Source organism: Xiphophorus couchianus, chromosome 22 (genome assembly GCF_001444195.1).
Source record: "Xiphophorus couchianus chromosome 22, X_couchianus-1.0, whole genome shotgun sequence".
Taxonomy (NCBI): Eukaryota; Metazoa; Chordata; class Actinopteri; order Cyprinodontiformes; family Poeciliidae; genus Xiphophorus; species Xiphophorus couchianus.
In genome coordinates, this window is record NC_040249.1 from 20,339,045 (window position 1) to 20,474,453 (window position 135,409).

Here is a 135,409-nt window from a genome sequence, read left to right on the forward strand (position 1 = left end):
TTGAATGGTTAGGATAGATTTATGGAATATACAAAACATATTAATACATTTTTTTTCACAAAATCATTGTTAGATCTGGTTAGTTCTGTTTACTTTAGCTCCTCTCAGAATGAGAAGTTTAGGGCTCTGTCACTTTAAATCCAAATAAGCTGCTGCTGGTCTCGCTCCCAACTCAACGTTTACAATCACAAGTGAAAATGGCTTCAAAAAGATGCGCAATTTTACAACCATACATCTTTGAAAAGCAGAAGAAAAGTCTTAACAATTTTAAAAAGAATGTAGCAAGTGGTTTCCAGCTGAATAAATGCACTGGCGTTCTTGGGTTGCTAGGTAACGGGGCTGGGCTCAGCTAGGGTTGCTAGGTAACGGCACAGTAGTGGCCAGGTTTTTGAAAAAGAAAAAGTTCCACTGGCAGATTATACTACTTCCAACATAGGAAAATGTCTTTTTATAATAATCTGCCAATGGAACTAGTACTTTTTAATCAATATTATGGAATTATTTACTTAAAACAAGCTCATATCTTGGTGAAAAGTTACTTGTGAGTTAGTTTTGTCTCATTTCGAGTATACTAAGATATTTGCACGAGAAACTAGACCAAAAATACTTTCATGTTTTTGCAGTGTGTATGCTTTGCTTCCTCATTACTTCACTTCCACACCTAGAAAGGCGAGCACAGTGCATGAACAGTGTTGTGTAGAAGTAGTAGTTGTCATAGTAGTACTAGTTGACATCACCTTTGATGTTTACAATTACCGACCTTAGAAGAAAAAGTCTTTTAAAGAGATAAAAACAAAAGCAATCCCAAATTTTTCCATCCAGTCCGTTTCTCCAGGTTAATAAAATGTTTCGCAGGTGGAGGTGAGGGTGTCGCTGAATCACGACCCCACCAGCACCTCCATGATGTGGTCCAATTCTGTCAAATCAATTTTAAAAGGCTGATTGGCTGAAACCTGGGGGGCGGAGCCGCTGTACGGTGACACCAGAGTTTTGAGGAGGTCATCGGCGTTCACCACTGGCGAAAGCTTGGCGAGACCGCCGCCGCCAGCTGTGGCACCTACGGCCCCCGCTGTGGTGCAAGGGTCAAAGTCGTACATGGACGTGTCAATATCGGCGAACAGGACGTCGTCCAGCGCCAAGTCTGAGAGGAAACCCGAAGAAGAAGGGGACGAAGGCGAGGGGGAAATGTCTTCCAGGCTAGCAGGGGAATGTGCGGGCAGGAAAACAGCAGCTGCCTCTGGCTTAGCACCCACTGTCCTGCAGTCTCTGGTGGAGCCTGTGGGTGATGAGAAAGGGGATGGAGTGGGAGAGGTAGTTATGGTCATAGTATTAACGGCTGCTGTCCGTGTAATGGCGATGGGAGGAGCCAACTCCATGTCACTCGGAGAGGATGAGAAACTGTCGTTTGATAGGACAGTCACACTAGAGGACAATTTGCTCATTAGCGCTGACGATGGAGCTAATGGGGGCGGAGACAGAGGAGGAGTGGGTGGAGACGGCGCGCAGAATGCCGAATCCCCACCATCCTCTTCTAGTAGCGAGGCCGGAGTGAGGCAGGCGTCCAGGGGCGCGGCGCAGCCTTCCAAGCGCTGGGGCGCCGGGCAGCTGGGAGGCACCATCGGGTGGGGCGAAGGTGGCGGAGGAATCACCGGCATCAACAGCGCGGATGGTTGGGACAGGATGCCGAAAGATGGTGGCGCCTCGCGGAACCCCTCGTCCATGGGGTCATCAGGCGGCGGCGAGGGCGGCAGGAACAGCGGCCGCAGAGAGCCCTCCTGCTTGAGCTCATCCTGTATGCGGCGGAGCATGTTGTTGATGAGGACACGGCGCTCCAGGCTGGGCTCGCCAAGCGGCCGCTGGCTGTAGAGCTTCATCAGGGAGATGTTGAAGATGGTCTGTCTCTGAAGGGTGTAGGACACCTTGGAAAGACCCTCCGAGGCAATGCCTACCCCCGCTCCCGCCACCGACGCCTCCAGCGTTTTGCCTTCCAGGCCCTCTTCATCCTCTTCCAACTTCCGCTTTGCACCTTTACAGAACATATATCTAGACAACACAAAACAAAAGGAGAGTAAACAAGTTAATCAAGTGCTCAGATAAGAAATCATTAAGACACGAATCAGGTCTAAAGTCTAGTGTTGCTCCTTCGCATTCAGTGACTTAAAGCTCAGAACCTAAATAAAGTCACTCCAGACTTCATGGAAATCTGTTAAACCTAAAGGTCCTTCCTTGAACAGGGTAGGATAAGTCCACATTGTGTCTATTACTCTTTTTGGACAAAATCATTCTTAGACAATAAGACTTTAGTCTCGTCAGTTCTACCTACGAGCTGTTTTAGGACCACTTATCACTTTAAATCCAAATAAGCTGCTGCTGGCCACGCCTCCAACTCAACAAAGCATTTGCAAAATTGTTTTTTTTTAAATTAGCAGAACATCTACAAAGTTTTGCACAATTGGTTCCACAATTACTTGATCAGTACATTTGAATGATGCTATTGTATCCCCTCCTTTAGTGCCGCCCTGGGCAACTGCCCATATCAAAAAAACGCCTCTTTTGGGGCTTGTCGTTAAATCGCATCCCAAATCCAAAATCACTTCTTTCATACAGGAACCAAAGTTTTCTTTGGGAAAGTAAGAAGCTGCAAACAGAAAATGAGCATATTGGATTTGGAAATAAAAAAAAAAATAAAAATACAGACAAAGTGAGCAGCTGGAGAGGAAACCTTCTCACACCAAGTTATGTAATAGCAGTGCTCCCTGCTCAGCACAAGATCATAGGCCAGATTTAAAACCCAACCTTTGGCCACTCCTCTTTTTATGATATTAGAGGAAGAACTTGCTGGTTGTGGCGGTGAGAAGGGTACAAGGGGAGCAATAATTTGGGTGATTTTATAAAACTATTGAGAAAACAAAGAAGAAGAAAATGGAAAAGAAAGAAAGGAGCTGCTGCAGTGTGTTTGATTTTAATCCAGGCTGACAGGCAGCCAGCCGCCGCCTGAATCACGGCGCATGCGTCTTCTCTCAAACATACACACACACACACACACACACACACAGGAAGTGTAAGCTGCAGGCCCAGTCACCACGACCGGTTGGTTGCCATGGCAAACCGAGTCAGCTGGGAATTCACCCAAAGAAACGACAGTGAATGGGACGCGGTGGAGGGAGGAAGAAGAGTATAGGAGGAGGATGAGGAAGACAAGCGAGAAGCGGAAGCAGAGGAATAGGTAAAGTAATGAGGACTCCATCCAGAGATGCAGATAAACCCACAATCGCATCTACCACTAGGCCAAGGGTGTTCAAAGTGAGGTCCAGAGGCCATTTGCAGAACCTGTCCTGATTTCTTGCGGACCCCAACCACAATTCAAGAATAAATTACTACAAAACTACGACTATTGAATCAAAATCTACTTACAAAAATGTTAGATGCAGTAAAAAGTGATAATCTTTTCTGAGCTTTCTAGTTTCGTTCCAAATTGAAACACATCTACTGACAACTTGTACTCTAAAATGCACCTTTGTGCACCCAAATGTGCTTTTAATTGCTGTATTAAAATTTGGCTAAATACACTGACCTAAATCCTATTTTTATTGCCAAGACTAGACAAAATATTTTTTCAGATTTCTCATGTTATTGCCTAAAATGCAGTACCATAGAATTCCTTTGGTCTACGCTTGATTATTTGTAGCAAAGGATGCATCTGTAGGTAAATAAGTACTACTAAAAACATGTGGAAAGTTCAGTCCTTCCTGTTTGACTCAACATTAATACAGTATAGTGCTGATCTGATTAGTTTTTTTGGTTAACCAATTAATAATTGGATAAAAAAGGTGTTTGTTTTACAAAATGTGAACCAGGTGAATTCAAACAATGACAATTGAGGAGTTCTAGGTAGAACATATCTACAGACAAAAAGTGTTTTGTGTTTTAACAATGCAAAATGTTGACATTTTTGTACAGATTTGACTTAATTAGTGCTCCGAGGGCGGTGTTCTTTCAGCAAATGGCCTTTTGAAGAGTGTGTATATAGCTTACTATTAATTGTTTATTATATTAGTTGACTATTATTTCAGTTATCGATTAATGTATAATATAACTGAAAATGACGGGTTCCAACCGGTTTGCTGTTGAAAACTGTAGCGGAACAGATTGGAATCACCATAGTAGGGGTGTAGCGATACAATAATCTCACGATACGATATTCTAATCACAATACGATATGTATCAAAAATATTTGGCAAACGATACAATTTGATGCACTTTTAGGACAGAGTGATTTTAGTGACATTTTGTGTTCCATATACTTGGATTTAATTAACTGAAAACTGATTAAAAGCACCAACTACACAATACCTGACTCTGATTGGACAGAGTCTAACAGACTACAGTTGGACAAAATGATTCAAAGATGCAGTGAGAAAATTCTTTTCTGTCATTTAATTCATGTGGATTTGACATAAAACTCAAAGTTTCAACAGTGATCCAGAAACTGAGTGGGGAGATCATCAGCCTCTGTAGACTCTCAATATGCAAATTACTGCACTTCTGTTTTTCTTTTGGACATAATGTGGCTGCATTTTGGAGTAAAAAAAGTCTTTTAGACTCTAGGAAAAAGGCTTTTCTACCTTGGCTCCCGGAATTAGCCGTGGCTGTAAGCTGTTTACTACTAGCTGCTGGGGGAGTGGCTCTGCCTCACCCCGTAGTGATCGACTCCTTGCAGCTGCGCAGCGCCGCCATTCCCCTGCTTGGATCTCTGAGTAGCTGCCTCTCAAACTGCCAGGATCTCATTGTACTCTCAGTCTCTGATACTCTTTGTCAGTTGCTAATAAGAATGATCGAGCCGCCATCGTCATTATGGAAATCCTCACTGCACCCAGAATGCGGCTGCGGGTTTCCCCTCTTCGTTTCCCAGCTCAAAACAGAGCGCCACTGCATGCTGCCTGTTCATTCTTCAGGTAATCTTTTATATAAAGAACAGAAACCACTATGCTAAAAGCAAATAAAGTGGATGCCACTAGTCGCTCTGATATCCAAACTTTGCATTAATTTCGCGATCTCACTGCTTTTGCTGCTGCTCCGTTTGCGCCGCTACTCCGATCCGCTTCTCTTTCACGGTTACATACACAACTTTACTTCGTTTTTTTAGCAACAAAATACAGCCCCTAGTTATTTATTGAAGATTTGATTTCCAAAAACAAAGGAATCTAATGTTGCGTTTCGTTTTTTTACGTTTGGAAGCTCATTCCCTTTCACATAACCGGAAAAGACGGTTTTTGACATTTCTCTGACATTTGGAAAAATATGGTTTACTTATTTTAGCATAACTCTGGTTTTACTTGGTCTATTAATAGAATTTTAAAACTGGTATGTAGTTTATAATGTGCACTTTAAGCACACGTTGAAAGTGACACTGGGGGAGGCGGAGTCTTGCTGCTACGCCGTCACAAACCAGACACGTTAAAAAGACGGTATAAGCCTATGGACCCCTACGGTTTAATGTATCGATACTCGCGGATGAAAAATCGATACCTTCCGAAGGGGCAGGGGGGGAAATCGATAAATATCATAAAATCAATATAATTATACAGCCCTACACCATAGCAACCGGTGACTCAGTAATATTTCAGTCTCTGCTTCTTACATTACTCAGCAGATTTTTATTTTGTAAATAAATAATCCAGTATCTAATAAGTTGGGAATTATTCACAGACTTGAACAAAGTATTCACACTTGCATCACACCAAGCGGCATCAGGTTAATACGGTTACCAGGACCAAGACCTCTGTAACCGTAACGTCTTCTTGGGAAGATGTGAACTTCTCCATATCTTCCCAATAATTTACATCGTGAATATAGATGCATTAGAAGAAATGAAAAGAGTTTCTGCCAGCTGGATAACATCTGGCATTAATGCGTTCTCACGTCGGCACTCCTTCATTGCAGCACACTGACTGCTGCTGCTGCTGCTTCAGGAAAATGGAGATTCAGAGGCGCGAGGAATCAAAAAACGGCATTTCAAAGCAGAATGCTGCTGCTGTGTGACTGAGAGGCAAAGCAGCTGCACATGTGTGACTCACAGAGCCGCGGCAGGCTGGTTGGGCTCTCTCACACACAAGACGCACACAGCGCAGGGCTGACATACCAGAGGTGCCCCACCCGTCACATTCCTCTTCATTATCCTCCTCTCGCCTCCGACTATCCGCTCCTTCCACACTATTTCACCCGTCTTTAACATCCTGCAGCTTTAATTCCTCCAATTTCTCTACAGTAACTCCGTTAAAAAAAAGAAAAATGCATCGTAAAAGAGTCAAAGTGATAAAGCACAGCAGCAGAGCGGGGTCACGCTGACTGAAAATCCTACCGAGTCCAAGTTAAACTATGGAGCCAAAACGTTCTGAAAGTGTTTCCTTTAGAGAAATGCAGTGAAATACAAAAGTCCTGACGCTACGCTTGTTTTCACATTTGTTGGCAGAAACTTATATTACAACTAGAGACGCACCGATCTGGCTTTAACCGGCTCATACAGATTTCTGGCATGATTAAGAACAAACTGCTTGAAAGCTACAAAATGCAGATAAAAAAAATTATTTCCCAGTTTTTTTTTTGTTTTCCAACAGATGTTTAGTTAAAAAATGCTAATTATAGAAAATATATATTAAAATGCCATTTTGAGTATTTGTTTTACATTTATTAACTATGATTAGGCCTGTAGCAAAAAGCAATTATGCAGTTAATCACAACATCAATTAAAATGAGCTTAATTTCCATTTGGATGATTGATGATTGATCAATCAATGATTGATTGAGATCAATTTTGTTTGTAGAAATATAGTCCATTTTATGTATTGTTTTGGTTGTAAGTGGGGCTCCTTCTCCTTGTTGTTTTATTGTAGATATTTAAAATGTCTTCCATTGATCTTTAAGAGCACAAACTTGCATTATTTTATCAATATCAATATATTATTTGAAAAAAGTCTAAAAACCACAACATTGTCCTTTATCACAATATTATTTACCATCCAGCAAAATTTGTTATGACAGGGCTAACTATGCTAATTTTTTTTATTACCTTTGTAAACCCATTTAAAAACAATTAATCTAAATGAGTAAATATCTTTTGAAATATCTGCAATATTGTGTTTCAAATTTATTTTGTTCTGTATGGTTTAATGTTATGTAATGCATTAAGTGAATGAGAACTGTTACAATAGATACACAATATCAGAAGCTGTTTCCTCACTGCTACGTAAACGTTAGCTTATAAAACAAGAGGAAACTGATGGGTCTACGTACATAAATAATCCTTTAATCTGTTTTTCTTTTAATCAGATAACCTTTATCGAACCAAAATTACCTTCTTCTAGGAGATATGGTTTATCGGAGTCAGACAATCACATTTCCTTAGAGTGGACCATCACAGAAAATGACTTTACATGAGCACAATATGAAAAAGTCCAAAATAGTTTGAGAAAACCAAATTATTAAAAGGTACAAAATGACTAAATTAACTGAAATTAAATAAAACATCTCTTTTAAAGTAATGTCTAATATTATTTTAGCAGCTATAATAATAATTGTTGCATTTGTATTTATACAACATGCAACATTTTCAAGGTAAATTTTTTAACTTTTCCAGCACGGCTTGGGAGAAAAAAAAATTCAAATGAACTAAAAAAAAGACAGTTTCAAGTCACTATTGTATGATTAAAATATTAGAACTAAAATATAACAAAATGTTTAGAAAATAATTTCATACACCTTGCACACATCACTGATTTGAGAAAAAACACAACTTTAACTTTAAAAAATCCACTATTTTCAATAACTTTGTTATTGATAAGTCATTGAGCCATTAGGAATAATCAATATTCACTACATTGAAACAATCCTAACAAATTGTACTAAGGTAAATAACTTTCATGGTCAAATTATATACTAAGAAAGTTACAAAAAATATATTCAAATATATTTTTTATATGCTTTTTGGCATTTACAAATACAAATAATTTTGTTAATTTTAGCTGACCTAAAACTTTAAAAGTTTAGCTACATTTAACTTCAGACAGCAAGGGGGAAAAAAGTGTGTTTTTATTACAAAATATCTGGATTCAACCGTAAATATCATTTTCCAAATTTAAGATTTTAATCAAACGTTATGTTGCATTTTATCACAAAACTGTGAAGCACTTGGAAAGAATGAAGCACTTTCCAAATAAGTCAAGGATTTCAATGGAACCCTGATGTAAATAAAAGCAGATGTTTGGCTTTAAATGCGAGTTTTGTTTTACCTAAAAGGTTGCGATGACGTCAAAATCCCAACCCGTATCCGAAAAAAAAAATAATAAATTAACGTCTTGGTTTTCTCTTCCTTTAGCTGAACAAGGGTTAACTCCAGTTAACAACAAATCCATGTAACTATCCAAGGATCGCTACAGACGAGGAGGTAAAGTCAGGTGTGTGCATGAATGGTGGGTGCTGGATGCCAAACATTAAACATGCGGTCTGATGATATTATTCCTGGAGCCGGCTGCGTGTGCGTAGTGCAGTAGTGGAACGGTAGTGGACGGCCTCTGCAGTGATATTATGATCCTGTAACCGGATATGCTGGTTTCCATGCCTGAGCTGCACTTCCACCCCTCCCCCTCACCTCCCTCCACGTTGGGCTATTTCAGGTTCTGTGGATGCACAAAGTACTAACACACACACACACACAGTGCTGCAGGTAGATGAAAGTGGCTTTCTCCTGAGTGCATCCATCTCTGCATTTGCACATGCATTCCAGACGAACGGCTGCAGTCATGACTGCATTTTTCGCTGCGATGCGCCCGACTCTGCCTGAGGACGAAACTCTCCAGCTCACCTCTGTGAGAATTCACCTACTGCCAAGGTTATTACAGCTAACTAAAGCTAACGAAATAACAAAAACTGAAACAGAGAAAACATTTTTGTCAACTGAAGTACATAAAGAAAACTCATTATAGCATGTGTTTATAAAACTAATTGAAACATTGAAATTATAGACAGTTTCCTTTGATTTCATGTTTATGAATCTATTTATTAGCCTTTCAAACTGATGTGAAATTTATTTCTTTTTGATCCCACACACAAGCAGTTTACGTCACTCCCAGTGCTGGACAATAAATCCATAACAATATATACTGCGATAAACCTATCAACAGAATATTCAATATTCAATATATAGAATATTCAATAAACTTCAATCCTGGGAGATGTAGTGAATTCAGCCTCTAACAGCTAGCTAAGCTAGGTTGGTGGAATCTACTATCTCACTCACTCTTTGGTTACCTAGCAACTCACTCACTCACTCTTTGGTTACCTAGCAACTCACTCAATCAATCTTTGGTTACCTAGCAACAGCCTGCTGAGTAACTTGCACAGAAGCAGTTGTAATGTTTTTCCACTTTGCCTCAAAACTGCTTTAAAATAAACAAAAATGTGGAGAGAAAACTGTGGATAAAAAAAGGAAAGGTAACACCACCAGGTAGGCAGCATTTCAAATATTTAAAGTGGAAAATGTTTTGATTAGCACAAAATGTTCATGTTGTTTTGTGAGTATAACCAAATTTATTTGTTAAAACTACAAAACAGTGGTAAAAACAGAAAAATATTCTAATAGTCATAAAACAATTCTGTTCATATGATATTAAAATACTGGAAAAAATTAAGTTGTTCTCAGTTGTGTTTTGAAAATACAAAACTTACAAGTCACTTTACGACTTTATGCAAAATTAACATTTCGTTTTTGTAGTTAACTCATTATTAATATAATTCAGCTGTGATTCCAATCACTTTAAATTTATTTACATATATTTTTAGTCAATTCTGTCATTTTTGCAGGAAAACTATGGTAGACACAGCTACCAAAGTTTCTTTTAAAAACAACACTTTCTCTTGAAAGTGTATTAAGAACTAGCAAACAAACTGAATTAGACAAAAAAAATAAAAAATAAAACTAAACCATAAAGAAAAATGCAAAACTATTATAACCCTGTGTGTTTTACTCTCTCTCATGCACACACACAAAAACACACACACACACACACAATGTCGTCCTAGTAAACACATTCCAGATCAAACCCAGAGGAAAAGATAGCACATTGTGACCAGACCCCACTATGCTCACTTACACAAATTAAGATACCATTACCCCAAGATGACAGCCGAATCATTAAAACTGGTTGTGTGACATTCCTAAAATCCACATTCAAGATTTATTCATCCTGATATCAGATCTGATTATCGACTTCTTGTTGGTAACCAGGAAAACACACAATGAGAGTCACTTCCTAGCAGCTGCATAATCAGAAACCGCAGACATGAAAATGACACCGTGACACAGTTCAACACGCACCACTCAGCAAATCAAGGTTCTGATACTTCTGATTAAAGAAAAGCGGAGGAGATAGACGATTACGCACTGAAAAATGTTTTGTCTTTTTGATTTGAAGAGTCTCAAGGGCAAAGGAGAATCCAGAGTTTGATATAATACCAAGGAAGACAGCAATGCCAATGGCAAACTTTATATTTACAACCAATAAGCCTGTCATAATAGCACATTTTCTGGATGATAAATTGTCTCAGAAGTTATTGCGATAAACGATAATATTGTTGTTTTAAGACCAATATCAAGTAATATAACGGTAATGGCATAATAATGCAAGAACACATTCTCAAAGACCAATAAACTGAACATTTAACACTGAAATATTTTAAATATCCACAATAAACTGAGACAACAAATAAAAATAATTGTGAAGTCTCTATAAACAAAATTGTTCTTCAAATCAAGAGCTAGTAGAGACCAAAAAAACCAGACTGAAAACTTTTTACCACCCAGTTTTTGGTAGAAAGAGAGAAAAACAATAAGTCATCCAAATGGTAATTAACAAGCTTGCTTTAATTTATCCTGCGATTAACTGATTTATTGCGACAGGCCTATACACCGATGTCAAAATTTGAGCCAACTGTGAATGAGACTTGAAACAAATAAACTGATTAATCGATTATTCAAATAATCACCGACTAATTTTAATCGATTAGTCATTAACTGGAGTATACAGACTCAAAACAAGGCAATTTTCTGAAAAAGCAATACACTCAAAGCAGTGATTTAGGCAAAACTGCGCAAAGAAATATACATTTTCCATTTAAGAAAATGATGTAGAAAAGATGTAAAAAAAAAACAAACTCTTCCAGCAAAATCGTTTTAGCTTCATCCAGTTCAAATTATGTCACAAAAATCTCTTATTAAACATCTTAATTGATTTGTTAATTGAGAAAATAATCAAAACAATTTTCCCTAAACTGTATTGATATTAAGTCAAGCAGAAAGAACTGAGCTCCTCACATGTCATACACTAAATAATGCTTTCTTATTGCACTTTAGTCAATAAAATGTGCATTATTATATCAAAAAGGGAGTTAAATTGCTTATTTGCATCTTTTATCGTTTAAAAAATTCTAAAATTCTGCAGAAAGTACCAAGTTTTTAAAAAAAAATCCGATTAAATGTCAGAGATAATTCATAACTAAAATCAAAGTTATTAAAAAACACTTGAATAACTTCTGTTTTAGCTTATTTTATTTTAGGGCTGCACTCTTTAGGATCTCAGGTATTTTAAAATGACCAGCTGGTGTTTATAAAACCTCTTTGAAATGTTTTTCCAACTCCTGTTTATAGTTCTACTGGCAAATTATTTCACTTATAAAACATTTTTCACAAATGGGATAATCAACTACATTTTCATCAATATTAAGGAATTATTGCCTTTACACAAGCTCCTATATTTTTCAGAAAAGTTACTTCTAAGTTTTGTCTTATTTCAAATATGTTGAGATATTTGAAATAGACCAGAAATACTTGGTAAGATTTTGTGTTATTGTAGTGTGAAGGAGCAAAAAAGTGCAAACGTGAAAAGAGAAAGTGATTTCATGATAAGCAAACAAACAAAAAACAGGAACAAATTATTTTTAAAATTTAAATCAGATAATTTCTGTGAAAACACAAAGATCTGTGGGGCTCCTTAACGTTTATAGTTGTTGATAAGAAAATGTATCTCTACCCTCAAAAGGAGTAACAAAAGTAAATGAGGTAAAGGTGTTTCTTTTTCCAGCATTACAACAAGTCCAAATCAACAAATTGCTCCAAAAGAAGAAACTTAAAGTTCTGGAAAAGCCCAGTGAGATTCCAGAACCAAACTAGTCGGATATTTGGAGAATGACTGCAAGGCGGAGGAGATCAATGGCGGGATATTTCTTCTAATATAATTGCAAACCAATAGCACATTTCAAAAAATTTTTGTTGAAAAACAAAAAAAGCATCTCAAAATGAAACTTTGAGAATTTTTTCCCAATACAAAATATATTGAGAGTAATTTACAATGTGTAGTCCATAGTTGAATGTACATTTTGATACTTTTTCAAGTTATTTTCTCAGATTTAATTTTTTTTTCGGGGCGTGCTGTGGTGGCACAGGGGGTTAGCACGCCCCACGTTTGGAGGCCTTAGTCCTCGACGCGGACGTCGCGGGTCCGACTCCCGGTCCCGACGACCTTTGCCGCATGTCTTCCCCCCTCTCCTCACCCTCCTTCCTGTCTGCCTACTGTAGAAAAAATACGCGCCACTAGCGCCGCAAAAACTCTTCGGAGAAAGAAAATAAAATAAAAAAGATTTAATTTTTTCAGTAATTTTCTCAGATTCTTCTTTTATTTTTTCCAAAATCAAATCAGACATTTTTTCTAATTATTTTTAGATTTATTTTATTTTATTTCAATTTTTCAACTCATTTTTTCAAATAAATTTTTGTATCAGATTTTATTTTTTTTTATCATTTTAATTTTTTTATTATTTTTCTCAGATTTCATTTTTAACAAAATCTGTTTTTATTTTTCCAATTTTTATTTGAGACCAAGTTTTATGAATTGCATTCTTTTCAAATCACATTTCACAGATTCTGTTTCACATTTCTTGGGGCGAGACTTCCTTTGGAAAATGGCAGAAAGACGCATTTCTATTCGTCTCAGTGGATGTTAGCAACAACGTTTCTATTGGTCGACTTGGACACAAAGCTTCAAGAAAGTATTAGTATATGGGGCTGCACACATATACGTTATAAGTTATTTTACATTTATATGCAACATCAGTGTGCCTGAAATAAAGTCTGCAATCACTTTAAATAGTGGATAAAACCGCTAATATTACGTCTGCCTCACATGAAAATGATTCCAGTTTCTGCGAAACCGAAGAAAGACGGGAAAATATGGTAAAGATGAGCCACAACCAAAATAAGCATGCAAGCAGTGTGTGTGCGTGTGTGTAGGAGTGTGTGTGTGTGTGTGTGCGCATGTTCCCCGAGTCAAAGTGATCACAAATGCTCACATGACAGAGGTCAGCTGGCTATCAGAGAATTCACCACAGGCTCTTACGTAATGACAGACCTGGTTGCAAAACACTACAGTGGCACGGCGCAATAATGCAGAATCTACCTAAAAAAACAGAACTGCAATGACAGACAAGTCAGCAAACATCTCAACACCTGAAAGATTTAACTTTCCTGACTTTAAATGCATTAAAGTCCAAGCGTGGGCCAAAGTCATCAAGTCAAAATGCCATTTTTAAGAGCTGAAGTCACCAAAATGATGTCATTTTTTAATCTATTCATTAACAAACTAATTAAACTATCTTAATTTATCAGGGAATCATACTTTTTTAGTAGAAACCAATACTTCAAATGAATTTTGCTTGTTATATGAAAGGCATCAAATTTGTTTATTATTTTGTGTTTGAATGAAGAAAACTAAGAAAGAATATTTCATCTACAATCAGAATTAAAAACAGGATCTAGGTCAGTTTTCATTTGAAAACACTTGCTGTATTTACCCAAGTTTTAATACAGGAATTAAAAGCACGAAGGGAAGCACAAAGTTTAGAAAAGATGATCACTTTGTGTGGCATTTAACATTTTTGTGAGTAGATTTTAATTTAAAAGCGTGTCCTAATTTATTCTTTACGATGTTGTTATGGCTGTTGAGAGAGAAAATAAATAAATAAATTAAAAAAGAGGAGTAAATGTCCACCAAAAACTGAACTTTTAAAGAAAAAACGTGAAACTTTCTGAGTTTGAAAAGCACAAAAAAAATGCCAGAACAAAATTTAGAAAATTTTAGATTGATCTCAGAAATTTTGCAGAAAAGAAAACAGAAATTTCTGTTTCAAAAGTCAAATTTACGAGTGTTTTTTTTTGTTTTTTAGACAAAATTCTGATTTTTTTCAGGCAATTTTAAAGTTTTTTCAAGAAAATTTCTGAGATTAATATAAAAATTTTTTAGTTTTTTTTTTTTACAAGCAAATTTTCAACTTTACAAACTCAGAAATTTGCTTGTTTTTTTCTAGTAAATTCCCATTTTTTCTATTGAATATTTACTTTTTTCCCCCTCCATCAACAATTTGCAATCATGATGTCTTAATTATGACTGGGGGGCCTCAAACAATCAATCCAGGTGCCACAAATGGCCTCTGAACCCTACATTGAACACCCTTGGTTCAAAGTGAAAGACCAGCCTTCGGTAGCTGATTAAAGTCCATATCAGCGACACTGACAAACGGGTGCAAAGGTCAGGGACAAGGCTGAAATAAAACGTCTCTCTTTCTGTTTGCAGTCAGACTCTGCACTAAGTCATTAGATAAACAGATCCTAAAAGTGAATGTTTGGGAAAACACACACATCCACAAAGACCAAACTCCTTCAAAACAGACACAATCTAGTGTTCTGGTGACGACAAGGATTACTTTTACGTAACCGTGCCGTCGCTCCAAAGGTCAAACCTACATGTGCAATCAAAGCAAACTCGTGCACATCCCAAATTTTCCGGTCCGGGAGAGCGTCTCTGATCACACACTCCTTCCCCGTACGCACTCACTCTTAAGTCTATAAATAAAAGGCAGAAGAAGAGAGCAGATTTAGGTCAGCAGACATGCTGCTGCTGATGAGCGGGTTCTTCTCTGACGGAGAAAGCAGGCGCAGGATTCTGGTGCCGAGCATCGACACGAAGCCAGCGCCCGTCTTATTACCGCACCTTATGCCTTGATTTTAATCCTAAATTTACTCATCTCAGCCACACTGCCTGCTGTTGTGGTGGAGCGTCGCGGAAACTGGCTCTGCAGCATTTATGCACCGAGTTTGAGCTCTCTTCCAAGCCCGCCAAGCACCAGATGTTCAGATCCAGCTGAAGGCAAGTGGCTGTTCTGAACACAACGCGACAACGTCCTAAATTAACTGATAAAGTCACAAAATCTGATAAATTAAAAATAAAAAAAACAGACATAAATGTCACACTTTGTTTTTCTATGCTTAATAACTATGTATGCACAGATTCACTTTTTTCACGTCCAGACACGATACAGATATCCGAGGTTTAGTATCAACCGATATTAACCCGACACAGAAAAACATTTCTTTTTTAAAAACACAGAAAATGTAAAAAATATTTAAACCTGAAATATTAAACTTTTCTGGTTGTAAATGCATCAATGTTCAAACTTTTGTGACAAAATCATCAGCTCAAAACTGCTAAGTTTTTTTTTTTACCTTTACAGAAAAAAAATCTATTTTTATAAACACAGAAAAAGGAAAGAAAAGTTAGCAAACATCAACACCAGAATCATGTATTTTTCTAGCTTTAATTTTCTAGCTTCAAAGTCCAAACTTTTGGGCTAAAATCAGGTCAAAAATACTAACGGGCCAAAAAATATAATTTTTTACAAACCACAACAACTACATGATAGACAACAAATAAGCTAACGTTCAAAAAACTTCTGGATGATCTTCAATAGCTAACAGCTAAATGTGACACATTTATGTTTTCTATGTTTAGTGACTACGGATGCACCGAACTACTTTTTCCACTTCCGAAACCGATACCAATATCTGAGGTTTAGTATTAGTCGACATCGATCTGATATATATAAACAATGCTGAATTGACTTACGACATTTCTTTGTTTTTAAAACACATATACGTTACTGAATTACAAATTTATTTGATAACTCTGCACCAGTAGAACACATTTAAACACACCAACAAACTTGGTCAAACATTTAAAAACTAAGCAACTTTACTTAGTTCTGTCAGTTCAGTTAGGAATATAACAGCCAATGTGAAAAAAAATAAAGAAACTGACAAAAAATAAGTTGTAACAAACTTTCTTTTAAATGGTTCAAAAGGTGCAATAAGGAATTCTAAATATAATGTAAAAAACAAAAAAGCATGACGTCACTCAGAGCAAAGCATATTTCTTCAATATCAGGACTGATACAGATATTAATATTTGTGCATCACTATTTGATTTGATAAGCTGTGCACGATTTTAAAAAATTTGAACGGATGTGAATCTGTTTAGACGCACTCTTTCCTTTTTATTTACAGACCTTTATTGCAAACAATAAATGTCCGCTATTACGCTTTGTGTAATAAATCTATATATTTAAAACTTGACCTGGATATGTCTGTGTGTGGCGGCTCTCGAATCTCTGACTCCAACAAAGAGCTGAACAATGTGGCTGAAAAACTTATCACGATATAAAAGTTTCATATCAGTCGATATTGATCATTATTGATTAGTTTTTGTTTTAAATATCTGAAATACTGCAAAACTAGCGGCTTGTTTTATCCACACTTGTCACTCCATGAAGTTGTTGTTTATTTTTAAGAAGTTATGAGGCACAGTGAAGAAACTTTAAACTGCTGCTGCGCAGTTATCCGACAGGTTGTTGCTAGGTAACCAAAGAATGAGTGAGTTAGTTGATGCCACTAACCTAGCTTAGTTCACAGTGAGAGGTTGAGCGGCTAAAGTCTTTCCTCTGACTTCGTCTCCCAGAATGCTGTGCGTTTCTGGATCAAAGTTTACTGAATATTGCACACGATGTATTATCTATTGATATTGGTATCAATAAATATCGCAATATATATTGTTGTTGACTTATTGTCCACCTCTACTTCAATCTTGATTAGTGCGACTCTCCCCAAACTCTTTAATGGATTTCCCTTCATCTTCCACTAACAACTGCCTGTGGATCTTCTATCAAACCCACTTTTTTTCTTTCCATTCAACTTCCCATTAATATCAAAAATAGCATTCTTGTGAACTACAAAGTTTTTTGTGGACGTTCTCAATATTTTTTTTATTGTTTCTACATGATATTCTGATTTTTCTATGAAGTTTTAGCTGCAAATTAGCGAAAATAAACGCTACACAAGTTTAACATTTCAAACTATCTTTTCAATTATATTCTAATTGACTGAGATGCACCTGTATTGCCACTCCTGACATGTTTATTCACCTCAGCTCCCATCAAAACAGTGTGTGTGTCCCGTGGGTCCCTGTCTGGACAACGTAAGCAGTAGTAGAAGACCTCTTGCGTGACCTACATGCTGCTTGTGGGTAAAAACCAAAGGAACAAGGAGTGAAGAAGAGGTGCTGTCACCAGAAGGTGGCTGCTGTGTTGTGGTGCAGATTACAAAACAGAGGCCCCTCCACTAATACAGCTCCTGGTTCTGGTATTTAGCAACAAAATCCCTCAGAAAACACACATTTATGACACTAAAACTGTTATATAAACTGAATTAAATGTTAATTCAATCATGTTTTTGTATACATTTGTCATTAAACTGACTTAACGGGGTCATTTTATGACGTTTTTACAGTATTGTACACATAATAAGCCATAAAAAAGTGAGGTCCAGTCACTGAGAGTATTTTGGGACAGCCCAACTGTCTTTTTTTACGGTCTGTGGAAAGTTTATCAGACGCTTTTTCTCCGCAGTCCTAAACTAAGAAGCAGAAGGACCGCCCTGTGTCAGTAACTGGAATCCACAGCGGATACACACACAGTAGCAAAACTTCTCCACCACCTTACTGTACTGATACCGAAACACCAGCAGCCGCCGTCTCTATTATTCATTACAAATAGGTTAACGCTCTCATGCCGGTGTGTTTCCCCCTCTCAGCGTTGTTTAACTTAGCTCCTTTTTTTAAAAAAAAAACAAACAAGGGGGTCAAACATCGAAACGGAGGCTTACCAGATCCAGATCCGCCGGGGGTCCACAGAAAAACATGAGGGGGTATTTAAACAGTCCAGTCGGCAACAGAAAAACAATCGGTCCTCACTCCCGGAGACTCCGCCACACAATGGCGCTGATAGGAGGAGAAAACAGCCTCCGCTCGTTGGAACGCTGATGCTTTCACGGCCTGTCGGATTCACCTACAACGAGACCGCTTTTTAAAGCTTCCGCGTTCACAATTTATAAGTGAAGCCAATATTATTAATAAAACGCCATGTACGTCACTGTTTTCCACCTTAAATCAAACGTAAAAAACGAAGAACAATCTGTTTAGAGGTTTCATTAAACGTTTATCTCGCGAAAACGGAGAAAGAAAAGGAACAGGCAGCAATTATTAACTAATTCGTTTAACTATATACTAAACACCTCAACTCAAACAACAGCGTGAATATTTTAATCTACTTTAATTTGTTTCTGGCCTGTCATGATCTAATTAGGCAAGTAAGAGAAATGTACGAGGATTGCGTGAAAGCAGCAGGAGAAGCTGAAACCGAGCAGCTGCCCCGAGAGCGGAGTTTAGCCCCGCCCACCTCCAATACAGTGTACGCGGGCACGCACACTCACATTAACAAACTCCGAGCTGAGAGCTGAGTGAAGCAGCGTAACTTCACTCAGTCAGTGCAGATTGACTGGCAAAGTTTGATCAAAGTATCAAATTACTAAATTAATGAAATACCAAAAAAAATTAAAAATATATATATATTAACATTTAATGTAGTTATAAATTGCATAATTCAGATTTTAATTAATAAGTCCAAATATTTATGAATTTATTAGATTTGTTTATGGTCTCTCGGGGCCAACAGTTCCACAATTATATATTTTTCTTATTAGTATTAGTAATGATTAAATAAAGTTGCAAATGCAAACAATAAGCTAGCATAACTAATGAATGCATGTATCCATAAATATCTGCATGCTTAAAATATTTTTAAATACACAATAAAGCAGATAAACAAATGCAAATATTCATTATATGATACAAGCATATAGAATAATTTCAGGATTGATTTATTTACTGTACAATCCTGTGTTGTAATGAAGACTCTATATAGAATTTACTACATAAATAAATCCTTGAAAAGTTATATATGTAATAAATTAAATTCCAAACAGATAGAGTAGCATATAAATAAAATTATTAGAAGGTTTCAAATTAATAATATATATTAAATGTGAAAATAATCCAATGCAATTTGGTGTTCAGGATTATAAAATAACCAAATAAATTCTGAAATAATTCTAAGCTTCTAAAATAAAATAGATACATCTAGATAAATTTATTTTTTATCTTTGTTTATTATAGGATATATGGAAATTGTGGACATTTGACAACACTATAAAAAGTAAAATAAATATAGAAAAAAAATCTAGATTTCAAACAGATGGGGAATACACATTTTAAATCTAAAAATATATATATATTTTTTTTATTTAAAAATTGCCACAATTAAATGAAGACCACTCCAAAAACAGAAAGTGGACTATAGCGCAGGGCATTCTGGGTAAATGGTTCACTTTTTTTTTTCTGATGCCGCTCCATTTTTGTTTACATTTCGTGAAGAAGAAAGTTGCGTTCAGTGTCTTCTTCAGAGGTTTCTGTATTGTTCCCTCGCCTGTGGGGGTGCAGCGCCCCCCACAGGCGAGGAGGGGAACATGTTTTCTAATTGTGTGGTTCATTTAACCCAATGCAGTGTGAAAGAAAACCGCAGCAGCTGAAAATGTAACAAATGTTGCAACTTTTGGTCCCCAATCAAACCGAATCTACTGACTGTTAGGTCGTGTTTTACAAGCAACCGGTCTTCTGACTGGACCGGGTCGTAGTAGAAGTCTTCTTACTGGAATGATTAAAGAACTTCAGCTGGACGCTCTTTTTACAGTTACACCTGTGCTAATGAAATGATGGCCCTGGAATGGAACAATTTCAGCGCTTTCAGCTGAAAAACGCGCTTTCTGCAACATATTTATACGCAAAATATTATGAGTTTTGAGCAGGTACAGAGTCTGCAAATCACATTACAAGTAGGCTTGTTGCAATAAGTGATAAATCAATTAACCGCAAGATGAATTAAAATGAGCTCAATCATTTCTGTTTGCATAATTTATATCCTCTTTTTCTTCTGCTGAGCAGCGAGAAGGGATGGCTCTAAATAAAGATTTCAGGTCAAAAACAGGAAATGGCTCAGTGAGCAGGGAGGGCAGGGCCATAGCAACACCAACTGGAGAGCAGTGCCGACAGATTCCCTCTCTCCCCCCCTCTATCTATCTTTATTTATTCTTTGCTCTTCTTTTACTTCCTGCTCTGAGCAGCAGCCACATTTTACCACACCGGGTACTCACGTTTCAGATGCATTCATCCAAAGACGTAGCAAGCGTATACGGCCGTTTTGGTCCGTCTTTATTTCCCTTTTCATGAGGCTGAGAGTGCGAACCTGACTCACAGTGACTCTGGTCTCGCTCGCCGTTCAGAGCATGAAGCTACCCGCCGCTTCCATCCATCACCGTGTTGCACCTCCGGGTGGTAATGTGATGGACTGGAGTAGATGACGGTCATCTGGATTAGACCATCAACCATTTTGGGTCCATTTATACCGGAAACAAGCTGAGCTCTTTTTCAAAACATAATAAGGATATATTAATGCAACAGATGAAATGATTAATCAGATTAATCATGATGAATTGATTATTGAAATAGTCATCAAATTATTTAGTAACCAGTTAATCGCTAACTGGAACATACAAACTCAAAAAATGGCTGTTTGCTGAAAGAACAACACACTCAGGGCAATAATTAACCCAAAACTGTATAAAAAATATATATTTTTTTGTATTTAAAGGAACAGTATTATGTATTTTACAAGCACAATAAACTAACTATGTTAGCTTCAGTTGTTATAAAGATGTTATCCATATCAAATATGACATAAAAGAAAATTTACTTTGTAATTTAACGCCTTCAAATAGGGCCTTTGTCTCTTTAAAATTTCCTTTTCTTTCTAAAACTCCACCTTCAGAAAGTCATCGCAACATGGCTCCTCTATTAACCCTTTAGTTGCTCGTATAATGAGATGTGCAGTTCCACCAGGTGTTTGCTAATTGCTGCTGGCTAGTCTGAAGGAGCTGAGTGAAGGAGTCATGGGGGAGAGCTGCTAGGTGAGGCGGAAGCTTGTTAGCTTAGAAACTGCAGCTCTGAAGCGGAGCTGCGCCTCGAAGGCGGAGCTACTTCCACCCAGGTGTTTTGCACGGCTCAGTGGTTGCCATGGAGATTAAACGATTTCTCAAACATGCTTGAAAGAACCACATCAACACTCCAGGTATGTTTTTGATAATGGAATAACTTTATAGCATGAGGTAAAGCTCAAAAAAGCCAATTTAACCTAATCTAACATCGTCAGAATAATAAAACGCTCAGGTAATCATTAGCTGCACCTGTGACTGGGCGATAAATCAATTTGATCAATTAATGGATTGTTTTGGTTTTGGAAGACTACGTTTTTGGAAAACTTGGGATTTTGTTTCTCCACCAATGCGCTCTGTCGGCTTACACAGTTCAGAATGATGTCAGGCCCCAAGGCAGCCATCTTGTTTTACAGTTTTAAATTCAGATCACGTCTACAAATAAACTATTTATTTGCATCTTTTAATGCCTTCTAATCACGTATAAAAAAAGCTTTAGTTGTTTAGTGAGAAATCTGCAGAAACTGCCGTTTTATTACCCAATTAGTCTTACAAAAATGTCTGGAGCAGATCCTGGATAGACAGAAGCAGGAATCATTATTAATAATCTGTTTGAGTCAAATTATTTCCCCTAAAATCCAAATCGAATCATGAGATACTAAAATATTCCTGAAGGTAACAACATTTTTGTGTCTTCTGCGCAGTGAAATACTTTAAAATTTTGGCTGTAAAACATAAAAGTTCAAGCAAACAGATCATTTTCAAGACACTAAAAACACTTTTGTGTTGAGTTTTTTATGCTTGGGTTGTTTTTAGAAGAAGTAGAAACCTCGATGGAAGCACAAAAACATGAAAAATGTGAATTTTATATTACAAGTCCTCTTTAATTTTTGGTAAAAATCATTGAACGTATAAATGCGTCGCAAGACCAACCTTGACATGAACTTCACCGTATGGAAAGTTTGCAAAACAAAAACTGAGCACTTCGGGAACTTGATATTTAACTTCAACTTATCCACTCCCATTATCTTGTTTTTCACATCAATACTTTTAAAGAGCATTTATCAGAAGCATTTATCTGATGTGGTGAGCAATTTCGTCATACATTTGTACAATTCTTCACTAAATAACCAAAAGCAAAGCAAAACGGAGGATGCAGGGAGTAATTCCATCTAATAATAGATTGTTAACATAATAAATGTGAAAAAGACAATTTCTCAATCTGTTAAAAAATGCCTGGAGTACATTATGAGCCGACAGATTGAATAATCGTTTTGAATCGAACTGTTGCCCCAAAAAATCAGAACCGAATCGTTAGTAGAAGATTCCTAAACATCTTTGAGTTTTCTGCACAGTGAAACCCTTTAAAATCTCAGCTGTAAAGTAGAAAAGTTAAAGCAGAAAGAGGCATCCACATGCGCTGGGAGACTTGAGGGTGTGTGGCGAGAATATTAACACCGTCGGACTTGGGCGTGGTGCAGAGGGCCAACATGGAGAGGAAGACGGGTGGGAGGGAGCAGGGAGGGAAGCCAAAAAACACCCAGCTGCTTTCTTTCCCATTCTCTCTCCCTCTCCCTTTGTCTCCACCTCCTCCTATTCTCTCCTTTTGTCTCTTTACCAGTCTGTTTATTGGTGTCCATCTTTTCCCCGTCTGCCCCATGCGCAGCTGTTGCCTCAGTCACAACCCCCCCCCCCACTGGAAGGTTTATTAATTATATGAAATATCCACGAATCATTCTTCATTTACGCCAAATATTTCTGATTTGAATGTGGAAAAAAGGTAAAAACAAAGCTAACAAAAGCCTGTTTGTGTTCCATACACAAGTACAAAATGCACCATAGTTCATTCTCCCCATTAAAGTTAAACTTTTAAAAATCACTGTAGAATATATGTGAAAAAGTAAATTATAGCTAATTAAATCAATTAATTGCAATTTGTTAAAGAAATGTTCCACTTTAAAGAGACTGAACAGCCAGAATTTTGAAAAGTGCTGCAAACATTTATGACGTAGTTGCAACTTTTGCCTGTTTTCCCTGACTTATCTGAATGATTTATGTTTGGAAAGATAATTTTGGTTACAAAAACTTCATAATCCATTTTAATAATTGTTGTGTTGTTTAATTATTTTGAATATTTAAAATGTTTTCCAGTTCCAGTGTTAAATGTTCTTCAGAAATTAAAGTTTTTTGAATTTTGAGGGGGGGAACTTGCTATTATTATTATAATTATTTTATCAGTTCAAAATGGTCTTAAAATGACAACATTATCATTTATAGCAATAATGTCTGGAAATATTTATCGTCCAGCCAATTCTTTTATTGTGACAGCATTGCTAAAGAATGTGGCATCAGAAAGTTGTCTTTAATTATCCTGATATAGATCATTACTTCATCAATAAACTAGATATTTGTGTTTAATAGTGGAGGAGAGGTTCATACGACAATATGGTTGAAAACCATATCCCGACAGAGGCATTTCGTATCAGTCTATATTGATAATTATTTATGTTTTTTGTTTGTTTTAATTATCTGAAATGCTACCAAACTGTTAGCATGACGTTTCCTGTTTTATGCACAGTTTTCTCTTCACACGGCTGTTTATTGTTAAGCAGTTATGAGGCACGGTGACAAAACCTTACGCATATTTGACTTCTTTCCTTTGAATTTGTGTACACAACATCTGTACATTTAAGGACATAAGAATCCCTAAACATAAATGACTAAAGCTTCTCAGTGCAAAACATTTTTAACTTTTAAGATTGGGAGTTGAGCCTAAGAAAATGAGAGCAAAAGCTAAACAGAGAGACACAGAAACAGAAAATAAAAAAGGGAGGGAGATGTGTTTATTCATGACGGGTTGGACGCCTACAGTGTCAGGTGACTTACAGGAAAGAAGTTGTTTTCTTTCTCAGTCTGTCCTTTTCACCCTCATTGTTTTTCCATAAACCTCCCAGATGAATTGTTGTTTTCTCATCAGATTAATTAATCAGAGTGCAAATGTCAAACTGAGCCACAACTAATGCATCAAAAATGTTTTAAGATTATGAATTATTTAGCTGGAGATACATGTTTTCTTGACTTTCAGCGCAGACACATTAGGAACAAGAGTGAAGTGTTTTTGTTTTACTTGATTTAGGGTTGACTTGTGTGAAAAAGGTTAACTGGTTGGTTGAAAACTGGTTGGTGAGACACATTCCAGTCCAACAAGTCACCATTAGCTTTGCAATAAATAGAAAATAGATCCCTCTGTCTACGTACTGTGCCAATAACTCAACATAAACTTTTAGTTCTGTGCTGAATATTTGCGGTACGGTTGTAAGAAAATACTAGTGATGCAAGTAATACTGGAAGTGAGGATAAACAGCAGTAGTAATAGTAAATATATTCAGTTACTGCCTATTTCAGACTTGTTTTAGTGTAATTTCATGCATGCATTCCTCACCCACACACATCTTTGATGCCTTCAGCAATAAATCCTGCAGTTTTTGGGGGATTTGTTTTTAAAAGCACAAGTCAACCCGAAGTGCAGTGAAAACTGTGTGCAGGGAGACACTGTAGGCCAAAACAGGAAGGTCATTAATCATCGACGGAAAGCGAGCCGACTCAGAAGTCATGGAGCACAAGGAAGCAGCGGCAGCGATTCAACTTTAGAGATTAACCGGTTGTTCGCCCTCTTCTTTTTTTTTTCTAAAGTTTTTCCACACTAGAAAACTCTTTTCAAGATTTATGTATGCGAGTCACAAAAGAGCCATTTGGTACTTTTTTTGCATTAAAAATGCCAAACAAAAACAGAACAGAAAAGAAAAAATATCATGTAAAATAATCTAAACCAATCCACAACCATCTTAAAACAACAAATCTCCTTTCCATCTTTACTTTAAGTAGATTTTTTTCATATTTACAATTTAGTAATATACTGTATTCATGTTTCTGCATTTAAATTGTCACTGCAGCAGAAAGTGCTGCATCATACTAATATTTCCTGTGCTATAAGTAACTCCTGAAATCACTATTTTCTTCTAGAAGTGATGTGGACACCTGCACTATGAACAGTCAAACTGAAACAGAGACAAAGATGCCAAAATTTCAGAAGAAGCCGCTAACTTCCTTCAGTTAGATCTAATAAATAGTTGGAGCTCACTTTAATAAAGAAAAACCTTCTCAGAAAACTGGTTGCCATGGCAATTCCCTCCACTTCTGTGGAGCAGAGGGGCGGAGTCATAAAAGAGGCAAGAAAAATGTCTCAAACAAACAGTCACTATGTAAAAATTAAACATTAAATCAAAATATTTCTTATTCTGCTAAAGGCAGAACTTTTTGTTGTTCACACATGCTAACTTTTACGCTTCTACAGTGTTTTATATTGGAGATATTTAAGATTAGAGACCCTGATACCATAAATTGTAAGAAAAACTCAAATCTGCAAGATAATAAGAGTCAGTCAGAGTTTGAGTGTGTCCACCCAGTCGTCAAGTGTGAATTAACAGAAAAATATAAATCATACAGCAATGAGAAACTCACTGTTAAAATAGACAAAATATATATGTATAATTTGTACATGTGCAGAAGAAACCATGGGTATGAAAGTAGTTTCGATGAAAAGGTTTCACAGCCACAAAGTCACGTCCTAAGATCAACATTTTGTAGTAAAAACTGAAATAAAATCAAAGATGAAAACTCTGATTGAATAAAGCCTGTGAACACAGTCAGAACTGATGACTTGGATATGTAAACAACTTAAATACAAAAGTTTATTATTCAGTCACAATTTGAACAGGAGGGTAGATTCACACCAGTCGTTTTTAGTCCACTTTAATCAAACTCTAGTTTGTTTGTCTAGAAAGTCTGGTTTTTTTGGGTATGTGTGAATGCGTAATCAAACTATGATGCGTACCGGTTTGAATGCATATGTGAACACCAAGAAAATGTTCCAAAAGGAAGTGGACTACAGCGCAGGGCATTATGGGTAAAAACAACCAAAACAAACATGAGAGTCTCACGTTGCTTTCACAACAAACACGTTACGCATGTCAAAAACCCGCCTGGCGCGTCAAGTTGGACGCATGTGCACTTTGAATGCAGACGTGTTATAGTGCGTTCATACCAAACGCGTTTTGAGCATCAGGCGTGTCTGGTTTACGTTCAATGTCTATGAGGAAGAGCGTCAAGGGCGCGTCAAAATCGCTCTAGCTGTTGTTTTCTGTTGCCGGTCTATTTGTCGGATGCGCTTGATGCGTTAAATACTCCAAACGGTTCAAATCGCGACGTGCTAGACACTCGAAATGCACCGGGCGCTCAACGCGCCACCTCTCAGACTTTGAATGTAAACCAGACGCGCCTGACGCTCAAAACATGTTTGGTGTGAACACATCGTAACGACAGCAGCAGAACGCGCACATTTTAAAAAGTAAAATAAAATCAAAAACAAGGGAAATCATACAACGATTAAAATCTGATTCTACTCCACTTTATTTGCATTTTGTGAAAAAGGAAGTTGTGCTCAGTGTCTTCTTCAGAGATTTTTATGTCGTTTCCTTCTGTAGTTCTTGTCGCAGCGCCACCACAGGCGAAGAGGGGAACAGGTTTTTCAAATGGTTTGGCTCATTTGAAACAATGCAGTGAGAAAACGAACTGCAGCAGCTCAAGATGCAACAAATGTTGCAATTTTTGTCCCCAATCCAACCGAATCTACAAGATTATCTCGGCAAAGGAACTACACTTCAGTTAAAGCGGACTAAGTAGTGCTGGTGTGAATGCATTTTTACACATTTGTTGAAATATTTCAGCATCAATCTAGTATTTTTTTTTTTTACTTTGGGTAAGCGCAGAGTCAGATTCTCCTATCCTTGCTAACAGACAGCGTTGCTACTTCCTCTGTTGCTGCTGCCCTCCTACACCAGGCCAGACTGGCTGAGTCAGCTCTGCTGCTCTATCACGATTCAGTCTGACACACTTTCCCTCCCCCTGCCTTCCCTCATGAATCTCTTCATTCACTCCGAGCCGCGATCAAAACTCCTCTTTCTGTTTTCTCCGACTACGCTCGCCGCTTTTATATCTCTCCCTGATGATGCATAAACATCCCCCAACATCAGATACTCCCCGTCTTTCTCCTCTGTCCTGCTCCCTCTCTCTCTCTCTCTCTCTCTCTCTCTCTCTCCCCCTCCATGCTGGCTGTCTTCAGGGCAGCAGGAGGGAAGTGAATGGCTTCAGCCCTCCCAGCTGGTCCCATCACCCAGCAACTCACAGCAAAACAAAAGAGCGCACACACAAGCCTACAAACAGCCAAGCAACACACACACACACACAGGTTCACAAGCAGATGAGTTTCTGCATGCTCTCAGTCATTTGCAGATAGATATGCAGATGTACACACATACTCCTGCCCCACCACCCCACCTTTGCCCTTCCAAATTTACATCAGTCCCCCCAGTCTTCATCCGCCTCCCAGCACCCGTTTCCAGACGCCCGGCCCTTTGTACGCACTTCTCTCTGCGCGTACAATAAAGACGTATGAACATGTGTTGGTCTGCAGAAAGATAAAAAAAAGGCTTGAAGCACAAAGTGTGCAGTAAATGCATAGTTTGCGTTAGTGGTGCATGCATGTTTTTACGTGCAGCCATGCAGCTTTCTTTAACTCTGTAAAGATGCATGTAGGAAATCAAGTTGCAGAAAGCAGAATGGAAGCATCTTCTGTCATTTTCAGGTGTTTGAAATGCGATGTTTGCTAAAGTATCCTCAATTTTCCATCTTACAACTAAACTTTAACATAATTTACTGCAGTTTGGGGCTGCAACTAATAATAGATTTTTTTTTGTTAATCTGCATTCTGCAGATTTTTCACTAAAACTCTTAAACGTTTTCTATACAGTATTGGTAACATTTAAAAATACAAATAAACAAATAAGAAACTAACATTTTATTGCTTAAAATGTAATAGAACAGTATTCTTTTAGTGTACAGTTGATAATTTGTAGCGAAAAATGCTACAAATGAGGCTAAAAAAAAACTTCTAACATCAACATGTGAAAAGTTTGGTCATTTCTGCTCGACTTAATCTGATCTGCTGATTATTTTTGGTATTAACCGATTGATAATTGAATAGCAATAGGTGCTAATTAGGAGATTCTTTTACAAAATTTGAATCAGATGAAGCTGAAAATGCGACTTGTTTAGTTTTGAGTAGAACAAAGGATTTTTTGCAAAATGCTAAAGTTTTTCTTATAGTTTAGGCTTTTAAGCTGCTCAGATTAATTGCATTTCAAAGTTTTCCTTTGGATGATTTGGAAATTGTTTTATAATCTAATTGACTTGAACTTTCTAAGTGACCTTCCTTGGTATTCTTGAAGTTGTTTGTTCCCAAACAAAAGTCTGCAGCTTTCGCGGAAAAGCTGCATTTATACTGAAGTTAATTGTACTTTTTTATTGATAAATATCATAGTGAAGGGATTTGAACGCAAAAACACAACGCACTTTTCAGATTTTATCATTGTTTTTCAAAAAGAACGATAATATATGAACTTTGTGTTGGTCTACCAACTAACCGTCTATGTTTACAGCCTTCAGGGTTCATTGCTTTTTGTTTTAACTAGAACCAGGCTCAATTACGGCGCTGCGCACGTCATCATCCAGCCGGAGACCCAAACAATAATCTCACCAAATGCTGCTGACACGGATATCAGCGTGTTAAATGGCTGCCAAACCGTCACAGCAGCGTGGAACAAAGTATATAATCATCAGGTCATAATCATGCAGCCGCTGGAAGCCAAATATCCCCAAATCAGTGCCAGCCCGTTGGTTGTCTCTCACTCATTTAACAGTTATCCTCAGCTGACTTTATTTTTAATGTGAGAAACCTGAAGCTGCCAAAGCAACACTTACAGCTGATGAAAGAGAGCGCGCTCTGCAAAGAACTGAGACGCTGAACAAACTTATGAGGGCAAAGTTGGAGCTGTTTGAGTCAAGACGGGTGTTTAAAACCTAAAACATGGTGGTGGCAGCATCAGGGTGTGGGGATGTTTCGCTTCCAGCAGTGCTGATGCAGTTGAAGCTAGACTGGCTTAGGTTATCCTCATCTACCGCTGCAGTTATGCTGCTAGTGAAAGGACAAACTGACTGTTAAATCTTTACTTTCATAAACATGGGAAGTTTTCCTACATCAGTTCATCTGTGTCTTTTTGTGTCTCTGCTCTGTGATCAATTGGAATGATTTGTTTTTGTAAACTGCCTTGATCCATCTACATAAATAAACTGAACTGAATTTAAAGTAACGGGATTAAAAAAAAAACTACCTTCAGCTTCTTATCACATTTAATATGTTTGAAATTTGGACGTAGCTGAGAATTTCAAACGCAGTAAAGACTAAAAACTGGGCGTGCACCAAGAAATTGGCCCCTAATTCCACGTTGCTCGGCTGACACTTTCATGAGAAACCGACCTTATCTACCTCCTTAATTAACAATAGTCACCAACTTAGCAACTTATTTGTTATATTTAGCATATTTTCAGACAAAATTGACAGGTCAGGTTATTAAAGGTGACCTTCCTCGAACAGGAAGTCTATGGTCTACTCAGACATGTACAAAGTTTTACATAAGGAGATTTTAGTCTGGTCAGTTCTGCCTATGAGCTGCTTTAGGACGTCTTGACACTTTTAGTCCAAAATAATCTGCTGATGGTCACGACCCCCAACTCAACGTTTACATTCGCACCTGAAAATGGCTTCGAACAGATGCGCAATTATACAACCGTACATCTTTGAAAAGTAGAAGTGGAGCCCCCTGCACAACCACCAGTAATTCAGCAAGTGGTCTCCAGCTGACTAAATGTGCTGGAACTCCGCTTGAGTTGCTAGGTAACAGAGCATTGTCCAGGTTTTCGCCACGGCTCATTTTCCAGTCACCAAAGCACATTACCTTATTGCCTACGACCCATATCTCAATGTTTACACTCACACCTGAAAATCTCTCCAAACAGATGTGAAATTATACATCCATACATCTTTGAAAAGCAGAAGTGGAGCAACCTGCACAACCAACAAGAATGCAGCGAGTGGTTTCCAACTCACCAAATGTGCTGGAGTTCTGCTTGGGTTGCTGGATAACGGCACAGTGCCCAGGTTTTTGAAACAACTCATTTTCCAGACACCAAAAAACATCAACTTATTGGCAAGCTAATGTTTTAAGCACTTTTTTTAGAAGTAGAAGAGACACAAATGGAAGAACAAAACCTGAAAGATGTGAAGTTTGCATAATAGCTCCCCTTTAAATTTCACCAACTTTGCCAAAAAAAGACTCAACCATCAACCATCCAACTACAGCTACGCTAAGAATAGAAACTTGCTAAGCCTGTTTAGCCAAACAATAGTGGTGGTGTATGTATATATTTGAATTGTATGTACAGTTTAGGGACAAACTTATTTAACTATTTCATATATTCCCTTCTCTTCACGCAGCATTTTAGGTGTTTACTACACTTCTCAGTTCCTCATCGCTAGAAACTGACAGTGGTACCAATGTGAGTGAAGCTAGGCGCTGAGCGCACATGTTCAACTAGGAGACGTGTGGGAGGGGGTATTCCAGCAGAGTACATGATGTAACAGACTACTACACAGGTAGTGCAGCACTGAGTCACTGTGCAGAGGGAGGAAACATGATATCCACCCAAAGATTCGCCCTGCGTATGAATGACTTTATGTACATCCATCCATCTTCGCTTCATCCATTATTAATGTTTCAGGTTTTCCTTTGGCTTCTTTCTACTAACGCTGCTCTAACCGACATTCAATCCCACTTCTCCATGTGCTTTTCTGCACACCAGCATGTTTGTACACTAAGTTAATGGGCCTCAGACCTGAACTTGTTTTGTCTTGTCTAGCCTGGATCTCTGATTGCAGCACAAAACGTCCTCAACGCTGGACAGTTAGCGTACTGTAACCACATCTGTACAACATGCTGCAGGGTACAAAGAGTGACGGATCTTTATGTTTCCATTGTTTGTTTTAAAAAATCAATTTTGACAGTTTTTAAGTTAAATTTTAGGTTTGGTATATCCAGAGTTCGGTGTTTCCGTTAAAGAAATGACAGATGAACAATCTAACTGACATAATTTGTGCAAAAATCATGTCTCAGAGCCTGAGAGATGCGTCACATTTCTGCTGATTATTTCCACTGCAGACCAAACATTTCACTAACAGCTTGTTGCTAAGTCATTGTCATATGCCTCAAACTACCTTAGCTATTGCATGTTTTGAGCAATTATGCAAATTGGAACCAGTTATGTTTCTTGTGTTTTTTTAAACAGACAATGTGTAGCGATTATCAGTGGTGTTCCACAAGGTTCCGTTCTAAGTCCATTTTTGTTTTCTTTTTACATTCTAACATAAGTTGGCATCATCTGTACGAAAAAGTGACGGCTCTTTGTTTCCTTTGCCTTCAGTCATAGAAGGCAAAATATCAGACCTTCTGAAGGTTAGTCAGCCATTTTGGATGTTTTCAAGTTATATTTTAGGTTTGTTATATCCACAGCTCAGTGTTTTTGTACAGATGGATGAATTAACTGGCATAAATTGTGCAAAAATCATGCAAGATGTGTCATAATTCAGCTGATTATTACCAAGTCTTTGACTAACAGCCTCATGCATAGCAACACACTGCTGCAAAATTACAGTGATTTACCTCACTGATTATTTTTTAGTCTTCTTTCCAATATTTTAGTATAATTTTTTATCATATTTGACTCATAATTAAATGCATTAGCACCTCCACCTGCTAGCAGACCAGTTAGCTTCATCCACGCTACAGTTTTAAAGCGATTACTCCAGTCTGAGACCATTCAGACCAGAAGGGTGGGGTTTCTCTGACCTGCAGGTCCATCTTAATAAGCTTACTTCAGGTTCTGCATGTTGGGAGGCTGAGCAGCAGGTCAGAAGTTCGGGTCCAGCAGATAACGCCGCATGAGTGGAGGAAACGCAGTGGAGTAACGGCGTTCTTACTGAGGGATTACTGAGTGCCGATGCTATCATCACAACCACTCTCCCAATGTCTATTTATAGTTCACACCGCTCCGTCTCCCTCTCTTTCTCCGTCTAATTCTCCACAGTGAATGCCAACTGCATTAAAAGGAGATGGTCTGTAACAGGCCGAGAGTCGGAAAGAAATATAATACATTGCCACGGCAACCAATAACAACAGCCCCGGGAGCGCAGAGCAAAGAATAGGTTTAAGTGCATCAGGAATTAACACTAAAAAAAAACCACAAAACATTTCCCACACAAAAAAGTACACAAAAACACAGAAGTGATCGTCTGAACACTCGCAGTGGTTGATTAGTTAACTTAAACACCTGCAATAATGATTATCTGTCAGAAAATGTGTGTAGTTCACCTTATTTTGTGTTATTTGAACCGAAATACTCCGAACTGCACAGCAAGGGTACATGTTGATAAAAGTTAAGCTAGCATAGCTAACCTGCTCTCCACTTTCTTATATAGGTTTTTAACTAAAGCTTTTTACTGACCTGTGAAGCGATTACCTTTGGACCTTGTTATCTTGCTGTCACAGCGTTTTCAATAAAAATTTGGCGTCCCTTTTTCAGATTCTTTGCTTGTATAATTTCCCACCACCGACATTCCTGACTCAATGCAAAGCAACAGCGCAGTGAGTCACATGACGTCCAATCCACTAGATCACTGAGTGGATTTTCCATTTATGTTTTACAAAGGAATTTTAAAAAGCATTACCTGTTATTGCTTTGAATGCAGCGTGCAGCTGCTGCCGAGTTACTGTCCGCACATGGATGCAGAAACATAAAGGAAAAAGAAAGAAGCAGGAAATGTTGGTGGGGACTGTCCCTGTCAGGCCAAAGTTGGTGGAGATATGTCCACTTCCTTCAGGAAGTTACGCCTCTGGATTTGAGACTACTTTTTGTTGGCCAAAATAAGCTTACATTTACTTTTTTTAATCTGTTTTATATTTTCTTTGACACACTAAACATAATGGGTGATTTTGTGTTTATATATAAATCTATTTTTTTATTCTGATGACGGTTTATAAATAAAAGTAGCAAAAACAGTTTTGAAGTAATTTTATTAGGCCAAATTCAATATTTACTTCTTTTTTTTTAAGCATAAAATGTGAATTATTGTATTTCAAATATATATTGTGATATTAATTTTTGACATCATTGCACTTCCCTATTTCATGTACGTTCCACCAGGCTGGTGGATGTGTTCAGGTTCTGGGTTGTTTGCGTTTAAATGCGAGGCGGATGCTGATGTCTGAGCAGGAAGCAGGGAGGACCTGCAGCACCTTAATCTGGATTAACGGCTAAATTAGAAGCAAGGTTGCTCCTGTAATCCCACTGACAGGTTCATCAGCGCGGCATCTATCTGCTGCGGCCTGGACGGGTCGCCAGGTGGTCCACACACAGAGAGACGCATGAAGATGATCAGGTTGTTGCATTTGTGTGTGTGAATGTTTAAGACTGATGGCAATCAAAGCAAACACACACACACGTGTTCAGCAGCAGCAACAAGTCTCAGTGCAGCTCCCCATCAGGAGGCAGAATGAGCTTTAGGAGAAACTCTGTTGCATAACGAAGCTGCAGCAACAGCAGTAATCCACAATGAATGAATGGATGGATGGCAGGACAGATGGATGGACGTTTGGATGGAAAGAAGGATGGAAGGATAGATAGATAGATAGATAGATAGATAGATAGATAGATAGATAGATAGATGAATGGCAGGATAGATGGATGGATGTATGGATGGATGGAAATAAGGATGGAAGGATAGAAAGAAGTATGGATGGATGGAAAGAAGGACGGATGGATGGATGGATAGAAAAAAGGATGGATGGATGGATGATAGAAAGAAGGACGGATGGATGGATATTTGGAAAGAAGGATGGATGGATAGAAAGAAGGACGGATGGATGGATGGATGGATGGATGGAAGGATAGAAAGAAGGATGGATGGATGGATGGATGGATGGATGGATGGAAGGATAGAAAGACGGATGGGCGGATGGATTTCTATAAGCATCTCTTCTTTAACAGCCACTGTAAAAAACCTCCTTGTTGAATCAACTTTATTTTAATCATTTTTTACAGCGGATCAGAGACTCAGGAACTAAAATATTCTCTACCTCTGGTTCCTGTTCCATTAAGAGTCCAAATAAATTCCAGGACTTTTTCAAACTTTTCAAGACAGATAACCCGGAACTAAAATCAGTTTTCAAACATGAGGAAAATAATCAAATCTGGTCTTTTTTTATCTATGTATTTAAAAATAATAATAATTTAGATATTTAAATCTGATCACTGTGGTGAAAGTTCTGTGAAATTCAAGATGTTTCATCATTTACCAGATTAAACCAAATTAATCCGACTGTAAAATCTCAATCAAGTCACATTCAAGCCATCAATTTACTCAACGTTTCCTGTTTCACCTCAAACCGGTGATTAAATTCCGCTTAATTCCTCATTTTTTCCGGCGCAGATTTGGCGCCACGCCGGTTTTATGACGAGTGACAACACCTCGGCGACGTAACGGGAATTTCACGCAGCGCTTTTCCACTCGGCTGACTGGAAACGTCCCAGTCAGTCAACACCAAACAAACCGAGACACTTTACAACAACAAACGTGTTTTTGACACGGAAATGTCCCGGGAGACACCGCGACTGACAAGTGAACCGCAGGAATCCCGCAGAGTTCAAGCCCGCACTTTGAGACACTCACCCTCCGTGGGAGACACGTCCAGCACGGTGACCGAACCGGAACACAGAGGTGGAGAAATAAAATGTGTTCGGGGAGGAAATCCACTCCGTCCAGCGCCGAGAGGTCTGCTGGCTGCCGCACCTGAAGACCCAAAGTCCGCTGTGGAAAGCCAGCCAAGGCGAAGTAACATCAGCCAGGCTGGTGGTGCGTTCAAGCACCGCGCAATCGAGGAGGAAATGGGAGCTCCCTGCACTGTCAGCGACTCAGAAAGCTATTTTTAGATTATTTGGCAGAGAGCCGGTCCGAAGGCTTCAGGGGGCCCAAACAGAATATTGTTTTAGATAATATCACGTAGCAAATATTTGATATTTACATTAGCAGAGTTCACTTCATAATTTATATGTTATTTATGATGGACAGAGAAGTTAAAAAAATTAAACACAAGTAAAATCGCTGAAAAAGTAGTGACTTGAATTGTGATTATAATCTAAAAATTCAGACTTTTTTCTCAGAATTCTCACTCTAATCTCAAAATTCAGACGTTCATCTGAAAATGTGGACATTCATCTCAGAATTCTGACGTTTTCTTAGAATTCTGACTTTAAAAATTTTGAATTTAATCTCACAATTATGACTTTAATCTAAAAATTGGGACTTTAATTTCAGAATTATGACTTTTTTTCTTAGAACTCCGACTTACATCAAAAAATCCTGAGTTTAATCTCAGAATTCAGACTTGCATCCATCCATCCATCCATCTTCTTCCGCTTATCCGAGGTCGGGTCGCGGGGGTAGCAACTTCAGAAGGGAGGCCCAGACTTCCCTCTCCCCAGCCACTTCTTCCAGCTCCTCCGGGGGAATCCCGAGGCGTTCCCAGGCCAGCTGAGAGACATAGTCCCTCCAGCGTGTCCTGGGTCTTCCTCGGGGCCTCCTCCCGGTGGGACGTGCCCGGAACACCTCACCAGGGAGGCGTCCAGGAGGCATCCTGACCAGATGCCCAAGCCACCTCAACTGGCTCCTCTCGATGTGAAGGAGCAGCGGCTCTACTCTGAGTCCCTCCCGGATGACTGAGCTTCTCACCCTATCTCTAAGGGAGAGCCCAGCCACCCTACGGAGAAATTCAGACTTTCATCTCAGAATTCTGATGTTTTTTTCTCATAACTCTGACTTTAATCTAAAAAATTGGTGTTTTAATCTCAGAAAACTTTCACCACAAACTTCTGACTTTAATCTGAAAATCCAGATGTTAATCTCAGAATTTTGACTTCTTTTTTTTCCAGGATTCTGAGTTTAATCAGTCACTTGATCTCAAAATTGAAAATGTGGACTTTAATTTGAGAATTCAGACTTTTTTCTCAGAATTCTGTTTTTAATCTCATCTTGTCCCTGTTGTAGAAAAGACTCCCCCACAACATGACACTGCCACCACCGTGCTTCACCATAGGAGAGTATGCAGTGCTTACTTTCCTTTTCATTTAGCATTGTCGGTCAGAAAGTCTCATTTTGGTCAAATGTGACCAAACTAACTTCCTCCAAATGTGGTCAAATTTGGTCAAATTTAATTTGTAGTAGTGTTTCCTCAGAATAATGGAAGAACTGAGAGTTAATAACGTTTCACTATTGGGGATTAAATAAAAAGAAATCTATATAACATTTTATTAGTCAATTACTTTACATTTAACAGATGCAAGAGGTAAAATGTTCATGCAAAGCTACAAAATATGCAGAAGTCAATTGGCATTTTTTTAAAAACAAAATTAAAACATGCTGCCATTTTGATAAATTAACCAAAAATATCTCATAAAGGTTTCAGACATATTAATACATAAGCTTTGCTTTGGATCTCTTTCAAGAAACCTTTGCTGTTTATATTTTAATGATAAAATCAATTTAAGCATTTAAATACCTACCTTATTCTCCCCAACAAACATGTAAACAACACTTTTGCAGAAGTTGTTGTAAATAGAGCCTATTGGGACACCGGCACCGTGCTGAGTTCAAGGTATTTATTTATTCCCACTGTCCATGAACGCATCAGCTCGTCTCAACGGTGACAGACGTGTTGTGCGGTGAGTCACAGCTGACTCAGAGTTTCGTGTCCCGCCCACACAACACGGGGCCAGCCAATAGCGGCTGCGCGGAAGCGCGCACAGTGGTGAGCAGTCACGCAGCCCACCGCACGGTTCCTCTTCCTCTGTGCGTGGTAGCGTGGGGGGCTGCGGGGGGACGCTGTCCGGAAGCCATGCCTGTAAAGAGAGAGACGTACTCTGGGAAAAATACGTAGTAAACGTGTCAGATTCATTTTAAAACGCGAGAAATGAGTAAATAAATAAGTAAATCGTTATTAATATAGATGTTATAATAAAGAAGTAGCAGCTAAATTTGTACATTTGTAAATTCAGGTAAGATGTGAAAGAAAAACAGTCATTTTGGGAAAATCCTTTATGATCAGATTAGCAAATTAAATACAGATTACAAGAAGTATGATGACCAGTTATGGGTAGTAACTAGTTACATTTACTCAATTACACTTACTAAAGGAAGTTTTCGGGGGGGGAATTAATTTTATTTGTATTTTTACTACTACCTTTTAGTTTTACTTGGGTAATTTTATTTTGAAGTGTTGCTACTCTTGTATGAGTAAAATGTCTGATGAGTAACTTCACTGAATGAAGAAAAAGCTTGATTATAGTTTTTTATTTATATTTATACTGAATTGAATTATATTTATACAATTTGAATTAATTCAATCAATTTCACCTAGATTCTGAGTCAAATATTCAAATATCATAAAGTTTTTGACAGCTGAATAAAATAAAAGATAATTTGTGTAAATTTTCAACTATCAGCTTTAAACTAATCTATATCATTTCTATAACAGATATATATATATATATATAATTATATGAATTATTTATATATATTGGAGGCTGCTGGAACGGACGTGTTCTGAATTGCTCTGCCCTCTAGTGTTGGACATGGGAACTGCAACAGAAGTACCGCCGAACAACAACTGTTTTCCGTATTCATTTATTTTTTCTTAAAGGTTTAAAAAACTCTGTGATTGAACCCATCTAAGTTTCTTTTTTATTATTCTGCGTGTATTTAACATCTAACCCAGTCTTGGCGGTTTACTTGAGGGGAATACTTTGTATTCCTTCCTCTCCGACGCTCACATTTTCACGTTTTGTCCTGCTGCGCCCTCGTGTGGTAAAGGACTGAAACTACATCTAAAACCGCAAGCAAAATATCTGATAAATTTAAAAAATGTAAAATTTAATTTGTAAGTTGTAGCCTGCTGAATCGGACCGATACTGACATGTAACAAGACGAACATCAGCCAATACAGATGCTGATGTCCATCACTTTAATAAAATCAGTTTGTGATTATAAGGAAGACATTAAATAATCAAAATATAAATTCTGCAGTATCTAACTTTTCCTAAAAAATATACATTTCTACATATATGCTGAAATTGTCACTATGTCCTAATATAAAACAGATAATCTGTGAAAATATTTAGCTCCTCTGCTTTCTCGCAGTACTAACTAGAAACAACCAATCAGTCAGGAGGCGGTATTTAGTGCTGTCAATCACCCTATGTGAGGCGCTCTCAGCAGCTAGCGTAGCATGTTCTGAATGCCTAAGCTAGTCAGTATACCCACCGATGATGGTGGATAAACGGTTTTCCTGTAATGGTAAGTTGTTTCTCCTCCATTAGCATATTTAGCAAGTACATGTGGTTGATTGAGTGCGCTAAGACCCGCCTCCTGGGTCTGATTAGTTGGTTTCAGCTGGGAGTGGTGCATTTCCTCAGGGGGCTATAGGAGCTCATAGCTCACAAATTATCTGTCTTATGTCCCATCAGAACATGTTGATGGTTTTAATACATATTCAGAGGTGGGGAGAGGACCCAAAAACTGTACTCAAATAAGAGTAGTTACACTTCAACATATTTTTACTCAAGTAAAAGTAAAAAGTAGCCACCCAAGAAATGTATCAAATTATCAATCATTTAATATTAAAAAGAAAAAATATCATCAAATTATGAAGTTAAGTGGAATTTTTGGTATTTTAAACTCCAAAAATACACAAATTTTTATATATGTAACAAAAGGTAACAAAATCAGGCAAAAAAAAGTTTCCAAATCAGTTTCTTTCAATACAAAAACGTATGAAACTTTAGCACAAACTGCAGGTGTGTGTCTGTTTATGGGGAATTTTTGGTTAAAACATGCTAAAACATTCTCAACATTCAGAGAATCCAGAAATTGTACTCAAGTAAGAGTAGAAATAATTAATCAAGTAAAAGTAAAAAGTACAAATACACCTAAAGGTAATTTAAATAAACAACTTAATAAAGTAAATGTAATTGAGTAAATGTAAAAACTTACAAATGCAAATATGTATTTTGATAAAAGTTACATATAGCACCTTTAAGGGGGAAAAAAAAGTCAAAGTGAACAGATGTCCTCCTGCATGGTTTGGGTGTAATTGGCTTGGCTCCACCCGCTGCCCTCTAAACCCATTAAAGCTCCTTAGGTCCGACATTTTTGCCTCTGAGTCAGAGCAAGATGAGCTTCGGAGACCGACACACCGTGTCGTCCTACCGCAAGATCTTCGGAGATTCTGCCCGCTTCCCGACCTCTGCCTCCCGCATGGGCAGCGCGGCTCCTCGGCCCTTCCCAGGGCCCAGAGCCACGACCGCGCCCCGCCACGGCGCATCCTCCGTGGGGATGTACAGACGCATCGGTCGGTCCTCCGCTCCGTTCTCTCTAGTTCCGACCGGTTCTTTCGATTTGAGCCAAACCTCTGTGATCAACAATGAATTCAAAGTGATCAGAACCAACGAAAAGGAGCAGCTGCAGGTATGTGAGATTAAAATGAGCAAATGTTGGAAATTAAACCTGCTGGAGTTTGGTAAATATTATGAATTTAAGGCGCATATCTTACTTATCTAATTTATAAAAAAGAAAAAACAATATTTTTCATCACTGATACTGGGAAATCTTTGTAAAATGCCATAAACTTAATTAATATGGAAGATCAAAAGTGCCAAATTACTGTTGATAAGGAAATAATTCACAAAAAATCTCTTTAAATATGGAAACAAATATATTAAATACATAATTAACACAATTTACCACAAATGATTATTTGAAATTTGTATTGTTAATGGCTATATATTTTTTTTACCAATTAATTTCTGTATTAAATTGTTTCAAGATTGGTTGTGAATATTACCACAGGACTGTGACATCACTAAATACTGAAATAACTGCTCATGTTTCCTAATTTAACTTTGAAATAAACATAGTTACTCAATCATTTAAATATCTAATTAAATGTATTTAATTAGATATTTTTGTGTGTGTTTCCACTGCAATATGCCTAACTGCAAATATTTATATATTTATGTATTATATTGAGACACTTTTGGTTTTTGATACAAACACAGGACTATGAAATAATGAAAGAAATACTGAAACAATTATATTTACTTTCAACATATACTGAATACAGTACATTTTATAAATGATTTATGTACTTATTTCCATATTTAGAAAAAAAATAATTTTGTAATTTGGTACTTTTGGTCTTCCATATAATTTGCTTTTATAGTAATAATCAATGTGGTATTGTTTTGAAGCCACAATTCCTGGATGTTTCGTCTCATTGAGTCAAACTTGAGTTCTTCTGTATATCAACAAATACTGCAGAAAATCTACAACCAAATGGCTGGAAAAGAAAACAATCAACGCTTAGCAACGGCCTAGTCAAAGGCAACACCTCAAACTGTTGGAAATGTTGTGGTCGGATTAGGGTGGAAAAAATGTAGTGGATTAATCATTATTAATCAATTACTGAAATAATTGTTAACTGGAGTATAGAGACTTTAAAAAAAAGGAAATTTGTTGAAAAAACAACACTGAGCAGAAATTTTGCAAAACTGAACACAAAATACACAAATTTTGCCTTTAAGATAATAATTATTTGTTTGTAAATATCCTCTATACAGAACTTTTCAAACAGGACTGTTTTATCTTCACCTGGCTCAAATTCTGTGAAAAGTATTATTTTATCTGCAAATGCATCCTTTTCTACAAATGACCAAGCATATCCTAACGGAATTTATGGAGCTAAATTAGTCTAAAAAATATTCACAACGCTAACAACAGAATGCATATGTTAAAAGTTGACAGATCCGTCCGCAGCTGGCTATTTGTGCACACGTTTCTCAATTTCTATACTTTATTACTACTTGTGCAGTTTGAAACGTGGAAATTTGATAGACAGTTAACACACATGTGAATGTTGAGGTACGCATTCATGCATTGTGTTGTACACATTTGTGAATTATTTTGTACACTTACACATCTTGTTGTACGCTTGTGGATCTTATCTTACAAATCTTGTATGCGCTGGGAATCTTTTTGAGACTAATGTAGCTCCATAGAATGCTATGCTATTGCATTTTAAGAAATAAAATATTAGTTTCCTGATTTATTTTTTTAACATTGTATGAAATAAGCTTAAGTACTAAAAAATCTGTACAATAAGCCAATTTTTTACGATATCTCCATTAATTATTATAATAATTGTAAAATAACAGTTTATTGAGAAATAAGTGGGACATTAAGAGTGCATTTCTCAGTTAGATGACGTACAAAACTCTCTGATAAAGTTGATAAATCATTACATTAGGAGTAAAGGAAATTGTTTCTATTCCATGACTGGCAGACAGAAAAGCTAAAACAGATTTGTACCTTTGAAACTCACGCAACATGAAACCAATCTGTCCAAAAGTTTATCTTACAGCGTCTAAGGATGTGCCCAGAGATAATACATTAGGCTCAGTAATCCCATCTTATTCTGCTTCCTGGCAAAGCGAGTTAATTGGTTCCTGTAACGTCCTTTGTCTCCCATCAGTTCCGTCTCTGCAGGCAGGGCCGACCCAAACCTTTTTTGGCCCCTGGGCAACTTCTCATTTGGGGCCCCCATACAATCAAGTCAACATTAAACGCTTCATGCTATGATTAGCATTATCTATAATTAGCTTACATTATACCAGGGTTATTATGACTACTGATTTTAACCTCACAGTAGTAGCAAATGAACAAAATATATATTTTTATTGTGAAATGCAGCATGGTGTTAAACTGTACAGTATTATATTTGAAAGTAATATCTGCTGATAAACACTGAATTTACAGTAAAGAAGTTTGATATTTTTTATTTTTGTTTTTATTATTATTGGAGCCTTGCAACAGAATTTTGCTCTCAAAGCCAAAGGCAACTCAAAGTGTTAATACATAGAATTTAAAAAACAAAATGCATTAAGAAAAAACAAATCGAACAGAATATGAACAAAATGAACAACAAAAAATGTCAGACAATAATAATTTGCCTATGTCTATTGTATATTTTCCCATTAGTGGCAGCAATTTCTTTTACGATGTAAAAGTTTTAAAAATCGCAGATATATTAATTTTTTTCTTATCATGTAACCTTGGTGCTCTTGGGGTCCCCTGGTGGAGTGGAGACCCTAAGCAGCTGCTTGTAATTAAAATCACACAAATCCAAACAGAACCACTTGTTTTGAATATTCTGTAGTTTTTCTTACATAAAGGTTAATTTGACTGTAAACAAGCCTTTGTGTCGCCGTTCAGGGTCTGAATGACCGCTTTGCCATGTTCATCGATAAAGTCCGGCATCTGGAGCAGCAGAACAAAGTCCTGGAGACGGAGCTGGTGAGCCTCCGGCAGAAACACGGCGAGCCTTCCCGCGTCGGGCTTCTCTACCAGGAGGAGATGAGAGACCTGCGCTGCCAGCTGGACGAGCTGAACCGGGACAAGAACCAAATCCTGATCGAGAGGAACAACATGGAGGACGAGCTGCAGGTGACACCAGATCAGGGGCTCTTTGGCACTTCTGCTCTAAAAAAAACAGTTTTTTTTCCTTAAACCTGGGAAATTTTATGTATTTTCTAGATTTCAAAAAAACTTGATTCATTTTTTTAGACATATATATTTTGTTGTGCCCCCTAAAATTTTTGCCGGACCGGTTTGGTCCCCACTATGGAAATTTCCTGGGAGCGCCCCTGTCTTTGGTTTATAAAGGTTGCAGACCCATACACTAGATAAAGTTAATCTTCTGGTTAATGTAAATTCAACCCAGCACTGAAATCAACCCTCGGTGTGTTTCCATTTTCAGAAGCTGAGCATAAAGTTCGATGAAGAGGCGAGGGCGCGGGAGGAAGCCGAGCAAACCCTGCGGTCCTTCAGGAAGGATGTGGACGACGCGGCGGTGGTCCGCCTGGACCTGGAGCGGCGCGTCGAGTCGCTGTCGGATGAAATCTCCTTCCTGAAGAAGGTGCATGAAGAGGAAATCGAGGAGCTGAGCAACATGATGGAGGCACAGCAGGTCTCCGTGGAGATAGAGCTCGCCAAACCGGACCTCACCTCGGCTCTGAAGGAGATCCGCAGCCAATACGAGTCCATTGCCTCCAAAAACCTGCAGTCGGCCGAGGAGTGGTACAAGAGCAAGTTCGCGAGCCTGAGCGAGCAGGCGAGCCGGAGCAACGAGGCGATGAGGGCCAGCAGGGAAGAGATCAACGAGTTCAGGAGGCAGCTGCAGTCCAAGACGGTGGAGATAGAGACCCTGAGGGGCGCCAACGAGTCTCTGGAGCGGCAGATAGGCGAGATGGAGGACACGCACAATGCCGAGGTCACAGCCATGCAGGCGAGTAGTTCAGGTTCTCACTCTACGTCAGGACAACGTTTGGGATTTAGTTTCTATAAGTTATATTTTTGTTACTCAACAGAATCCCTTCATGTTTTAAGGTGAAACTTCTAAACTTTTCAAAACTCAACTTCCCAGAATTCATGGGCCTCAACTTTACAGGTTTAAGGGCGACTGTGGCTCTATGGTAGAGTAGTCGTCTTGCGATTGGAAGGTTGTAGGTTTGATTCCAGCTTCCTCCTGCCACATGTCGATGTGCCTCTGGGCAAGGCACTTAACCCCAAATTGCCTACCGATCTGCGTATCGGTGTATAAATGTTTGTGAGTGCGACTGGGTGAATGTGACTCTAGTGTAAAGCGCTTTGAGTGTCAAAATGACTGGAAAAGCGCTATATAAGTTCAGTCCATTTACCGTTTACTATTGGTTAATGTTTAAATAACTGAAAGGAAAATCCATCCATTGGTTTGTTCCATCCATCCATCCATTCATCGGTTTGTTCCATCCATCCAAGCCACAGGCCGTTTAACCAAAAGAAAAATTAAAATAAAATTATATTTCTGTAAAATAACTGTCTGATTTTACAGAAGCAATTGAACAACCGTTCCTACTTTAATACATTTTTATTATCTTTGACTAGCAGGTAAACTTTCTCAAACAGTGATAATGCTAGAAGCACTGCTTAGTCATCTTGTGAGCTGAAAACCGATTGAAAAGTTTGAGGATAATGTTGACGAAACCGTTGTCAACATTAGCTTTGTCACAAGATTTATCATCCTGAGAAAACCCACAAAAACAATATTTATAGCAAGGGTGGCGGTTCTTAGTTTGCATAATGTTGTAAAAACCAACCTGTTCAACCAAATATGTACTTTTAAAATCAGGTTATAAACAGTCAAGTTTTCTCTTTACTGTTTCTGAAGTACAATCAGATGAGAGAACGTTCTGGCAGTAAACGTCTGGTTACAGTTCAAGGTGGGGTTAAGATTCAATCCTTGGGTTTTTCTAGGCGCGCGAGACTGAGACGACTGAAGTGACTCTTCATGTCTATTGGATTAATCTCTGACCTGCTATATCTGGAAAAGCCATCTGGCTTTTGCTGGCTTCTTACAGGGGTGAAAGGTTAAGCCTTGAAGACAAAAAGGAAATCCTCTATAAACTCTAGGAGGCTTCTTTAAAAGTATCACAAAGCTTCAACAGCGTTAGAGACTTTCAGACACTATACATTATGAACTTTGTAACTGACAGGCATCTTGGCAGGAAGTTCCTATGACAACAACAAACAAGCCACAAGATTGGACGTAGCTCTCACCTCGTTCCTATCTATACATATAAGCAATTTAAGTACATTACAACTATTACTCGATCGCAATTTGAGTACTGTACCCACCTCTGTAATACTATGGTAAATACCAGTGATATTTACTGTTGTACTTACTGCCAAACTAGCAAAGTTCGCTTAGCTAACGTAGCTTTCATCTGCTAGCTAACATGGACATGTCGTCTATGTGTATGTTACTACATGTACTCACTGTGCCAGTCACCAGAACCTTGTTATTCACACAGTTTGTACGTCCTTTACAAATCTGTTTAAACATTAATTGTGTGCTTCCATGGATTTCAGATCGTGAAGCTCCTAAATGTTGTAAACACTTCCTGTTCACTAGGAAGTTAACTATATCGTAGTATTTTTGAGGTAGCTTGTCAACATCATCTGACATAGTCAAACTTGACAGCAGCCATTTTGTTCATGCGTCTTTCTCTCAGACATTGGTTAAATGTTTCAAAGCCTTGGGTCCGCTATGCATTGCGTGTGTGTTTGAGTACTAAGATGGTGCGGATCACTTCCGGTTCAGACTTGTGGGAACTATGTATAGAATGATACAGAAATGAACTAATGTGAACAAGATTGAACTACTTTCTCCTTTGTGACAGGACACCATTAGCCACCTGGACACGGAGTTGAGGAACCTGAAGAGTGAGATGGCTCAGCACCTGAGGGAATACCAAGACCTGCTCAATGTCAAGATGGCTCTGGATATCGAGATTGCCGCTTACAGGTGCTAATCTAAAGAAAATGCTGAGGATCTCTAAAAAGTTAATTGCGCTAACACTAAGCTACTAATCATAGACATTAGTTCCGCTAAAGAACCACACCAACATGGTATTTAGCAGAAGCTAAAGCGCTAACTTCAATTCAAAGTATATTGTCTCTTCAAAGACAACAACCCTCAAGCACCAATTTAATTCTGACATTGTAATTTACATGTCCTACAAAACCACTAGATATTGTATTTATGTTTATGTCTTGTTCTCTACTGTCAGTGTTTTATTTTGAAAACGTGAGGAGAGGAAACGGAAATGCTGCGTAAACAATTTTCACTCACTTCACAATAAGAGCATGAATATAAACGACCAATAACCAAAACCTCTCTATATGTTGCAGTTTATTCAACTGAAAGTTTACAAAAACAGACAGGTGAAATCAGAGCTTTAAATTCATCTGCTAAATGTTTTCAAAGTGGAAGATTTAGCTACACTACTAGCAGATTAGCTAAATGGTAAAAATCAAGCCTGGTTAAGATGTTCTGTGACATTTCAGTGATTATTTAGATGGAAGGGAACCACATTTTTCTGATTTTTATGCTTTGAAATTATTCTGAGGTGGTAACAAGTGGAGAAGTGATAATTTGGGCATTTTCTCTAGTCACATGAGCTACAAGGAGTCAAACTAAGCAAGCCGAACCTTTGGTAATTAGTTTTACAAACTTTAATCAATGTTTTCTGCATTTGTTCTTAAGAAACTTTTAAGTTTTAATGTATGTCTCTCTCTACGTTTGTTTTTGTTTTGCTTCTGTTAGAAAACTATTGGAGGGAGAGGAGACCCACTTCAACTCTGGGATGTCGTTCGGCACGGCTAGCTACAGCTACCAAGCTCGAAGCTCGACCGAATCGTACAAAAGCAGCCAGAGGGAGAAAGGAGGAGCCATGAAGGAAAGCTTCAAGGGCATCAGCGAGGACAAAGAAGAGGCAGACATCAACTCCAACAACTAAACACAAGCAGGGGAGAAATTACACCCAATCATGAGCATCAAAGCTGTAACGTAGGGTTACAGCTTTGATGCTGCATAGTAATTGCACTATTATGCAACTTTAAAACAAGAACTGGGTGCACAAGTTTGAATTGATCTTAAGTTTAGTCTAGTCTAGACGCCATTTTTGTAGTTCTTTTTTATAGTTCTGGCTGGATAATTGACCATTCATCTTGGTATAATTAGCATTTTGGGATTAATATTAAGATATTTTCCTGTTTTAAACCCATGGATTGTACCTGAAGTGATATAATAATACCCTTTAAATAAGAATGTAACTAAGTATCTAATGTGAATGCATTAAATTGTAAAATCTATTGTAATTGGTCCAATATGCAGAGGCGCTCCAAGAGGAGAGCAGGAGGGGCCACCTCTAGGAAAAAGAAATAAAATATATATATACAGTATATAGATATATATCTATATATATATTTTCCCCTTAGGATAAAAAATACACACTCTCATAAGTATAAATATATGTACCTTTATGACACCATAAGGAATTTGTTTTCCTTTTTTGTCAATTTTAGGGGGAAAAAAAATCATGTTATATATACATTTATATTATTTTTTAGGATTGTTGACTAAAATAAAATCAATAAAATAATCCAAACTTTACCAAACCTGCAAAGCTGGGTAATTTTTTGTTTTCCCTTCTGATTCCTGCTTATTGATGGGGCATATTAAATACATCTCAATTCAAAGGTCCGCTTTGTGCAACCTGTTGCTGATTGCTTAACTAAGTTGTAAATCGTAGATTGTCCACCTTATACAGTTGTACCTGGAAACGGATCAGTCTGAATATTTTGACTCCATTTTTTTTTTCTGGCAATGTTGTTGGGCAGAATAATTTAAACAGATTTTTCAGGTGTACCTTTAAAAGTCTAGTATGTTGAGAGACTTTTCTAGAGACAAAAAAACAAACACAAAAAAAAAAACCAACAATTGACCAAAACTAAGCATTTTAAAAGTTTGCAAAAACAAAGTAATTTTGCTGCAGCTTTGAAACGTGAACTAGTGGGCAAACATAACACTGCATTTTAAAACTGAAATTTAATATGTCCTTACAAAAGAGTCGGTTTTTAATGTAGCTTCACCACTTTAGACTAATTTAAGAAACTCAGACAATAATTTAAAATCTACTTTAAAATAAAATAAATATCATCCTCTGCTATATTCATTTAATAGACAAAATGGCTGTTGTATGTAGAAAAAAGGCACAAAATTTCCCTTGAGTGTATATTTAAGTCAATAAATCTAAACCCGCATTCAATCATTTAAAAAAAAAAAAAACGTGTTTCACTTCTGAATTTATTTAAAAGATATATGGTGGGTTTATTTAAACTAATTTTAAATAAACATTGTTTCTTGTTTGAAGCAAACTGTTTTATTATCAAAGCAGTCAGTCAATAAATAAAAAGTAGATCACACAATGACCCAAAAACCACCAACACAGAGAAAATGAATAAACTAGACAGATGTTGCTTCTCTTCTAGTTTTATCAACAGCTGCAATTAAACTTGGTTGACTAAAAGCCTCCAAGAGAGAAACTGGCAACAGAAAAGTTAGTCTTGTTTCATTTACTGAGCAAATTATCTCAGTTATCAGGTGTTTTTCACATCTTTAAAGGCTTTCCTTAACATTTCAGGGTCAGACAGAAGTTTACTTCCACTCATCATCAACATAAATGCAAACATAAAAAAGGTTTTCTCTTATTCACATCAAGTCAAAATCAAACATACAGCTTCAAAAATATACAGACCCTTCTCAAATATTGATTAAATATTGGTAAAGGCACAGATGGATGCGTGCGTTCGACTTGACTGCTTTATTTGATCCAGAACCGGTTTGGAGGTCCGATCTGTTGGAACATCGTCTCCAAGATTCAACCAAAGTCCAAGAAAAAAGGAAAAATACTCAAGCTCGTCGCTGCAGGTTGTTAATCGTCCTCAGTGGATTTAGAAAAGAGGTGAATCTGAGCCGTTGACCCAGTGAAACTGTGAAGACTCGGGTCAAGTTTCCTGCTCAAGTCTGGCAGGGGAGGACCAAACCGAAGTGAAGCACCAGCAGACCGTCCTGCAAAGGAAACAACAAGTCTAAACTTAAAGCTGCAGTTTGTAACTTTTATAAAAAATAAAATCTGTCAAGATTTTTAATGAAACGGATAACCTGTGGGGAAAAATAAAATTAATCTTTTATAATTCCTCCCTGAGCTACTATTGCCGTCTGAAGAAATGCACCAAAAACAACCAATCAGAACCAGGTGGAGGGGCTTAGCGCTGTCAATCAAGCTTGTATACACGCTGATAAATGAGTTAACGGCAGAGAGACGACTTACGTTTATCTGCTGCCATCAGTGGCTATGCTAACTAGCCTTAGCAGCTTGGAATAGGAAAAGGGGATGAGCAGCGCCACACAGAGGGTTATTGACAGCACTCAGAACCTCCTCCTGGAATCTGATTGGTTGTTTCTAGTTAGCACTGGGAGCTCGAACTTTTCACAGATTATCTGTCTCATAAGATACCGTCACGACATAGTGACTGTAAAAAATATGTTTGATAAAAGTTGCATACAGCAGCATGTTCCTATGTTACTGTGTGTGTGTGTGTGTTTTTACCTGTAGTGCTTCATTACCCACAAACTTCTTAATGTCTTTCAGTGACTGGTGATGATCTAGGAGGTGATCTCCACAAACCAGATCCACCTGCAGGGGGAAACAGAAACTGTTCACACCAGAATGTCTCAATTATTCAAAAATGTTTTTAGGCTAAGCATTTCGACTTAAAAATACAACACATCTGATTTCAATGGATTTTTTTCTCACTTTCATAAAAAATAAAAAATAAAAGAAATTTTAAATGATAGGAAATGTTTTCAAAAAGTAGAGTTGTACAATGGAGTATTTGACCCAGGCTACAAAAATGTTTAATTATGAGAATATAGTCATAATATATCAGCAGAATAAAGACGCAATTTTACCAAAGAACGTTTTAAAATTACAAGAAAAAAGCTTCTAAATTTATGAGGTTATCTGATGTGAGCAGCTCAGTTTGTGTTGTTCTTTTAAAATATAGTTAAACTCCTGCTTCTGGTGATAATTGGATGGTCAAGTATTAAAAGATGAATTATTTCTTCATCTGCAAAATGGAAACCAAAGTAAAACTTCAAGAGATGCTGAACATTCCTCTTTCATGTTGGAGTTTTCATAAAATCGCTACTTTGTTCTAATATTACATCTTTTTCCTGGTAATATTAAAACTTTATTCTTGTATTATTTCCAGTTTGTTGTTGTAAGACTGCATCCTTGTAATATCATGACTTTATTCTTGTATTCATAATATACAATATATATAATATGTACAGTATGTGTATAATATATATATTTTGCTCTGTAATAATGAGTGAAATGCAGATTGTGCACCTAATTTCTGGAATAAATCCATTTTCAGGCAATATGGACTTAAAGTTTTATCAGAATATTTTGTGGTATTATTATGATAATGGTAAAAGTGACAATAAGAACCATTTATCATTTATTTTTCAAGTAAACCTATGATTCTGACTGCATGACACAGCAATCATAGTCCCACAAACACAAATAATGCTCTTGAAAAACATACCAATCTGTAATATGGTTTTCTAGGACAATAGTCACATAAAGACGTTTGATTTTTATCACCAAACTGCTTAATTCTCCCTCTGAAAATGATCTGTATTAAAACTAGCATGGGGGAAATCTAAACTGCAGGCTGACCTGACACTTGGGGCTGAGCTCCATCTTCCTCCGGATGAACAGCTCCACGTGTCGGATGGTGGCTTCGCCCGACACGCAGATGTACGGCCTTTCTAGAGGCTGAAACAACGGCAGAGAGGATCGACTTTAACTTAAAGATATACAAGATAAAGATGTCAACTTTAACAGTGAAAAGTGTATTTGAATGACTAAAATATACATTTTCTCAATTTTAAAGTAACACTTCATGTATGTGAAATGTATTTGCTAATCTTAAATGAGCCTTTTTTCCATTTGAATCAAAGGCTACTGTAATCTTCAGAAGAACCACTAGGAGGAGCCAAAGACTTGTGAGCATCAACACTTCCCCTTATTTTTACAACAAGTTTTCCATAAAAAGAAACTAAAAAAAACTAAATTAATCTCAACAAGGTGTTGATAATGTCTTCAAATAAAGGAAATCCAATTTTTTTTATAGTTTGTCAAACAGGAAATTCTCAAAAGGACAGAAAAACTTGAACAAAAATGTTTAAAAAGCTAATGAATGAGACGCAGAAGCGTTCAACATCAGAGGATACAAAAAGTTATAACGTCATATTAGGATAATTGTAGATAGAAAAAGAAAGGAAGAGTAAATTTCCACCAAAATATTTTTCTGGAGAAAAACATGGACATTTCTGAGAATGAAAAGTTGAAAATGAACAACTTTTATAACTCAGAAGCATCCATGTTTCTTCTAGAAAATGTTTTAGATTAATCTCAAAATTTCTAAGTTTCTTCTAGCAAATTTATTACTTTTTAAACCGAAATTGTCTGCGTATTTTGGTGGAAATTCTCTCCTTTTTTCCCCTCCTACGTGTAATGGAGAGTTAAGAAGCTGACGGTGAGATAAAATTAACCCTTTAGGACTTCTAGCATTACATTTACTGTTATAATGCACTAATAATATTTGTTTGTGTTATGAACATTTGCTATAAAGATCTTATACCTTTACCTTAAAGTCAGAGATCCCATTTTCAGCCCTGAAAACAAAACAGTCAAGAGAAATATGACTTTGATGCCGTCCATTAACAAGAGAACACACAAGTAACTATAACATACATTTATTCATTTATTTTTGAAACTTTACTGAATAAAAATTTGCCTTTAAATTCAGAAGCCCATCTACAAAAATTAAGGTACCCAGCTTCCTCTCACAGTCTTAAAACATTATTGTTATATTTACTGGTCTCTTTAAATTGTCTTTAGGTGTGCCAAAATACAAACAAAAACTATGCAATATGGAGAAACATTGCTCCAAAGTACCAGACTTAAAATGCTTAAATAATTTCTATGCCACATAATATGGAAATGTACCCAACAAACTCCAGGAGCAGATAAATATTCAGCTCAGGGGGGATGGTGAACACGGCTCTGTGAAAGTTATCTTTCCTTTTCTTCAGCACAATGGGACGTTGAGGTGAAACAGACACTGCAAAGATCAAACCACACGTCACATACAGTCAGCATTAAAGTGGCATACTTCATCTATGTGAAATTTGATTATAAATCCAGAGAGGCTGGATGTCGTCACCTGGTTTTGGCATGGCGAGCCCCCTCTCTTTGTAGAAATTACACATTTTTTCTCTTTCAACTGTTAAAAAAACAACATAAAATGCTCACAAAAAACTCAAAGCACCACACCAGAAGCTCAGATGAACACACATTTGGTGTTAGTGTCTTCTCAAACATTCTTACGTTCTTCCAGGAAAGGAACCATTTTATATACAATGTCCTGAAGCTGTCTGTCTGGCCTGCAAAACATAAAGTAATTAACTCCCAGTCGGCTGCATACCAAACAGAAACACAGGGAGAGTAATTAGTCAGCAGCTGCTGCTGCTGGAGGAAAAAACTCACCTGATGTTGTAAAGAGGCTGCGTCTCGTGCACAACGATGCTGCATGTTGGACATCTGTTGCTGCAGAAGAAGTGCTTCACGATGCAGCTTTTGCAAACTTGAAGAAAAAGCAGAAGAAAACTAGTTCTAAGACGTTTTCTATTTTACCGTTTGAGTGAGAGCCTTGAACTTATTCAAGATTTACCTGAACATGAGCAGATAGAGAAATGAGAGAGCCTTACATTGAATATGCAAGCAGAGATGCTTGAGGAAAAGATATTTTTATGTGGCTTTGAAGATATTGGAAGTTCATTTCCTCCAATTTTTTTGCCAACACGTCTACTTTCAAGCAGTCATCGTTTAAGTACAATATTAATGTATTATACTGCTTGTTGAGCTTAAATACAGAAAGAATTTCACTCAAAAACTGTTGCACGACTGAAAAACCATCTCAACATTTTGCAAAAATCACACAATCAATGCCCGGTGTAAAGATAATGAACAAGTTTGACCTGTTTTAAAATTTCTTCTGTATTGAGATGTGGCTAATTCATAAATATTATGGCTACAGTGCTAAAACCTGAAGCCAAAATATGCCAAAGGTGGGAATTAGTTAGATTCAAGGTTGAGATCCCTGTTTCTAAGATAAAAAAAAACTCTTAATAAATATGTAGAAGTTATAATATTTTTATAAAAGCATGAGTCAGTGCAAGAGTTATGTAGTAGCTGGTGATTGATCAAAATCACAGATAATTTGCCCACCAGGCCCCAACAATGTGAACTAGTTGTAATGTGGTTCAGTTGAAAATAAAAGCGCTCAAATCATCTTTTATTGAACTTCCACGAATCAATCTCAGTGGAGAATAATCTAGTCCAGGCTTTAAGGGTCTATGTATTGTAGTTTTTAAATTAGAGCTGATTAAACTCGGTTAAGGTAGTTAAAGATTAGGAGTAATTGTAATTTAGCCATTTTCCCGAAGCTAACTTCGGGTTTCTATTATTTCTATGCACACATTTTTGGTTTTTTTTAATAGTCTCACTCATTTTCCAATAAGCAAATTTGTATGTTGTAATTAGCTTTAATGTGAAATAATCGAGGCTGACCCTCCCTCCGTAGTTTTGTACTCACATGTGTGCAGGCACTCTGTGATCGTGGTGGCATCGATGAAGAAGCCGCAGCAAACAGTACAGCGGATGTAAGGATAAAACTGAGTGAGAGGAAGCTTGGTCTGAGGAAAACAAAAACGTGAATTTGTTTAAAATCACACAAAGCAACAGCAGAAAACTATTAAACATAAATTACATCCGATTTAAAGAAAACGTTAGTGTTTTACGCACTTCGTCGTCAGTGTCGCTGCCTGTAACGTTGGTGGTTCCTTCATGACTTCTTCGACCAACTGACATCCTCGACGGCTGTGAACCGCACTACAATACTTTTTCTAGTCTCTTTTACTTGTTAGTAAATTAATAAATAAGTTTGCCCTTTTATTCTGCTTTGTTAAAATGTGGAACCCTTCTATTCTTAAACTTTTCGTCATGTAAACAACACAGCACTAGTCGGCTAGCGTTAGCCTCCGCACCGTGAATCGCAGAACAAAACAATAACACGCGCCTAACTGTATGCTAATATTAACAATTTCTTAGCGCAGACAAAAGCGTCATTCGATTTATAATTCCACAAACTTATATTTTAACGCGCTACAAAATAAAAATGACACAATTTAAATACTTTTCTGCTACACTATCTTTCGTCCAACTGAATTTCCCTCGCGCTTAGTTTGCAGCCTGGATAACGTCACCGCTTCCGGTCTGGTTTTTTCGAAATAAAAGCGTTACTAGGAGTGACAGAGCTCTCTAATAGATCGTTATTATATAAATAGCTTCATCAGCCAAATATAAACGAACAGCCAATTTCAGTTTAATGGTTATTTGCAATAAATTGATTACTCATCTTTTATGCTCCCATTTCCTTTTGTTATTTTAGCATGTTGAAGCTCTGCTTAGATTCTATCAAACACTGAAATATGTAAAATTCTTGCTATTTTGGTTTATTTCAGTTTTATGTATGCATCTAATAAATGTCTACAGATCAGTCAGAGGCAGTGTAATGCATAACATTTTTAATTTATCACGATAAAATTATTCACAAAGAAAAATCAACACAAATTTTAAAATGACATTTAAAAGAACGATTATATTGATTGTTTTTTGTAGTTGTTTTTTCTTACAAAAGTCAGCTTTGTATTTACAGAGTACCATACAACATTGAATATACTGATAATTAGGTTTAAGGTGTGCATCCCACCAACAGGACATCAACTTAAAGAATCTGTTTACCTCTTAATGGTTGAAAACTATTTTTTAGTTCAGCAAAAGCAATTATTTTTTGTTGAGAATAAATTGGTTCTGTCCCTTTTTTTTTGAGGTATCACAAATCCAAGATTCGAGAAATACATTAAAAATGTTTATCATCACTGACACAATCCAGGTTTTATTGATAATACAAACAATTTAGTTACAACTTTAAAAAGTCACATGGGGACGAGCTTAAGCCCATCATGAACGTGATATTAATTTATTTATTTTGAGCTTCTTTTTCCCAAAGTAGCTTTCTTAACAGAGCTCATATTCTTTGTTATTTTGATATAATAGGCTGGTTAGTTTGTAATTGCCATGTTTTGTAAATTAAAAAAAAAACAGTGTGGATTTTCTTCTTATTTAAGAGAACCTGTGGAAACCTTAATTTCAGTTTTGAGAGAACATGGATCAAAACAGAGTTCTGATTCTTTCTGTGTTGGTGTATAGTGGGCTTAATCCCCCCATCCCTGCTTTTTCCCAAGTCTTCATTTGATTAAAGTCTTGTTAATAAAAAAAAGAGAAAAAAAGACACCATTTTCACAAGGTGGGGAGTCTATGGGGAGCATTTGACATGAAAACATTTCTCTGAGGCAGAACTGGAGGCAGAAATGATCAATTTCACTACAAAACATCATCTGGGAACATTCACAACTTGATAGCACAATTTCTAACTGATCCAAACCGTTTTAAAGTCAGAGGAAGTCACCTATAAGCATTGGAAGAGTGGATGCTGCTTGAAAATGGATCCTGCACCACTGTCAGTTTTTTCACTGCCATTTTGTGAGTGGCATTTTTTTAATGTATGAAAGAGGGTAGTTCTGTTCCAAAAATGTTTCCCAAACACCAGCCAATAGTGTGGCACGTAGCATTGCGTCTAGCTTTGTCAGCTTCCAAATTAATGAGTAGAGTTTACGTAAATAATTTGGAGGCAAAGTTCTTCAGAAAAATCAAACAGGGGTCCACTGTATGTCACTTTTTTTTTTTTGCTACCGCTAACCCTGAATACATAGTCTACGTCTTGGTTAGGTCACTTCACTTCTCTGCTGGCACTGAACAGGTTGGAATATAATGCTAAAACTTATTAATACATGCTTACATGACTTTAAGGCACTTAGCATTAGCATGAGCCTATGTACTGAGAATGTTAGCATTCAAGTTGAGTTCAAAGTCACAAGAACTTTCTCAGCTAGCTTACTGGAAAGTTTTAATCAATATGGCTGCCTTGTACACAAAGCAGTGTCTTTTCGTTGCACCACTGTCAGTTTTTGTTTGCACAAAATCAAGGATATTATGATGTTACCAATCAGTCTGGAAAATGAGAAAAAAAAGTATATTTCAACTCACAACCTGAAGTTGACTTTCAACCAACTTGAGCACAAGATATTCAACATTAAGCGTTCTTACTTTGATTTACAAACCCCACGTTAAGATGTTGTTACCATTACCTTGTGTCTAAGTGTCCCCTTCATACATTTTTCCAAAAATGTTCTTCTGATCACAACAATGTTTATTTTAAAATTTCTGCAAGAGTAACTCTGCCTCAAAAAAATATTTCTATTTTTAAAAAGAAAAAAAAACTAAAGAGAGTTCAGCTGAACGGAGAGTGCTCTGCATTGCTGCGTAGGGCTCCTTTATCAGACTTCCGAGAGACTCTGTGGCTGCTCAGGTGTTTGTTGGGGCTCATGCTGGATTCGACAAACTGACTTGTTACACATCGGACACACATTTCGGATTTCTAACCATTTCAGCAGACATCTAAGGTAAAAGCAGACAGACAAGAGGAAAAACATGACTCAAAAAATCATGGCTATCACAGTTTTTCCTGCAGGACACAAGTCTCAGTTAGCATAGTTGTGCTCAAGTTTAAACATGCAAAGAAAATATATGCAAGAAACTTGACGTAATTAGCAGCGGGAAATTCAGCAATAGCTACAGGACTTCTTGATGTCTGTTAAACTACTTATTGAAGTTTGAAGCATGCAAAAAACTGCATACTTAAAAACATCATATGAGTTGTACATTGTCATAAAAACATGGTAATCAACAAGTACTACTATTGAACTCACTTCTTATGAAAAGCGTGGGAACACGGACACACTCCAAGCTCATCCCTGCTGCGAAACTCTTCCAAACATACTGCACACGTTTGCTGGAAAAAGAAAATACCAGATCATGAAACCACTTCAGCAAATAAAAAAAAACGAACTTATCCTAGAAATCTTCTTGATCAGAGTACCAAGGGACTATGGCGTAACTCTGAAGCCTATTTCTCTTCTCTTTGCCACTCTTCAAAATGGGAAAGAAAAGACAACTTGTCATTGAACTAAGGTAGATGTGCGGTAGTCCTTGTAAGGCTTCAAGAAAATAATCACCAGTTTGCCCATATTTACAGCTATAGCAATAATTGAAAAGTTTAGATGTGTGCTTGATGCTACGGCAACTTCAACTGGAACCGCGGGCTTCAGTCTGATGAATGAACATATAAGAACCTGAAGTACTTTAAATGTTCAATCCCTAAATTCGTATTAGCTTACGACATGTATTCAACTTACACCAAGAAGACTCAGTTTCTTTCCCGCTCCTTTTAGAACTACCTGTTGATGACAAAGGAAATCATTTAGTTTACCTAACAGAAAAGCAAATGAAAACAGTCTTGTAGGAATGTTTCAGTAACAAGATGTTACCTCATTGTAGCCATAATTGTCTCTTGTACCTTGTCTTCTTAGTCTGTAAAGAAGCAACAAAATAAAACTCAGTATGCTGTTTTAAAGGTGGTTTGAAGAGCCAAACACAAGCCATGCTTAGGGCCACGTCTGCAAGAAAATAGTCAGTTTATTGGTCTAAAAACAAAATGGCAACATGAGACATGTTGTTGAGAATCAGCTGAAAATGTAACAAATATTGCACTTTTGTTCCCCAATCAAACCAGGTTTATGGGACTATCAGGTGTGAAAACATCCAAAGTAGAAAAGCGGTAGAGTGGTTTGCAGGCGTTTGCCTAGAAAGTCTGGTTCGTTCATGGAGGTGTGAATGCAGAATCAAACTCTGATGCTGACCAAATAAGCAAATTGTGGTCCACCTGCAAACCTTGGTCTTGTTCTGGTTGAAGTGAACTCTGGTGCAGTTTGAATGCATATGTGAATGCCAAGTGGACTGGAGACCACTTTCAAAGCAGGATGCGGACTACAGCACAGGGCATTCTGGGTAAATACAACAAAAACAAACACGCAAGTCTAGCGCTAGTGGAAGAAATGTCTTGTGGTCTTTTACCAAAGACGAAAGAGAAATCCTACAACCGCTAAAATCTGATGCCGTGCCATTTTTGTTTACATTTTGTAAAGAAAAAAGTTGTGTTTATGTCAGAGGTTTTTGTCATCTCAGGCGAGGAGGGGAACAAAACTTTTCAATTAGTTTAGTTCATTTGACACGGTTCAGTGTGAAAGCAATCTGCAACAACTGAAAATGTTGCAATTTTGGTCCCTAATCAAACCGAATCTTCTTTATTATCAGGAATGAAAACACTCAAGACAGAAAGAAGGATACAAAGAATATAAGAAGAGATTTTATGTCTTTGGCCTACTTAAATATTGGTGAATAATTATAGCTGATTGGTTCAGGATTTTATGTAACATGCCCTCTCCATGCAGCTAAAAGAAAAGTTACAAGTTTGTCACCAAAAACATCCGTACTGTGCAAATTATGTTTCCTTATCTATCTCCACTGATACAAGTCTTGTCATGCTAAATGAATCAGCTGGGGATGCTCGGCGCTTCAAGCAGTCCTGGAATTCGTACGATGTCAAATTCATGTAACAACCTGAGCAGTGAAGTCCCTCACACTGAGCAGGGCTGCACAAGAACATCAAAACTTGGACTCTTCACTGTAAATTACTTGAGCTGCATTTAGTTGTGTCTACTAGCTTTTACTTTTTAATTCAAAGAAATCTGGCAAGTTTTAGATTTTGAACGTAAGTTTGTCAAATATTAGTGAGTTGTGTTAGCTTTTGATTAATTTTGTCACATCTCCAAGAGTTGAGTGAACTAACAGTTTCAAGTGCGTTTTCATACCTGATGGTCTGGTAGACTTGGGCCGATTGGGGACCAAAATTGCAACATTTGTTACATTTTCAGTTGGTGTGGTTCGCTTTCACACTGCACTATGTAAATGAACCAAACCTCTTGAAAAACATTTTCCCCTTCTCACCTGTGGTGGCGCTGCACCAAGAACCACTGAAGGAAACCACGTGAAAACTTCTGAAGAAGACACTGAGCACAACTTCCTTCTTCACAAAATGTGAACAAAAATGGAGTGGCGTCAGACTTTACCTTTTTGTCTTTTGTCGTTAAAAGCCAGGAGACATTTCTCCCCTAGTGTTAGACTTGCACGTTTGTTTTGGTTGTATTTACCCAGAATGCCCTGCGCTATAGTTCACTTCCTGCTTTTGGAGTTGTCTGCTTGGCGTTCAGATTAGCACTCAAACCATGCCAGAGTTCACTTAAACCTATTATATTAATGCATTTGTCAGTTTGCAGTGGTTGAGGACAATGTCTGCTCAGATTCAAATTAAATGTTTCTGTGCAAAATTCAAAGTGATTTTTAATAAAAAATGCATTAATGCAAATTAAATCAAAATTTCTGGTTGACTGTACTTGCTTCATTTTCAAGTTAAACCATCCTCAGATGTTTTACAGTGTACCTGAACAAGTAGCAGCAGTAGATGAGGCTGAGCATGAGGATGAAGAGGCCGATGCCCAGGAGGATGATGTAAGTATTAAGCGGCAGGTTAAAGAGACTTTCGCTTGTCATCTTGCAGTCAGGGACGAAGTCCTGCAGTTCAAAATCACACAGACACCCTAAAAATGGGAATCATGGGTAGAGATTATTTACCTTAATAGATTAAATTATATCCCTTTTTAAAGTCCCAGCAGAATATTGAGAGAAGCTTGGTTTAGACAGAATTAGCATCATATTTTCAATGAAACAAGTGTTTTTTTAGGGACTTGGCTGGAACCAAATAGGAAATTATCTTTTATTATCCAACAAACATAAACGTTTACAGTAAAAATGTCATGAATGCAACAAATCAAAACAAAGTATTTGAGGTAGAGTTGAAAAACTACAATCCAAAGAATCTGAAACTGCATTGACCTTAACTCAATATCATCAATATTCTGGATCGATCCACCCACCTCTAGTGCAGGTATTTATTTTACAAAATCAAATCAAAGGGTCATTATTGTCATGGTTTTCTGCATCAAGTAGTTGTACAATTTTTCCTCTACTTGATAAAAATAAATTAAAAAACATATTGTGGGTTGTTTTTTTTTGGCTCCAAAGTCAGAATATTCATTAATTTTCAGTCATTATTTCAGAAAGTTTTATGTAATTTTTGTGATTTCCTTGCAAAAACACAATCTTACCAAGTATTTATGGCTGCTTTCAAACACAAATATTTTAACTTTCCAGCAAGATACAGGAACTTGTTTTAAGTCAATAATTTCTTAATATTAACAAAAACGTACTAGTTCCACTGCCAGATTATTTCACTTATAATATGGGAAAAATGTTATGTTAGAATTAAAATAATCTGCTGGAGGAACTAGTACTTTTTAAAATCAATATTAAGGAATCATTTACTTGAAATAAGCTCCACTATCTTGCTAGGAAGTTACTTGTAAGTAATTTTTATCCTATTTCAAGGATACTGAGATATTTGCACTAGAAAGTAGACCAAAAATACTTGTCTACATTTTGTGTTTTTGAAGTGTTTTATTTTTGCCTTGAGTCAGATTTCTCATACATAATCTCTTGTTTGGTGCTTTGTATAACAGTTTCTGACTTTTCTATGAGCGGAAGTCACATTTTTACAAATATTCTTCACACTGCATAGCGCCTGCATGTCACAGGAATGTGATGGACCTTCATGTTGGGTTCTCAAATATTTTAATTGAGAATAAACGTTTTTCTTAGCCTTTGGTGATTAAACGGAGCTGCTTTCCTTCCACACAAACCTCCATCAGTGTAGTGCAAGGATGCAATTAGCACATTTTTACGGTTAGACATAATAGCTTGTACTCCTGCTCAGGAGTCACGCTTTAATACACAAAGCTCACACCAGTACAGAGGGCTGGTAAGGCGAGTGTTTGGCTGGACGTTTAGGTTAAAGAGGAGGCAGCTGTAATCTTAGCACTATGTTAGTAAATCATTGATAGTGGAGGACCAAAAGGTAGGCCACTGTGCAAATGCTGCATGCATGCATGAACAGGTCTGAACTTGAACATGGTTAAGGTGAGGTAGTTGATCTGATCTAGAACCGTTCAGCTGTTTCTGTAGATTTTTCCTGCTGATGTTCATAGTTTTGTCTGCTCAAAGGAAAAAGAAAAAATGTGGTGTACATTTTTGTGTTGATTCTTGTAAAACCAACTTAAAAGGAAATGTAGAGAACGGTAGGTTATTAGGAGTTTATATAAAAATTGAGTTCCATGTCTATAGTCAAGATTTACGTGGATAGTTGATTAAAAAAGATTTTGAATTTTAAAAAAAAAGGAAAAAACAGTTAAGCATGTACCTGGCAATTGCAGAAAACCGGAATAATTAAGCGTAACACACTGAAACATTATGATGGCAGCCCCTGAAGGACATGTAGCCATGCCAGATATTTACTTCATCATAAAGGTAGAAAAGTTTAGTAAAAATTGGTATTGGCCTCAAACCAATCAAAAAAAATCTACAGATTTCTTGTGGTTACATTTTGGAGGGAAAACCACAATGCTAATGTAGCATTTAATGTAGCATAACATGCCAAACAGTCTTCTGTCATATTTTTTCATACTGAATGGCTATCAATTCCAGATTATCTAAGATTACGTCTATCATTGTGGGTGTTGGTAACTTTGAAGCTGTGAAAAATTGGGTTAGTTTTGAAAGAAAGAAAAATCAAAAGACTCCTTTCCAGTTATACCTACTTATCTGAACTCTACTTGGTTTTCCATGGGGTGTAATGGAAAATTACCTTGAATCACGTTTATCCAAACAGGTACTAATTGACTTTTTTTTTTCAAAGATTACATGTGAATCCATACGCCTGGCAAACTACTAAGTAATCCTGCAAGGCCTTGTGGGTAAAATACTTCCAAAGCAGCTGTGCTGCCAAAGAGTCACTATAGATCAATTTGGCAACATTTTAATCAAAAACAATCTGATTTTTCTCTGTTTAACTACAAATATGACATCATGCTCTACATATGAAAATACTGCATCCGAAGGTTAACTAGCTTGTTTTCAAATTGTCAGTAATTAATTATGCAAGTATGAAAATTTTCATAATTACAATTAGTATTAAAAAAATGACTGTAGCTCATTTTGGAGGGAAAACAACAATGCTAAAATGTAGCATTAACTGTAGCATACACATTTTTCCAAGCATATTTTTTATGTAATATCCCTTTTTATTATCATTTTTTACATATCCACAGCTTCAGTCTCATCTAAAAAATGCTTTGGCATTTTGAAATCTGGTTAGTTTTGAAGAAAACCACTATCAAAATGTTAGCTTAAAAACATTTAACATCTGCAGTCCCATTCAATACATCCACATTTAGATTCTGTTTAAAAAGATCTGCCTTCATGGGCTGTCATTGTTAAAGAAAGGTTAAGTAATAAACATAAAAACGAATTGTCAAGGTTTGCAGGTTCTCAGCTATAGAATATGTTGATATAACTCTTTAAACTAACTTGTTCTAAACTTGAGATTAACTAAATGGATGGGGAAAAAAATTTCATAAAGATGGATAATACCTGGAAAAAACCTGATTTGTCATAGAAAGTGTTTTTCTGTGAGACACATATTTAACATATTTTGGAGGGAAAAAACAAAGCTAATTGCAAAGCTAATTGCTAACCATGCGATCTACAATACCTGTTTTGTATGCTTTGTATGCTTTTCATGCTAACAAAATGTCTATTTAATTGTACAACTTTTAAATGTGTCTGTTAAGTAGTACTATTTATCTGTGTCTAAATAGTACAGTTATTTTTGACTAATTTTTAGTCTCTCAAAAATTTAAAACTGTTAATGTAGCATATTTTGCATTACTGTCATATTATTTCAGTTCAGTTAAACATTATTTAAGCTGGAATATCCAACACTGTTACGTAGCACCTTGACTTAGAATGAAATGGGTTGGTTTGAAAGAATAACGAATTAAAATATTTTAGATTTAAATCTTCCACTGACGTACTTCCGGTCCGGACGCGATCAGCATGGCAGCACCGAGTTATCAATTATAGAAGCTCCAGATTGAAAACATATGAATTAGTGAATAATATCTAAAATTATATAAAATTATTAAATCTAAAAATAGTGGTCAATATACATTTGGTGTCTAGTTAACGGGAACATAGACAAGGACAAGTAGCACATTTGCCAACAAGATTGCAGGTGACTCATAAACTTTAATTTGATCCTGAAAAAGTTCAAAACACTTCTTAATTTATAATAGACTGCGCCAAAAGCATAAAAGAAGCAACATCTTAGATGGGCGGAGTTTGTTTAATTTGCCTTTTGACTCCAAAATCGTTAAAGCTGCTTGTATCGGTTCTCCTTTGTCAAACTTTAATGGGTTGCAATTCAATCAGAGTCAGAGGGACCACAGTTTGTGTGGCGCAAAATATGAAGAAAGGCTGTGCAACTGGTGGATCCAAAACACTTACCGTAACACCAGTGAACCGGATGCATCCAATAACATGTGAAGGGTTGACCGGCACTCAGCCGGGAAAAGTTTTGGGTTTCTCAACAAGTTCTCTGGGTTTGGTAACTAAAAACAGGTTTACTTCGTCTAAAACACGAAGGAGACGTCCACTAAACACTCCCATCGACTGTCAGATCCGCCTTTGTATCTTCAGTGGACGACAAAGAAACCTACGTGGAGTCACGGATGCAATCCCAAGTCACTGTTATATTCTTGTGTCACTCTTTTTATCAATGGCCTCGATTTCCTGCTGTGGAGAGACAAAGGAAAACGACACGGATGGATTTCCCTGTTATCCGGGCAGGTTCTCCCGTGGAAAGTCGATGGCAGCGCCTCCATCTGCCTCCCTGCTCCATACGCAGAACCCGCGGCGCAGCGTCGGTAACACAGGAAGACAACAGCGCTAATCTTAATTCTGATCCAGGCTCCTCTCACGTTCACTCTCCTCCCTCGTCTCTCTTCTCCACTTCTCATCTGCAGCTCTCGGTTTGTAAACAGATCTCTGCTCATGTGATTCACTGCCTGCATCAGAGCTCTGCTTTCGCCGCCCCCTCTTTCCTTCCTTCCTTCCTTCCTTCCTTCCTTCATTCATTCATTCATTCATTCATTCATTCTCTTGCCCTCCTTTTACCCCTCTTGCGCCTCTTGGCTTGTCCCCTCCTTCCTTTGCAGCTGTAAGCTATTACTGAACAGCAGACAGGCAGATGTGGAGGCTGAGCAGTAATTGGCCTATCGATCAGGGTAACTCATTGTAGATGAGAAAAGATTTAATAAACATACAAGTGAGAATTAGACTTTTGTAGTCATTACTGAAAATTAGAGATATAAATGATTCAATAAGAGAGGGAATAACAAAAGAAGTATATTTCCTACAAGGATTAGTGAACTTACAATTGTCGATTAATGGTTTATTAAATTAAAATTAGTTCAAAACGATTAAAGTTGCAGAAAAAACTGTTGTTGAACTGTCATAACAGTATAGTATAAAAATTAAGCTCCTCCTGGCTTTTATTGGTTGTTTCAGAGCAAGAAGGGTTTTAGTGCTATCAATCACCCCTCAGTGTGGTGCTGCTCATCCCCTCCTCTGCTACCCTGCAGCTAGCAGAGCTTATCGTGAATGCTAGTGCTACTTAGCATTCATTCATGCTAATTAGCATGAATTAATTTGATGACGGTGGATAAACGGATTTGCTGTAACTGTAAGTTATTTCAGTTACTCATTAGCACATTTAGCAGCGTGTACATGAGAATGACTGACAGGGTTAAACCCCGCCTCCTGGCTCTGATTGGTTGTTTTTGGTCTGGAGCTGTGCATTTAGCTCCGGGAGGAAGTGAAAGAGATCCATCTGTCTCATAGCAAATTGTCACAACATAGTAATAGTGTCAAGAAATACTTTTAAAAAATATTTTTTATAAAAGTTACATACTGCACCTCAGACCTTCTTTAAATTTGTTTTGTTTGGCCGCCGTCCAGCAGAGGGCGCCACTGGTCATTTTTAAGCAGAATCATTTATACACAAACGGTCCCAAGATGTCCAAGTTATGAGGGAATTATAATTGTTAAAAATAGTTCAAATTGTATATTAAAATTATTTTAAAAATGTAATTGTTAAAATTGTTTAAAAAAAATTTAAATAATTTTTTTTAAATATAATGTTCCTTTTTAAAATTCAGCATTATGAATAATTTAGCCCTTCATGTTATTGAAAGATGGTCGACCCACTTGATGCAAGAGAAAACTCAATTTTAACCCGTTAATCGATAAGTTTCATCCCTAATGAGGAGCCTATTTTTGACTGTTATGTTTTATGTTTGCTTATATTTTATTTTTGGATCTGGAATGGACCACGTGGACCAAAACAAACAAATAAACACAATTCAGTGCTGAATTGCTGGATGCAATGACGTGGTTGTTCTCAGGGTGTGAATATATTTAAATCTCACCTCAAATGTACAAAAATAGAATACAGTGTTGTTTGTTATTTAGAAAAACCTAAAAAAAAAAATTTTTAAAAACTCAGACTAGTAGCCAGTTTAGAAGTGCTGTTTTGATTAAAATTTGATTACTTACGTAAATAAACAGAAAGCTGTAAGTTTTTATGTAGAAATTATTTGGAACATATGAACCAAGGCAACGCAAATGTGCAAACAACAGCGCCTCCCTGCGGCCAACTGTGGACCAATGAATTGTGAAATAAGTTTCCCATCAACATATTGGTGGAGCACAGCTGTTTTCTGTTAGATTAAGAATAGTTTCCAGGAACAGAAAGTTTTTGTCATTCAAAGACAATTGGACACAAACCTTTAAAAACAAATCCTGCAACAGACGTCTTTAGTAGTTTATCTTTATTTGCTCAAGGATACAGAAGCTTTTGCTCCAACAATTAATCTGTTTTCTACTTTTTGATAATTTTCTTTCCTTCTAGATTGTAAAAAAAAAAACTCCATAGAAATGGGTAAATGTATTAAAATGTGAAAGAACTTTCTGTTAAGACTTCTAACAGGTTTTTCTTTCTTGTGTTCATGTTAATGTTTGAGAAATGTAAAAATATGGAAATTTCAGTATTTAAATAGAAATGTTTCTGAATGTACCAGGAGTTAAAATACGATACAATTTCAGTTTTTCAACACGAGAAATGTTTACAATGTTTTTGAATGTACCTGGAGAAATACTGTAAAAATACTGAAAATTTCTGTTTCGTATTAATAGAAATGGAAATAAATTACCGGTAAATATGATGAACATGCTGAAATTCTGTATTAGAGTTGATAGAAATGTTCACACAATTAATACAAAATTTTCTAATTTTCTAGCAGGACATTTTCTTTTTTAATGAAAATTTTACCTACAGTGTAGTTAATCATTATGTAACATGTACAAATATTTAGATATTTTTAAAATAACACTTGATATGTTGTTTGGTGAAGTTCATAAATTGTCAGATCAACTGTGAGCTACAGTTGGATTAAAAATAAATATATTTTGGTTTGGGGAATCTGAAAGAGATGACAGTGTGAGAGATTTCTGGAAGGAGAAATTGCAAACAGAGTAGGTCACTTTATTTAGCGTCGCATTGAAACCAAATAAAATCCTCTGCTAGCATATTTTCATATTCTCTGAAGTCTTATCTGCATCTGATCATCTCATCATGACAACTTGCTTCAAACATGATATTATTTGCCTCCGGTTAATGCAGGAGAGTCCATTTTAATGTAAATTGATAATGGCTGCAAGCTTTTTATTAAACGTTCATTCTTGCTAACATAAGAAAGCAGTGAATGAGAACAGATGTGTCCCTTTTTGACAACAGTCAGCCTGCTGATTTGATTTTTTTTTATCACTCTTTAAAAAAAAAACTTTGGAAATGTTTATTGGAAATTATAAATTTTTTAGATTAATTAAAAAATTTCAGATATTTTCTTGCAATTTTTCAGCTTTTGGAGCTCAGAAAACCCTATGGTTTTTCTTGACAATTTCTGAGATTAACCCCAAAATTTCAGATTTTTTTAGGAAGTTTTTGACTTTTCAAGCTCAGAAATCCCCAAAGTTTTTCTTGAAAATTTCTGAGTTTAATCTCAAACTTTTATAGTTTTTCTTTTATAAGAAATGTTTGACTTTTCAATCTCACAAATTTCGGAGGTTTTTCTTGAAAATTTCTGAGAGTAATCTCAAATTTCCCTTTTTTTTTCTTGTAGATTTTCACCTTTTGGAGATCAGAAATGTCCAAAAAATTAATCTTAACATTTCAGATTTTGTAATTATTTTTTTGTAAGACATTTTCGACTTTTTAAACCCAGAAATCTCCAAGGCTTTTCTTGACAAATTCTGAGATTAATCTCAAAATTTCGAAGATGTTAGGCGGAAATTTGCTATTTGTTTTTCTATCAACTATGACCCTAATATGCCGTCGTAGAAATGACGTATTAATCGTAGAAATGTACTAATTCAGTCTGGCCATGAGTTTTTTTTAATGCTCTTATTTTGTATTTCCAGCAGAGGGCGCTGTAGGACAATAAAACACTCTCTTTAATCTCTGATTGCTGAAGAGGGCATTGTTACTTCTTTACCAGTACAGATAAAAAGGTGTATTTGGACTCTTTTTCCCACTTCTGACTTAAACAACTCTGTTATGTAAAACCAAGTGAGCTGAGTGCTTTTCTCCAGAATATCTTGTGTGACAATATTGCACAATAACAAGCCCCGTACTTTGAGTCACACAGTTTGTTTCTGCTTTTTCCTGCTGCATACCAAGGCGACCATTCAGGCAGGAGGACAAGAGCAGTATGAGCCAGCACAACATTTTTTTTTCTGGTGATTACCTCATGGAGGTCAGCCCCCCCCCAGTGTGATGCAATGAGTATATATGTAAATGGACTACTGAGGTCTAACCAGAAAGAACAAGATTTAACCAGCCTGCGCCTGATTTGAAGTTACTCACTTCCAAACTTCACACAAGTTTGATGATAAATTCCAGCAGTGCACTGAGAGAAATGCCCATTTGTGTGGAGTAGAAGCAGAAAAAGGGCTGAAAACGTCTGTAATGACATTTACTTTTACAAGAAATCAGCATTATTGTGTCATAAAGTTGTAAAAATGTTTATCTTAAGTAAAAATAATGCACCCTTCTATGTTTGTATGGGTTAATTTAGCTTTTTATTAGCATCAAACTTGTTTATATCTATCTGCAACATTTAAAGTATTGTTTAAGACTTTGTATTTATATCCTAATTAGACATTGCATTGACTTCCATTAATTTTGGTTCTGTAGTAACTAGTTACATTTACTTTAATAACTTTTCTTTTTAAAAAAAGATGTACTTTTAGGAGAATTTGTACTCTTTACTTTTACTTGAGTAATTTTATTATGAAGTATTATGAGGGACTGTTTAGGACAAAAACTACATTTTCTATATTTTCTTCTGCCCAATAGTGCATTAACACTTATCCAAATTTGAACCACTTCTGGAACATTTAACCCTAAGAAAAACATGACTATAGGCCCACTAAAGTTCTTTAGAAAATAGGGGCAAATACCAGAAAACATGAACACAATGACCTGCAGGTTTGCGGATTTCCGTTGTACTGTTTATGCATTCATGTCTTTTCTCCGTAAAGATGTTTATAATAAAAACACTCTGCAGTTTCAACCTGCGTGCTTCTTTATTTGCATAACCAATGACACAGTCAAAATCAGTCAGGGCGTGCAGCTGTGGACATGCAGGACATGTAAATGATAAACCACAACAGTTACCAAAGCAGAGGCCTTCTGCAGACCTTTATGAAAATATCTTATCTTGCACTCAATACTCAGAAGGACTTTAGACATGTTTTATCAACTTGATTGATATTTTCCTTAAAAGTGGAGTACTCTATTTGTTACTAGAAAAGTCTGTTTTCATTTTTGCTGCAGGTAGACATTCATTTAATTTAATTTATTGCATCTGAGAATCACATATGGTCAAATTAATTATTCCAAAAGATAAAATAAGAGATTTTCAATCCAGAAATGTTGCAGTATAATCTTTATGACTCACAGTTTTTTCAGAAAACATGAATACGACAAGTTAATAATAAAATAAAGGGTTTGTTTTAATGCAGAAATGTTATGTTTGGGTCTATACATCCATTCTGGATTGACAATGACCAGGAGATAATCACTGGCAACTTCTGTGAGGAGGGAAGACCATGAGGTGGCTGTGTTCAAGTATGTCACAGGAAAGTTGAGTGGAATGAAAAAAAGCTTTAAGTCTTAGGAAGATTTATGAGGCAGTAAATGGAAATGGAGCTGGAGCTCAGTGAGATACAACACAGATTTATCGACAGGATGGACTGAACCGCTGCATTCTGTTAAAGAGATTTAAAGAAATGCTTTTGTTAAAGTGTTGTGGTATTTGTTGATTCATTGTGGCTTTTCTTAGTTACATTTTGTTGCTGTGTTGTGGCTTTTCTTAGTTCGTTGTCTCTTTCTGTTGTTGCACTGTATCATTTCTAGTTGCGTTGTGGCTTTACTAAGATTGCGTCTTAGTTGTGGCTTTTCTTGATTGCATTGTGGCTTTTATTGATTGCATTGTGGCTTTTATTGATTGCATTGTGGCTTTTCTTGGTTGCGATGTGGTTTTTATTGATTGCATTGTGATTTTTCTTGATTGCGTTGTGGCTGTATGTTGTTGCATTGTGGCTTTTCTTGGTTGCGTTGTGGCTTTTCTTAGTTGCGATGTGGTTTTTATTGATTGCATTGTGATTTTTCTTGATTGCGTTGTGGCTGTATGTTGTTGCATTGTGGCTTTTCTTGGTTGCGTTGTGGTTTTTATTGATTGCATTGTGATTTTTCTTGATTGCGTTGTGGCTGTATGTTGTTGCATTGTGGCTTTTCTTGGTTGCGTTGTGGCTTTTCTTAGTTGCGATGTGGTTTTTATTGATTGCATTGTAGCTTTATGTTGTTGCGCTGTGGCTTTTCTTGGTTGTGTTGTGGCTTTATGTTGTTACGTTGTGGCATTTCTTACATTTTGTTTTTGTGTTTTGGCTTTTCTAAGTTGTGTTGTGGCTTTTTGCTTTGTTGTGAGTTTTCGTAGTTGCGTTATGGTCTTTTCTAGTTGCATAATGGCATTTTGTTGTTGCGTTGTGGCTTTTTGTTGTTGTAGCTTTTTGTGTTTGTGTTTTGGTTTTTCATACTTGCTGAATTCAGTGCAGAAAGTTACCTTCAGCAATATCACACTTGTGGCTTCATCCAGAAGAGAACCAGAACCGAACCTGTAAGCCGGATCTACAGTCTGTGTAGTGTAAAAGCAGCATACACACAGCCAGTCGCAGCTTCTTCAGTGGCTCTCCAGGAAAGATAATAGGCTTTGAAATCTTGTTTATTAATAACAAAGGCTCTGGGATATATAGGCCAACTGTCTGGGAGGAGCTGAGTGACTGTGTCTGCTCCAAGGACGCGGTCACACCGGCAGGGGCGGAACATGACAGGTGAAACAACAAAATCAAAATCTTGCAGAGAAGGTGTGGATGAAGCTTTTCACTTTTCCTTGACAGCATTAGTTAAATATTAAGACACACTTCCTGGAAGGTTGCACTTCTGACACATGGTGAATTTAGAAACTGCAAACTGATTTCAAATGGTTTTAGTAAAGTGCAAAGGTTTTGGAAAACTCCAAAAAGACATCATTGGAAGAAATATTAGACAATTAATGCTTTAAAAGTAGAGAAAATGCATCAATTTTGAAGTTAGTGGTACTCTAAAGTAATGCAGAATTAAATTTTACATTAATTTAATTGGATTACATTCAGACTTCATATTAAAATTTAGAATATTTGGATTCTTGCTCGAAATAGAGTTGCGCATTATGGACAAAGAACTGTCACAATATATATTTTTATCACAGTTTTGATTATCATAATATGGCTTCAAAATAAAAGTCTAGTCTTAGAAAATGTACACAGAGCAATAAAAATTCTATTTAAAAATACAGAAATCTCAACCTACCAAAAAGTATTTGCATGTACAGTAGAACATTTGCACTCGGTAGTCGAGTTTACTTTTGCATGAATTTCTGCATTAACCTGTTTAATCCCACCGGCAACAATTGCTGCCAGACATTTTTTTTTACTTCTGGAAGCTCTAAAAGAATTTTTCTTACTTTTGGCAGCTAATTTAAGTTTTTTAAATCAAATAATAGAGTGTCTACTCTAAGCAGTATCAATTTCATGTATCTAGTGTGAAAGTATCTATCCACATGATCAGATCTCTACTTCCTGCCTGTGACTCTGGACGTAGTAAATGTCTGTCTCATACCTGTACAAGAGGAAGTCAGTAAAATATTTAAATAAACAAATATAAATAAAATATTTTGAACATGTGTTCTTTCAAGTGTCTTCTACTGATATATAAAGAAAATTTTATCCCTTCATTCATCTTTTGATCATAAGAGCAAATGTAAGCATGGCAACAATTGTTGCTGCTAGCATAATACATAGACTGCACTGTGCTGTGTACATAGATTTGCTGTTTATTCTATATGTCCTGCTGTTCCCATACAGGTTAAAACTATCAGATATTTTAGATTGTCTAGACCTGAAGGAACATCAAAATGATGTCTTCTACATCACTGTCGTTCCCACAGCTGAACCCTTCACCTTTTTCACCCCCCAAAGGGCCACAAAGTGTGGCCTATGCACTGAATGACCTGAAACTACTTTAGGACACATTCAAGGTGTAGTTGTTGGTCTGCTAGAACAGGGAGAATGTCCTCCCATTCGCATATTTGCTCATACTAACATTTTCACCTGATTTTGCCTCATTGATGCCAGAAGCCCATTAAAATGCGTCTAAGTCGTTTTAAACTGTGTGATTGTGAGCGTGAGTGGGAATAAAATTAGCAACAGGTATTTTGTTCCATATAACACAGTAGGAGTGTAACAGGTAAACCTTTATGGATGCAAACTTGACTAAAAACCCACCTGTTTAGGATTGTATTTGAAACGTAATCAATTACAAATTTATTGATGGAACTTGACTTAATGTCGTGCTTTGATTGTTGATTCTATGTTGCTTTGTGTTTCTGTGTTTGTAATGATGTAAGGCACTTTGAAATGCCTTGCTGCTGAAATGTGCTATACAAATAAAATTTGATTGATTTTGATTGATTGATGAAATAACTAAATGAGGTCAAAGGTCACTCGGCACATTGAAACAATGACATCTGGATGTGACATTGAATCTTTATGCATCTGAAATATTTCTGAACACTCTTGTAACCATTCTTTGTTATAATAGGTTATGCATGTCATGATTTTCTTATTTTTCTATATGTATAAATAGGCCAGATTTGTGTAATTTAGACTATGCAGTTTCCCACCGGCAACAATTGTTGCCGAGTATAAAACCTACATTTTCACTAACATAACCAACATAAAATGTAATAATTCATAAATATGTGTTAGAGAAGTCCAAGGATTGAAATGCATGCACTTATTTTGCAGGAAAAAATTGGGGATTAAACGGGTTAATGGACTCTTGTTGACTCTTCTGTCTCTCTTCTTCTTCTCAACAACACTTGATAAATTCACTATGTGGCTTTTAGATGAAGCTAGTCAGCTAGCTATTTAGTCATAGTGACACCACAGTCATATAGGCAGGTATTTATCTCCATAAATGTGTCAGCATATGTAGATTCTGTTCCTCCTGTGCCAGTTCCAAAATTAATTTACAAATAAAATGCAAAAGGCATCTTATTTAGTGGAAGAAAGGACATTGGATTCATTGTGAATCTCCTCTAAGCTCTTGTTTTTTTTTCTGCCACTCAGTTTTCCATTAAAGCTCAGTGTAAACAGTGAGAATAATCTTTAAATTTATCAACAATATGCAACAGCTGGAAACTATGTTGGTACATCTGTGTACAGACTCCAGTCACAGTTAACGTATCATAAATCTCCCTAAACCTCTAAGATCCAAGTTGTTTATGAATGTTTCCTTCCTGATGTTTTTCATTCCACTGAACTTTCCATTAATGTGCTTGCAAAAAGCACACTGTGAATGGCGAGCCTCTCATTTCCGCGAATAACACTCCATAAAAACGAAGCTCTTTAAAGCTTATCAACAGAATGTGACAGTTGTTGATACACCTGTCTCGTGGCTCATTAAACATTGACTCTTATCACAGTTAATGTATTATAAAGCTTCCTAAAACTCTAGGATCATCATAGTGTAGGGAGCTTCTTCCCCTGATTGTTTTCCTTCCACTTAACTTTCCATGTTGTCAGCTTCTTAAGCAATGAAAATTTGTGTTAAAAGATCCTTTTTAATTAGTCTGTAATATTCGTAGTGAAATTATTTTTCAAGCTTAAAGTCACAAACAAGTGATTTAAATATGCTACTATCTAATAAATCTATTATTTTTCTTTCTATAAATGAATTATTCACATAATTTAACTGCTATGATGTATTTATTATAGATGTTTGTGCCTATGTTTGTGATTGAGTGTAAGACTAGATGTTTTTTGGTTTAGTTTGTGGATGAAGGTTGAAAAATGTCATGCACAAATACATATGGCATCTAATTGGGTATGGAAAAAATGCAAATCATGACAAACAAAATAAGCGTTGACAGTGTTGCTGGGTAAATGGCATTTTGAGAAAAAAAAAATCCTTTCCGAGTGACTTTATTGGGTTGTGTACTCTCTCCTCTACACACGAAATCCCAGTATTTTTCCATCAAGAACCGCGCGGCACCACGTGACCGCAGCGCAGGAGGAAGAAAAAAAAACACGCTGTCATGTTTGCATCCTCTCTGTGCATTAAAAGCGCCTAATTTGCAAGAAAATACGCAGCATGTCGCTACATGTCCTGCCTATGATGCTGCTGACACTGATATTTGCAGTCTCCCCGATATCTGCAGGGCTGTCAGTCACTCAAGAGGAGCCAAAATCTCCTTGAGGTCGCTTTCTAACCCCGGTGATCGCATAACCACTCCCACTCGTGGCTGGTGGAAAATTACCAGCTTACAAGCAACAGGCAAATGAATGGCGCTTGCGGTTCATCATATCGTTCAGCCCCTCTAGTGTTACCTGAATGTGACAGTCGCTGTCATTGCAGGGTATGTTGCCTTAAAAAGTAGCAGAACATTCACTCCGACGGGTTATAATCGTAAAGGTGGGCTTATTTAGCTAATTTTGTGAAATATGCCTGGGTTGGAATGCATTTTGTTAACTTATTAATGATATAAATAAAGAAAAATACCATTTGAATGAAAGGATATTGAGTTTGATGCGCTGAATCGTGCAGAAGTCCACTCTGCATGGGAGTCTGCCCTCTTTTTCTCTCCGGGCGGAGAAGTCGCGTGGGCGCTTGAGCGAATTGAAATAGACTGACAGCCAATGGGACTCTGAGAAGGGAGTCTCCGTCATGGTTTCAGCCAATCAGCGCGCTAGGTGGGCGGAATCTCGGTCCAAACTTTTACGCGGCGCCATCGGCTGAAAACTAAACCGAGATGGAATCTCCCAGTCTGAACCGGTTTCAACCGGTTGTGAGTTAGTTGCTTGAGAGAGGAGAGGAGGCGCAGGCACCACAACCTTTATACCGCCCCGCCGGAAAAATCACAAGAGTAACGAATTAATAAGTGAATCAAGGTTTTACTTTTATTTTTTCGTAAAATGTATCGGAAAGGAAGCTCGCTCGGTTTTCCGTAACTGTAGTTTTGGGAATCTAACATTCTTAGCAGCTAGGCATCATTCGCTGCTGGAGCTGGATTTAGTCAACGCTGAAACAGCAGCAAAAATAGGAAATCTTTCCAAATCAACAGTGAAGTGCTTCACTGTTAACCTTGTAGCTTCTTTTGGCAAACGCCGCTCTTTTGAGTCAGAGCCTTGGACTTTTAGGTAGGTAACCAGGGTTAAATGCAAACGTGCTGTGTTTTTTTAGTACTAAAATGCATATATTTGTAGGGATACGTATATATGCTGTTTAAACGCTACATTATATTGTCACGGTGTTTTTGAAAATAAGTGAATTCGGATAGCATTGCCAGCATCAGTAGGGATAACCAAGCAGCCATTGACTGACCGCTAGCTAGCGTTCGCAACTGTATTAGTTAAGCTAATGTTAGCAGTCAGGGGGAAAAGTGCTGTAACTTTTGTCATAGGGAGAAATTGTAGCAAAACGTGCGACAACGCAGATGAATAAGTAACCATGTGCTTTCTGGTTAAACCCTCGCCTCTCCCACTGACTGTAGCAGCATCCACTCCTGTGCATGATCCGAGCGGATGTTAAGTTTATGTTGCTAGGTGCGCATCGTAACCTCTGCTATCTGTATCCAAGCAATACCGGAAAGAGTTTCGCATCAAGAATAATGCACACCAACTTCATAGTGGTGATGAACCAGCTTGATAGTAACGTGTTTGCATGGGCGTCCTCTGTCTCTGGCATCCTTGGTGGGAGTGGTTGTAGTGAGCAGTGAAAGGACCACATGTGACCAGTTCGTGTAACGGCTAGCTGCAAATGGAGCGTCATTTGCGGGCTAATTATAGCATCGTGTGCGCGTTGTTTACACCCGTCTCGGCAGAGATATTGGGAATAACTTCCTACTGAGCTCCATGTCAGATTGAGTGTATATTTCTAGCCTTGGATTTGAGTTGGAGTCTGTTTTTGGACTGAATTCCGTTACATGCAGATGTAAACAATATGACGTCGCTTTGTATATCCGGCACGTGGCTCGTTAAAACCTTAATAAAGTGTGACTTTAGCCCTTGGTGTGTTGTAAGCAAGCTTGCTTCAAACCGCATGCTAAGGGTCCTAAAAGAGGAAACTGAAATGTTTGGTCTACACAAACTAAGCAAAATCACAGACTTTTGGATTTCTGTTGCTTGCTCAACTTTGCTAATCGATGTTGACCTATTTTACCTTTTAGTAGTCAAATTTTGCAGCCAATCACCTGTTTAATTTACATCTTCAATAGTTTTGGTGTTGTATAGTCCAGGCTGGGAATATCAAGAGTTGTTATTCTGCCTAATAACCTAGAATAAGCAAAGCTGAACCATAAGAAAGATGAATGAAATTTCTTCATCTATTCATCTTATTTCCTCCAAAACATTGTCTGACATGTGACACCATGAGTTTAACTTCTCAAAGTGACAGCTCTCTAAATGATGTTTGTGATGTTTGTCAGCTGTTTGGAGTCATTTCCTAACGAACGGTTCACATGACTTTGCCCACTGAGTGTGCTCTGTGCATTCATGACCCCCTCCCTGTCCTTGTTACAGGACTTTATGCCAGCAGTTATGACAATATTAGCAGACCATGCAGCACAACAGCTGCTGGACTTCAACCAGAAATTGGATATCAACTTGCTGGATAATGTGGTGAACTGCCTATATCATGGCGTGGGACCTCAGGTACGTTGTTGGATTCATTAACCCAAACCGGACCCGGAATAATCAACAATCTAGTTTCTCTTACTATATTCTCTTCTTTAAAATAAACTGTTTTGTTGGTATGAACCTTGAAAAATTCCCTCTGTTTTTGTATCGCAGCAAAGAATGGCGCAGGAAGTGTTGACACACTTAAAAGAGCATCCAGACGCGTGGACAAGAGTGGACACCATCCTGGAGTTCTCGCAAAACATGAACACCAAAGTAAGCTCGCCATAATTCAGAAAGTGAAGCTGGAAATGCATTTAATTTTGCTTTGAGGAAGATTTCTATTTGAATAAAACACATATTACAAGCTCTTTATCATGTATTGATAAAGTATTATACTGTGTTAGCCATTTAGCTTTGCACATATAACTCATTTAGAAAGTTGACCCATGCAGTAACTTGCAAAAGTTACAAAAAAGGAACCTGAACCACCCAGATAAACATTTGAAGCACATAAAAGCCAGCAGCTTTTCTCTCATGTACAAATCTGGCACAGTTTTCTACACTTCATGAGTAGAATAAAACAAATGTCATTTTAGTTTATGGCTTTGTGCACTCAGAGAACTGAATCCACCAACTTTCATTTTGTTTTTTAACCCTAAGAGAGCCAGAACTGCAAAACTGAAACTGACTCCAACTTTGAAAGCATTTTAAGTGCAGCTTCCTCAAAGTAATATGAACATATGCATTGTTTAAATGTGCTTTGTTTTTGTTTCTGTAAGATTGCTTTTAATGATTGACAATAAGTCGCTGATGTCTGAGTTGACATGTTAATAGTACTTTTCTAGGTTTAAATATGTAATTTGCCAAATGAGTAGAAGAAGAGAGGAAGCCAAAGGTAAACACCTTCAAACATTTGGCTTTTGGTCTGGAAATAAAGTAATTGTAACATATATTTTAATGTAATACATTCAGGTTGTGACTATTTGATATTAATCACAATGTTCCATTATGTTTATGGCTTGTAATAGGAAGAAAGAGGGTGTGTCATCCCGTGCATCTTGACACAGCTAGGCTTTGACGGCAGGCCTCCAAAAGGTCTACCCTTTTTTAAATTACTTTTGACTGAATTTTGTTCATCCATTTTTTTTCCTGCATCTGTTTCACTGGACAGAGGGGGAGTGCAGGCTGCAGTCAGTAGGATCCATTGTCCTGAGACAATTTTTAAATGATTTAATTTCAGCTGTAGGGATCACGGCTCTGTTCCTGACTACGCTCTCTTCTTTACTTCTCATCTTTCCTTTTATTCCCTTTTCTTTTCTTTACCTCAATTAAATAAAAAAAAAAATGGCCAGAACCTTTTATGGTAGCAATTGTTAGAAAAGATTTGGGAGTTTCTCTTCTTGCCTCCTGTGCTGGATTTGCACTTTCGGAGTTAAAGGTGAAATAAAAATGCATCAATCCATGTGTTCTGCCATTCAGTTGACACCTGTGAGTGTTGCACTGTCACAGGAGATTTCACCTTTAATCTCTCAGCATATATTATCTGTAGCACTTTGGTGATCCTGCTTTAATAACATCCTATTCTACAAGTCTTTCCTTTATTTTTTTCCCCCTCTAAAATTCATGTTCTCTTGAACTGATGATCCCTACCGTTGAAACAGTCAACTCAAGAAACAGTGATATCTCTGAAGTAAATGTTTTATTTGCCTTTTTTGTACGTAGAACTTAACCTGCGGCTGGTCTCGCTGTTCCTTATGATGCACCAGATAAAGAAACATAGTTTGGGTTATAAATGATGAAATTAAGTAACAATTCAACACACTTAAGTTGGAAAAAAGGCCTGATCTTGGATTGGGTATCAAAAACATTGCATTGTTTGGAGCTAATTTCCGAATAAGGATCTTTATGCTGGGATTAGTAGATAATATTTTCTAAAATAAAAATCCATTAGGCTTTATTTTCCTGTTTAGGTCTGGTTTTGTTCACACCTCAACCTTTTTAACTGAATCTGAGGACAGGCACATATCTTATGCAACAGTGACCTCTTTTTTAAAGTGTACAAGTAATGTGCTATAAAATGTAAAAGTGTTGGTTTCTATAGAAATTAATGGGAGTAAAATGGTGCCACTCTGTAGAGGAATCAATTCAGTCATGCCCATGTAGATTTATTTAAAATTAACATGGGGTATGTATTTATATCATTGCAATGGTGACGGATTTCCCTCCATTTTTTTGTTTTAACATTGTTAGCTGATTTACAGTGTTCACAGTTCAATATTCACAGATTTTTTTCCCCCTAGTTCTTGGAAAGCATGCCTGTTTTGCACATTTTGTTCTTAAAGCAAATATGAAATATTCCAAAGAAAATCCAGATTGGGAAGCTGAAATACAGAGGCACAACACTACTCGACACCAGCCAATCCAGGAGCGGCATTTATTTACTTTGGCTCTGATTGACTGTAGATAAGGAAGCCTGTGATTCTTAGCTTCTGCTGTAGCACCAAGACGCCTTTCACTGTGCACATTACTGCTTAATAAAGTTTAATTTGGTGATTTCAACTATTAGAACAGGCAGTTTTAAGCATTTTTAAATGCTTTTAGAATTTGAAGTATAAATACTTTAAATCAAATCTGCAAGTTTGCAGATTTTGCAGCTCTGACCTCTAATCCCCCCAATCCCACTGTACCACTTAATAATATTTTCTGCACTCATTAATAGATTAATGAAATATTTCAGTCAGGCCACCATTGTGCGGTGAAACACCTGCTTTTTTTAATGTGATGAACTAGTTTTGTGTTCCTGCCTCAGTTCATGGGGTTGGGAGTTATTTTATTTTTTTATACCATTTAACCGTCCTGCTATGTTCTGGTAAAACTAGATTCACTTCCGTTTTCTTTTATGATTTCATGTAATATAAAGCATTAACTTGGATTGAAAACAATTTTTTTATTACTGTGGCATCGATAGACAAAGAAATAATTGTAAGGATAAGAATTCAATCAGAAGGTATATAAACTGTTGCAGTAAGATTACCATTATACCACTTTAAAATGTTGCATATTGCCCATGTGGGATAGAATTAAACAATGCACCATCAGGCCTGCATGATAACAAATTTAGCTAGCTGATAAATCGTTAAAACATTTTAGGGGTGTGCCATGGTGGCGTAGTGGTTAGGAAGCCTTGAGTCCTCGACGCGGCCGTCGCAGGTTCGACTCCCGGACCCGACGACATTTGCCGCATGTCTTCCCCCCTCTCCTTCCCTGTTTCCTGTCAGCCTACTATCACATAAGGGACACTAGAGCCCACAAAAGACCCCCTGGAGGGGTAAAAAAAACCCCAAAAAACATTTTAATCAAACCAAAGCACCAGACTTTTGTTATCCAGGTTTTGGTAGAAGTAAAGAAAAGAGAAAAACGTTAAGTCATGTACATGGAAATTATTAAGCTCGTTTTAATTCAACATAATATTAATTAGTTTGTTGCGACAGGCACCATACCAAAGTAAAGGGTCAGATTATGAGCAGAAGAAGAAAAGCCAGTGCTCATTTTGAAGACAAACAATTAGGACTGGACAATAAATCAGTAATGATAAATGCAGTGATAGACACATGATCAGTACCAATACATAGTCAATCTATAGAATATACACTAAACTCCAATCCAGAACTGCACAGCATTATGGGAGATGTAGTTAGAGGAAGCTGTTTAGTTGTTCAACCTCTCACGGCCACCTAAGTAAAGTTGGTGGCATCAACTAGCTCACTTGCTCTTTGGTTACCTAGCAACTCACTCATTCTTTGGTTACCTAGGAAAAACCTGTTGAGTAACTTGCACAGCTGCAGTTTCATTTTTCTCCACGGTGCCTCATAACTGATTAAACCTAAAACTAGCAAATAATGGCATGAAGTGAAAACTGTGGATAAAACAGGAAAGTTCACACCACCAGATGGGAATATTTCAGATATTTAAAACAAAAAAACTAATCAATAATTATTGATATCGACTGATATGAAATGTTTGTTGTGATATGCTTTTCAGCCGTATCGTCCAACCATATGTACAGTGATTAAATATTATTTTCTTCTTTTCATTCTCTAAGTAAAACTGTAAATTTTTGCTGGGGAATGCATTTGTTGAACTAAAAATATTATTATTTAAAGCTCATATTAGCCTACAATTTAGAGTTACATCAACCCCTTAGAAAAAACTTTGTGAAACTATCAGAAAAAGAATTGTAGATTTACACAACTACAGAGAAGGACATTGTCAAAGTCTGATGCAGACCAAAAATACAAACTCTGGTCCACCTACAAACCTAGATCTAACTTCGATTGAAGTGAACTCTTGCGTGGTTTTAAGGCGTCTGTGAATGCCAATCGGACCAGAAAGTGGACTACAGTGTAAGGTATTCTGGGTAAATACAACCAAAACAAACACACGAGTCTAGCGGTAGCGGGAGAAATGGCTTTTTGCAAAAGACAAAAGGGAAATCCTACAACTGTTGAAATCTGACGCCGCTCCGTTTTTGGTTCCTTTCAAGAACGAAGTTGCGTTTAGTGTTGTCTTCAGAAGTTTGTCTGGCGTTTCTTTTGGTACTTCTTGGTGTACAGGTTTTTCTAAGATTTTTCTTTGTTGGACACAGTGCAGCGTGGAAGCAAACCGCTGAAACTGAAAACATAACAAATGTTGCAACTTTGGTCCCCAATCATACCAAGTCTAGTGGAAAACTAGCCAAGAAAGAAGTCCCTGCTATATTTCTACAATGACAAAGGGGGGAAGTCATCCATCCAGAAAGACTTGACCTTACATGTGTAATGTATAAGTCACAGGAAATCCACAAATTCTGACTTGCAGATCCCGTTCTTGTTTTTAGGAATTATACCAGGTGTTATAAAGTCACCCTGCCTAATAAAAGTTTTCATCTAATGTGTGAATGTATAGATTCCTGAGTGTTTATTTATACGAAGGTATAGTCTGTCATAGACCTGTCACGATAACAAATTTTGCCGAACGATAAATTGTCCCAGAATTTCTTGCGATAAACAATAATACTGTTGTTTTGGACCATTTTCAAGTAATGTAATGGTATGAATGTAATTGAGTATATTTTATATAATCAGGAAAAACAACTAATTGAGATAAAAAAAAAAATTATTTTCCAAGAGTAAACTGACCAAGATGGCAGCATAAAACATGCAACAAATCCCAATTATAACGATGACGGCATAATAATGCAACAACAAATTCTCAAAAATTAATAAACTTTAAATTCTAGTGAACATTTAACACTGGAACTGGAAAACATTTTAAACATAAAAAAATATTTATATTTTTACAGACACTTCAAAATGACTTATGAAGTATCTGTGAACAAAATTATCCTTCAAAAAAAGGGCTAGCTGAGACCAAAATACCAAACTGAAAACTTTTATCCTCCAGTTTTTGGTAGAAAGAGAAATAATAAATTATGCAAATGGAAATTATTGGGCTTGTTTGAATTTATCATGCGATTAATTGATTTATTGCTTATTGTGACAGGCCTAGTCTCTCGTCTCGTTAAGTAACAACTTTCATCACTTTCTCCCTTATGCAGTTTTAATAAAGCTATGGTTTCATTTTCCTGAGCTATTTATGTCTTTTTAGCCTCAGTTACTTAAAAAAATTAATTTTGAAATGATACGCTGTGAAATATCCAATTGCAAGTTCTTGATTCCCAACCTGAGATGGCCTTTTGTAGCATTTTTGACCTCAATCTGAGGGGTCTGCGCTCTGCATGGTTAATAGGTCGGCATATGTTTTTGGTGCCTTTTGCTAACTGGTGCGACGCTGGAAGTAACAGCAGGACATCTGCAGCGTTTTCAGCGTAACGCTCTGTGTAGAGACTTTCATAGGCAAGGTGCAAAATCTGCATGAAATGGATCAGTCCAATCAATTTTAGAAATCCAGGCCACAACAAACTGTTTTTGGTTTGTATTAAGGTGACACAGTTCTTGTTCTCAAGTGTTAAAGTTTTTTTTCTTCCTTGCTAATGCTGCTTCCTTGTTGCATTTTTACAGTACTATGCTCTTCAGATACTGGAAACAGTTATCAAAACAAGATGGAAGATTCTGCCCCGAAATCAATGTGAAGGTAAGCGTTCATCCTGTGGTGGATGTAACAGTACTCGGCGTTTAATGCGGGTTTAAATGTTGTGACGTGTGGTTGCCATGTTGAAGAGTATTCCCCTGCTAAGCATGCTAGACTGTTTTCTGCTCCACTGGCTTGCACTCACTTTTGGGACCAGCTAGAAGAAAAAGCAACTAAAACTCAAACACTCCAGCAGTTTTTTAAAATTCACTTAGATTTGTTGGCATCTCTTAAAAGTAGTAGATGAATACTGTCACTATTTAAATGAAATGAAATGGTAGCACCCTGGCTTGCAGTTTTTATGTCAGTTTGTTGGGATCTGATGGTTCTGATCTGCTGCTTTGCCCTCTTGCTGTCATAGGGAGTGAGGAAGGGGTAGTTTGACGCAGTTACCCTCTCCACTGTTCCCTGTAGAGTCCTATGCAGTTTTTGGGAAATTTTCTGGTCACAAGAGAGACAGACTTTTCCAGAAATCTTAATGTTCATTTTTGCCTTGATGTGTAGCTGAGGTAGGTTTTTGGTAGAAGTAATATTAGGGCTAGGCTAAGAGATTTATTTATTTTTAATTACGAGAGTAGGCATTATATTATGAGCACAAACATGCAATATTACCAGAAGAGAGTTGGTAGATTAATAGAAAAAGTTGTTTTAATTAGAAAATAAAGTTAGAGCGTTTTTAAGATCTAATGTGAGCAGTTTGGCAAACCGTGTGGTTCTTTCTTCAAAAAAACTATTTTATAATTGTTTAAAAGTCCTTCCACTGATAATAATGTTATGATGTGTTAAAAATTAAAGTATTTCCTTATTTGTAAAACAAATGACAAAGTATAACTTATTGCAACTTTATTCTGGTAACATTATGACTGTATTCTCATTATTTCAACTTTACTCTGGAAATGTTTCAATTTATTCTCATTATTATGAATTTATTTTGGTGTGATTCTGACTTCATTGTCATTCAACTTTATTCTTGTAATATGACTTTATTCTCATATTATGAATTCCTTTTGGTATTACTATGGCTCTATTATCACACAACTTTGTTCTGATAACATTACAACTTTATTTTTATTCTTGCATTACTATGTCTTGTAGTAATATTACAACTATTAACATACAACTTCACTCTTGAATTATTACAACTTTAATCTGGTAAACTTTATTCTCGAATTATGACTTTATTCTGGTAATATTACAACATATTACTTACAACTTCATTCTTGCATTATTACAACTTTCATTTGGTAACAACGACTTTATTCTTACATTTTTATGACTTTATTCTCACGTTATGACTTTATTCTCTCGTTATTACAACTTTAATCAGGTAAAGATGACTTTATTTTTGCATTATGACTTTAATTTGGGATTATTACAACTTATTATTACAACTTCATTTTCATAATACTATTCTTGCGACTTTATTCTTACATTGTTGCGACTTCAGTCTCGTAATTAGATTTTTATCTTAGCCTGGCTCTAATGCTCCATCGTAGATTTTTAAAGATGCATAACGTCAGATGATGCCATGTATGTGCATTGTGTTGGTACAATAATCTGATTATGCTACTGAAAAACACCATAAATGGTTTAATGTCCAGATTTTAATTTCTGCCTAATTGCCCATCGGCTTGCTTTTTAAGCACCAACAGCTTTAAGGCCTAAAAAATAAAAAGACATAACTGATAATTGCCCTCAATTTTATTGTTTTGAAGAGAGAGAGAGAAAAAGAATTGGTAATCAATGTCAAATCAGTTGATTCTGCCTCCCTCCATTCTTCTATAAGTTTTCTAAAAATTCATTTTTCCCATTGACCTAAGACTTACCTGCTTCTGACCGTAGATGCCTGAATTTTGTTCAAGTGGCAAACCCAGTGCAGGGCGACCGGCAAGTATGTCTTTTCCCCCTTGTGTCAGAGTATTGCCTCGTTTTCGGCTCCTCTCACCACACCCCAGCACATCATTTCCAGCACAGCCAAAAGCGAGGGTGCTGAAACTTAGTGTTTCTTTCCTTTGTGTTTTTTCTTTTTTAAAACATACCTATCACATTGATAGTTTTGCATGTAAAAAAAAAAAACACAAAGGAAATGTGACTTCCACTGAACTGACCAGAATGTTTTTGCCCTGCAGCAGTTCAGTGGTAGTTGCAGTAAATATTCGTGGTTTACAATTGGCTTTGCAACAGTATGAAAGTGGAGGGCCACATCTTCTTTTCTTAAAAGTGTAAAAATGTGGGATAAGTTGGGTAGTTAGCTTGATGCCAGCAGATTGAGGGTTATTGTGTAATTTCCTTCAGGCAGCTCGTCATGTCAGAATATGTTGACATAAATGTTGTTGTTGGCGACGCTGACGCTCTCTTTCTGATGCCTTTGTGTATTTGCCAGGTATAAAAAAGTATGTTGTTGGGCTCATTATTAAGACTTCATCGGATGCTTCAAGTGTAGAGGTGAGTGAATCTTTAAATAATGTTTACATTTTGTTGTAGTCTAGGAAGTTAGCTCTGTTTTCTGTTTTGTGCCTTTAACATCTACACATTTTGCAACATTATTACAAATTTGTACATAACAGATCAACAAAAGTAGACATTACATGCTTTTTCAGCAGTTTTGAAAAAACTGTTGTTTTTAATATATGCATGAAACCTTTCTTTGCTATAAATAAAATACCTTTCAATAAAGTTTAGTGCTAATGTTTACCTCCAGAGATCACACAACTGGAATATTGTCAACCTGTGTGTAACTTAGCACAGCTGACAAGTTGGGAGGGGGGGAGTTGTTCAGAAGTTAAAAGCAGATTTAGCTTATAAAACGCCATCACGAGCTTTAAACATCCCAATAATGAAAAGATGGTGGACTATCTGAAAACCTGCAAAGACGAGGCCATCCAGCTGAACTGACAGGCCAGACAAGGAGAACATTAATCAAATTCAAAATCAATTCAGAAATACTTTATTTCCCAAAGGGAAATTAAATAGGAAAGCAGACAAGAGGCTCATGGCCAAAACCTGTTAGGAGTGAAGAAACCAATCGTAAACTTACAGCCAGAATTATAATGGAACAGTTTGGATTACAGCATATTAATGTGTTCCAGAGGCCTAATTAAAGCCCAGACCTACACGCTTAATCCAATGACAATGGAAAATGGGACACATTTCTGTTTCTAGATGTGCAAAACTAGTTTGAATGTGAGTTTTAAAGGTAGGGCTGAATCGATTAATGACGATTAATAGATTATTGAAATAGTCGTCAACTTATTCGGTCATCGATTAATCATTAACTGGAGTTTACAGAGTCAAAAAAGGCCATTTGCTAAAATAACATACTCAGATGAGTAATTAAGCCAAAACTGTACAAAAGATACATACATTTTGCATTTGAAACTAAAAAAACAACTTTAGTCTGTAAAATGTGTTCTAACCAGAACTTCTCAAACAGCAATTTTAGCTTCAACTGGTTCAAATTTTGCAAAAAAACCCCAAACCTTTAACTATGTAATTATTAAACTGTTAATCCAAAAATACAATCAATAAATAAAGCAGAAAGGGTTGAGCTTTTCAGATGTTTTTATAAATATTGTTTTACTTGCATAATTTGCTATAAATCATTAATCATACACTAAAGGAATGCATTTTAGGCAATACAATGTTTTACTTTCTTATTTAAGAAAGAACTTGAATTTGTTTATTTGCATATTTTAATTTATTTCTATTTTTATATTTATTAGTAAAAAGCTCAAATGTAAAAATCTATAGAATGTGCCAGTTTTTCTAAATCAAATAATTGTCAAATTATTGTGACAAATATTTGATGAATTGTCACAATAATCAGTAACTAAATTAATTGTTAGTTGCAGCTAGGCCTGCCACAATAAGCAATAAATCAATTTATCAATCAATTGCGTTTACAAATGGAAAGAAGCTCAATCGATTTATAGTTTTTCTCTCTTTCTATAAAAACTGGATAGTAAAAGTCTTCAGTTTGGTGTTTTTGTCTCAACTAATCCTGATTTTGAACAACAATTTTGTTTACAGAGACTCAATAATTCATTTTGTTTATTTTTGTTTTTTTTATTTTGGATATTTAAAGTGTTTTCCAGTTCCATTGTTAAACATGCAATAGAATTTAAAGTTTATTCATTTTTGAGAATGTGTTCTTGCATTATTATTACTTTAAAATAATCTCAAAACAACAATATAATCTTTAATCGCAATAACGTCTGGAACAATTTATCATCCAAGAAAATTTCTTCTGGGTAAAATTTCTGCATTCTTTCATAATTACTTCCTACTTTTTGTTTGTCGGTCACATAAAATCCCACATAGAGATAAAATATGAGTAGATTCCCAGCATATGAGTACTTGGAGAAAAGAAGCGGCAGTTAAAGAACCGGGTGGAGAACATGCAGCCTGCTGCAGAGTTTTCAGTCGCAGAAGGTCGCAGGGTTAAATTGGACGTCTCGGTCCGTCTCAGGGCGGATTAAAAGCTCAGATGTTTTGATTGTTCTTATGGGAAACGAAGCAAAACCTTTTCTGCTCTTCATTCTGGAGAGAAATGCAAAAATGTTAAATCCAAATATGGAATAGATGAGAAGCTGACTGCCTAGTTTGACCTTTAACTTTACTGAACTTTAAAATAAATGAGATGTTTTGTTTCTGATGTCATAAAGTCAACACCTGCACCATTTCATAAGAGGTCAGTATATCTTTAAGATAACATAAGAATAATGAGTTCTGTGACACCAAACTTACTGAAAAACAAGAAGGAAACCAGTAAGTTACAATTATTTTTAAGTATTACTTTGTGTTTGTGTTACTGGACAAACTGAACTGGATAGACTTTTAGTTTAGTTTGGATGCCAATCTAAATAATTATGTCCACACTTCCTCCACTCTAATTAAATTATTCTTTGCATATTTTTATTTTTACTCGTTTTTTCTTCTTTTTTGCTATTTGTCTAGGAAATGTTCTCTATTTTAAAAAACTTTAAGCAGAAGATGACTTTTTGAAGGGCTGGAAGTGTTTTGTGTTTGTAAAATTACTACAATTTCTGTGAAATTTGTCTGGATTATTTGTGATAGACCAACAAAAAAAAGGAGCATAACATGATTTTCAGCAGTTTTTCGTTACAAGCTCTTTTTTTTTCTTCTCCTGTTTTTACACTTTTTTAAAATTTCTTTTCCACTTTTCTTTTTCTTTTGTAACATTATTTTTTATAATTATTTTTTGCTATTTTACTTAATTTTTAATGTGTCATTTTTGCTCTGTTGTATAAAAAATGGTCTACGAATGACGTTTGATTGAAATAATCAACAAATTAGTGGGTGAATTTTTAGGAATAATGTTAGTTTACCAGCCACTGAAGCTTGTAATGTTATGATTACGGTAATTATGCTTATGATTTAGGTTTAGTTTAACTTTATAAACGTTATAAAGATTTGTCCAGCCTGTTACAAAAACTACTGGTTTAATAATTTAGTTTGTTCAACTTTATTGTATAAAAGGATTATTCATGTCCTTTTTTCTCTGTTGTAGAAAGAGAAAGTGTACATTGGAAAGCTGAACATGATCCTGGTTCAGGTAAGTTTAATAATTTTCTAAGAGTTCATGTTTATTAAATCCTCAAGTTTTGCATTTATATCATATTAATTTTGATTCATGTCACTTAAAACTTTATTTTCTGACCAATGTTGGTGCCATTATATTGTGAAACAGCAGACCAAATAAAGGGAAACAGAGGTGACAATGTTTTTATGGTTGGAATGATCGGTGTTATTCAGTATATTCTATTTACACCCTATTAAAAATATTATTTTAAATTGATTAGAGGAACATACAACCTTATTTAATGAAAACAAAAAGTAAACTATAATAACAACTTCAAGATTAAGGTAGTTTTATAGTTATGATGACAGTAGAAAACGTTCCTTTTTCTTCGACTGATTTTGATGCATTTAATAAAATGTGTTCACAGATCCTAAAGCAGGAGTGGCCCAAACACTGGCCCACATTTATCAGTGACATTGTAGGCGCCAGCCGCACCAGCGAGAGCCTCTGTCAGAACAACATGATCATCCTAAAGCTGCTCAGTGAGGAAGTCTTTGACTTTTCCAGCGGACAGATGACCCAGGTCAAGGCAAAGCACCTGAAAGACAGGTGAGAGTCGGACATGTTCCTGCTGCTGTTTGTGGAATGAATGAATGAATGAAGTCGCTGTCATCTGCAGCGCTGGGTAGAGTACCCAAAAATTGTTTTCAAGTAAGAGTAGCTGTACTTAAACTATATTTTTACTCGAGTGAAAGAAAAAAGTTCAACAAATTACCAAAGTGACAATAGCACTACTTGACCAAAATAGAAAGTTAAGTGGAAATTTTGGTATTTTAAGGATGAAAATGACAATAATTCATATAAGTAACAAAAAATAACAAAATCAGATAAAAGAAAATGTTTCCTAATCTGTTTCTTTCAATAAAAAAACTTAAGAAACTTTAACAGAAACTGCATGTGTGTGTCTGTGTCTGGTGAACTTTTGGTTAAAACGTGTTGGGGTTTTTTTTAATTCACTGGGTAGAAAATCCAGAAATTTTACTCAAGTAAGAGTAGAAATACTTCATGATGAAATTACTGAAGAAGTACAGAGTAGCAAAAGTACTAATAAAAGTAAAACATTTCAAAATGATTACTCAAGTAAATGTAACTAGTTACTATCCAATTCTGAGTAGAACTACTTCAAATATATTTTAACTAAAGTAATAGTAAAAGGTAGCCATTCAAGAAATTCCTCAAAAGTAAAGTATTTGGTAAAAAGTCTTCTCAAGTACTGAGTAACTGATCAAATTATCAATCATGTAATACTTAAAATTAACATGGGATGGACCAAAATATAAATTTATGTGAAATTTTTGGTATGTTAAGGAACAAAATGATTACAATTAGTTTTGTAACAGTTACAGGCAAAAAAAAAAGTGACAACGATAAATCAGAATTTATCACAATAAATGATAAACAATACGATAATCCCCCGGCCCTAATATTAACTTTATGCTTTTGTTGATGAATGCAGCCATTCCAGGATGAGATGAAAAACCGCTACAATCAGAAGAAAAAAATATCTTAATTTAACAATCCCTGCTGCACTGAATGAACATTAATTATTTACCTTATGAGCAAAGGTGACTAATACCTTTCTGTTTGTACTTTGCTGTTTTTGACTACAATAAACAAGACTGCTGTTAAAGTAAAACACGGCAATTAAACAGTTTATCATTTCATAGTAGCATCACTGTTACAGAAGTCTGTGTTGTTCTGGACTATAAATAGTCTTATTTTCTACACTATTTATAGTCTTGGAGTCTTCCATCAGGCGGTTAGTGATTCAAATTGTTTATTTTTCAAGTTACCTTCTTAAAAAAAATTTACAAGCTGTCTTGTTTGCCCTCAATAAACTGAAATGTCTCCAAAAAAGGACATGCTGAGCAAGCAGCAGGCTGACCGTCTTTCCGCAGGATTTTCATGTGAGACGATTGTCCCCTGAAAATCTAATTATGCAACAACTACATGTATTTGGTTGTAAGCAGAAACTTACAACAAAATACAGGACTGTTGTGGAGCTTTGGATCGAAGGTCAACCCCAATATCCTACATAAAAAGATTGAATCTAACGCTGGACTGATTTGATCAACACTGCACTCTAGAACCAACTAAATATCCTCAACATCACTCATTAATCTCACCGTCAGAGAAAGGTTTTCTATTAAACTTGAGATGCACTTGTGATTAAAAAAAAAATGTCTTGGGGGTAGCCTAAAGCTGGGGAATATATTTTAGCCCAAACTGTACAACTAAATATCTGGGTTCAATAATTCACAGACCAAAAATCCGCTTCTCACACTTGTGACTCGATGTGAAGAAGAAAAACAGAGAAGTGAGAATAATGAGAGGACTAGAGCAAGAAAATAAATCAATAATGTATCACAATAAACACATGATCAATATATGATACATCTGATAGAATATTCACTGAACTCTGATCCAGAACCGCACAGCATTCTGCGAAATGTAGGCAGAGGAGAAACTTCAGCCACTCAACCTCTCACAGCCAGCTGAGCTAAGTTGGTGGAATCAACTCACTCACTCATTCTGGTTACCTAGCAACTCACCAATTCTTTGGTTACCTAGCAACAGCCTGTCGAGTAAGTTCCGCAGCAGCAGATTTAAACTTTGCCTCACAACTGCTTAAAAATAAAACAACAATGGCGAGGAGTGAAAATTGGATAAAACTGGAAGGCCAGTGCCACCAGTTTTCCAGAGATTTAAAACAAACAAACGAATTGATAATTATTGATATCGCGATAAGCAATAAATCAGTTAATTGCATGATAAATTAAAACGAGCTCAATAATTTCCATCGGGTGATTTATTGTTTTTCTCTTTTCCCTCTTTCTACCGAAAACTGGATGGCAAATGTCTTCAGTTTGATGCTTTGGTGTCAACTAAGCCTTTTTTTTTTTTAAGTACAATTTTGTTTACAAAGACTTGATTCATTTTATTTGTTGTTTTTGCTTTGTTTATTTTGGATATTTAAAATCTCTTAAAGTTTCGGTGTTAAATGTTCATTAGAATTTAAAGTTTATTGATCTTTGAGAATGTGTTCTTCCATTATTATGCGATTATTTTAGTTGAAAATAGTCTCAGAACAACAATATTATCGCTAATCGCAATAACTTTATGGACAATTTATCGTACAGCAAAATGTATCGTTCTGAGGCAGAAATGTTTAGACCTCAAATATTTTTTCAGTATTTTGACACTAGAACATTTCAAATAAACCTTGTTCTTGCTGCGATGTATTAAATTAATTTGGGCATATTTTCCCTCAAGAAGAGGCCAAGGGTTTGAGAGGTTAAATTCCTCAGTCTGACCTTGGTGACTTTTTCCAACCTTCTCGTTTATTTTGTTGGTTTTATGAATGCTGATGTTCTTTAATGTCTTCTTTTCCTTTCAGCATGTGCAATGAATTCTCCCAGATTTTCCAGCTTTGCCAGTTTGTCATGGTATGATATTCACCCCATCTCCTTAATTTATGATCTATCACATACCAGTTTGGTTTTCACATGTTTTTGTCCTCGTTTGCCCTTTAGGAAAACTCCCAGAATGCCCCTTTGGTCCACGCTACCCTGGAGACGCTCCTGCGTTTTCTCAACTGGATCCCACTGGGATACATCTTTGAAACCAAACTAATCAGCACGTTGGTGTATAAGGTGGGGATTACATGAAGAGTACCTAATAAATGTACTCAAGTAAGAGTAGCACTACTTTTACTTGTTATTCTAGTAAAAGTAAAAAGTAGCCATCCAAGAGTAAAACATTTTTTAATTTAATATTTAAAAATTACGTCATCAAATGAACCAAAATATAAAGTAAAGTGGAAATTTTGGTATTTTAAGGACATAAATGACAATAATTCATACAGGTATCAAATAATAACAAAATCAGGCAAAAGAAATTGTTTCCAAATCTGTTTCTTTCGAGAAAAAAACTTATGAAACTTTAACCAAAACTGCAGATGTGTATCTGTGTTTGGTGAATTTTGATTAAAACATGTTTTTTTTTCATTCAGTGGGCAGAAAATCCAGAAATTTTACTCAAATAAGAATAGAAATACTTCATAGTAAAATTACTCAAGTAAAAACTATGGCTTAGTTTCAAAAAAGGAAAAAGTACAGTGTAGTAAAAACATATAATTGTCATTCAGTGTGGGGATGATTAAGTATGAGAGGGGCAGGAAATCTTAAGGTCGTCTTGTATCGTCTCCCTGCTGCTTTTCGATCAGATTATATAAAATTGCATTCAACGGGCATGATCATTTGTTTTATTTTTTTCTTCTGATTTTACCCTTGTCTGTTCAAAATAAATAATTAAATACTCCAAAAATTTAATTTCTTTCAAAAAAGTGACTAAATCAAAAGTAAATACAACTAGTTGCTACCCAACTCTGATTTTGAGTAACTCTCCCACCTGATACTTTTTTGTTTTTCGGTTTATATGAAACCCAGTTAGTTTGTTGAACATCTGAAATCTCCCTGCAGTTCCTGAACGTTCCCATGTTCCGAAACGTGACGTTAAAGTGCCTGACGGAGATCGCCGGCGTGAGCGTGAGCCAGTACGAGGAGCAGTTTGTTACCCTCTTCACTCTGACCATGTGTCAGCTCAAACAGGTGGGTTGAACCCAAACTTTTTTCATTTTCCTGCCGTCTGAGAGTCGGATTTTTACCAAGAAACGTCTCTGTTAAGATGCTGCCGCTGAACACCAACATCCGGCTGGCCTACGCCAACGGGAAAGACGACGAGCAGAACTTCATCCAGAACCTCAGCCTGTTTCTGTGCACGTTCCTCAAAGAGCACGGACAGCTCGTCGAGAAGCGGCTCAACCTCAGAGAGACACTAATGGAGGTGGGAGGAAGTTCTCAGGCTTTATTTTTAAGGAAAAAAGTCAAATTAAAGATGCAACGTCTGTATCTCAACTTGCCTTTCTCATCCAGGCACTCCACTACATGCTCCTGGTGTCGGAGGTTGAAGAGACGGAGATCTTTAAAATTTGTCTGGAGTACTGGAACCACTTGGCTGCTGAACTTTACAGAGAGAGTCCGTTCTCCACGTCTACGTCCCCCCTGCTCTCAGGCAACCAGCACTTTGATGTGCCGCCTCGCAGACAGCTCTATCTCCCCGTTCTCTCCAAGGTGCAGCACAATGTCGCATCTCTTGTTTCTCTTTTTGGGTTGAAAATGGCTAAGATTACGTATTATAAATGTGCACAATAAGTATAAAGACATACTTTCTCACCAATGGGTTTTTAAATGTCCATTTGCAGCTTTTGCATCTGATTCTTATCATAAAATCACTCAAGTCGTTTGTTGTGTCAAATTATCAAAAGCTCTAAAATAAAAGCAGATTTGTGCCCATGACGACTGTATGGGCTCTGAATGCATGATGTAACTGCTGTGCAGAGTTTTGAGATGTTGACAGCGATGCTTTTGCATACTTATTGTTTTATTAATGAATCATGACGTAGAGCAGTTGACACGGACGAGGTTGAGAAGCTTTAACCTTTTGAATCCTGCAGCGTCTCAACTCACAGACACACTAGAATTATTTGGCACCGCTGTAAGACGCGTTGCTGCCAAAAAGAGACCCAACTTGCATTGGCACTCATAAATCAGCACCCTCTAAAGTAGAGTAAATATTTCCCCCCTCTGGTAATGCCTTAAAGTAAATTTATACATCTGAAGTATGCATGTCCTGACAGATGATTTTTATATCCCGGGGCAGGTGCGTCTCCTGATGGTGAGTCGGATGGCTAAGCCGGAGGAAGTGCTGGTGGTGGAGAACGACCAGGGGGAGGTGGTCCGGGAGTTCATGAAGGACACGGATTCCATCAACCTCTACAAGAACATGAGGGAAACCCTTGGTATGAGCTGATAACTGGGCATCTGGAGTTCACATTCTCTGTAGGGATCCTTAAGGACAGATTTATTATTGCTCTGTCTTCAGGTTCTGCTAATTTAATCAGATTATTATCGTATGACATGAGTAAATCTGGCCTTAAGCATGGACCCAGAATGTTATTACACAGTTTGATTGGAGGTCGAAGTTGCAACATTTGTTACATTTTTCAGGTGGTGCGGTGAGCTTTCACACTGCACTGTCAAACAAACCAATCCGCTTGACAAAACTTTTTCCCCTCCTCGCCTGTGGGGGGCGCTACACCTAGAACCACTTAAGAAGGCAATGAGCGCAACTTCCTTCACAAAATGTAAACAAAAATGGATTAGTATCAGATTTTAGGGTCTTTGTCTTTGGTAAAAGACCATAATAAATTTCTCCTGCTAATGCTAGACTCGAGCATTTGTTTTGGGGGTATTTTACCCAGAATACCTTGCGCTGTAGTCCATTTCCTGCTTTTGGAGCGGTCTCTGGTATGCTTGGCGTTCACATATGGATTCGAACCAGAGTTCACTTCACCCGAACTGAAACCAAGGTTTTTAGGCTTACAAACTGAACCGTTTGAAAGACCTGTTCCCCTCCCCGCCTGTAGTGGCGCTGCACCAAGAACTACTGAAGAAAACCACACGAAAACCTATGAAGAAGACCTTCTTCACAAAATGTAAACAAATTTTAACGGTTGCCTTATTTCTCTGGTGTCTTTGGTTAAAAACAAAAAAACCACAACCCGTTTCTCTAGCTAGCGCTACACTAGCCCGTTTGTTTTGGTTGTATTTACCCAGAATTCCCTGCTTTATTGTCCACTTCCTGCTTTTGGAGCAGTCTCTGGTCTGCTTGGCGTTCACATATGCATTCAAATCGCTCCAGACTTCAGTTTAAGGTTTTTAGGCGGTTTGCTTTCATGCTGCACTGCGTCAAACAAACCAACCTGTTTGAAAAACCTGTTGCCCTCCTCACCTGTGGGGGGCGCTGCACCCAGAACCGTTCAAGAAAATAACACAAAAACCTCTGAGTAATTTGTCTCATATTTTCAAAGTTCTAGGTGACTTAACTATCTGTTGGTTTGGCGCTTTACTCCGTCTGACCTCGTGTCGCTTCGCCCTCCTGCAGTTTACCTGACTCACTTGGATTACGCGGACACAGAGCGCATCATGACGGAGAAGCTTCACAACCAGGTGAACGGGTCTGAATGGTCCTGGAAAAACCTCAACACGTTGTGCTGGGCCATCGGGTCCATCAGCGGCGCCATGCACGAGGAAGACGAGAAGCGATTCCTCGTTACTGTCATTAAGGTAAAATATACGAATCATTTTCTTATTAACATAAGTCTGGGGTGTCAAAATGTTTTTCAATAAGGGCCAAAATACCAAATACTTTTTTTTTATAAGCTCAGCAGTAAATCAAACAATATTTTAATGGAACAAAGAGACACTTTTTTGTCTTAATAAAAGCCAGTTTTCTAACTTTTTGGGTAATTAGTTGAACATAAAATAACTTAGTCAGAACGATTCAACGGCGATTTCTGAAACAAATGGAAGAAATAAAACCAAACAAAGCTCCTGATTATTGTAGAAGTATGCAAACTTTTACTTTTTGCATTTATTTCTTTAATGAGACAAAATAATAAAACGGATTCCAGAGGTATTTCTTCTTGTTAATTTTTCTAATCTTTGAGTCTATTCCCAGCAGCAAAAATAAGAACTTTATTTCATAAAACTAATATCAACAAGGTTTAATACAATAATTAATGTGGATGCTTATAGCCCTACTTAATATGAAATAAAAATAAAAATTTGTTCCTAGCAATTTCCGTTAAAGAAGAATTATATTTCTCATTTAAATTGATAAGTCGAGCAGAAAGAAAGGCTATGTTGTTACATTTCAGGTGTTGTTGCGCAACACCCCCCCCCTCCTTTCTGTCTCTACTCTCTCACTCTCGTACTTCCTCTTCTGAGAGGGGAGATGTGCTACCAGCTCTCCGTCTAACGGGTCCGTTGAGTTTCCTAAATCTGCTGGGATTTACCCTGTCCAGAACTGAAGTAAACTCTGTTTAAGCTGGTTTCGAGAAACGATTCGCCTGGTTATCTGACGGCCTACATCCAGGTGTCCCACCCTTCTTCCCCCTGTGAATTAGCCAGACTGAGCAGCCTACAGCCAACTAGTTTCACAGAGCACACCTGTTAACGGTCGCTCGTTCTCTATTTTACAACTTGCATTTGTTATTGAACCAGGTAGGTTTTAGTAACTCGGGCGAGTCCCAAGGATGTTGTTTTAAATATGGGCTACCAGCAACCTAAAAACATTTTCCACTTTTTCCTCTCCAGAATCAAACATCACAGCTATTTTACAACCATCAAAGAACTTTAAGGTGACTCATTAACTGAATGTCCACAACATATTTTAGATTTTCTTTATGCTAAATATTTTATTAGTAAGGCATTTTTGCAAGGGTCAGTACAGCTTAATTCAGTAGCAGAAATAATCAAATAAGTAAAATCAGTCATCTAGTCTATCTTTCCCTACTGCTGACACTGAGAACTAAAAAAGGGAACCTTTGAGAGAGACGGACGGAGTTTGGCGTTTCGAACCCCAGACCTGGCTTGATGATGAAGAAGGTGTTGCAGCAGGAGGAAGATGTTGATCGGCGAAGGCCAGGATCTCCGCAGGTCCGATGAGCTTCTTCTCCGCATGGATGCTGAGGTCACACAGGACTTGGTGCTGGCAGGAAAAAAGGCACCAGTTCTTCTTCCTTGTCTTTGTCTTCATCTTTGTCTTTGGGGTCAGAACCCAGCCGATGAGAGAAGTGCGATTCGAAGCCACAGATTGTGGGCCAGACATTTCCTGATGTCTGTGCCAATGTCTCAGGGTTGCTCAACCTCCTATGTCCATTGCCTGCACAACCTTTCACCTACTCTCTACCTCCAACATATCAGTGATGTTTAATTGCAGTTACACCTTTTTACACCATTTCAAGTTTAATGTCAAAATCACATTTATATCACATTTATTTTCTTTAGCTTCTCTGATTTAGCATTCATTTATAATTTTATAACCATTACTTATTAGTTACTCTTATTATGATCTTAATGTGAGTTATTACAGATGTTTTTCTGAAAAGAAACCAAGAATAATCCATGATTCTAATTATATAATACCAAAGTTACAGTTACTTGTTTTTCTTGTAAGTGTTCTCACAAATGTAAGTGTAAGTATTATTACAATTAAACCAATATTAATATAAGTATTTTACTTTGAATCTTATCCAATTACTAATAATGTTTAGATTTCATTCTTTAAAACTTTACCTTTAAACTAAGGAATAGTCTCAGCTATTTTTATAAATCTGCAGGCTGGAAACTTCCTCTTTTTCCAGGAAACCTGCTTTTCTTGTTTCATGACTCTCTCTGACTGACTATGATTTCTTATGATTAGATAGAAAAAAGTAGAATTAAAGCAAAGTTTGCATGAGACAAAAACAACAGAGTAATTATTGTAAAATGTACATTTTAGACACGTAATTTGGGTCTGTTGGTGGTTTTTCCCACCTTGTTGATCATGTTTAGCGTGCACTCAAACACGGCGTCGAAGATCTGCGGGATCTCGCTGGTAATGTGACCTCCCAGCTTGTTGACGATGGTTGCCATGGTGCTGAGAACCTCAGGCTCTCGGGCCGCCGGAACGTTGCGCTGATAGTCGATGAGGACGGCGTCCAGGAGCGGCGGCACGAAGTTTTCTCCGACCTGGATGGAGAAGAAATGCCGGACCTTTCAGTAACACCAGTGGAAAAATACTGGGGAGTGTTAAAACTGTGGTGCGTGGGCCATTTGTGGCCCTACGACTGATTTTGTCTGGTCAATCAAAAGCCAGCGATTGGTAATGATGGAAACGTTTTAAGTTTTATTAGAACAAATTAAAATTTAAAACATGGAAACTGTTAAAAGGTCTAAAACAAAGTATTTACGTTTTAATAAATACTTAAGTAGGACCAGAAATATCCAACAACTTTTACCAAAAGCACAAACTGGAGGCAACCAAACTACATTTAAACTCTCTGATTTTAAACACACAACTAGATTTATTTTATTGACACTTAAGTCTACTGTTGGGCCTAGATGTCACTTGAGTGATTCATTTTAAAGATAACTTTATTTATTATTACTGTTAAACTAAAATCTCCAGCATGGGGAAGTGGGATGAGCTCGGATTTTCTTGACACAGGCAATAAAACGTTTTTATTATTATCTAATAAAGGTACTGAATTATTTATTTATTTGCATCTTTTAACATCTTGTATATATAAAAAAAGTTTAAACAAAACGTTTGCCACATTTTTTAGTCTGATTATAATTGTTAGTTGCAGCTGTAAGTGAGAACACATCTTAAAGGATCTGTTGTGTTTTGTTTTTGTAGGATCTGTTGGGTCTGTGTGAGCAGAAGAGAGGAAAAGACAACAAGGCCATCATCGCTTCCAACATCATGTACATCGTCGGCCAGTATCCCCGCTTCCTTAGAGCTCACTGGAAGTTCCTTAAAACCGTCGTAAACAAGCTGTTTGAGTTCATGCACGGTAAAAATAAAGAACCAAAAGCCTTTTTCATCACCTGGTGGAGCTGAGGGGAATTATTTTTCAAATTTTTAAAATATATTCTGTCTTCTTCTTTCTCAGAGACCCATGACGGCGTCCAGGACATGGCGTGCGACACCTTCATCAAGATAGCGCAGAAGTGCAGACGCCACTTCATCCAGGTCCAGGTGGGCGAGGTGATGCCGTTCATCGACGAGATCCTGAACAACATCAACACCATCATCTGCGACCTCCAGCCGCAGCAGGTCAGCTCCAGACGATTATTAATCATGATTAACTGATTATTGAGTTGTTAGATAATTTAGTGATCGAATAATAGGTAAAAGGAGGAAACTCAAAGAAGACCATTTTGCTGAAAGAGCAGCATATTCAGATGAGTAATTAAGCCAAAATATGCATATTTTGCATCTAAGATGGAAGAAAAAAAACTTTAAATATTTCTATGCATGTTCAGTTTTAGCTTTAGTACAGACAAAAAAGCCAATGGGCACCTTTTGATATCTATGTATTAATCTGTTAATCCACAAAAATAGCCAGCAGATTAACCAAAAACAAATCTTTCCAATCAGTTTCTTTCAATAAAAAACTGATGAAACTTTAACAGAAACTGCAGGTGTGTGTCTGAGTCTGGTGAGTTTATGGTTAAAACATGTTTGTTTTTCATTCAGTGGATAGAAAATCCAGAAATTTTACTGAAGATTAGTGCTACTTCATAATTAGTAAAAATACTCCTGAAACAATTTATTTTTTCAAAAGAGTTACTCAAGTAAGTGTGGTTGCGTAAATGTAACTAGCTGCTACCCACGTCTGTTCATCGTTTAAAATAGTTTTGCAAATGTGCTGTATTAAAATAAAAGTATCTTGTTTTCTAATTATTTTGGACTTGATTCAGTAAATTTATTCTCAATTAATAAAGCAAAATTTTAGTCACTGTCTTTCAAAAACCTGCTACCTTCTGCTGAGTTTCATTAATTAATTAAAAGCTGATTTTGGTGCAGCAAAGTCGACTTCTGAGTAAAAGTCTCCGGATAGACGTGGTTCTGTTTATTATAAAAACCTTCCACCGGATTAATGCCAGCATTTCATGCATGTTTGTCCTGTTTCTGTTCAGGTTCATACGTTTTACGAGGCGGTGGGTTATATGATCGGAGCCCAGACGGACCAGGCGGTCCAGGAGCATTTGATAGAAAAATACATGCTGCTGCCCAATCAGGTGTGGGACAGCATCATCCAGCAGGCCACCAAGGTTAGTCAACAACATTCCTCCTGTTTGAAAAACAAACAAACAAAAAAACGATGTACAGAGTGGTAACCGGTGCCGCCTCTCTGCAGAACGTCGACATCCTGAAGGACCCGGAGACGGTGAAGCAACTGGGCAGCATCCTGAAGACCAACGTCCGGGCCTGCAAGGCCGTGGGTCACCCGTTCGTCATCCAGCTGGGCCGGATCTACCTGGACATGCTCAACGTCTACAAGTGCCTCAGCGAGAACATCTCTGCCGCCATTCAGACCAACGGTATGGGTATGCACATGCCACTGGGTTCTCGTCACTGTTAGTGGCGCACAGGACAGACAGAGTCTAAACCAGGGTGGACAAACTTTTTGAGAGTAAAAATACAAAAAAGTATTAGAGCCTCGGTAAGAAAATAAATAAAATAAAATTATGACAATAAAGTCATATAATTATGAGAATAAAGCTCCCACCTCGCACTTTGAACCCCCTGGTCTAAACCCTGCTTTACCTTTGCGAACGTAACGAATCTTTCTCTGAGTTTGAAGCGATGTGTTCACCGTGTGCGACCCGTTGCTCTGCTGCAGGTGAGATGGTGACGAAGCAGCCGCTTATCCGGAGCATGAGGACGGTGAAACGAGAGACGCTGAAACTGATCTCAGGCTGGGTTAGCCGATCGAACGACCCGCAGATGGTGAGATACCACGCCTCATTCAATAATAACATTATTTTGTTTTATTTGGATTGAATGTTTAACCGACAAAAAGCAGGGAGTAATTTTTTGAAGTGGAAGGAAATATAATACATATTTTACCCTTTTTTATGTTTTTTTTTTAAAACGACCAATAAAAATCAGAGGTTTACAGTACACACGTAAAATCCATGTAATCTCATGTAAAAAAAAAAACTTGCAGTTTCCACCTTTTAGGGACGACAACGACTGATTTTGTTTTTAATCTACAATCGGCAACAATCTTTAAAAACACTCGCTATGTTCAGAAAAGTTTAAATGTAGTTTGGTTGCCTCCAGTTTGTGCTTTTGGTAAAAGTTGTTGGATATTTCTGGTCCTACTTAAGTATTTATTAAAACGTAAATACTTTGTTTTAGACCTTTTAACAGTTTCCATGTTTTAAATTTTAATTTGTTCTAATAAAACTTAAAACGTTTCCATCATTACCAATCGCTGGCTTTTGATTGACCAGACAAAATCAGTCGTAGGGCCACAAATGGCCCACGCACCACAGTTTTAACACTCCCCAGTATTTTTCCACTGGTGTTACTGAAAGGTCCGGCATTTCTTCTCCATCCAGGTCGGAGAAAACTTCGTGCCGCCGCTCCTGGACGCCGTCCTCATCGACTATCAGCGCAACGTTCCGGCGGCCCGAGAGCCTGAGGTTCTCAGCACCATGGCAACCATCGTCAACAAGCTGGGAGGTCACATTACCAGCGAGATCCCGCAGATCTTCGACGCCGTGTTTGAGTGCACGCTAAACATGATCAACAAGGTGGGAAAAACCACCAACAGACCCAAATTACGTGTCTAAAATGTACATTTTACAATAATTACTCTGTTTGTTTTAATGGAGCAGAACTTTGAGGAGTATCCAGAACACAGAACCCACTTCTTCTACTTACTGCAAGCGGTGAACTCTCACTGCTTTCCAGCATTCCTCGCCATCCCCCCCGCCCAGTTTAAACTGGTGCTGGACTCCATCATCTGGGCCTTCAAACACACCATGAGGAACGTGGCCGACACCGGTAGGAAACCCCAAACGCCTCAAACAAACTTTTTCAACGAAAAATTTGGATTTTACAAACTCCGCTAAAATCAGGATGTCTGCATCACTTAAGCCTTAAATTTATGTTTCTAAAATTAAGGCCTCAAATTGTCTTAAGTTCATTTTTAAAAGTGTAAGTTGGCCTTAAATATGTTATAATTTTTTTCTTTCTTGTGGGAGTTTTCTGTCAAAGCAAAACTTTTGAGTCATGAGCGTTCATTCATTAACGTTGTTACACCCTTGCTAACTAGCTAGCTAGCTTTTTTGTGTGTATCATGGGTTAAGTGCAAATTTCTTGCTGGTTGCTTGGCATTTTGTGGACAAACTCAAAATCTTACCAGGTATTTTTGGTCTAGTTGACCAAAATCTTTAGCAAATATCTTAGTAAACTTGAAATAAGACACAGGTAACATTTTAGTAAAATCTAGAGGCTTGTTTTAAGTCAATAATTCCTTATTATTGATTAAAAAGTACCTGTTTCACTGGCAGATTATTTAACTTATCAAGACATTTTTTCAATGTTAGAAGTTAATTTAGCTGCCATTAAAAAAGTACTTTTTCATCAATAATAAGGAATTATTTATTTAAAACTAGCATCTATATCTTGCTGGAAAGTTAGGTTTAAGATAGTTATGTATTATTCCAATGGTACTTAGATATTTGCAATAGAAAATAGACAAAAAATACTTGATAATATTTTGCGTTTTTGCCGTGTGAGAGACATAGGCAGTGAGAGAAACACAAAGATGCTGCCAAGAGCCACAAACCGACTCTAGAAACGTCAAAGTTTTGATCTCTTAGCTTCTTAGAAAATGGCCGCTGTCGTTGCTACAGCTAAAACTAATCTAAGAGCAGCATTTGGTGCGACAGAAACTCTGTTCTTACTCTAAAGACAATCGAAAGCCGCAAATGCAGCGATAACGACAAATTGGGAAAAAGATTAAAAGAAACCGTAATTAAAGTAAGAATGTAACCAGATCTAAAGTTTCATAATTTTCATTCATAATGATCTTAAAAAGTCTTAAATTCGAGTTGGGGAAACCCCAAAGATTTATCCTGACTGAATTACTAAACCCTGATTTGCACCTCCATCAACGCCATCATCTTTGGACGCCATTTTTGTTTTATTGACAGTAACTCTGCAGAGACATGTTGGACCATGCAGCAGCCATGTTTACGATGGACTAAAGCCCAGCTGCAGATTTTTATTTTTTACGTCAGGAACTCTAGAAGTGTTTGTTTTCCTCCAGGTCTGCAGATTCTCTACACGATGCTGCAGAACGTGGCGCAGGAAGAGGCCGCGGCGCAGAGCTTCTACCAGACGTACTTCTGCGACATCCTGCAGCACATTTTCTCCGTGGTCACCGACACGTCACACACCGCCGGTGAGTTCACACAAATAAAACACATAAACTTTTAAAGTTCCTGCATTGAAATTAGAGCTGAAACAATCAAACCAATCATACCGAGAACTGTGTTTTTTTTAAAAATAAATACAGGTTTATTTCATTTTTATTGAGGTTTTAAAATAAAACAAATATCTTGCTAAAAATGGATGCATTTTCTTTTAACTGATGGTGACATTTGTGGAAAAAAAGGGTTTAACAAAAGCAGATATTTATGGAGTACCGATTGTAAGGCTTAAACGATTAATCGGATTAAATATGATTATTTGATTATTGGAATAATAGTCAACTAATTTAGTTGACGATTAACTGGAGAATACAGACTCAAACAGCCAATTGCTGAAAGAACAACACTCTCAGAGCAGTAATTAAGACAAAATTGTACAAATAATGATCAAATGATTAAACATCAATCAATTAATTTATATTAAGTAATTGTTATTCGATCATTTAATTAATAATTAGTCATTAAAATGGTTAATCAATTAATCAAATTATTAATTGATCAAACAAGTTTTCCGTTATTTTATATTATATAACAAACCAACAGCTTTTGTTTATTTTATATTATTATTATTTTAGTAGCTGATTAATTGGAGTTTAAACTCAGTCTAGATCTTCTACTGGTTTGAACAGGCGGTCTGTTAATTTGATCACTGCTGCCACCTAGTGACCGGAGGTTTGATTTGTGGTTAAAGATGAATAAAAGCGATAATAAAGTCTTCCCGTTCCTCGCAGGTCTGACGATGCACGCCTCCATCCTAGCCTACATGTTCAACCTGGTGGAGGAAGGGAAGATCACGGTGGCTCTGAACCCCGGCAGTCCCACCAACAACCAGGTGTTCATCCAGGAATACGTGGCCAACCTGCTGAAGACGGCGTTCCCCCACCTACAGGAGTGAGTCCAAGCGCCACAAACCGTGTGATTTTAGGCGAGCGTTTGCTCACGTTCATGGATGTTTGTGTTTCCGTCCGTCACAGCGCTCAGGTGAAGATGTTTGTGACGGGGCTGTTCAGTTTAAACCAGGACATTCCTGCGTTCAAGGAGCACCTGAGGGACTTCCTGGTGCAGATAAAGGTGAGGTTTGCTCGTTTTTATGAATCGATGTCACTCTGCTGCTGTTTTTTCTTTCTCCCAGAGGTTATCAGAGACGGCATAGCTTCCTGCTTAGTTGTTGTTTCCACAAATAACTCGCGCTCACATTGTCGGGTTTCTCTTTGACGCCTATAGAACGGCTTCAGCTAGTTTGTTGTTGGAATAAATCAGTTTCTCTGATCGACACGAGGAAATCAAACACGTCCTCTCTGTTAGCAAGGTGCTTCAAATCCTTGAAAATGCTTGAATTTCATTAGGTTAGTAACGTTTGTTTATTAAATCACAAAACACTGACTAATAAAAAAATCTTTCTTAAATTATACAACGTTTAAAATTAGCAAAAGAAACGCAACAAAATCTTGAAATATGTTTTAAAAGATTTCTGTGTAATCTTTTAAAGTATTTATAGTTGAAACCAGTAGACCTGTTGCAATAAGTATCACTTTTCTCTTTTTCCTACCAAAAACTGGATGATGCGACTTCAGTCTGGTGCTAGATTAGTGGCTGATTAGCTACTCAAACACTTTGGTGGTTGAGTAGCTAGCGCTGCTGTTAGCTAATCTAACATTGGGTTGGTTGATTAGATCATTTAAACACCTGCTCTACTTATGATCTGCCAGAGTTGGTGTTCATTTACATTTAAGTGTACATTTAAGATTTAGCGCGTTATATTAACAATTTAACAGCTAAAACCAATGCTAGTGATTGTTAGCGAGCAGCCGTCTTATGTGTGTGACATCACACTGCTAGGCGTCCATAGCGGATTTAGGATGTAGGAAAGATTGTCTGTGTCCTTGTGTTTCATTTTGACTTCCTGGCTAAGCTAACGGCCCTGTAGCTGAGCTAACCGCCATGTTTTCTGCAGGAGTTTGCAGGCGAGGACACCTCGGACCTGTTCCTGGAGGAAAGGGAAGCGTCGCTCCGTCAGGCCCAAGAGGAGAAACACAAGATCCAGATGTCGGTACCGGGCATCCTGAACCCCCACGAGATCCCGGAGGAGATGTGCGACTGAGCTGCAGCTCAGGCAAAACTTGTACAGTATCCAAACAACAACAACAAACCCCCGATCACAACAAAACCTAAGAGAGGCACTTGGTGGCGTACGGTGGGAGTTAGCCCAGCCCAGCCTCTGCAGCGCGGGCTGTCCCTCCGGATGTTTGTTGACCAAAATAATGCCAATAATATCTTGTAAATGATTAGCGCGTCACTCTGTGGCCCCTTTTTACATAACTCTGTGTTTTTGTATGGAGACTTTTTTGCGTATTAACTTTCCGGCGGTAACGTTGTCGGTGGTCTCTGGTCCATCCCAGACCTGCATGATAAACTTGTAACAATCGGTTGGAGGGCAAAGATTTGTTTTTTGTTCACCTTTTGATTATGTTTCCCAGTTCTTCCTGTTTTTTTTTTTTTTCTGCAACACGTGTTTGTATGTAAATATCTTCTGTTAGCGGCGTCGCGCCGGCAGAAGCTTCAGATGATCATGTTTCCTTGGAATGTGAATCTAACAGAAAACGAATGAAGGCTCTGTTGCTCATAAGTTCTAGTAAAACCAACCTGCTATCAGCAGAGGGTATTTTTTCCTCTTTTTTTGTTCGTTTTTAGGGAAAACCGGATTTGTGCATATCATCCCAATTGTATAGCATCTTGAATACCATGGGAACACTGTTTTTTCTTTTATTCTTTTTTTTGTGGGTGTGTGCGTGCGTGTGTGTGCTGTCGCTCAGTCGACATCGGCGTTTCGTTTTCCTCTAAGAGGATTGTTCATCATGGGGATGTTTTCCGGACGAGGCGGGGCGTATTTATGGGTTCCTGGTTGGTTGGTCGCTTCTTTATAACGACTCCTGTTTAACTCAGATGGCTTTCACCATTTTATTTTTTTGAACTGTACTAATTTAGATTGTTTACCATGCAGTAGTGCGTCAGGACACTACCTGACAGAGCAAATTTTAATAAATAAATAAATATGGGTTTACATTTAATTTTCTATTTTGTTTTGGATATTTTGTTTGTAGCTGATTTAAAGTTCTGTCCAAATAAACAAAGACGCTTTTTGAACCTGGTAGAACCTGAATTGCCAACGAGTTTAATTGAGAAAGAATGTATAAATCCAAATAAGCACCCAATCGCTAACGGCTAATCTCCCTTCTCGAGGTGTTACTTTGTTGTGAACTTTTTGAACTGATTAAAGTTGAGAATTTTATAACCACGGCTTGGGCCTGATGTCTTCATTCCCACAGCTGAGGGTGGGATGGGAAAAAGTACTCTGATTCGACTTCTGACTCTTCTATATATTGTCTCAATCATCTATCAATACACTTCTCCAATGACGTAGTTACCTGTCCATTTGTTCAATCATCTAGCTAATTGTCCATTTGTCCAATCCTCCTTGATCTATACAAGCATAACTGTCCAACCCTCTAGACAAGGGTTGGTCAAACTAATCTTCATCTCTGTGTCCATTTGTCCAGAGCTCTGAGCAAAACTTTGACAAATTGGTTTCCTCCATTTACCAGTCCAATTCCTCATCATACCTCTACCTGTCCATCTGTCCAACCCTCCAATCATCTAACTACTTGTCTATTTGACCAATTTTTCCTTTAAACAAGGATTGGTCAAACTGACCTCCTCCATTCCTACCTGTCCGTTTGTCCAATTTTTTATCAACCATCTACATTTGGTTGATAGAAAATTTCAAATTTTCATCATGGGAATGTTTATTCATCTATTTGTAATTCATCCATCCATTATCCAAACGTCAGTTTGTCCACCTGTTGTCCATTATCTACCCATTTGTCCATTCATCATGCATTGTTTTGTCCATCCATTAGTTCTTCCAATAATACCTGCCCAACAATTTCCATCTGTCCATGTTTTTGTTTAAATTCTGTTCTGAATGAAAACATCTGCAGTAAATTAAACCATTATTGGACCAGAACCAGAACTCTACTGTGGAAAAGAACCCTCTATTTAAAAATGTTTAGTAAACTCCAGACGGTCCAGTGAAAGTGAGCAGAAGGAAAACCTTCCACTCTCTCTCTCTCACGGTGATGTAAAAATAAGAGCAAGATGATGGACGACCCGCTGCGAACGAACGACCTGACATCTGACCGCTTCCGCTCGCTCACATTTGGCCGCTCTTGCTGCTGTGTAAACCGACCCGGCCACTAATCTCTGTTAACACACTGGTATTGCACCAAAGCCGATGGTGACGCTCCGCTGCCGAAAGACGAAACGTTCATCTCGCCGCCGTCCCGTCAACTCTGATGCAAGCAGACGCAGCTGCTGGATCTTCTGGGAGATTAAGAAGGAAGACAAAAAGTTTCCTGCAAAGAAATCACCATAAAATTCAGAGATTATGAGCTTAAATTTAATTTGGAGAGAAAACCATTTGAACCTTTCCACCAATACCCTTGGTGAGAAAAATTCAAAATGGACGACTCGGGGAAGGATTTGACTGAGCGACTGAAATCAAGCTCAATCGGAGGAAGAGAAATGCAAGGCAGTGGATGCATCATGTTGTGGGACCATTGGTTATTCTTTAAAGATTACAAATAATAATGGGACTTGATTAAAAAAATTTAATTGAGATAGATGCAGGGTTTAATTAATTAATTGGATTAAATAAAAAACCAATAAATGTTTTCAACAACATTGAAAATGTTGGAAATAAGCAACATTTTCAATTCAAAAATCCTTTTGCTGTTAAATTAGTAAATAAATAGACATGTAAGTTCAACAACAAAAATATTTATTGTTTTTATCTGTTTAAGTTTTTCAATCATCAAATTAGTGCAAAGTGTTCCAGGATCAATCATGAAACGTCTTTGGAAAAAATAATTTCAGATTACTCTGATTAATATTGAGTGTGTGTTCTTTCAGCAAATGGCCTTTTTTGTCTGTATGTTCCAGTTATTGATTACTAAATGATTATTAATTGGTTCAGCCCTACTCTGATTAATCATCCATCAGTTCTGCTCAGGTTTTTATAAGTAATAGAAGTTGAAATGTCACTTGCAGACAAAGTTTATTTAAATCATTCTTAGAGCTGCTATTAATGATTATTTCAGCAATTATTCTGATGATTAATCAGCTAATAAAAAAATTGCCACATTCAGCTGTTTTTTTCATTTGAGCCTTGTGTATACAATAATGTAAATGCATTAAAAAATGCAAATAAACGAGTATATTCCTTTTGTAAATAACATTTTATTCCCTAAAATGCAGCAAGTTTTCCTTTGAGCATTTGAACCAGATGATGCATCTGCAGCTAAAAGAAATACTTCTAACATCAATATGTGAAAAGTTCAGTCATATCTGTTTGACTTATTAATATCTGGATTATTTTTTAGATTAGCGAAAGGCCTTAATAGATTTTCTTAACGAATCTGAACCAGGTGAAACGAAACTAAACCACTTGAGGAGTTTTTATAGCAGAACAGAGCTACAGCCAGTTTTTTCTGTTATCTTAAATATAAGATGTATATATTTTTGTACAGTTTTGTCTTAATTACAGCTCAAAACTTTGCCTTTTTTGCACTTCAGCTAATGATTAATTGGTCACTAAAGTAGTTAATAATTATTTTAATAATCAAGTAATCATTTCAGCCTTAATTTATCTGGTATCAAAAATGTAAGATTCCAGAGGTTTAAAAATAATTGGTACCGTTTTGGCTTCATTACAGCTCTGAATATGTTGTTCTTTCAGCAAATTGCCTTTTTTTGAGTCTGTATGCTCCAGTTAACGATTAATCGGTTACTAAATTAGCTGATAATTATTGAAATAATTGATTAATCTTGATTAATTGTTTCAGATTACACTCTTAAATCTACGTTTGAGTTTGTTTTGGGGACTTTTTTTGTCTCCCCCCCTGGTTTTCTTTGATGTGCTTACGTCCGGGCCGCTCTGTGGGCCCATAATTCAGTCCTGCTGTAACCGGACCCCCTCACCCACATCCACAGATCCTCGGCCATTCTCGGCATCTGCTGTCGAGGAGAAGAAGAAGGGACAGCTGGGATAGCCCCCACCCACCATGAGGGGGTTTGGGAGAAGAACCCAGCCCACACTGCCTCTTCATGTCCCCTTATGCCCTGGTGTGCAGCTGGGTTATTAATACCGACCAGAACCTCTCCGGCCTGACCCTCCACCCAGTGCAGCAACCAGCTCTCTGACCTAAACAAGAAGGTGCTGGCAGCTGATTGGACGCTTCATCCACACCAAGAAGTAAAACCCTTTGGTCACATTGTTGGCATCACCTGGCCGAGCGTTGGGACTAAAGGTGACTTGTTCTGGGTAAAACTGGGGCAAAGTTGATCACTTAAAACCTCTGCCAAGGTTGTATGCTGCCACCTAGTGGGCAAAAGATGCAACTTGTTAATTTTGTTTTTGTGTTTATAGATGTGTTGTTAGTTGAATACAGTTACAGATGAAAGCATTTTGACCAGAACCGAGAGAAATTACAAATCAGATCCGGTAAGGAGGAAAACGTGGGAATCTCTCAGATAAACAACATGGCCGACGTTTTCTGGTGTTTGAGGTCCTGCTGCGCTCATGAAGCAGCAATGAGGGTTCGCCTTGTTTATTGAGGAACGGCCACAGCTGCACAAACACGCAGCGCGGCCGATGGAGGTCCACATGTACGGAGACGGCAAAGAGCAGGAAGTCCACACCTGCCTGTCCCTCGTCTGGAGACGGCTCCTCATCTTCAGGGTTTCTGTCCATCTTTCATCACTTCGGGATCGTTAAGTAGTTCGGATTTGAGCGTAACGCGACTTGGATCTGTGGAAAAACATAAAAGAGAAGATGATGTTCAGATTAGGGCTGAAATGATTAATCAGAATATTCAAAAGGATTGCTATGTTATTGCATTTTAGGCAATAAAATGTTTATTTTCTTATTTTAAAATTTTATATTTTTATATTTTTTGTAGGTATTTCTAATATTTTTCTTTCCTTTAACGACTGACGGTACAGAATCTGTCATGTAATATATCTATGAAGAAATACAGTTTAGCTAACATTGCATGTACTTGCTGATCAATCAAAAGATTATAAATATATATTTTACAGAACTTTTTTCATACTTAAAACCTGAAAGGAAAGTGAAGTGTAACATAAAAAGCAGTATTTACAATTGCCTCCATTTAAGTTTGCTTTTAAATTTTTAAAGTCTGTTTTATTTTGCATCAGTTTTTACACTTAAAAAAACAAAACGTTTTTCTATATTTCAAACTTTAAACTAAAAGTGATGTTTGAATCATTTTCCATTTTAAGCAATAAAATGTTTTCTTATCTAAACAAAGAAACGGAATCTTTTTATATTTTCTTACTAGTTTAAGTAACTACAAAAGATTATTCGATTAATCGCCAGAATAGTCGACTATTTGATTACAAACTACAATTAATCCAGGAAGAAACATCAAGAATCCAGTCAGAATTACGATAGAAAATTAGACTAGATTAGAGAAATGGACCCAATATTAATGGAGTTTATGTATCTATATTCTACCTTGAAGCAGCTAAGCAACCCACAGCATGATGCACCCATTGCCATGCTTGACATTTGATACAGTAGATTAAATTCAAACTGTTGAACCCATTTTTTAAAGTAAAAATAAAATCTTTAAAACAAACATACCTGGGGGCTTTCTCCGCTGTCGGTCTGGTCGGCGCGCCGCCTCTGAACTGCAGCTCCAGCCGGGCGTAGATCCCACCGGCCGGCTGAACCAGCAGAAACAGAAACCAGTTTGGAAACAACCCAACACCAGTTCAGACGGAGCAGGAATCTGCAACTCCAAACTTTGGTAAGAATCACGGCAAACAAACAGATGTTTATAAATGCCGGTTTTAGCCGCTTTCAAACAGTTTCTTGGAATAACTGAGTTAAATTTAGAACGACACTAAAAGAGTGAGCAATATTTTTTAGATCTATTTTTCTTGTCATCAGGTTTTGTTTTATTTTTCTAATATTTTGTTCTGAAATCGTGACATTTATTAATGTATGAATAACACAATTTTTATGTTATATTTTCTTTAAATGTGACAATATGACTGTGAAAGATGACAGGCTAAATAAATTAATGATGGTAATTTTTTACTTTAACTTTACTTGGGCTACAACTAATAATTATTTTAGTAATTAATTAATCTGTTGATTATTCTGATTAATTCATTAGTTGGATTTTTTTTAAATGGCCACATTTTTCAGATTGTGGCCAATCTGAAAAACACTTTCAGATTGTTTTTCAGATTGTTAAGTGTTTACATAAACACTTATGTAAACACTTAAGTGTAAACATAAGTGTTTACACTTATGACATTTTATACAATAGAAGTGCATTAAAATATGCAAAAATAATAAATTCAATCCCTTTTTAAATAAGAAAATAAACATTTTATTGCCTAAAATGCAACAAATTAAGTTTTTTTTCTATTAAATGCAATATTTTTTTTTTTTCTTACACAATTTTGGGTTAATTACTGCTCTGACTATGTTGTTCTTTTGAAACCCTACTCTACTTAACTGATTATTAAATTTGTTGATTATTTTAATAATCAAATAATCATAATTAACGATTAATCATTTCAGCCTCACTACCTATCTGCTTTTGTTACTCAATTTTTTACAAATATCACCGTCTCAAAAGAAAATGTATCCATTCTTTTGTTTCATTTTTGGAAGATTTTTATGTTTTATTTTAAAACTCAGAAAAACAAAAATAGTAAACGATTATCAAAAATGAGAAATTAAGTTTTTTCAAAAAGTCATGTAACATTTCTGGCTCTAATCGAGTTTTATTTTGTTCTATTGAGGGCAAGAAAGGTTGCAGACGCCTGAGCAGGAGGAACCGGATACGAAAAAACAAAACCTTATCAAGTGTTTTTATTCTAGTTCCTGCAGGAAATATCTTAGCACACTTGAAATAAGACGAAACTAACTTACAAGTGACTTTTCAGCTTATTTTGAGTAAATAAGCTGATATTTAATATTGACTTAAAAAGTACTACTAAAATAAGTGAAATAATCTCACTTATAATGTGGGGAAAATGTTTTGTTCTCTGTCAGATTATTTCACTTATATCTAGAACTTTTTCAATCAATATTAATGAATTTTTTTACTTGAAAAAAGCTGAAAAGTTACTCGTAAGTTAGTTTTGTCTTATTTCAATTGTACTAAAATATTTTCAGCAGAATAAATTCTCGGTAGAGTTCTGTGTTTTTGCAGTGTAGACTCACTCACCTCTTTGGTGTCCTTGGATTTACTCGGCTCCTGGTCTCCGAACCTCATCTTGGTCAGGTGGCCGACGAGCTCCGCCATGCGGCGCTGGTCTGAAACGAGCAGAACCAACCCGGTTTGATGCTGTTTACCTCCCGGGTCAGCAGCATTTGATGCGTCCTGCTTTACCTTCCTCTCTCTGAGCGTCCTGGTTGTAGCGCAGCGAGCGAGAACTGTCCCACTTACTCTTCTGGAGGCTCACGCTACAACACACACACACACACACACACACACACACACACACACATACTGGTTAGCTTAGCTTCGGTTTAGAAAGGTGTTTGGTGTTCGGTGAGGCTTACGTGAAAGGTGTGCTGTCTCTAGACTGTGGCTAAGAAAAAAAACAAACACAGCTTAAAGTAAAATATGAGAAACAGCAGAGAAAGTTTTAGTCTGGGGTAAAATTTCAGCACTTTCAAGGTAAGTTTTCAAACTTTTTTGGAGTTAAATGAACTAAAAAGACAGTTTAAATTCCCTATTATATGATATAATTTATTACTGTTAAACGTAGGGGTGAAGGATATTGAGTTAAAGTTCTATTATGTTATTTTGTGGGACTATAAAAGTGAAACTAAATAGTATTTATTATTCCTTTTTTTAGATAACTGCAATCATGGCCCAACAAACACAAATACTGCTCTTGGAAAAACAATTTTCAATTTCTTTAACATTAAAAAGTGAGATTTGTATCACTAAGCTGACCACAGTAACTATAATATTTAATCATATTTTTTACATTTATTGATATTTACTGGGACTATTATTGAACAAACAGGGGAGAAAATACTAAAACTAACTATTCCAACAATACGTGACAGTGATGAATCAAAATTCTTATTATGGGAAAAAATTATCACAATAAATGATTAATGATATGATAAATGTCCGCTTCTATTTATTAATAATGTTTTGTGATAGTATTTTACATTCTACAGTAAAGAGAAGATGAACTAAAATATTTAAAAATTTTATGTTTTTAAATCTCTCACATCTGAGAAAACATTAATTTAACAAAAAAAAATGTATCAACGTCATTTAAAGTGTAAAATATAAAATTATCAATAAGTAATTGAGAAATTAAGAATAATAAATATTTATTACATTAAAATAATCCAAACAAATTGTGCTAAGGTCAATGACCTTCCTGCTCAAATTAAATGCTAAACACAAAATATACAAAGAAAATGATTTTTTTTTAAAACTCCAAAAAATTTTCTCACAAAGTTTTCCGGCTTTTAGAAAATTTGTAATTCTGAATGGTTCCAAAACAATAAAAGTTTAGTTTGATTTAACTTCAGACATTTTTTTTATTAGATGTATGAAAATATTTGGTTCCAGCTGTAAATAACATTTACTAGATTTAAGCTTTAAATCAAACATTAGATTGCACTTTATTACAAAACAACTGGTGGAAATGCAAGGATTTCAAGCACCATAGTGAACACTGTTAGTTGGAAATGATCCATAGAGGAGAAGAAGAGATAAATCCATGAAATCAGCAACTTACCTTCTCAGATTTGTCTTTGCGTTGGAAGTTCGGAGAGGAAAGCTGTTTCTTCAGAGGTCTGTGGGGCTTCTTCGCCTTCTTAGCAGCTGGAAAAACCAGAGAAGAGAGGAATAAACAGAATGCATCAGTCGCCACCTGCTGGCTGGAAGCAGGAACTGAATAAATAAAGCTGGAGATTCAGAGGAAGCAAAAAACAGCTGAATATTCATCAAAGTTATCGCAATTAATCAATTATTTGTATGACAAATTAAAAAGAGTTTGACACTTTCCATTCTGATTATTAATATTTATTGAAAGGCGATTTTGTTTACAGAGACATAATCATTTATATTTCAGTTTTATTTAGCTATTTTTGGTTGTATTTTATTTTGTACATTCACAATATCTTCCAGTTTCAGTGCTAAGTGTATAACAGTTTATTAGGGCTAATGAAAGAAAAAAGCAAGGAGTAAATTTCAAGAATTTTTGAGATTAATCTCAGAAATTTTCTAGGAAAAACGTGGAAATTTCAGAGTTAAAAATTTGCTAGAAAAAATTATGAAGTTTTGAGATTAATTTAATTTCTTTTTTTTTTGTTGAAAAGACAAGGAAACCTCTGACTTTGAAAAGCAAAAACATGTTAAAAAATCTCTGAAACTTTCAAATTAACCTCAGAACTTTAAAACTTCTAAGTTCGAAAAGTCAAAACTTTGATGAAAAAGTCTAAAAAAACTATTCAGATTAATCTCAGAAATTTTCTAGCAAAAATATGTAATTATATTTGTATTTTTTTACACGTCTGGTGATTCTGACCGGAGCAGATCGTTTTAGTGAAATGACAGTAATGAGCGTATTTGTTATTTTTAACAATAACAAATATAGTTATTGTTAAATAATAATATTTGAGCTCCTCATTTTTGTTGTGGGTTGAACAAAAAATATTTTGCTACCAGATTAAACATCACAATCTGACTTTTCTGCCAGACTCTCACCTTGTTTCTTTGACAGCTCTTCTTCGTCCCCGACCTCGTCTTCGGTGACCTCTGACCCCGTGGTGTACTCCTCGTCCTCCGACAGGAGAGACTGCTGCCTCTGGAAGAGCAGACTTTTAGTTTCTGACACAATAACCGTCAGCAGAATCTCTGAAAACGACGAAGCGTCCTACCAGCTGAAGAGTCCAGTTCTTGAAAAGGGAAAACTGAGTGAAAAACACAAAGGAAATTGAATGTGAATCTGTAGAAAAACGAACTAAAAATTATTTTAAAGAGACGTACAGAGCTGCCGTCTCCTCTCAGAGGTCCGAGGAGTGTCGGCTCCAGGAGAGCGTTGCAGTCTGGGACTTTCTCTGCTCCGGGCGAACTCTCCTCAGAGCTGACGAGCACAAGCAGGACGTTTAACTTTTATCAGAAATCGGGCAAAAATCGTCATGGCGATGACCTTTACACGGACCTCTCTGCCGGCGACGCGTTGGACAAACACACGGCGTCTCTGTGCAGCAGCAGGTCGTTAAGGACTCTGGTCTGAGCTGCCGTCGCCTCGTCGCATTTCTCCTCATCCGGTACGTTCACGATGTGATCCCGCATCTTACAACCCTGAACGAACACACACACACACACACACACACACACACCTTAACCAGTCAGCCTGATCTCTCTGATGTTAGACAGTTTTGAATTTTCCAACACAAAACTGTGATTTTTGTTGCTAAATTATAAATTGATTCCCATATTTTGAGAAATGTAGGAGCAAATATTTGGCCCTCTATATACACTCAAGTATTTTTGGTCTGGTTTTTAGTTTAAATATCTTAAATTGAGGGCTGCACAGTGGCGCAGTTGGTAGCACTGTTGCCTTGCAGCAAGAAGGTCCTGGGTTCGATTCCCGGCCGGGGTCTTTCTGCATGGAGTTTGCATGTTCTCCCTGTGCATGCGTGGGTTCTCTCCGGGTACTCCGGCTTCCTCCCACAGTCCAAAAACATGACTGTCAGGTCAATTGGTTTCTCTAAATTCTCCCTAGGTGTGAGTGTGTGTGTGAATGGTTGTTTGTCCTGTATGTCTCTGTGTTGCCCTGCGACAGACTGGCGACCTGTCCAGGGTGTACCCCGCCTCTCGCCCGGAACGTAGCTGGAGATGGGCACCAGCAACCCTCCCGACCCCATTAGGGACAAAGGGTGACCAGAAAATGGATGGATGGATGGATGGATATCTTAAATTGGAAACCTTTGGTATCCCAGTGGGGTCAAAGCGGAGAACCCTCTGGTTGCAGCAGGGGTATATTCCCGCCCCATGCCAGCCTTTCTCTGCGCCCATGCCGGGGTACGACACGCTGTCTGGGTGGTATTTGCATTGGGTCAGCTCTGCACAAACAAACACCTGCACAAAACACACAGACAGGTTTTAGAGAATAGCTCATCACAGAAAACTCTTAGAAAAATAAGCAGCGTGAATGCTGCAAGCGCAACGTTTTTAGTGAAAATTGCAGAAGAAGAAAGTAAAATTATGGTTGAAGGAGGTTTGGAGGTAAGGTTGGAGTTATGGGTGGAGGTAAGGTTGGAAGGAGGTTTCCAACTCCTTTCAACCTAAATTCCAAACATAATAATCATTCCCACTAACTATCGTTTTCTCCCGACTCTGGGGTCGGGTCAGGAGACTCTGACCTGCTGACAGCGGGAGCAGGTGAGGTAGTTGATGGTTCCCCAGATTCTCCAGTAAACGTGAACCCAGGACTTGAGCTCCTCATATAAAGCTGTGGTGTATTCATGCACATCCCAGCTCTTCTTTCTGTGAACCCAAACCACATTAAAAACAACATTAGGGCGTGCCGTGGTGGCGTAGCGGTTAGCGCGACCCGTATTTGGAGGCCTTCAGTCCTCGACGCGGCCGTCGCGGGTTCGACTCCCGGACCTGACGACATTTGCCGCATGTCTTCCCCCCTCTCCTTCCCCGTTTCCTGTCAGCCTACTGTCACATAAGGGACACTAGAGCCCCACAAAAAGACCCCCTGGAGGGATAAAAAAAACCCCCAAAAAAACCCATTAAATAACCTCTTAATGAAGAACAGTGTCACAATAAAACTAAGAATATATATTTCTTTGTCGCAGAGTTTTATATATATATACATACACTGGCTGCCATTCTATAAGAGTTTGCTCACCCTGTCTGTACGTTGCCAATAAAATGGCTAAAAAACTTTTAATGTATGAACTGATTTTCCAATTAAGTTTATCTATGTAATGTTTTATTTCACCAACTGTGTGTGCAACGTGTTTCGTGTGCTGAGAAGCGATCATAAACGGCAGAGAACAGATTCGAGGTGAGGCAGGCAGTTCTCTTGCCTCATGGCAGGGGGCGCTCATGATCCCAGACATTGTGACTCCACAACTGCAGAGTAAGAGACAGTAACAGCGAGCTAGCCATGGAGCTAGCCATACAGTAAAGCGCACCGATATATTTATCCTTGTACGACAGCAATCACTTACTAATAATTGCAAAGTAAACATTAAGCTTAAAACCATACCACTGCAACAGACTGAATGTTCTGCTCTTTGTGTAGAAAATATTTCAGTGTTTTTTTAGGGGCGTTGTTGTCAGTTGCTATGGCAACGAATTTGTGTGTAGCCTGGCCAATCCATAGAGCGAGAAAGAAGTGGTTTTGAGTTGTCCTTTGCTGTGGAGCCCAGCACGAAATTAATAATATCCACACGTCCAAGTTTGATTGAGTTAACGGGATTATTCTACCGCGGCAGTGCGGCTTAGCATGACATGTAGAAGAATAGTCTTTTTGCCCTCCAGTGTTGTCTGCATGTGCGAAATTTCCTTTTATAAATAACATGCAGGTGGTCTATATTTGTAAATATGATTATGATTATGTCAGTGCCTCACCAGCTATGAACCTCACCGCACGTCACTCATATATATGCATATATATATGAAAATGTGTGTAAACAATTTAACAACTGAGGTGAACCTGAATTAGGTGCAGCCTGAGTTCAGCGGTCTGAAGTTACATTAGTAATAAAATGATTAATAATTAAAAGCTCTAGCCTTTGTTACATTTATTTATTTGTTTACATGTATGCACCTTGTGTGCGTGTAGATGATCTGTCCTCGGACGTCAACGTTGATTTTCCCTGGAACGCAGGAAATCTTCCTCTCCGTGTCTTTGGTCAGCAGCTTGAGGCACAAACCGCACCTGCATTATGGAGACGAAACAAAACAGCAGCACATTTTCAGAAGCTCTACAACAAAGAACAAAAACTGCAGAAGCAAAGAGGTTGTACCAACCTGTAGAGAGTCGAGGCGTTTCCTGGTGAATCTTTGTTCTGGTGGTTTGGATCAAACAGTCGCTCGATTTTCTTCTGAAACAGTTTGCTTTAACGCAGAAGAAGAACAGGAGGAAAGCAGCGTTAGCTTCTAAATTAGCCACCTGTTGACAGGCGGGTTGCTTTAATCTTCCTACCTCTTGAATTTATCTTTTTTGTCGCGGATGTCGTCGGCCTCGTTGTGGTTGAAGAGCTCGGCAATCCGTGTTGCCAGGTTGCTATTGATGCAGTTCATGTTGCAGGGAGTGGCAACGATGGCGCTCATGTGTTTATGGCAGTACTGGATGCATTCCTCCACCTGAACACAGACGAAGATGTTCAAACTCCCGCAGATTTTTCACCTGCTTGATAAACAAATCAATATTAAATAACTGTCTGAAGCTGCTTCTATGGAGCATAACTCCTGTCACACTGACTGTCACTGATGGTAAAAACGTGTAAAAAGCCTTAAAAAGAACTTGTTTGGTTGTAGTAGCTTCATTTTCCACTAAAATGAATAACAGTGTAGTTTGAGAACTATTTTAAATTAAAAAAGTAGAAGTTTGACTGATTTTAAACTCCAAAAAAAAAATCATCCTGACAACAGGGATAGTTTTGGAGAGTTTTAAACAGCATTACTTTGACTATATGGTGACAATAAATCTAAATTTCTATCATGAAAAGACATTTCTCATAATTAATGATAAACGAAACGATAAATGCCCATCTCTAATATATAGACAGAGTTTGGTAGAGGACCTAAAAATTGTACTCAAGTAAGAGCAAAATTACTTTTACGTATTATACTCAAGTAATAGTAAAAAAAAAAAGTATTTGGTAAAAAGGCAACTCAGGTACTGAGTAACAGGTCAAATAATTTAAAAATGACACCAAAATATAAAGTTACGTGGAAATGTTGGTATTTAATGGACCAATGTATGTATAAATAACATGATTATAAAGTAACAAAATCAAGCAAAAGAAACTGTTTTCCAAATCAGTTTCTTTAATTTAAAACCTATGCAACTTTAACAACATTTTTGGTCACTCAGTAAAGTTACTCACATTGGGTCGAATATCCAGACATTTTACTCAAGTAAGAGCAGCGATACTTCATAATAAAATGACTCAAGTAAAAGTAAAAAGTACAGCTTACTAGAAATACTTCTGTAAGTTAATTTTTCCCAAAAGGTTACTCAAGTAATTCTAACTAGTTGCAACCCAATTCTGGAAAAATTAAGATATCGCTGCACTGAACCCATTGAAAACCTAATGTTTTAACTCTTCCTGAGTTAAAACTTTAGTATTATTGTTCTAAGTGAATATGAACCTGTTTTCTTTACATTATTTGAGGACTGAAAGTACTGCATCTTTTTCAGTATTTTGACCATTTCTCATTTTCTGCAAATAAATACTTAAATTTTGCTACGAATTTCAGAAACATGTTGTCAGTAGTTCAGAGAGAACAATGTTCATTTTACTCAAAACATAAACCTATAACGTAAAATCAGAGAATGGATCATTTTGCAGTGGCCTCTTAATTTTCTAGAACTGTATATATAAACTCCACAACACTTACTAATGTATCCATCTTTAAGAACTCAGAGGAGATCAGGATGGAGATCACGTTGCTGGGCTCTGAAACCGACAGACACCGAACACACAAACCAAACACCACCCACGGTTCACAACAAGCAGGTGGAGAAGGTGAGCAAGCATAAAAATAAACGTGAGATGTTGCAGTGCTTTTGTTTCTAATTTACCCAGTCGGGGTTTGTCCTTGTTCCCCTCTCCTGCCGAGTTCCTCCTGACGTAGTTCATGAGCCAGTCGAAGATCTGGACGTCGCAGTGGACCGAGATGTCCACCTCTTCCCACCTCTGCTGGTCCACGGATAAATACTCAGCAAAGTAGCGCATCTCTTTGACTAGAAGATCTCTGGGGCAGGTGAAATCCTGCTTAAGGTTCTTGGTCTCATCACAGACGTGGATCACCATGTTGAGACTGGAGAACAGGGGTCATATTTACTGCTTGGAATACAAAACATGAAGCGAAGTGTTATGTACAGCCGTGTTTCTCAAACTTTTTCAGGACCACCTAATTTGAAATTGCCCCACAATAACACAACATGGTAATACAACCTGAAATGAAAATATTATTCCTTTAACTCACTTATTGTTCATCTTATTGAGAAGGGTGGCGTTGTTTTGTAAATGTGACTGGCCTTGACAAAACCACGAAAATGTTTACTCAAGAAATTTTGAGTTATTTACATATTCTGAAAGTGTTTATGGAAATAAACATAATCTTATGGCTATTTTGTAATTTAGAAGCACAATAAGAGGAAAATAGATTTGAGTTGCTTTGTCAGAAACAAAAATCGTCTCCAGAAATGAAAAATGATCCACCCATTTCTATCAAAAACGTTTTTTAATTTACTGCTTAAATTACTTTTAAATAAATAGCAATAGCTATGCTTATAAGCAAACAAAGTCGTAAAAAAATACAATAAAAACAAAGAACAGTTCTCATTAATCGAGTCTTGAGTCCTAACGTTCACGGAGTAGAGTCGTTCAAAAGAATCGAATCGCTCGTGAACGACACAGAACTACTCTCATGATTTAACTTCCTCCGATTATATACGTATTCCTGACGTTTCCCTTCTTTCCACTTGTGTCTTCAGTTTTCCTTAAGTGACCTTGTTTTAAGCCACGTATCCGTTATTATTTTTAAACACGACCCTCAGTAAGCCAGATGTAGCGTCGCACTTTGAGCTGACGTCACGTCATTTACCGTCGTTTACATGCAGTACCTTGCTAACCACCAGGGGGCGACCGCGTACCACTAGTTTTAGAGAGACTGGTCTACAGATACGACTTACTCCTGTGGTTTTTGAGGTTTTTTATCCTCTTCCACTGAGACTTGCGACTCCTCCTTCTCCACCGTTCCTCCCCTTCCAGCAGGGAGCGACTTGGAGCCTGCAGACATCAGGGGGAAAAAATACAGCAAAACATCTTGAAATTTTTCACATTTTGTCTCGTTAGAACAGCAAACGTCAATGTAATTTATCCAGGGTTGGTAAACTTTTCCCACCGCACTTTCAAGGTAAGTTTTCAGATTTTCCAGCACCACACTTTGGAGATAAAAATAAAATATGTAGGTTCAATTCACTATTACAATGGCTTACAAATGTATTCATACCCTTTGAACTTTTATATATTTTGTCACATTACAACCGCAAACATGAATATATTTTATTGGAATTTAACATGAAAGACCAACACAAAGTGGTATACAAACTATATAAATAAAAACTGAAAAGTGCGGTGTGCTAAAGTATTCAGCCCCCTTTTCTCTGAGTGCAACCAATTGCCTTCAGAAGTTGCCTTATGACTGTTAATGACTAAATAGAGTCCACCTGTGTGCATTCTAATCTCAGTACAGAAATTGACATCCTGCAAAGAAATTCAAGCAGAAACTTTCCACAAACTCACAAGTTCAAAGGTTGCAAGAATTGTGCAGGTGATATCAAAGAAGGTCCCATGTTAACATGTAACTCGGCCTGTTAAGATGTTTTTGATTGAAATAGTTTTTGATTTTAGTACATGTGACCCCTTAATGCTGCACAATCAAAGAATGACCTTTTGCAGTTCTTTATAATCCATCAAATGTTTAGAAAATCTGCTGTGCATAATAATTTGGAACAGTGCATTTTGAGTCTTTTATTTTAGAAAAAAATACTGTTCTCATGGGGAGCTTTGTTCAGTAAAATTTATTTATACTGTAATAGTTCATGACTTGAAAATTATACTGACCATCATTTGCATTGACCATTTAAGAAAATCTGAGAAAATATCACTTGCATAATAATTGCTGCTGCTGGCCACGCCCCCCCCAACTCAAAGTTTCCACTCGCACATGAAAATGGCTGCAAATAGATGCGCAATTAGACAACCATACATCTTAGAAAAGCAGAAGTGGAGGCTCCTGCACAACAAGAATGCAGCAAGTGCTTTCTGGATGGTAAGTCAACAACAAAAGACTTGTTTTTTCTATTGTACAGCTAAACCAGCTGACCAAACTTGTTAGAACTCCATTTAGGCTGCTAGGTAACAGGCGGAACTTTGCTAGGGTTGCTAGGTAACGTAGAATGCGACTTAACAACAGGGAGGTTTTTGAAACGGCTCATTTTTGAGACACCAAAAAAACATTAACTTATTTGAAAGAATCAGCTGAATGTTTCTTTAAGCGCCTGGTCTGATTTTAGGAGCAGCAGTGACCCAAATGGAAGTACAAATTTCCATAATAGTGATTTTGCATAATAGATCCCCTTCAAGGCCCTGCACAGATTCAGCTTTGGTCTAAATTGAATGTGAATTTTTGCCTAAACCAACAGAACTGAAGGTTTTATCTATGAATATTTGAGGCAGCGTTAACTGACCTGCGACTTTGCTGCAGCTTTGACTGCCTCCTTCTCTCTTGATCACATCTCCAGCTTCCAGCAGGGCAGACAGGCTGTCAGACGGCGAGCCGCTTCCTCCCGTTAGGTCATTACACTGATAATCCACCTGGGGAAACCCCGCCGTGGCCTTCAGCTCCTCAAATCGATGGGCGCACTGTGAAGCCACATCAAAGCTGCTGATTTCCTCTCATTTACTCTAATTGTTGATAAACCATGGAGCAGAAGATGGACACGGTGGATTAAATGAAGAGGAGATGGATGATGGAGGCATTCATAGTTACCCAGCAGCACTGCAGTTACCTCTTTAGGAGTGAAGCCTGGCACCAGTTTGGCCACATTCTCCCAGTTTATGGGCTGAGGGACCCCCCACAGAGACCCCAGCACCATGTCCAGTACCAGGACATTGTTGTCGTAGGGGAAATTATTGTTGTCCGAACAGAAGCGACTCATCTCTACACAGACGGTCAACAAACAAACAAGATGCATTCAGTCAACAAGAACCAAACGGATCTGAACTTTCTGAAAGAAAATGAAAGAGTTTGCATTTTAAGAATCAGATTAGATTTTATAAAGCTACAGTCACTTTTTAAATTTATTTTATATCTTTTCAACACAGATATTGCATTTAGTTGAAACAGCCAGTTACTGTTTTGTTTTTCAATGATGTAGCAACAGGAAAGAGTTGAAAAAGCCTGATTTCCTTGAACATTTTTGTTTGAATTGAAATAGAATATTTAGCATTTCTAACTGCATTAGAAAATTATTTTATTGCATGCAAAAAATAAAATAAAATCAAAATCAAATAAAATCATGGGTCAGTTAAGTGCTAATGTCAGAATCAAAATTACTTTATGGTCATTGTGCAAGAAAGCACAACTAATTTTTTAAAAAGTAGAGACTCTCAACGGCAGTGCAAATAAATAAATAATATTAATTATGTATATTTAAACAAATATAAAAATATATTATAGAAAGACAGAAACAACTAGGATGCTAAAAAACCTACTTTACTTATCCCAAAGGGAAACTAAATGTTGTCGTAACTCATCACCCGACAGTCGTTGTGGTTTGTGATGCTGTGGGAAGGATCTCCAGTAGCAGTCAGTCTCGCAATGAATGTGAAGTGGCCTCTGACTGAAGACTGTTGCTGTATGACATGCTAGCAGCTCAATTTCAGGGCAGCAGAAACAATATTCCACAGTAATGTTCTGGATGACACAATCAGGTGTTTACAAGCACTGCTAATCCACCTCATTTGCTTTTGCTGCTCCTTTTTAAATCTCTGTTTGGCCATCTGGTTAGAAAGCAGAGAAAGTCCATGCAGAGAGATGTTGGAGTTGAGGATATTATGATCTATGGAAGAAATGTCTTGAACTTTCTTCTTCTCTCTCTGCTCTTTAGTTCTGCTCTGCCTCCATGAAGCCTCCTTTTGTTTAGATATTATTTTATTTTTTAAGGAAAATCTACATTTTCCAAAAATGTAGTCGTCATAAACAGCACATTTAATGAATTGTTAAAATCGATTTATCGTATAGACCTGGATGAAACCAAAAAGTGAGTTTTGGGTTTAAATTTTACACAACAACTCTGCATTGCCAAACGAACACCAAACTCCCAGTGAAACATAGTAGTGGCAGAATCATGCTGTGGGGTTAAACTTCCTGGATTCCAAATACTGATCACTTTTGACTTGAAGTTAAAGTTTTAAAACCACCTAGCCAGAGTCCAGAAGTACAGTAAATCTAAAACATATTATATATTTTTCACCTAAATTTATTAAGTATCTTGAATTTTTAAAAATATTCACTAATGCTATTGTTAATATCATAAAATTATTAAGAAGACACAGTATATCAATCAGTTTCCAATGTAAGCAATACAAGCAAGTCGAGAAAGTGCACATAGGTGGCTGATGATGCATTTGAATTGTGTGATGATAAAAATGGGACGTCGCAGTGGGAAGTGGTGCTACCGCAGGCCGAGCCTCCAGTAACTCTTCCTGATTCATCAGGCGCTTCGGGTCAAATCCATTTTTTTATGCGACCAAAACAGTAAAAACGAAAAAGCTGGTACAGAAAAATGATACCGTGGTTGCTGCTTACCGTCATCCAGCAGAGTCAAGGCAGCAGCGGAATCCTTTTTGCAGTTGTGGTGATGATAATGGTGCTGATGCTGCGGTCCAACGGCTAACTGCCAGACTAGCTAACTTTGCGGGACCGGACTGTTTGCTGCCTTCAGGTAACCACCGAAATTTTACCTTCAGAATCTCACTTTCACTCAACTCAGGTTTTAGTATTAAAATTGATATCAGTATGTACTTTAATGTCGGGAAATATCTTCGATATTGTTTCATATACTATTTAAATTATTAGTAAATGTGTTTGTACTTCTATCACAATTTATCTTATATGCACTCTTTGAGAAACAGTTTGATTTTTTTTTTTTACAAGTGAAAGGTACTATAGAAATCAAATATACTTTCTCAAAAAAGACATCTTTTTTTTTTTGCCTTACACTTTGATTGTAAAATTCAGGTCAATAAGTGGAGCTTATTTCCTAAATACATGATTTTCGATAGTCCCTGAAGGCAGCACAAGCCTTCACTAGTTAGCTTGAACGCTAACCATCAACGAAGGCGTTCGCTAAATTTACGTCCTTGTTTGCGGTATAAAATAGTATTCACATGCCATTCCGTTTAAACACAAACCAAACACCTGACTAAACAAAGCTGTTAATACACATTAAAAGCTCGTTAGTTTGTAAAGTCGTCCCAGTTGTCGCACTGCAGCAACATAAGCGTCCTGTTACCATGAGACGGCTGTCGTAAATGCGGGATATATGTCGTAAACTGCTTCGTAAACCTTTCAAACAACAGAAAGAAAAAAATAAGACAATTGGTGGGTCAGTTAAGTGCTAATTAATATAAAACTAAGCGGGGAATAATGTGCCTGTGTTTTGACGTTGCAGTTTTCAAACTCTTAATATTAAATGACTCATATCAGTTACATTTAACTTCCCTTTGTGAGTAGTAAGGTATTTTTTGATTGAATTGACGCGATTTATAAAACGAAGAGTCTTGTTAGAGGTGCCCACATGGCGGACTCTAATAATGCTGATATAGCACATTGAAATTAAAATTTAATTTAATTTTAATAAGTTAATAGCAGAATTTCAGGAGTTTCTAGGCCATGGATTGAACTGTATCAGAGGCAATCTTAGTCCTTTTGGGACCCTGGGCGAAACACAGGTCTGAGTCCACCCTCCTTTCCTTCTAAATTTTATTTTTAAACTATAACTGGGACTGTTTTGGGTTTTAGTTGTACAGTGGACTTCATCATGCTGAAGGAGTCATGGTAATTTGACATTTATACATTTACCAGTGACCAAATAAAAACAACAGTTTTTGAAAATATTTATTTTCAAAATGTTTATATTAAATATTTACAAATTACTTTGTGACAAATAAAGTGATGGAAATTTGCATCTTGCACCTCTCCAGCTCTGACAACAATCCTATTTGTTCCAGACAAAAGACAACACAGAAAACCTGGCACCTGTCAACAGAGAGCGCCCAAACTTAACATGATCACGTTCTTAACGCCTCCGTCCTTTAAAATGACAACGTACCAGTTTACCTCATTTCCTTACAAAACAAACTTGCACAAAAGGTTATTAAGCAACCTCTGAATGAGGAGAGAAAACCTTGCATTTGTTTAAAAACTATTTTCCATCAGTAACCTTGAAATCAGACTAATGATCTGAATCAAGACGTACTCTAGAAAATTTTTGATGAGGTCCATTGTGATACTGCTGCTGTCAAGTCTTAGTCTATTTCCAGAGTTAAAGACTGCAAACAAGAAATGATCGAGCTAATTAATTATAAACCTCTACACACGAAGGCATCATCATCAGAGGTCGTTTTTTTCAGGGATGTCCAGCACAGTGTTGGACTGCGTCTCAGAGGTTGCAGTGCTCAGACTGCAGGAAGCTGGAGTTTCTCTGTACGCAGACTCCAGAAGCTGCTCTGCAGGCGCAGCGTTGGACAGCGTGGCGAGGTCAGGGGTGAAACCTCGGGTCGTAACAGGCTGCGGCTGCGCAGGCGAGGCTGTCTGGGCGCTCTGTTGCTTCACCTGAGCGAGCCTCTCGGTCTCGGCGTGCTTTCGGCCTCTCCGTTTCCCCAGGATCTTGACGTAGTTGGCGGGGACGAGTCCCGTGGTCTGACCGTCCACGCTGGCCAGCAGCCATCCACGCACCCGCGGCTGTAGCTCTGAACGTGACGAGGAGGATAGCAAACAGCAAGGATTTTAAACTAACACTGGAAACTTATGCCGTATTAGACAAGCTCTTAATATGTCATAGTAAGAAGTAATAAGAAAAAATGTAAAATAGAAAAACAAAATGACGACATTAAAGTCGTACAAGGATAAATTCTTAATATTTCAACAATAGTCAATATTTTGACATTAAAGCGATTAAAGTCATATTACAAGAATAAAGTGTTAATATTGCAAAATTAGTCATAATACTATGAGGGTAAAGTTATACGAGAATAAATTTGAACTAATATGAGAACAAACTCATAGTACTTCAAGAATAGTCAATATTTTGAGATAAAGTCAATGTTTCATGAATAAAGGCGGAATATTATTAGAATAAAGCTTTAATATTACAAAAATGGTCATAATATTATGAGAGTAAAGTCTATGAATTTACTCTTGGATAAAACTACGAGAATAAAGTAATAATATTTCAAGAATAAAGTCATAATATTTCAAGAATAAAGTCAATATGGGGCGTGCCGTGGTGGCGCAGGGGGTTAGCACGCCCCACGTTTGGAGGCCTTAGTCCTCGACGCGGACGCCGTGGGTTCGACCTTTGCCGCATGTCTTCCCCCCTCTCCTCACCCGCCTTCCTGTCTGCCTACTGTCGCAAAAATATGGGCCACTAGCACCACAAAAACTCTTCGGGGAAAAAAATAAAGAATAAAGTCAATATTTTGAGAATAAAGTAATAAAATTATGACTTTATTTGTATACAAATAAAGTCTTTGTTTGGACTTTTCTCTCGTAATACTATGACTTTATTCTCATACAAGCTTATTCTCTTGATATTAAGACTTTATTTTCATAATATTAAGAGTCTTGTGACTTTGCCCATGTAATATTATTTTACTTTTTATTTTCTTATTGTAGTCCTAATTCTCCGTCACAGAAACTACCAACTGACTACAAGGAAAATATATTTTCTATTTCATCAGCCTGCAGAAATAATATTGTGTTTTATATATTTTGGAGGAGCAGATATTCCTTCAGCATATTACATAAAGATGTTAACGAGTTCTCACCTTTAGGAGCCAGGTTAAGCATGTCCCCGGCCCGCAGAGAAACTTCCTCCTCTGAGGAAGCTGTAAAATCGTATTCTGCTTTGGCAACAACATGGTCATCCTCCCCACTGGCCCAGTTGGTGGCTGAACACAAGCAGAACATCTTCATTAACAAAACAAAAGCACACTTTTAAAAGTATTCATGACACAATCTACAAAAAACACTTCCATGTATTTTAGATCAACACAAAGTAGTACATAATGAAACCGAAGCACCAGACTGAAGATTTTGTCATGCAGTTTTTGGTAGAAAGAGATGAAAGAGAAACAATAAATCATACAAATGGAAATGATTGATTTCCCTTTAATTTATCATGCGATTAATTGATTTATTGTTTATTGGGACAGGCCTACCTGTAACATGATTAAAATGAGGACAAAGTACAAGGTGTGTTGAACACCTTTGAGTTCAACAGTAAGTGGCTCCAAACTATCAATAATCTACAAATATACTTTACTCATGTCAAATCCAAAACTAAACATAAGAGCCACATTTTTTAAACCAAAGATTCACCAGACACAGACACACCTTTAGGAGCCTTTAGGTGTTGTTAGTTTTTTATTGAAAGAAACAGATTTGGAAAAATTTCTTCTGCTTGATTTTGTTTCTTTTTATTTATATGAATTATTGTCATTTTTGTCTTTTAAATACCAAAATTTCCACTTAAATTTATATTTTGGTCTGTCTGATTATGTAAATTATAAATATTAAATGATAATTTGATCAGTACTTGAGTAGACTTTTACCAAATACATTTTTACTCTTACTAGAGTAAATTTTTTGGATACTCTGCACGTCAGCAGTCGCCCCTTCCAGTGGCTTCAGTTCATTTTGTTTTCTTTGACTAAGAACAATTCTCTACACCAAGCATTGTGAGGCTGAATATCTTTAAATTTAGAGATAAATCAGATGCAAGCCTTACCACTTTCTTCAGAACCGGCAGTGGAGCTCAGCAGCTTCCAGATGAGATAGGGTCCACCAAGAACTACAGCGAAGAAGAGGAAGATCGGCCAGGACTTCACGCTCTGTTCCTCGGCTGCCACTCCAAACGCTCTGGACGAAGCTGTAGCCAGGGCGTCGGTCGTGCTGTCGGCCCACAAGTCCTCCACGTCTGCGTCCGTCCCTCTCCCCAGCAGCCGCTTCAGCCGTCGGTAGAGGTAGCGCAACGTTCGCACCAAAGCGAACGCCGACAGAACCCTTGTGAGGTGAGCGCGCAGCCTCGTTAGGTGGTTGGCTACATCCAGAACAGCGCGAAAGCTGTTGTAGACGGCTGAGAAGGTGGCGTCCAGCATCATGCTGACTGAAGCGAAGGCCTGGACGATGCTTTCAATCGACTGGAAGGCGCCACGGCTGCTCTCCTCTGCCTGTTGCACGAACCGGCTGGGGGCGACTTCTTCTGCGTGAGGAAAGCGGCTGTAGCCTCCCAGGCCGTAGCCGCCACCGCCGCCATAGCTATAGGGGTTGTAGCCGGAGTAGCCGTTGTAGATGGAGCTCCCGTAGGGACTGTAGGCGGAGGTGAAAGAGCTGTAGGATGGACGGTAGGACTGCTGCATGGGGCGGGGAGGTACTGGAGGGGCCATTCTGGTCAAAACAGGAGGGCCTGCCGGCGTGGAGGGCCCCACAGCTGCCGGTCCAAAGTCTGCAGATCTGTTCAGTGAGAAAAGAAGCAAACATGCAATAATTTAGACAGCTGAGGTGTAAAGAAGGAGCTTTCTGGGAAAAGGGTTCAAAGAGATAGCTAAACTAAGATCTATTTGTTACAATAATGGCTGAAATGATTAATCAGATTTATCAAATTATTCAGATTAACTGTCATTAACTGATTATTGAAGTAATTATCAAGTAATTTAGAATTTGATTGTTAACTGGCGCATGCTAGAGCTGCACTGGGTTGTACAGAGTTTTCATTTAACTACGTACTTAAAGAGTACGTAGCCTTTTTGTACAACATTAGAAAAAAAATTTAAAGAGGCAAATAAATAAATAATTCGGCTTCTTTTTAAATAAGAAAATAAACATTTTATTGTCTAAAGCAAAATAACACAGCAGTCTTTTAGTGAATTTGAACTGGGAAAAGCTAAAACTATCCCATTTGAGGAGTTTTGCATAAAACATTTTTACAAAAGATGTTTTTATCTTAAATGTATAAATATATATACATATATTTTACAGTTCTGGTTTATTTGCTCCACTGAATATGTAGATTTTTAAGCAAATGGGCTTTCTTTGTCTCTATATACTAAATTAATTGGTTGATGATTAAATTGGTTGATGATTATTTGAATAATCGATTAATTTCATTAATCGTTTCAGCCCTAATGAATAGACTTAAAAAAGGCAATTTACTTGAAGTACAACATACTCAGAGCAGTAATTAAGCCAAACATGTACACAAATATATACATTTGCATTTAAGATAAGAAAAACAAACTTTTATCTGCAAATATGTTTTTTCCAGTGGCAAAGTTTTAGCTTCAACTTATTTAAATTGTGTAAAAAAACAAAATCTTCTATTAAACACATTTTGCTATCCAAAAGATTCCACGTCATTGGCTATTAAATAAACATTATAATACACTGCGCCCTCCGTTATACAACAGCTTTTAGGACAATCTTTAGCCCAGTTAAATACTCAACATAAAAACTGAAACTTGAACACCTTACTGTTGCGATGATATTTAATTATAAAACCCCCAAAAACAGTAAAATTCAGCCGTAAGACTATAAAGTAAATAGCAGGCCGCAGGCAGGAGAAGAGTTATTCATTTTAATTAATTTGTTGCTGTTTACTAATTAATCTAAAACATGCAACTGATGAATTACGCACTGTTAAACTCATCGTGTCAAATTATTCTGCAAAAACGCTGCTAAAAATTTAGATCACAGGTTTAGCAACTTTACCATCAACTAGCTCACAACATCAGCAAATGCTACTTTAAGCTAGCAGCAAAGACCGACAAAATAAACCAAATAAATCCTTGTTTACCTGTAATTTAAAGGTGTGCTAATAGCTCCTGGAATCCGCCTTTCCCAAGGCTTTGGGGGAGGATGTGAATTCATCGTAAAATATTAAACAAACAACTTTGAAAAACACACACATCGAAGTATATGCCCAGTCCGCTGACCCGTTTTTTAGATGCTCCCTTCCAGTACACCTCGTAATTTTCATAATTCCAAAAATAAACTTTATATTTCCACGACGTGTGTTCACAAAATGTCCTAATACGCCTGTAAAGGACATTGAATAAATTCATTATGATAAATTTGTTACATATTTGTATTATTTGCTATTAAATTATTTAGGAATTATTGTTACACCCGAAAAGTCTCACTGTCACCAAACATACCTCACAGTCAGACCAAAATAATAGATAGACGATTGTTGTGTTTGAGTTCTTTTAGTTTAACCTTGGGGGAAAACAACCGTAAAAAATTTACTCAAGTAAGAGCAACACTACTTCCACATATTTTCTCAAGCAAAAATAAAAAGTAGCCATAGAAGAAATTACTCAAGAGTAAAAAAGTATTTTGTAGAATTAGTTACTCTAATTTAATATCTGATTAAACATATAAAATCGTTAGGCAAACAATATAAAAAGTATGTTGCAGTAAAACTACTACTAAAAGTTAATTTCTTTCCCCCAAAAGGTTACTAAAGTAAAAGAAAATAACTGGTTACTATCTACCATCCATACTAACGAAACATACCGCCTGTGCGATTAGTAGAGCCTGCTCCCATGTTACGTTCTTTTTAAAATAGTGGCCACCAGAGGGTGCTGTAGCACATCAAAAAAATGAGTCATCAACGTACATAAAAAGTACCAACAGAAGTTGTAGAGGGAATTTCCCTCACTTTGCAAATCATATTAACTCAACAACAAAAATAAATAAATAAATAAATTATTAATAATAACAATAACAATAATAATAATTCAGTCATTATTATTACACTGACTTGTTCCAAGTCTCTTTACATATATGTTGGAATTTAAGACAGTAATATGTATTTAAAATAATGAAGCTGGGAAAATTTGACAGCTACACTTCGGATTACTCTATTTTGTACTCTTGTAAATGTGTTTTGGGATCATAAAAAGGTACATACAGTCAGTCAGCTAACACAAAAATGTATTTAGAGATAATTTGTAAAAGCCAACCCATCAGAAGTTTTTTTAAAATACTTATTGTTATTTTTATACATACACAGTGCTGATGTGGATGGTTGATTGATGCTTAATTGCTTAATTGACTATTGAGAGAAGGGGCAGACTATACAAAAATGTTTTTCTCCCAAGTACTTTTTATTCAAATCTTTTGTTTATGTCAACATCTGACCATTTTAAACTGTAAATGAATTAAACAAATAAACAAACAAATTAGATAAAAATGTGCTTATTTTATGGCTAAATTAAAGACAACTTTCTTTGTTTGTTTGCTTGTTTTTTCTTTCTTTCTTTCTTTCTTCATTTCTCTCTCTCTCTTTCTTTCTTCATTTCTTCATTTATTTAATTGAAATTATAATTCAAAAATACTTTATTGATCCAAAAGGGAAAATAATTTTTGTTGTAATTCATTAATTCAAATTGTTCAAAGAGTTATTGTAGATAGTGATGGTTGTTGGCAAAAAAAGATCTCCTGTAGCAGTTTGTATTACAGTGAATTTGAAGAAGCCTCTGACTGAAAACATTCTGTTTTCCCAAGACAGTCTCATGGAGAGGATGGCCGATGATTTTCAATTTTCTTTTACAAACAAAATAGATTTCAGGACAAAAAAAAATCCCATCAAACTTTTACAAAAGAGAATGAACACATGTTTCTGATTGGAATATTGAAAATGAATGGAAATAATTGAGACAAAATGACATAAAAACATACTAAAAACAGCTTAAACTATCATTATCATTTTGTTTTGAAAATTTAACTCTAAAACACATGAAGACAATTTCAAAAACTATCACTTTCAACAGTTGATTATGTCACTACAGCCTTCTTTATGTCTGAAAAAACAGATAAGTAATGCTGCTTTTAATACCACTGAGATCAGATATGTAAATAATGTTCTCACTAACGTCAGTAAACATGCAGGGGGCTGCTGGTGGCTGACATGTGTGAGAGGGAGGCTGCTCTTCATGCTAGCTACAGCGGGGGCGTTCGCTGTGGTTTCAGGAGGGAGTCCTGTGATGTCAAGTGTTGTTGTGGGGCGTAGGAGGGTGTGTGTGCAGAGCTGTCACTCTAGATTCTCCAGAGCTAGCATGACAGCGTTTGCCTGTGTCATCCCCCGGTGTAGGTGCACAAAGCTGCTGCTGTTGTTAGTTTGCGGCCTGACGGTGTCAGGGATCCCGAGCCACAGGTGGGAATCTGAAGTGTCACCCTCCTGCTGACGCCGACTGTGGGCAGATGCTTGAGCTGGTGTCTCGTCCTCCTGGTATTTGGGGGTTTCTAACCTTTCGTACTGTTACAAGATAAGATCAGGGGTCAGAAAATAGTGAACGATCAGCAGCTCTGCAGAGGAGAGATGCAAATTATAAAGGATTTATAAATTCTTAATGTCATTAAAAAGTTTTTTTGTTTGCTGTCTTTTTTATAATTCTGGCCATTGCTTTCCTACGTAATCCCACAAAACAGCCGAAACACTGAGCTCCTTTAAATCCAGCCTAAAGGCCGCCTGTTTAGAGTTGCTTCCAACTCATTATCACTGGAACTTTGATCAACATATTTGATCCGTATTGATGATTTTGATTATGACACTTAACAAAATGTGTAATGTTTGTTCTTGGTTACTCTGTTGGTGACTGCATGATGTGTTTATGACTTCTTTTTTTGTGTGTTTCCCAGCTTCCATCAACTGAGAAATGCAGATTTTGTGGCAGATGTTGTTTAGTGGTTCAGTAAATCCAACAATCCTTTTTCAACAAATCCACTGCAAAAGTATTTTCAGTCTGATTTTTACTGCAAATATCTCAGTTCACTTGAAATAAGACAAAACTAACTTACAAGTAACTTTTCAGCGAGATACAGGATCTTGTTTTCAGTAAATAATTCCTTAATATTAATGATAAAGTGCTTGTTCCATTATCAGATTGTTTAACTTATAACAAAACATTTTCCGCCTGTTATAAATGAAATAATCTGACAATGGAACTAGAACTTTTTCATCAACATAAAGAAATTATTGACTTAAAACAAGTTTATATTTCTTGCTGAAAGATTAATTGTAAGTTAGTTTTGTCTAATTACAAATGTAGTAAGAAATAGTAGTAAGACCAGAAATATTTGGTAAAACTTTGTGTTTTTGCAATGTCGTTTTTATGTTGGCAAAGACAAAGTCCCACTTAGAGTCAAAACATTATCAGGTCTTTTTATAAGGTTTAAGTGAATGTAAGAGTCTTGAGTCTGTCTGACCACTCTGGTAAGACAACAATTTGTTATTTCCAAGGTTGGTGAGATATTTTCATTTGCAGACAATGATTAACTCAGTCTTACACTTCAAGAAAGACGGACACTTCTGGGGAAGTCACACGCCCACCATGTATATTCCTCTGTTTGCACAACCAGAATGAATTATAACCAGGAAGGATTGTAAACTGAATTCAAGAATCCCAGAGTTTTTTCCCAAGGTCCTCAATCTGTCACATCTCTTTCTATTCTTGAGGTCAGATAATGCTCGTCAATTTGCCCAGGCTGGTGATTTCACCCCAACTTGGCAAACCTTGTGTTGTGCTGAAGTTCCAGTGTTCCTGCTGTGCTTTTGACGGGCAGCACGCAGGACAGGCCTGAGAGTGATATGGGTGCTTTTTACTCTCTAGTTCCCCCTTTCTCTTTGTGTGTGTGTGAGCGCTCTGCACAGGCCAGACAGTTAGATGGAAGCATTTACAAAAGTGGAACTACTGAGAGAAAAATGTTGCTGGAAGATACAGAGCTTCCATGTGTGAACTCTGACTTGGGTGCATAGAGACCACTCCAGCCTGCAATGTCAGTAAAAACAAACAGCAGCCAAGGTAATTGAACAAGGCTCTAACAGAGATTGCAAAATAGTAATTAACAAAACAAGAAAAGTGGAAAAATGTCTGGACTACAAAGAAAATAACAGAAAAGTAAGAACCCATCACAATACCAAGACAAAAAATTTCAGGGGCCTTAAAGAGGAAACTGGTGCTGCCTATTGGAAATAAAACAAATCCAAACAATTTGAAGTCCATCTTTGTACGATGAGAAACATTTTATACAAGTGTGAAACTTGTAAAGAAAGCCTCTACTATTTAACTGCACAAGGTTGGTTTGCAACAGACAAATGAGACCAAAGTAGATATGTTTGTCTGTGAAATACAGCATTATGGTTGGAGAAAAC

The 135,409-nt window shown here is 37.1% G+C and overlaps 7 protein-coding genes across 15 annotated transcripts; 2 read left to right on the top strand and 5 right to left on the bottom strand.

Moving 5' to 3' along the window:
• Positions 1 to 615: 615 nt before the first annotated feature.
• Positions 616 to 35,226, bottom strand: sertad2b (SERTA domain containing 2b). 3 transcript variants are annotated; one of them, XM_028005928.1, is made up of 3 exons: positions 35,055 to 35,226; positions 18,098 to 18,279; positions 616 to 2,043 (listed from the first exon to the last, which is right to left on the bottom strand). In XM_028005928.1, exon 3 carries the CDS (start codon positions 2,037 to 2,039, stop codon positions 879 to 881), a length of 1,161 nt encoding a protein of 386 aa, XP_027861729.1. In that variant the 5' UTR covers positions 2,040 to 2,043; positions 18,098 to 18,279; positions 35,055 to 35,226; the 3' UTR covers positions 616 to 878. The 3 variants fall into 3 exon arrangements, with proteins under 3 accessions (XP_027861729.1, XP_027861730.1, XP_027861732.1); XM_028005929.1 differs by lacking the exon at positions 18,098 to 18,279; XM_028005931.1 differs by lacking the exons at positions 18,098 to 18,279; positions 35,055 to 35,226 and adding an exon at positions 17,359 to 17,473.
• Positions 35,227 to 39,484: 4,258 nt separating this feature from the next.
• On the top strand, positions 39,485 to 48,108 carry LOC114137382 (alpha-internexin-like). The gene is made up of 5 exons (XM_028005918.1): positions 39,485 to 39,902; positions 42,705 to 42,935; positions 43,249 to 43,776; positions 45,710 to 45,834; positions 46,636 to 48,108. Exons 1-5 carry the CDS (start codon positions 39,609 to 39,611, stop codon positions 46,826 to 46,828), a joined length of 1,371 nt encoding a protein of 456 aa, XP_027861719.1. The 5' UTR covers positions 39,485 to 39,608; the 3' UTR covers positions 46,829 to 48,108.
• Positions 48,109 to 48,237: 129 nt separating this feature from the next.
• On the bottom strand, positions 48,238 to 54,551 carry pcgf6 (polycomb group ring finger 6). Of its 2 annotated transcripts, none has more exons than XM_028005940.1 (10): positions 53,813 to 54,551; positions 53,579 to 53,703; positions 52,496 to 52,592; positions 52,337 to 52,392; positions 52,173 to 52,232; positions 51,956 to 52,070; positions 51,594 to 51,621; positions 50,621 to 50,719; positions 49,484 to 49,570; positions 48,238 to 48,942 (listed from the first exon to the last, which is right to left on the bottom strand). In XM_028005940.1, exons 1-10 carry the CDS (start codon positions 53,854 to 53,856, stop codon positions 48,892 to 48,894), a joined length of 762 nt encoding a protein of 253 aa, XP_027861741.1. In that variant the 5' UTR covers positions 53,857 to 54,551; the 3' UTR covers positions 48,238 to 48,891. The 2 variants fall into 2 exon arrangements, with proteins under 2 accessions (XP_027861741.1, XP_027861742.1); XM_028005941.1 differs by having other exon boundaries at positions 48,348 to 48,942; positions 53,604 to 53,703; positions 53,813 to 54,486.
• Positions 54,552 to 54,897: 346 nt separating this feature from the next.
• On the bottom strand, positions 54,898 to 64,163 carry LOC114137395 (RING finger protein 122-like). Of its 2 annotated transcripts, none has more exons than XM_028005944.1 (6): positions 63,545 to 64,163; positions 59,529 to 59,659; positions 57,517 to 57,559; positions 57,385 to 57,426; positions 56,899 to 56,981; positions 54,898 to 56,587 (listed from the first exon to the last, which is right to left on the bottom strand). In XM_028005944.1, exons 2-6 carry the CDS (start codon positions 59,636 to 59,638, stop codon positions 56,467 to 56,469), a joined length of 399 nt encoding a protein of 132 aa, XP_027861745.1. In that variant the 5' UTR covers positions 59,639 to 59,659; positions 63,545 to 64,163; the 3' UTR covers positions 54,898 to 56,466. The 2 variants fall into 2 exon arrangements, with proteins under 2 accessions (XP_027861745.1, XP_027861744.1); XM_028005943.1 differs by having other exon boundaries at positions 59,529 to 59,685; positions 63,545 to 64,162.
• Positions 64,164 to 74,582: 10,419 nt separating this feature from the next.
• On the top strand, positions 74,583 to 106,366 carry xpo1b (exportin 1 (CRM1 homolog, yeast) b). Of its 5 annotated transcripts, none has more exons than XM_028005909.1 (25): positions 74,583 to 74,956; positions 76,337 to 76,468; positions 76,607 to 76,708; positions 82,495 to 82,567; positions 84,948 to 85,009; positions 88,095 to 88,139; positions 88,534 to 88,715; positions 91,564 to 91,612; positions 91,700 to 91,819; positions 92,648 to 92,776; positions 92,853 to 93,011; positions 93,101 to 93,298; positions 93,888 to 94,026; positions 95,172 to 95,353; positions 98,472 to 98,628; positions 98,728 to 98,891; positions 99,758 to 99,892; positions 99,979 to 100,168; positions 100,465 to 100,571; positions 101,189 to 101,383; positions 101,468 to 101,636; positions 102,907 to 103,041; positions 103,801 to 103,960; positions 104,044 to 104,140; positions 105,024 to 105,170. In XM_028005909.1, the coding sequence occupies exons 2-25, from the start codon at positions 76,343 to 76,345 to the stop codon at positions 105,168 to 105,170; spliced, it is 3,222 nt and encodes a 1,073-aa protein (XP_027861710.1). In that variant the 5' UTR covers positions 74,583 to 74,956; positions 76,337 to 76,342. The 5 variants fall into 5 exon arrangements, with proteins under 5 accessions (XP_027861710.1, XP_027861711.1, XP_027861713.1 ...); XM_028005913.1 differs by lacking the exon at positions 74,583 to 74,956 and adding an exon at positions 84,407 to 84,455 and having other exon boundaries at positions 76,366 to 76,468; positions 105,024 to 106,366; XM_028005910.1 differs by lacking the exon at positions 74,583 to 74,956 and having other exon boundaries at positions 76,343 to 76,468; positions 105,024 to 106,366.
• A 1,523-nt stretch (positions 106,367 to 107,889) lies between these two features.
• sanbr (SANT and BTB domain regulator of CSR) lies at positions 107,890 to 125,487 on the bottom strand. Its single transcript, XM_028005915.1, has 21 exons — positions 124,780 to 125,487; positions 122,978 to 123,129; positions 122,657 to 122,831; positions 121,097 to 121,193; positions 119,981 to 120,219; positions 119,797 to 119,855; positions 118,376 to 118,536; positions 118,201 to 118,287; positions 117,998 to 118,108; positions 116,574 to 116,697; positions 116,137 to 116,289; positions 115,367 to 115,509; positions 115,192 to 115,288; positions 115,083 to 115,115; positions 114,910 to 115,009; positions 113,939 to 114,024; positions 112,734 to 112,762; positions 112,561 to 112,634; positions 112,396 to 112,484; positions 110,793 to 110,875; positions 107,890 to 109,934 (listed from the first exon to the last, which is right to left on the bottom strand). Exons 2-21 carry the CDS (start codon positions 123,125 to 123,127, stop codon positions 109,898 to 109,900), a joined length of 2,127 nt encoding a protein of 708 aa, XP_027861716.1. The 5' UTR covers positions 123,128 to 123,129; positions 124,780 to 125,487; the 3' UTR covers positions 107,890 to 109,897.
• Positions 125,488 to 126,389: 902 nt separating this feature from the next.
• Positions 126,390 to 131,351, bottom strand: pex13 (peroxisomal biogenesis factor 13). The gene is made up of 4 exons (XM_028005919.1): positions 131,048 to 131,351; positions 128,984 to 129,708; positions 128,022 to 128,144; positions 126,390 to 126,944 (listed from the first exon to the last, which is right to left on the bottom strand). The coding sequence occupies exons 1-4, from the start codon at positions 131,119 to 131,121 to the stop codon at positions 126,586 to 126,588; spliced, it is 1,281 nt and encodes a 426-aa protein (XP_027861720.1). The 5' UTR covers positions 131,122 to 131,351; the 3' UTR covers positions 126,390 to 126,585.
• Positions 131,352 to 135,409: the final 4,058 nt, after the last annotated feature.

What these genes read in the sequence shown, in the direction of transcription:
- sertad2b (XM_028005929.1), bottom strand. Translation starts at nt 2,039, where the DNA reads ATGTTCTGTAAAGGTGCAAAGCGGAAGTTGGAAGAGGATGAAGAGGGC.
- LOC114137382 (XM_028005918.1), top strand. Translation starts at nt 39,609, where the DNA reads ATGAGCTTCGGAGACCGACACACCGTGTCGTCCTACCGCAAGATCTTC. An exon ending in ACGAAAAGGAGCAGCTGCAG is followed by an intron (nt 39,903 to 42,704) that starts GTATGTGAGATT and finishes GTCGCCGTTCAG; the next exon opens with GGTCTGAATGACCGCTTTGC. An exon ending in CCGAGGTCACAGCCATGCAG is followed by an intron (nt 43,777 to 45,709) that starts GCGAGTAGTTCA and finishes CCTTTGTGACAG; the next exon opens with GACACCATTAGCCACCTGGA.
- pcgf6 (XM_028005940.1), bottom strand. Translation starts at nt 53,856, where the DNA reads ATGAAGGAACCACCAACGTTACAGGCAGCGACACTGACGACGAA. An exon ending in GCTCGCCATGCCAAAACCAG is followed by an intron (nt 52,071 to 52,172) that starts GTGACGACATCC and finishes TGATCTTTGCAG; the next exon opens with TGTCTGTTTCACCTCAACGT. An exon ending in TGGGTAATGAAGCACTACAG is followed by an intron (nt 48,943 to 49,483) that starts GTAAAAACACAC and finishes TTTCCTTTGCAG; the next exon opens with GACGGTCTGCTGGTGCTTCA.
- LOC114137395 (XM_028005943.1), bottom strand. Translation starts at nt 63,569, where the DNA reads ATGCATCCGGTTCACTGGTGTTACG. An exon ending in TACTGCTGCTACTTGTTCAG is followed by an intron (nt 57,560 to 59,528) that starts GTACACTGTAAA and finishes GCTTCTTTACAG; the next exon opens with ACTAAGAAGACAAGGTACAA. An exon ending in AGAAACTGAGTCTTCTTGGT is followed by an intron (nt 56,982 to 57,384) that starts GTAAGTTGAATA and finishes TTCTTTTTCCAG; the next exon opens with CAAACGTGTGCAGTATGTTT.
- xpo1b (XM_028005909.1), top strand. Translation starts at nt 76,343, where the DNA reads ATGCCAGCAGTTATGACAATATTAGCAGACCATGCAGCACAACAGCTG. An exon ending in ATCATGGCGTGGGACCTCAG is followed by an intron (nt 76,469 to 76,606) that starts GTACGTTGTTGG and finishes TTTGTATCGCAG; the next exon opens with CAAAGAATGGCGCAGGAAGT. An exon ending in AGCTTTGCCAGTTTGTCATG is followed by an intron (nt 91,613 to 91,699) that starts GTATGATATTCA and finishes TTTGCCCTTTAG; the next exon opens with GAAAACTCCCAGAATGCCCC.
- sanbr (XM_028005915.1), bottom strand. Translation starts at nt 123,127, where the DNA reads ATGAGTCGCTTCTGTTCGGACAACAATAATTTCCCCTACGACAACAAT. An exon ending in AGAGCTGTCAAAGAAACAAG is followed by an intron (nt 114,025 to 114,909) that starts GTGAGAGTCTGG and finishes TGGTTTTTCCAG; the next exon opens with CTGCTAAGAAGGCGAAGAAG. An exon ending in ACAGCGGAGAAAGCCCCCAG is followed by an intron (nt 109,935 to 110,792) that starts GTATGTTTGTTT and finishes GTTTTTCCACAG; the next exon opens with ATCCAAGTCGCGTTACGCTC.
- pex13 (XM_028005919.1), bottom strand. Translation starts at nt 131,121, where the DNA reads ATGAATTCACATCCTCCCCCAAAGCCTTGGGAAAGGCGGATTCCAGGA. An exon ending in AGCACACCTTTAAATTACAG is followed by an intron (nt 129,709 to 131,047) that starts GTAAACAAGGAT and finishes CTCACTGAACAG; the next exon opens with ATCTGCAGACTTTGGACCGG. An exon ending in GCTTAACCTGGCTCCTAAAG is followed by an intron (nt 126,945 to 128,021) that starts GTGAGAACTCGT and finishes CGTCACGTTCAG; the next exon opens with AGCTACAGCCGCGGGTGCGT.